Source organism: Rutilus rutilus (genome assembly GCF_951802725.1).
Source record: "Rutilus rutilus genome assembly, chromosome: 3".
NCBI lineage: Eukaryota > Metazoa > Chordata > Actinopteri > Cypriniformes > Leuciscidae > Rutilus > Rutilus rutilus.
The window spans coordinates 26,838,858-26,983,036 of NC_140211.1; the positions used below are offsets into that span (position 1 = coordinate 26,838,858).

Below are 144,179 nucleotides of genomic sequence, written 5' to 3' on the forward strand. Positions count from 1 at the left end.
CTTGATACTATACTTTCCTATCATGATAAAAGGCAAAAAATATATTCTTTAAACTGTTGCAAGTTAAGCTCCATCCACACACAAAATAGAATCAGCATTTTTTAAGCCATTACATCAACACCTCTCATAATGGGAGTGGGGGAACGGATTCCGACAGCTGTTTTTTTGCCGTCGGATTCCGTTCCCCCTATGTTTCTTACACAATAAGGTTCTAATATTTATTAAATTGTAACATTTTGCTAGCCTCAATAGCCTAGTGGCCAGTCCCCTGACAATATTTTTTTTTAGCTTTGGGGCGACCCGAGTTCAAGTCCCGGGTCATCGAACTTTCTTGATACTATACTTTCCTATCATAATAAAAGGCAAAAAATATATTCTTTAAACTGTTGCAAGTTAAGCTCCATCCACACACAAAATAGAATCAGCATTTTTTAAGCCATTACATCAACACCTCTCATAATGGGAGTGGGGGAACGGATTTCGACAGCTGAACTATTTGCAGTCGGATTCCATTCCCCCTATGTTTCTTACACAATAAGGTTCTAATATTTATCAAATTGAAAGAAGTTACTATTCTCAATAGCCTAGTGGTCAGTCCCCTGACAATATTTTTTTTTAGCTCTGGGGCGACCCGAGTTCAAGTCCCGGGTCATCGAACTTTCTTGATACTATACTTTCCTATCATAATAAAAGGCAAAAAATATATTCTTTAAACTGTTGCAAGTTAAGCTCCATCCACACACAAAATAGAATCAGCATTTTTTAAGCCATTACATCAGCACCTCTCATAATGGGAGTGGGGGAACGGATTCCGACAGCTGTTTTTTTGCCGTCGGATTCCGTTCCCCCTATGTTTCTTACACAATAAGGTTCTAATATTTATTAAATTGTAACATGTTGCTAACCTCAATAGCCTAGTGGTCAGTCCCCTGACAATATTTTTTTTAGCTTTGGGGTGACCCGAGTTCAAGTCCCGGGTCATCGATCTTTCTTGATACTATACTTTCCTATCATAATAAAAGGCAAAAAATATATTCTTTAAACTGTTGCAAGTTAAGCTCCATCCACACACAAAATAGAATCAGCATTTTTTAAGCCATTACATCAACACCTCTCATAATGGGAGTGGGGGAACGGATTTCGACAGCTGAACTATTTGCCGTCGGATTCCGTTCCCCCTATGTTTCTTACACAATAAGGTTCTAATATTTATCAAATTGAAGGAAGTTACTATTCTCAATAGCCTAGTGGTCAGTCCCCTGACAATATTTTTTTTTAGCTCTGGGGCGACCCGAGTTCAAGTCCCGGGTCATCGAACTTTCTTGATACTATACTTTCCTATCATAATAAAAGGCAAAAAATATATTCTTTAAACTGTTGCAAGTTAAGCTCCATCCACACACAAAATAGAATCAGCATTTTTTAAGCCATTACATCAACACCTCTCATAATGGGAGTGGGGGAACGGATTCCGACAGCTGTTTTTTTGCCGTCGGATTCCGTTCCCCCTATGTTTCTTACACAATAAGGTTCTAATATTTATTAAGTTGTAACATGTTGCTAACCTCAATAGCCTAGTGGTCAGTCCCCTGACAATATTTTTTTTAGCTTTGGGGTGACCCGAGTTCAAGTCCCGGGTCATCGAACTTTCTTGATACTATACTTTCCTATCATAATAAAAGGCAAAAAATATATTCTTTAAACTGTTGCAAGTTAAGCTCCATCCACACACAAAATAGAATCAGCATATTTTAAGCCATTACATCAACACCTCTCATAATGGGAGTGGGGGAACGGATTTCGACAGCTGAACTATTTGCCGTCGGATTCTGTTCCCCCTATGTTTCTTACACAATAAGGTTCTAATATTTATCAAATTGAAGGAAGTTACTATTCTCAATAGCCTAGTGGTCAGTCCCCTGACAATATTTTTTTTTAGCTCTGGGGCAACCCGAGTTCAAGTCCCGGGTCATCGAACTTTCTTGATACTATACTTTCCTATCATAATAAAAGGCAAAAAAATATATTCTTTAAACTGTTGCAAGTTAAGCTCCATCCACACACAAAATAGAATCAGCATTTTTTAAGCCATTACATCAACACCTCTCATAATGGGAGTGGGGGAACGGATTCCGACAGCTGTTTTTTTGCCGTCGGATTCCGTTCCCCCTATGTTTCTTACACAATAAGGTTCTAATATTTATTAAATTGTAACATTTTACTAGCCTCAATAGCCTAGTGGTCAGTCCCCTGACAATATTTTTTTTTAGCTTTGGGGCGACCCGAGTTCAAGTCCCGGGTCATCGAACTTTCTTGATACTATACTTTCCTATCATAATAACAGGCAAAAAATATATTCTTTAAACTGTTCCAAGTTAAGCTCCATCCACACACAAAATAGAATCAGCATTTTTTAAGCCATTACATCAACACCTCTCATAATGGGAGTGGGGGAACGGATTCCGAGAGCTGTTTTTTTGCCGTCGGATTTCGTTCCCCCTATGTTTCTTACACAATAAGGTTCTAATATTTATTAAATTGTAACATTTTGGTAGCCTCAATAGCCTAGTGGTCAGTCCCCTGACAATATTTTTTTTTAGCTCTGGGGCGACCCGAGTTCAAGTCCAGGGTCATCGAACTTTCTTGATACTATACTTTCCTATCATAATAAAAGGCAAAAAATATATTCTTTAAACTGTTGCAAGTTAAGCTCCATCCACACACAAAATAGAATCAGCATTTTTTAAGCCATTACATCAACACCTCTCATAATGGGAGTGGGGGAACGGATTTCGACAGCTGAACTATTTGCCGTCGGATTCCGTTCCCCCTATGTTTCTTACACAATAAGGTTCTAATATTTATTAAATTGTAACATTTTGCTAGCCTCAATAGCCTAGTGGCCAGTCCCCTGACAATATTTTTTTTTAGCTTTGGGGCGACCCGAGTTCAAGTCCCGGGTCATCGAACTTTCTTGATACTATACTTTCCTATCATAATAAAAGGCAAAAAATATATTCTTTAAACTGTTGCAAGTTAAGCTCCATCCACACACAAAATAGAATCAGCATTTTTTAAGCCATTACATCAACACCTCTCATAATGGGAGTGGGGGAACGGATTTCGACAGCTGAACTATTTGCCGTCGGATTCCGTTCCCCCTATGTTTCTTACACAATAAGGTTCTAATATTTATCAAATTGAAGGAAGTTACTATTCTCAATAGCCTAGTGGTCAGTCCCCTGACAATATTTTTTTATAGCTCTGGGGCGACCCGAGTTCAAGTCCCGGGTCATCGAACTTTCTTGATACTATACTTTCCTATCATAATAAAAGGCAAAAAATATATTCTTTAAACTGTTGCAAGTTAAGCTCCATCCACACACAAAATAGAATCAGCATTTTTTAAGCCATTACATCAACACCTCTCATAATGGGAGTGGGGGAACGGATTCCGACAGCTGTTTTTTTGCCGTCGGATTCCGTTCCCCCTATGTTTCTTACACAATAAGGTTCTAATATTTATTAAATTGTAACATTTCGCTAGCCTCAATAGCCTAGTGGTCAGTCCCCTGACAATATCTTTTTTTAGCTTTGGGGCGACCCGAGTTCAAGTCCCGGGTCATCGAACTTTCTTGATACTATACTTTCCTATCATGATAAAAGGCAAAAAATATATTCTTTAAACTGTTGCAAGTTAAGCTCCATCCACACACAAAATAGAATCAGCATTTTTTAAGCCATTACATCAACACCTCTCATAATGGGAGTGGGGGAACGGATTCCGACAGCTGTTTTTTTGCCGTCGGATTCCGTTCCCCCTATGTTTCTTACACAATAAGGTTCTAATATTTATTAAATTGTAACATTTTGCTAGCCTCAATAGCCTAGTGGCCAGTCCCCTGACAATATTTTTTTTTAGCTTTGGGGCGACCCGAGTTCAAGTCCCGGGTCATCGAACTTTCTTGATACTATACTTTCCTATCATAATAAAAGGCAAAAAATATATTCTTTAAACTGTTGCAAGTTAAGCTCCATCCACACACAAAATAGAATCAGCATTTTTTAAGCCATTACATCAACACCTCTCATAATGGGAGTGGGGGAACGGATTTCGACAGCTGAACTATTTGCCGTCGGATTCTGTTCCCCCTATGTTTCTTACACAATAAGGTTCTAATATTTATCAAATTGAAGGAAGTTACTATTCTCAATAGCCTAGTGGTCAGTCCCCTGACAATATTTTTTTTTAGCTCTGGGGCGACCCGAGTTCAAGTCCCGGGTCATCGAACTTTCTTGATACTATACTTTCCTATCATAATAAAAGGCAAAAAAATATATTCTTTAAACTGTTGCAAGTTAAGCTCCATCCACACACAAAATAGAATCAGCATTTTTTAAGCCATTACATCAACACCTCTCATAATGGGAGTGGGGGAACGGATTCCGACAGCTGTTTTTTTGCCATCGGATTCCGTTCCCCCTATGTTTCTTACACAATAAGGTTCTAATATTTATTAAATTGTAACATTTTTCTAGCCTCAGTAGCCTAGTGGTCAGTCCCCTGACAATATTTTTTTTAGCTTTGGGGCGACCCGAGTTCAAGTCCCGGGTCATCAAACTTTCTTGATACTATACTTTCCTATCATAATAAAAGGCAAAAAATATATTCTTTAAACTGTTGCAAGTTAAGCTCCATCCACACACAAAATAGAATCAGCATTTTTTAAGCCATTACATCAACACCTCTCATAATGGGAGTGGGGGAACGGATTCCGACAGCTGTTTTTTTGCCGTCGGATTCCGTTCCCCCTATGTTTCTTACACAATAAGGTTCTAATATTTATTAAATTGTAACATTTTGCTAGCCTCAATAGCCTAGTGGTCAGTCCCCTGACAATATTTTTTTTTAGCTTTGGGGCGACCCGAGTTCAAGTCCCGGGTCATCGAACTTTCTTGATACTATACTTTCCTATCATAATAAAAGGCAAAAAATATATTCTTTAAACTGTTGCAAGTTAAGCTCCATCCACACACAAAATAGAATCAGCATTTTTTAAGCCATTACATCAACACCTCTCATAATGGGAGTGGGGGAACGGATTTCGACAGCTGAACTATTTGCCGTCGGATTCCGTTCCCCCTATGTTTCTTACACAATAAGGTTCTAATATTTATCAAATTGAAGGAAGGTACTATTCTCAATAGCCTAGTGGTCAGTCCCCTGACAATATTTTTTTTTAGCTCTGGGGCGACCCGAGTTCAAGTCCCAGGTCATCGAACTTTCTTGATACTATACTTTCCTATCATAATAAAAGGCAAAAAATATATTCTTTAAACTGTTGCAAGTTAAGCTCCATCCACACACAAAATAGAATCAGCATTTTTTAAGCCATTACATCAACACCTCTCATAATGGGAGTGGGGGAACGGATTCCGACAGCTGTTTTTTTGCCGTCGGATTCCGTTCCCCCTATGTTTCTTACACAATAAGGTTCTAATATTTATCAAACTGAAGGAAGTTACTTGTCTCAATAGCCTAGTTGTCAGTACCCTGACTATTTTTTTTTAGCTTTGGGCAACCCGAGTTCAAGTCCAGGGTCGTCGAACTTTCTTGATACTATACTTTCCTATCATAATAAAAGGCAAAAAATATGTTCTTTAAACTGATGCAAGTTAAGCTCCATCCACACACAAAATAGAATCAGCATTTTTGAAGCCATTACATCAACACCTCTCATAATGGGAGTGGGGGAACGGATTCTGACAACTGTTTTTCTTTTTGCCGTCGGATTCTGTTCCCCCCATATTTCTGACACTCTGAGGTTCTTATATTTATCAAATTGATGCTGTTTAAGCTCCATACACTCACAAAAATAGAATCAGCATTTTTTAAGCCAATACATCAACACCTCTCATAATGGGAGTGGGGGAACGGATTCTGACAACTGTATTTCTTTTTGCCGTCGGATTCTGTTCCCCCCATATTTCTGACACACTGAGGTTCTTATATTTATCAAATTGATGCTGTTTAAGCTCCATACACTCACAAAAATAGAATCAGCATTTTTTAAGCCATTACATCAACACCTCTCATAATGGGAGTGGGGGAACGGATTTCGACAGCTGAACTATTTGCCGTCGGATTCGGTTCCCCCTATGTTTCTTACACAATAAGGTTCTAATATTTATCAAATTGAAGGAAGTTACTATTCTCAATAGCCTAGTTGTCAGTACCATGACAATTTTTTTTTTAGCTTTGGGCAACTCGAGTTCAAGTCCAGGGTCGTCGAACTTTCTTGATACTATACTTTCCTATCATAATAAAAGGCAAAAAATATGTTCTTTAAACTGATGCAAGTTAAGCTCCATCCACACACAAAATAGAATCAGCATTTTTTAAGTCATTACATCAACACCTCTCATAATGGGAGTGGGGGAACGGATTCCGACAGCTGTTTTTTTGCCGTCGGATTCCGTTCCCCCTATGTTTCTTACACAATAAGGTTCTAATATTTATCAAATTGAAAGAAGTTACTATTCTCAATAGCCTAGTGGTCAGTCCCCTGACAATATTTTTTTTTAGCTCTGGGGCGACCCGAGTTCAAGTCCCGGGTCATCGAACTTTCTTGATACTATACTTTCCTATCATAATAAAAGGCAAAAAATATATTCTTTAAACTGTTGCAAGTTAAGCTCCATCCACACACAAAATAGAATCAGCATTTTTTAAGCCATTACATCAGCACCTCTCATAATGGGAGTGGGGGAACGGATTCCGACAGCTGTTTTTTTGCCGTCGGATTCCGTTCCCCCTATGTTTCTTACACAATAAGGTTCTAATATTTATTAAATTGTAACATGTTGCTAACCTCAATAGCCTAGTGGTCAGTCCCCTGACAATATTTTTTTTAGCTTTGGGGTGACCCGAGTTCAAGTCCCGGGTCATCGAACTTTCTTGATACTATACTTTCCTATCATAATAAAAGGCAAAAAATATATTCTTTAAACTGTTGCAAGTTAAGCTCCATCCACACACAAAATAGAATCAGCATTTTTTAAGCCATTACATCAACACCTCTCATAATGGGAGTGGGGGAACGGATTCCGACAGCTGTTTTTTTGCCGTCGGATTCCGTTCCCCCTATGTTTCTTACACAATAAGGTTCTAATATTTATTAAATTGTAACATTTTGCTAGCCTCAATAGCCTAGTGGTCAGTCCCCTGACAATATCTTTTTTTAGCTTTGGGGCGACCCGAGTTCAAGTCCCGGGTCATCGAACTTTCTTGATACTATACTTTCCTATCATGATAAAAGGCAAAAAATATATTCTTTAAACTGTTGCAAGTTAAGCTCCATCCACACACAAAATAGAATCAGCATTTTTTAAGCCATTACATCAACACCTCTCATAATGGGAGTGGGGGAACGGATTCCGACAGCTGTTTATTTGCCGTCGGATTCCGTTCCCCCTATGTTTCTTACACAATAAGGTTCTAATATTTATTAAATTGTAACATTTTGCTAGCCTCAATAGCCTAGTGGCCAGTCCCCTGACAATATTTTTTTTTAGCTTTGGGGCGACCCGAGTTCAAGTCCCGGGTCATCGAACTTTCTTGATACTATACTTTCCTATCATAATAAAAGGCAAAAAATATATTCTTTAAACTGTTGCAAGTTAAGCTCCATCCACACACAAAATAGAATCAGCATTTTTTAAGCCATTACATCAACACCTCTCATAATGGGAGTGGGGGAACGGATTCCGACAGCTGTTTTTTTGCCGTCGGATTCCGTTCCCCCTATGTTTCTTACACAATAAGGTTCTAATATTTATTAAATTGTAACATTTTGCTAGCCTCAATAGCCTAGTGGTCAGTCCCCTGACAATATCTTTTTTTAGCTTTGGGGCGACCCGAGTTCAAGTCCCGGGTCATCGAACTTTCTTGATACTATACTTTCCTATCATGATAAAAGGCAAAAAATATATTCTTTAAACTGTTGCAAGTTAAGCTCCATCCACACACAAAATAGAATCAGCATTTTTTAAGCCATTACATCAACACCTCTCATAATGGGAGTGGGGGAACGGATTCCGACAGCTGTTTTTTTGCCGTCGGATTCCGTTCCCCCTATGTTTCTTACACAATAAGGTTCTAATATTTATTAAATTGTAACATTTTGCTAGCCTCAATAGCCTAGTGGCCAGTCCCCTGACAATATTTTTTTTTAGCTTTGGGGCGACCCGAGTTCAAGTCCCGGGTCATCGAACTTTCTTGATACTATACTTTCCTATCATGATAAAAGGCAAAAAATATATTCTTTAAACTGTTGCAAGTTAAGCTCCATCCACACACAAAATAGAATCAGCATTTTTTAAGCCATTACATCAACACCTCTCATAATGGGAGTGGGGGAACGGATTCCGACAGCTGTTTTTTTGCCGTCGGATTCCGTTCCCCCTATGTTTCTTACACAATAAGGTTCTAATATTTATTAAATTGTAACATTTTGCTAGCCTCAATAGCCTAGTGGCCAGTCCCCTGACAATATTTTTTTTTAGCTTTGGGGCGACCCGAGTTCAAGTCCCGGGTCATCGAACTTTCTTGATACTATACTTTCCTATCATAATAAAAGGCAAAAAATATATTCTTTAAACTGTTGCAAGTTAAGCTCCATCCACACACAAAATAGAATCAGCATTTTTTAAGCCATTACATCAACACCTCTCATAATGGGAGTGGGGGAACGGATTTCGACAGCTGAACTATTTGCCGTCGGATTCCGTTCCCCCTATGTTTCTTACACAATAAGGTTCTAATATTTATTAAATTGTAACATTTTGCTAGCCTCAATAGCCTAGTGGCCAGTCCCCTGACAATATTTTTTTTTAGCTTTGGGGCGACCCGAGTTCAAGTCCCGGGTCATCGAACTTTCTTGATACTATACTTTCCTATCATGATAAAAGGCAAAAAATATATTCTTTAAACTGTTGCAAGTTAAGCTCCATCCACACACAAAATAGAATCAGCATTTTTTAAGCCATTACATCAACACCTCTCATAATGGGAGTGGGGGAACGGATTCCGACAGCTGTTTTTTTGCCGTCGGATTCCGTTCCCCCTATGTTTCTTACACAATAAGGTTCTAATATTTATTAAATTGTAACATTTTGCTAGCCTCAATAGCCTAGTGGCCAGTCCCCTGACAATATTTTTTTTTAGCTTTGGGGCGACCCGAGTTCAAGTCCCGGGTCATCGAACTTTCTTGATACTATACTTTCCTATCATAATAAAAGGCAAAAAATATATTCTTTAAACTGTTGCAAGTTAAGCTCCATCCACACACAAAATAGAATCAGCATTTTTTAAGCCATTACATCAACACCTCTCATAATGGGAGTGGGGGAACGGATTTCGACAGCTGAACTATTTGCCGTCGGATTCCGTTCCCCCTATGTTTCTTACACAATAAGGTTCTAATATTTATCAAATTGAAGGAAGTTACTATTCTCAATAGCCTAGTGGTCAGTCCCCTGACAATATTTTTTTTTAGCTCTGGGGCGACCCGAGTTCAAGTCCCGGGTCATCGAACTTTCTTGATACTATACTTTCCTATCATAATAAAAGGCAAAAAATATATTCTTTAAACTGTTGCAAGTTAAGCTCCATCCACACACAAAATAGAATCAGCATTTTTTAAGCCATTACATCAACACCTCTCATAATGGGAGTGGGGGAACGGATTCCGACAGCTGTTTTTTTGCCGTCGGATTCCGTTCCCCCTATGTTTCTTACACAATAAGGTTCTAATATTTATTAAATTGTAACATGTTGCTAACCTCAATAGCCTAGTGGTCAGTCCCCTGACAATATTTTTTTTAGCTTTGGGGTGACCCGAGTTCAAGTCCCGGGTCATCGAACTTTCTTGATACTATACTTTCCTATCATAATAAAAGGCAAAAAATATATTCTTTAAACTGTTGCAAGTTAAGCTCCATCCACACACAAAATAGAATCAGCATTTTTTAAGCCATTACATCAACACCTCTCATAATGGGAGTGGGGGAACGGATTCCGACAGCTGTTTTTTTGCCGTCGGATTCCGTTCCCCCTATGTTTCTTACACAATAATGTTCTAATATTTATTAAATTGTAACATTTTGTTCGCCTCAATAGCCTAGTGGTCAGTCCCCTGACAATATTTTTTTTTAGCTTTGGGGCGACCCGAGTTCAAGTCCCGGGTCATCGAACTTTCTTGATACTATACTTTCCTATCATAATAAAAGGCAAAAAATATATTCTTTAAACTGTTGCAAGTTAAGCTCCATACACACACAAAATAGAATCAGCATTTTTTAAGCCATTACATCAACACCTCTCATAATGGGAGTGGGGGAACGGATTCCGACAGCTGTTTTTTTGCCGTCGGATTCCGTTCCCCCTATGTTTCTTACACAATAAGGTTCTAATATTTATCAAACTGAAGGAAGTTACTTGTCTCAATAGCCTAGTTGTCAGTACCCTGACAATTTTTTTTTAGCTTTGGGCAACCCGAGTTCAAGTCCAGGGTCGTCGAACTTTCTTGATACTATACTTTCCTATCATAATAAAAGGCAAAAAATATGTTCTTTAAACTGATGCAAGTTAAGCTCCATCCACACACAAAATAGAATCAGCATTTTTGAAGCCATTACATCAACACCTCTCATAATGGGAGTGGGGGAACGGATTCTGACAACTGTTTTTCTTTTTGCCGTCGGATTCTGTTCCCCCCATATTTCTGACACTCTGAGGTTCTTATATTTATCAAATTGATGCTGTTTAAGCTCCATACACTCACAAAAATAGAATCAGCATTTTTTAAGCCAATACATCAACACCTCTCATAATGGGAGTGGGGGAACGGATTCTGACAACTGTATTTCTTTTTGCCGTCGGATTCTGTTCCCCCCATATTTCTGACACACTGAGGTTCTTATATTTATCAAATTGATGCTGTTTAAGCTCCATACACTCACAAAAATAGAATCAGCATTTTTTAAGCCATTACATCAACACCTCTCATAATGGGAGTGGGGGAACGGATTTCGACAGCTGAACTATTTGCCGTCGGATTCGGTTCCCCCTATGTTTCTTACACAATAAGGTTCTAATATTTATCAAATTGAAGGAAGTTACTATTCTCAATAGCCTAGTTGTCAGTACCATGACAATTTTTTTTTTAGCTTTGGGCAACTCGAGTTCAAGTCCAGGGTCGTCGAACTTTCTTGATACTATACTTTCCTATCATAATAAAAGGCAAAAAATATGTTCTTTAAACTGATGCAAGTTAAGCTCCATCCACACACAAAATAGAATCAGCTTTTTTTAAGTCATTACATCAACACCTCTCATAATGGGAGTGGGGGAACGGATTCCGACAGCTGTTTTTTTGCCGTCGGATTCCGTTCCCCCTATGTTTCTTACACAATAAGGTTCTAATATTTATTAAATTGTAACATTTCGCTAGCCTCAATAGCCTAGTGGTCAGTCCCCTGACAATATCTTTTTTTAGCTTTGGGGCGACCCGAGTTCAAGTCCCGGGTCATCGAACTTTCTTGATACTATACTTTCCTATCATGATAAAAGGCAAAAAATATATTCTTTAAACTGTTGCAAGTTAAGCTCCATCCACACACAAAATAGAATCAGCATTTTTTAAGCCATTACATCAACACCTCTCATAATGGGAGTGGGGGAACGGATTTCGACAGCTGAACTATTTGCAGTCGGATTCCATTCCCCCTATGTTTCTTACACAATAAGGTTCTAATATTTATCAAATTGAAAGAAGTTACTATTCTCAATAGCCTAGTGGTCAGTCCCCTGACAATATTTTTTTTTAGCTCTGGGGCGACCCGAGTTCAAGTCCCGGGTCATCGAACTTTCTTGATACTATACTTTCCTATCATAATAAAAGGCAAAAAATATATTCTTTAAACTGTTGCAAGTTAAGCTCCATCCACACACAAAATAGAATCAGCATTTTTTAAGCCATTACATCAGCACCTCTCATAATGGGAGTGGGGGAACGGATTCCGACAGATGTTTTTTTGCCGTCGGATTCCGGTCCCCCTATGTTTCTTACACAATAAGGTTCTAATATTTATTAAATTGTAACATGTTGCTAACCTCAATAGCCTAGTGGTCAGTCCCCTGACAATATTTTTTTTAGCTTTGGGGTGACCCGAGTTCAAGTCCCGGGTCATCGAACTTTCTTGATACTATACTTTCCTATCATAATAAAAGGCAAAAAATATATTCTTTAAACTGTTGCAAGTTAAGCTCCATCCACACACAAAATAGAATCAGCATTTTTTAAGCCATTACATCAACACCTCTCATAATGGGAGTGGGGGAACGGATTCCGACAGCTGTTTTTTTGCCGTCGGATTCCGTTCCCCCTATGTTTCTTACACAATAAGGTTCTAATATTTATTAAATTGTAACATTTCGCTAGCCTCAATAGCCTAGTGGTCAGTCCCCTGACAATATCTTTTTTTAGCTTTGGGGCGACCCGAGTTCAAGTCCCGGGTCATCGAACTTTCTTGATACTATACTTTCCTATCATGATAAAAGGCAAAAAATATATTCTTTAAACTGTTGCAAGTTAAGCTCCATCCACACACAAAATAGAATCAGCATTTTTTAAGCCATTACATCAACACCTCTCATAATGGGAGTGGGGGAACGGATTCCGACAGCTGTTTTTTTGCCGTCGGATTCCGTTCCCCCTATGTTTCTTACACAATAAGGTTCTAATATTTATCAAATTGAAGGAAGTTACTATTCTCAATAGCCTAGTTGTCAGTACCATGACAAATTTTTTTTTAGCTTTGGGCAACTCGAGTTCAAGTCCAGGGTCGTCGAACTTTCTTGATACTATACTTTCCTATCATAATAAAAGGCAAAAAATATGTTCTTTAAACTGATGCAAGTTAAGCTCCATCCACACACAGCTGTTTTTTTGCCGTCGGATTCCGTTCCCCCTATGTTTCTTACACAATAAGGTTCTAATATTTATTAAATTGTAACATTTCGCTAGCCTCAATAGCCTAGTGGTCAGTCCCCTGACAATATCTTTTTTTAGCTTTGGGGCGACCCGAGTTCAAGTCCCGGGTCATCGAACTTTCTTGATTCTATACTTTCCTATCATGATAAAAGGCAAAAAATATATTCTTTAAACTGTTGCAAGTTAAGCTCCATCCACACACAAAATAGAATCAGCATTTTTTAAGCCATTACATCAACACCTCTCATAATGGGAGTGGGGGAACGGATTCCGACAGCTGTTTATTTGCAGTCGGATTCCGTTCCCCCTATGTTTCTTACACAATAAGGTTCTAATATTTATTAAATTGTAACATTTTGCTAGCCTCAATAGCCTAGTGGCCAGTCCCCTGACAATATTTTTTTTTAGCTTTGGGGCGACCCGAGTTCAAGTCCCGGGTCATCGAACTTTCTTGATACTATACTTTCCTATCATAATAAAAGGCAAAAAATATATTCTTTAAACTGTTGCAAGTTAAGCTCCATCCACACACAAAATAGAATCAGCATTTTTTAAGCCATTACATCAACACCTCTCATAATGGGAGTGGGGGAACGGATTTCGACAGCTGAACTATTTGCAGTCGGATTCCATTCCCCCTATGTTTCTTACACAATAAGGTTCTAATATTTATCAAATTGAAAAAAGTTACTATTCTCAATAGCCTAGTGGTCAGTCCCCTGACAATGTTTTTTTTTAGCTCTGGGGCGACCCGAGTTCAAGTCCCGGGTCATCGAACTTTCTTGATACTATACTTTCCTACCATAATAAAAGGCAAAAAATATATTCTTTAAACTGTTGCAAGTTAAGCTCCATCCACACACAAAATAGAATCAGCATTTTTTAAGCCATTACATCAGCACCTCTCATAATGGGAGTGGGGGAACGGATTCCGACAGCTGTTTTTTTGCCGTCGGATTCCGTTCCCCCTATGTTTCTTACACAATAAGGTTCTAATATTTATTAAATTGTAACTTTTTGTTCGCCTCAATAGCCTAGTGGTCAGTCCCCTGACAATATTTTTTTTTAGCTTTGGGGCGACCCGAGTTCAAGTCCCGGGTCATCGAACTTTCTTGATACTATACTTTCCTATCATAATAAAAGGCAAAAAATATATTCTTTAAACTGTTGCAAGTTAAGCTCCATCCACACACAAAATAGAATCAGCATTTTTTAAGCCATTACATCAACACCTCTCATAATGGGAGTGGGGGAACGGATTCCGACAGCTGTTTTTTTGCCGTCGGATTCCGTTCCCCCTATGTTTCTTACACAATAAGGTTCTAATATTTATCAAACTGAAGGAAGTTACTTGTCTCAATAGCCTAGTTGTCAGTACCCTGACAATTTTTTTTTAGCTTTGGGCAACCCGAGTTCAAGTCCAGGGTCGTCGAACTTTCTTGATACTATACTTTCCTATCATAATAAAAGGCAAAAAATATGTTCTTTAAACTGATGCAAGTTAAGCTCCATCCACACACAAAATAGAATCAGCATTTTTGAAGCCATTACATCAACACCTCTCATAATGGGAGTGGGGGAACGGATTCTGACAACTGTTTTTCTTTTTGCCGTCGGATTCTGTTCCCCCCATATTTCTGACACTCTGAGGTTCTTATATTTATCAAATTGATGCTGTTTAAGCTCCATACACTCACAAAAATAGAATCAGCATTTTTTAAGCCAATACATCAACACCTCTCATAATGGGAGTGGGGGAACGGATTCTGACAACTGTATTTCTTTTTGCCGTCGGATTCTGTTCCCCCCATATTTCTGACACACTGAGGTTCTTATATTTATCAAATTGATGCTGTTTAAGCTCCATACACTCACAAAAATAGAATCAGCATTTTTTAAGCCATTACATCAACACCTCTCATAATGGGAGTGGGGGAACGGATTTCGACAGCTGAACTATTTGCCGTCGGATTCGGTTCCCCCTATGTTTCTTACACAATAAGGTTCTAATATTTATCAAATTGAAGGAAGTTACTATTCTCAATAGCCTAGTTGTCAGTACCATGACAATTTTTTTTTTAGCTTTGGGCAACTCGAGTTCAAGTCCAGGGTCGTCGAACTTTCTTGATACTATACTTTCCTATCATAATAAAAGGCAAAAAATATGTTCTTTAAACTGATGCAAGTTAAGCTCCATCCACACACAAAATAGAATCAGCATTTTTTAAGTCATTACATCAACACCTCTCATAATGGGAGTGGGGGAACGGATTCCGACAGCTGTTTTTTTGCCGTCGGATTCCGTTCCCCCTATGTTTCTTACACAATAAGGTTCTAATATTTATTAAATTGTAACATTTCGCTAGCCTCAATAGCCTAGTGGTCAGTCCCCTGACAATATCTTTTTTTAGCTTTGGGGCGACCCGAGTTCAAGTCCCGGGTCATCGAACTTTCTTGATTCTATACTTTCCTATCATGATAAAAGGCAAAAAATATATTCTTTAAACTGTTGCAAGTTAAGCTCCATCCACACACAAAATAGAATCAGCATTTTTTAAGCCATTACATCAACACCTCTCATAATGGGAGTGGGGGAACGGATTCCGACAGCTGTTTATTTGCCGTCGGATTCCGTTCCCCCTATGTTTCTTACACAATAAGGTTCTAATATTTATTAAATTGTAACATTTTGCTAGCCTCAATAGCCTAGTGGCCAGTCCCCTGACAATATTTTTTTTTAGCTTTGGGGCGACCCGAGTTCAAGTCCCGGGTCATCGAACTTTCTTGATACTATACTTTCCTATCATAATAAAAGGCAAAAAATATATTCTTTAAACTGTTGCAAGTTAAGCTCCATCCACACACAAAATAGAATCAGCATTTTTTAAGCCATTACATCAACACCTCTCATAATGGGAGTGGGGGAACGGATTTCGACAGCTGAACTATTTGCAGTCGGATTCCATTCCCCCTATGTTTCTTACACAATAAGGTTCTAATATTTATCAAATTGAAAAAAGTTACTATTCTCAATAGCCTAGTGGTCAGTCCCCTGACAATTTTTTTTTTTAGCTCTGGGGCGACCCGAGTTCAAGTCCCGGGTAATCGAACTTTCTTGATACTATACTTTCCTATCATAATAAAAGGCAAAAAATATATTCTTTAAACTGTTGCAAGTTAAGCTCCATCCACACACAAAATAGAATCAGCATTTTTTAAGCCATTACATCAGCACCTCTCATAATGGGAGTGGGGGAACGGATTCCGACAGCTGTTTTTTTGCCGTCGGATTCCGTTCCCCCTATGTTTCTTACACAATAAGGTTCTAATATTTATTAAATTGTAACATGTTGCTAACCTCAATAGCCTAGTGGTCAGTCCCCTGACAATATTTTTTTTAGCTTTGGGGTGACCCGAGTTCAAGTCCCGGGTCATCGAACTTTCTTGATACTATACTTTCCTATCATAATAAAAGGCAAAAAATATATTCTTTAAACTGTTGCAAGTTAAGCTCCATCCACACACAAAATAGAATCAGCATTTTTTAAGCCATTACATCAGCACCTCTCATAATGGGAGTGGGGGAACGGATTCCGACAGCTGTTTTTTTGCCGTCGGATTCCGTTCCCCCTATGTTTCTTACACAATAAGGTTCTAATATTTATTAAATTGTAACATGTTGCTAACCTCAATAGCCTAGTGGTCAGTCCCCTGACAATATTTTTTTTAGCTTTGGGGTGACCCGAGTTCAAGTCCCGGGTCATCGAACTTTCTTGATACTATACTTTCCTATCATAATAAAAGGCAAAAAATATATTCTTTAAACTGTTGCAAGTTAAGCTCCATCCACACACAAAATAGAATCAGCATTTTTTAAGCCATTACATCAACACCTCTCATAATGGGAGTGGGGGAACGGATTCCGACAGCTGTTTTTTTGCCGTCGGATTCCGTTCCCCCTATGTTTCTTACACAATAAGGTTCTAATATTTATTAAATTGTAACTTTTTGTTCGCCTCAATAGCCTAGTGGTCAGTCCCCTGACAATATTTTTTTTTAGCTTTGGGGCGACCCGAGTTCAAGTCCCGGGTCATCGAACTTTCTTGATACTATACTTTCCTATCATAATAAAAGGCAAAAAATATATTCTTTAAACTGTTGCAAGTTAAGCTCCATCCACACACAAAATAGAATCAGCATTTTTTAAGCCATTACATCAACACCTCTCATAATGGGAGTGGGGGAACGGATTCCGACAGCTGTTTTTTTGCCGTCGGATTCCGTTCCCCCTATGTTTCTTACACAATAAGGTTCTAATATTTATTAAATTGTAACTTTTTGTTCGCCTCAATAGCCTAGTGGTCAGTCCCCTGACAATATTTTTTTTTAGCTTTGGGGCGACCCGAGTTCAAGTCCCGGGTCATCGAACTTTCTTGATACTATACTTTCCTATCATAATAAAAGGCAAAAAATATATTCTTTAAACTGTTGCAAGTTAAGCTCCATCCACACACAAAATAGAATCAGCATTTTTTAAGCCATTACATCAACACCTCTCATAATGGGAGTGGGGGAACGGATTCCGACAGCTGTTTTTTTGCCGTCGGATTCCGTTCCCCCTATGTTTCTTACACAATAAGGTTCTAATATTTATCAAACTGAAGGAAGTTACTTGTCTCAATAGCCTAGTTGTCAGTACCCTGACAATTTTTTTTTAGCTTTGGGCAACCCGAGTTCAAGTCCAGGGTCGTCGAACTTTCTTGATACTATACTTTCCTATCATAATAAAAGGCAAAAAATATGTTCTTTAAACTGATGCAAGTTAAGCTCCATCCACACACAAAATAGAATCAGCATTTTTGAAGCCATTACATCAACACCTCTCATAATGGGAGTGGGGGAACGGATTCTGACAACTGTTTTTCTTTTTGCCGTCGGATTCTGTTCCCCCCATATTTCTGACACTCTGAGGTTCTTATATTTATCAAATTGATGCTGTGTTCTTTAAACTGATGCAAGTTCAGCTCCATCCACACACAAAATAGAATCAGCATTTTTGAAGCCATTACATCAACACCTCTCATAATGGGAGTGGGGGAACGGATTCTGACAACTGTTTTTCTTTTTGCCGTCGGATTCTGTTCCCCCCATATTTCTGACACTCTGAGGTTCTTATATTTATCAAATTGATGCTGTTTAAGCTCCATACACTCACAAAAATAGAATCAGCATTTTTTAAGCCAATACATCAACACCTCTCATAATGGGAGTGGGGGAACGGATTCTGACAACTGTATTTCTTTTTGCCGTCGGATTCTGTTCCCCCCATATTTCTGACACACTGAGGTTCTTATATTTATCAAATTGATGCTGTTTAAGCTCCATACACTCACAAAAATAGAATCAGCATTTTTTAAGCCATTACATCAACACCTCTCATAATGGGAGTGGGGGAACGGATTTCGACAGCTGAACTATTTGCCGTCGGATTCTGTTCCCCCTATGTTTCTTACACAATAAGGTTCTAATATTTATCAAATTGAAGGAAGTTACTATTCTCAATAGCCTAGTGGTCAGTCCCCTGACAATATTTTTTTTTAGCTCTGGGGCGACCCGAGTTCAAGTCCCGGGTCATCGAACTTTCTTGATACTATACTTTCCTATCATAATAAAAGGCAAAAAAATATATTCTTTCAACTGTTGCAAGTTAAGCTCCATCCACACACAAAATAGAATCAGCATTTTTTAAGCCATTACATCAACACCTCTCATAATGGGAGTGGGGGAACGGATTCCGACAGCTGTTTTTTTGCCGTCGGATTCCGTTCCCCCTATGTTTCTTACACAATAAGGTTCTAATATTTATTAAATTGTAACATTTTGCTAGCCTCAATAGCCTAGTGGTCAGTCCCCTGACAATATCTTTTTTTAGCTTTGGGGCGACCCGAGTTCAAGTCCCGGGTCATCGAACTTTCTTGATACCATACTTTCCTATCATAATAAAAGGCAAAAAATATATTCTTTAAACTGTTGCAAGTTAAGCTCCATCCACACACAAAATAGAATCAGCATTTTTTAAGCCATTACATCAACACCTCTCATAATGGGAGTGGGGGAACGGATTCCGACAGCTGTTTTTTTGCCGTCGGATTCCGTTCCCCCTATGTTTCTTACACAATAAGGTTCTAATATTTATCAAACTGAAGGAAGGTACTTGTCTCAATAGCCTAGTTGTCAGTACCCTGACAATATTTTTTTTAGCTTTGGGCAACCCGAGTTCAAGTCCAGGGTCGTCAAACTTTCTTGATACTATACTTTCCTATCATAATAAAAGGCAAAAAATATATTCTTTAAACTGTTGCAAGTTAAGCTCCATCCACACACAAAATAGAATCAGCATTTTTTAAGCCATTACATCAACACCTCTCATAATGGGAGTGGGGGAACGGATTCCGACAGCTGTTTTTTTGCCGTCGGATTCCGTTCCCCCTATGTTTCTTACACAATATGGTTCTAATATTTATTAAATTGTAACATTTTACTAACCTCAATAGCCTAGTGGTCAGTCCCCTGACAATTTTTTTTTTAGCTTTGGGGCGACCCGAGTTCAAGTCCCGGGTCATCGAACTTTCTTGATACTATACTTTCCTATCATAATAAAAGGCAAAAAATATGTTCTTTAAACTGATGCAAGTTAAGCTCCATCCACACACAAAATAGAATCAGCATTTTTGAAGCCATTACATCAACACCTCTCATAATGGGAGTGGGGGAACGGATTCTGACAACTGTTTTTCTTTTTGCCGTCGGATTCTGTTCCCCCCATATTTCTGACACTCTGAGGTTCTTATATTTATCAAATTGATGCTGTTTAAGCTCCATACACTCACAAAAATAGAATCAGCATTTTTTAAGCCAATACATCAACACCTCTCATAATGGGAGTGGGGGAACGGATTCTGACAACTGTTTTTCTTTTTGCCGTCGGATTCTGTTCCCCCCATATTTCTGACACACTGAGGTTCTTATATTTATCAAATTGATGCTGTTTAAGCTCCATACACTCACAAAAATAGAATCAGCATTTTTTAAGCCATTACATCAACACCTCTCATAATGGGAGTGGGGGAACGGATTTCGACAGCTGAACTATTTGCCGTCGGATTCCGTTCCCCCTATGTTTCTTACACAATAAGGTTCTAATATTTATCAAATTGAAGGAAGTTACTATTCTCAATAGCCTAGTTGTCAGTACCCTGACAATTTTTTTTTTTGCTTTGGGCAACTCGAGTTCAAGTCCAGGGTCGTCGAACTTTCTTGATACTATACTTTCCTATCATAATAAAAGGCAAAAAATATTTTCTTTAAACTGATGCAAGTTAAGCTCCATCCACACACAAAATAGAATCAGCATTTTTTAAGCCATTACATCAACACCTCTCATAATGGGAGTGGGGGAACGGATTCCGACAGCTGTTTTTTTGCCGTCGGATTCCGTTCCCCCTATGTTTCTTACACAATAAGGTTCTAATATTTATTAAATTGTAACATGCTGCTAACCTCAATAGCCTAGTGGTCAGTCCCCTGACAATATTTTTTTCAGCTTTGGGGCGACCCGAGTTCAAGTCCCGGGTCATCGAACTTTCTTGATACTATACTTTCCTATCATAATAAAAGGCAAAAAATATATTCTTTAAACTGTTGCAAGTTAAGCTCCATCCACACACAAAATAGAATCAGCATTTTTTAAGTCATTACATCAACACCTCTCATAATGGGAGTGGGGGAACGGATTCCGACAGCTGTTTTGTTGCCGTCGGATTCCGTTCCCCCTATGTTTCTTACACAATAAGGTTCTAATATTTATTAAATTGTAACATTTTGCTAGCCTCAATAGCCTAGTGGTCAGTCCCCGGACAATATCTTTTTTTAGCTTTGGGGCGACCCGAGTTCAAGTCCCGGGTCATCGAACTTTCTTGATACCATACTTTCCTATCATAATAAAAGGCAAAAAATATATTCTTTAAACTGTTGCAAGTTAAGCTCCATCCACACACAAAATAGAATCAGCATTTTTTAAGCCATTACATCAACACCTCTCATAATGGGAGTGGGGGAACGGATTCCGACAGCTGTTTTTTTGCCGTCGGATTCCGTTCCCCCTATGTTTCTTACACAATAAGGTTCTAATATTTATCAAACTGAAGGAAGGTACTTGTCTCAATAGCCTAGTTGTCAGTACCCTGACAATATTTTTTTTAGCTTTGGGCAACCCGAGTTCAAGTCCAGGGTCGTCAAACTTTCTTGATACTATACTTTCCTATCATAATAAAAGGCAAAAAATATATTCTTTAAACTGTTGCAAGTTAAGCTCCATCCACACACAAAATAGAATCAGCATTTTTGAAGCCATTACATCAACACCTCTCATAATGGGAGTGGGGGAACGGATTCTGACAACTGTTTTTCTTTTTGCCGTCGGATTCTGTTCCCCCCATATTTCTGACACTCTGAGGTTCTTATATTTATCAAATTGATGCTGTTTAAGCTCCATACACTCACAAAAATAGAATCAGCATTTTTTAAGCCAATACATCAACACCTCTCATAATGGGAGTGGGGGAACGGATTCTGACAACTGTTTTTCTTTTTGCCGTCGGATTCTGTTCCCCCCATATTTCTGACACACTGAGGTTCTTATATTTATCAAATTGATGCTGTTTAAGCTCCATACACTCACAAAAATAGAATCAGCATTTTTTAAGCCATTACATCAACACCTCTCATAATGGGAGTGGGGGAACGGATTTCGACAGCTGAACTATTTGCCGTCGGATTCCGTTCCCCCTATGTTTCTTACACAATAAGGTTCTAATATTTATCAAATTGAAGGAAGTTACTATTCTCAATAGCCTAGTTGTCAGTACCCTGACAATTTTTTTTTTTGCTTTGGGCAACTCGAGTTCAAGTCCAGGGTCGTCGAACTTTCTTGATACTATACTTTCCTATCATAATAAAAGGCAAAAAATATGTTCTTTAAACTGATGCAAGTTAAGCTCCATCCACACACAAAATAGAATCAGCATTTTTTAAGTCATTACATCAACACCTCTCATAATGGGAGTGGGGGAACGGATTCCGACAGCTGTTTTTTTGCCGTCGGATTCCGTTCCCCCTATGTTTCTTACACAATAAGGTTCTAATATTTATTAAATTGTAACATTTTGCTAGCCTCAATAGCCTAGTGGTCAATCCCCTCACAATATTTTTTTTATTTGCTTTGGGCAACTCGAGTTCAAGTCCAGGGTCGTCGAACTTTCTTGATACTATACTTTCCTATCATAATAAAAGGCAAAAAATATGTTCTTTAAACTGATGCAAGTTAAGCTCCATCCACACACAAAATAGAATCAGCATTTTTTAAGTCATTACATCAACACCTCTCATAATGGGAGTGGGGGAACGGATTCCGACAGCTGTTTTTTTGCCGTCGGATTCCGTTCCCCATATGTTTCTTACACAATAAGGTTCTAATATTTATTAAATTGTAGAAATTTGCTAGCCTCCATAGCCTAGTGGTCAGTCCCCTGACAATATTTTTTTTTAGCTTTGGGGCGACCCGAGTTCAAGTCCCGGGTCATCGAACTTTCTTGATACTATACTTTCCTATCATAATAAAAGGCAAAAAATATATTCTTTAAACTGTTGCAAGTTAAGCTCCATCCACACACAAAATAGAATCAGCATTTTTTAAGCCATTACATCAACACCTCTCATAATGGGAGTGGGGGAACGGATTCCGACAGCTGTTTTTTTGCCGTCGGATTCCGTTCCCCCTATGTTTCTTACACAATATGGTTCTAATATTTATTAAATTGTAACATTTTACTAACCTCAATAGCCTAGTGGTCAGTCCCCTGACAATTTTTTTTTTAGCTTTGGGGCGACCCGAGTTCAAGTCCCGGGTCATCGAACTTTCTTGATACTATACTTTCCTATCATAATAAAAGGCAAAAAATATGTTCTTTAAACTGATGCAAGTTAAGCTCCATCCACACACAAAATAGAATCAGCATTTTTGAAGCCATTACATCAACACCTCTCATAATGGGAGTGGGGGAACGGATTCTGACAACTGTTTTTCTTTTTGCCGTCGGATTCTGTTCCCCCCATATTTCTGACACTCTGAGGTTCTTATATTTATCAAATTGATGCTGTTTAAGCTCCATACACTCACAAAAATAGAATCAGCATTTTTTAAGCCAATACATCAACACCTCTCATAATGGGAGTGGGGGAACGGATTCTGACAACTGTTTTTCTTTTTGCCGTCGGATTCTGTTCCCCCCATATTTCTGACACACTGAGGTTCTTATATTTATCAAATTGATGCTGTTTAAGCTCCATACACTCACAAAAATAGAATCAGCATTTTTTAAGCCATTACATCAACACCTCTCATAATGGGAGTGGGGGAACGGATTTCGACAGCTGAACTATTTGCCGTCGGATTCCGTTCCCCCTATGTTTCTTACACAATAAGGTTCTAATATTTATCAAATTGAAGGAAGTTACTATTCTCAATAGCCTAGTTGTCAGTACCCTGACAATTTTTTTTTTTTGCTTTGGGCAACTCGAGTTCAAGTCCAGGGTCGTCGAACTTTCTTGATACTATACTTTCCTATCATAATAAAAGGCAAAAAATATGTTCTTTAAACTGATGCAAGTTAAGCTCCATCCACACACAAAATAGAATCAGCATTTTTTAAGTCATTACATGACTTAGATCCAAGATGGCGGCGCGAGTACATCGCGAGGCTCGCGGTCTCTCCAGATTCTGTAATTTAGCAGTATTTTTCTTGCTCATTTCGGGTCTGTTCGTCCAGAACAGTTGTGCCTTAACATCGTACACCCAAGGTGAGCTTTTGGATATTGGTTTGCGAATTTCCGACAGTTTTATGGACAACCTTCGACTCCTTCCTGAGATCGCCAGATCACCCGAGGCTATGCACTCTGCCCGGCCGGGCGGAAGTGCTCGCAGGCGCCGGCGAGATCGTAAACAAAGGCGGGGGAAGCGCGGAGGACTAAGAGCTAAGCTAAAGCTAACACCACACCGGCTCTCTTTACCCAGCATTTTCCTTGCCAATGTACGGTCGCTGTTGAACAAAATGGAGGAGATTCGACTCAACATCACATACAGCAAGAGACTTTTGAACTGTAATGTTCTAATTTTCACGGAAACATGGTTAAACAGCGGAATACCGGACAACGCTATTGAGCTAGCGGGACGCCATACATTCCGGGCGGATAGAACATTAGATGGCTCCGGTAAGACCAGAGGTGGTGGATTGTGCATTTACATTAACAAAGCTTGGTGCACAAACTCTGCTATTGTTGGGAGACATTGTTCAGCTAACCTTGAGTTTCTCATGGTTAAATGTAGACCGTTTTATCTACCGCGGGAGTTCACTTCCACTATTATAACTGCAGCCTATATTCCCCCGGATGCTGATGCCAAGTTTGCTATGAAAGAACTTCACGCAGCCATCAGTAAACAACAGACCGTTCACCCGAAAGCTGCGTTTATTGTTGCGGGTGATTTTAATCATTCAAACTTAAAGTCAGTGCTACCGAAATTTCACCAGCATGTTTCCTGTCACACCAGAGGAAACAAAACCTTAGACCATGTTTACACAAACATGGCTGAAGCTTACGTCGCGACACCCCTCCCCCACTTGGGACAGTCAGATCACCTTTCTTTGTTCCTCACCCCCAAATATGCACCTCTGATCAATCGCGTGAAGCCATCAGTGAAGACCATCAAGGTGTGGCCTGCGGGGGCAGATTTCTCACTCCAGGAAAGGTTTCTACACACAGACTGGAGTATGTTTGCTTCTCAAGCCACCAGTGGCTCTCACACGGACATTGACTGCTACACCTCCTCTGTACTGGATTATATTAATACCACCATTGACAGTGTTACAACCCAGAAGCAGATCACCACATACCCAAATCAGAAGCCATGGATGAACAGGGAAGTGCGACTCCTATTGAAGACACGCAATACTGCCTTCAGATCAGGAGATGCACAAGCCTATAGTACATCCAGAGCAAATCTGAAAAGGGGCATCAAAGAGGCCAAGCACTGCTACAAGCTTAAGATAGAGGGACACTTTTCCAACGCTGACCCTCGGCGCATGTGGCAGGGCATTCAGGCCATCAGTGACTACAAACCCTCTCACTCCACCCCCGCAGCCACTGATGTCAACTTCCTGAACGAGCTAAATGACTTTTATGCTCGCTTTGAAAGAGACAACAGAGAAACTGCCACCAAGCTCAAATCCTCAGCTGACCACCCACCGATCACACTCTCCTCCACAGATGTCTGCAATGCACTGAGCAGGATCAGCGCGCACAAGGCTGCTGGACCAGACAACATCCCTGGACGCGTACTCAGGGCATGTGCGGAGCAGCTCGCTGGGGTTTTTACAGACATTTTCAACCTGTCTCTTGCCCAAGCAGCTGTACCAACATGCTTTAAATGCACTTCCATTGTGCCAGTGCCAAAACACTCCAGCCCGAAGTGCCTTAATGACTACCGCCCTGTAGCACTCACACCCATCGTAATGAAGTGCTTTGAGCGGCTGGTCCTGGCACACCTAAAAGACTCTCTACCATCCACATTGGACTCACACCAGTTTGCCTACCGTAGCAATAGGAGCACAGAGGATGCAGTCTCCATGGCACTGCACTCTGTGCTCACACATCTGGACAATAAGAACACTTATGCACGCATGCTGTTTGTTGACTTCAGCTCAGCATTCAACACTGTCATCCCAACTAAGTTAATAGCCAAACTTGGAGACCTGGGCTTCAACACCTCCATGTGCAACTGGATTTTGGACTTCTTGACCAACAGACCCCAGAATGTTCGATCAGGCTCCAACTGCTCCACATCCATCACACTCAACACTGGTGTACCACAGGGCTGTGTGCTAAGCCCGTTCCTCTACTCCCTCTTCACCTCCGACTGCAAGCCTGTGTACGGATCTAATTCCATCGTCAAGTTTGCGGACGACACTACGGTGATTGGTCTCATCAGCAACAACGATGAGACTGCCTACAGGGAGGAGATCAAGCACCTGGCCACATGGTGCACCGAAAATAACCAGCTCCTCAACACCACCAAAACGAAGGAGCTCATCGTGGACTTCAGGAAAGTGTCAAGAGGCACACACGACACCATCCACATCAATGGAATGGCTGTTGAGCGTGTCTCCAGTTTCAAGTTCCTGGGGACCCACATCTCGGCGGACATGACCTGGACAACCAACACCTCCAGCCTGGTCAAGAAGGCTCACCAGCGCCTTTTCTTCCTGAGGACACTGAGGAAGAATCAGCTTTCCTCCACTATCCTGGTGAACTTCTATCGCTGTGCAATAGAAAGCATCCTGACCAACTGTGCTACAGTGTGGTATGGGAGCTGTTCTGTTGCAGAGCGCAAGGCACTGCAGCGGGTGGTGAAAACCGCCCAGCGCATCACTGGGACTCCACTACCTGCCATCGAGCACATCCAGAGGAAACGCTGTCTGCATCGAGCTCGCAGCATCCTTAAGGACTCCTCTCACCCAGCCCACAGACTGTTTTCTCTCCTGCCCTCCGGCAGGCGTTTCAGGTGCCTCCGGACCAGGACCAGCAGACTAAAGAACAGTTTTTTCCCCAGAGCTGTCTCTTTATTAAACTCTAACCCTCATTGATCCCACTCCCCTCATATACTGATTGACTCGGCTCTCCCTCCTCACACCTGCCTCCATTTTGTTATTTGCAATACTATAATGTTCATTTGCACTGCTGATTGTTATTACAGTAACAACTGTTTACATATGCATCTTGCACTACTACCTTGACTGGAATATGCTCAATTTGCACTGCCGACTGTTTATTTACAGTACCGACTGTTTATATATACATTGCAATATCGTACCTTAACTGTAATATGCAATTACTTTCCACTGCACTTTCACTCGGATAGCTTCTGTCCAAACTTTATTTGCACTACTTTAAATCCATTGTTATACTGCTCATTAGCCTAACTTATACATATATCTATTTGTTAAATTCTGTTTATAGTATTAGCCATCTGTATATTATGCTCACATTCTGTTTATAGTAACAGCCATCTGTATATATATTCATAGTACATATCTATCTGTAAAATTCTGTTTATAGTAACAGCCATCTGTATATTATATTCAGTACATATCTATCTGTAAACATTCTGTTTATAGTAATAGCCATCTGTATATTATTATATTCAGTACATATCTAGCTGTAAACTCTGTTCACAGTAATAGTTATCTGTATATTATATTCATAGGACAATCTATCTGTAAATTTTTGTTTATAATAGTATTCAACTCTATATTTATTCAGTACATATCCATGTTCTGCACTTATGAACCACTGTATATCCTGCACTTGCTGCTATTGCACTTCTGGTTAGACCTAAACTGCATTTCGTTGCCTTGTACCTGTACTTGTGTAATGACAATAAAGTTGAATCTAATCTAATCTAATCTACATCAACACCTCTCATAATGGGAGTGGGGGAACGGATTCCGACAGCTGTTTTTTTGCCGTCGGATTCCGTTCCCCCTATGTTTCTTACACAATAAGGTTCTAATATTTATTAAATTGTAACATTTTGCTAGCCTCAATAGCCTAGTGGTCAATCCCCTCACAATATTTTTTTTAGCTTTGGGGCGACCCGAGTTCAAGTCCTGGGTCATCGAACTTTCTTGATACTATACTTTCCTATCATAATAAAAGGCAAAAAATATATTCTTTAAACTGTTGCAAGTTAAGCTCCATCCACACACAAAATAGAATCAGCATTTTTTAAGCCATTACATCAACACCTCTCATAATGGGAGTGGGGGAACGGATTCCGACAGCTGTTTTTTTGCCGTCGGATTCCGTTCCCCCTATGTTTCTTACACAATAAGGTTCTAATATTTATTAAATTGTAACATTTTGCTAGCCTCAATAGCCTAGTGGTCAGTCCCCTGACAATATTTTTTTTTAGCTTTGGGGCGACCCGAGTTCAAGTCCCGGGTCATCGAACTTTCTTGATACTATACTTTCCTATCATAATAAAAGGCAAAAAATATATTCTTTAAACTGTTGCAAGTTAAGCTCCATCCACACACAAAATAGAATCAGCATTTTTTAAGCCATTACATCAACACCTCTCATAATGGGAGTGGGGGAACGGATTCTGACAACTGTTTTTCTTTTTGCCGTCGGATTCTGTTCCCCCCATATTTCTGACACTCTGAGGTTCTTATATTTATCAAATTGATGCTGTTTAAGCTCCATACACTCACAAAAATAGAATCAGCATTTTTTAAGCCAATACATCAACACCTCTCATAATGGGAGTGTGGGAACGGATTTCGACAGCTGAACTATTTGCCGTCGGATTCCGTTCCCCCTATGTTTCTTACACAATAAGGTTCTAATATTTATCAAATTGAAGGAAGTTACTATTCTCAATAGCCTAGTTGTCAGTACCCTGACAATATTTTTTTTAGCTTTGGGCAACCCGAGTTCAAGTCCAGGGTCGTCGAACTTTCTTGATACTATACTTTCCTATCATCATAAAAGGCAAAAAATATGTTCTTTAAACTGATGCAAGTTAAGCTCCATACACTCACAAAATAGAATCAGCATTTTTGAAGCCATTACATCAACACCTCTCATAATGGGAGTGGGGGAACGGATTCCGACAGCTGTTTTTTTGCCGTCGGATTCCGTTCCCCCTATGTTTCTTACACAATAAGGTTCTAATATTTATTAAATTGCAACATGATGCTAACCTCAATAGCCTAGTGGTCAGTCCCCTGACAATATTTTTTTTAGCTTTGGGGCGACCCGAGTTCAAGTCCCGGGTCATCGAACTTTCTTGATACTATACTTTCCTATCATAATAAAAGGCAAAAAATATATTCTTTAAACTGTTGTAAGTTAAGCTCCATCCACACACAAAATAGAATCAGCATTTTTGAAGCCATTACATCAACACCTCTCATAATGGGAGTGGGGGAACGGATTCTGACAACTGTTTTTCTTTTTGCCGTCGGATTCTGTTCCCCCCATATTTCTGACACACTGAGGTTCTTATATTAATCAAATTGATGCTGTTTAAGCTCCATACACTCACAAAAATAGAATCAGCATTTTTTAAGCCATTACATCAACACCTCTCATAATGGGAGTGGGGGAACGGATTCTGACAACTGTTTTTCTTTTTGCCGTCGGATTCTGTTCCCCCCATATTTCTGACACACTGAGGTTCTTATATTAATCAAATTGATGCTGTTTAAGCTCCATACACTCATAAAAATAGAATCAGCATTTTTTAATTCATTACATCAACACCTCTCATAATGGGAGTGGGGGAACGGATTCCGACAGCTGTTTTTTTGCCGTCGGATTCCATTCCCCCTATGTTTCTTACACAATAAGGTTCTAATATTTATTAAATTGTAACATTTTGCTAGCCTCAATAGCCTAGTGGTCAGTCCCCTGACAATATTTTTTTTTAGCTTTGGGGCGACCCGAGTTCAAGTCCCGGGTCATCGAACTTTCTTTATACTATACTTTCCTATCATAATAAAAGGCAAAAAATATATTCTTTAAACTGTTGCAAGTTAAGCTCCATCCACGCACAAAATAGAATCAGCATTTTTTAAGCCATTACATCAACACCTCTCATAATGGGAGTGGGGGAACGGATTCTGACAACTGTTTTTCTTTTTGCCGTCGGATTCTGTTCCCCCCATATTTCTGACACACTGAGGTTCTTATATTTATCAAACTGATGCTGTTTAAGCTCCATACACTCACAAAAATAGAATCAGCATTTTTTAAGCCATTACATCAACACCTCTCATAATGGGAGTGGGGGAACAGATTTCGACAGCTGAACTATTTGCCGTCGGATTCCGTTCCCCCTATGTTTCTTACACAATAAGGTTCTAATATTAATCAAACTGAAGGAAGTTACTAGTCTCAATAGCCTAGTTGTCAGTACCCTGACAATATTTTTTTAGCTTTGGGCAACCCGAGTTCAAGTCCAGGGTCGTCGAACTTTCTTGATACTATACTTTCCTATCATAATAAAAGGCAAAAAATATATTCTTTAAACTGATGCAAGTTAAGCTCCATCCACACACAAAATAGAATCAGCATTTTTTAAGCCATTACATCAACACCTCTCATAATGGGAGTGGGGGAACGGATTCCGACAGCTGTTTTTTTGCCGTCGGATTCCGTTCCCCCTATGTTTCTTACACAATAAGGTTCTAATATTTATTAAATTGTAGCATTTTGCTAGCCTCAGTAGCCTAGTGGTCAGTCCCCTGACAATATTTTTTTTTAGCTTTGGGGCGACCCGAGTTCAAGTCCCGGGTCATCGAACTTTCTTGATACTATACTTTCCTATCATAATAAAAGGCAAAAAATATATTCTTTAAACTGTTGCAAGTTAAGCTCCATCCACACACAAAATAGAATCAGCATTTTTTAAGCCATTACATCAACACCTCTCATAATGGGAGTGGGGGAACGGATTCCGACAGCTGTTTTTTTGCCGTCGGATTCCGTTCCCCCTATGTTTCTTACACAATAAGGTTCTAATGTTTATTAAATTGTAACATTTTGCTAGCCTCAGTAGCCTAGTAGTGGTCAGTACCCTGACAATATTTTTTTTAGCTTTGGGGCGACCCGAGTTCAAGTCCCGGGTCATCGAACTTTCTTGATACTATACTTTCCTATCATAATAAAAGGCAAAAAATATATTCTTTAAACTGTTGCAAGTTAAGCTCCATCCACACACAAAATAGAATCAGCATTTTTTAAGCCATTACATCAACACCTCTCATAATGGGAGTGGGGGAACGGATTCGGACAACTGTTATTCTTTCTGCCGTCGGATTGTGTTCCCCCCATATTTCGGACACACTGAGGTTCTTATATTTATCAAATTGAAGGAAGTTACTAGTCTCAATAGCCTAGTTGTCAGTACCCTGACAATATTTGTTTTAGCTTTGGGCAACCCGAGTTCAAGTCCAGGGTCGTCGAACTTTCTTGATACTATACTTTCCTACCATAATAAAAGGCATAAAAGATATTCTTTAAACTGATGCAAGTTAAGCTCCATCCACACACAAAATAGAATCAGCATTTTTTAAGTCATTACATCAACACCTCTCATAATGGGAGTGGGGGAACGGATTCCGACAGCTGTTTTTTTGCCGTCGGATTCCGTTCCCCCTATGTTTCTTACACAATAAGGTTCTAATATTTATTAAATTGTAGCATTTTGCTAGTCTCAATAGCCTAGTGGTCAGTCCCCTGACAATATTTTTTTTAGCTTTGGGGCGACCCGAGTTCAAGTCCCGGGTCATCAAACTTTCTTGATACTATACTTTCCTATCATAATAAAAGGCAAAAAATATATTCTTTAAACTGTTGCAAGTTAAGCTCCATACACTCACAAAAATAGAATCAGCATTTTTTAAGCCATTACATCAACACCTCTCATAATGGGAGTGGGGGAACGGATTTCGACAGCTGAACTATTTGCCGTCGGATTCCGTTCCCCCTATGTTTCTTACACAATAAGGTTCTAATATTTATCAAATTGAAGGAAGTTACTAGTCTCAATAGCCTAGTTGTCAGTACCCTGACAATATTTTTTTTAGCTTTGGGGCGACCCGAGTTCAAGTCCCGGGTCATCGAACTTTTTTGATACTATACTTTCCTATCATAATAAAAGGCAAAAAATATATTCTTTAAACTGATGCAAGTTAAGCTCCATCCACACACAAAATAGAATCAGCATTTTTTAAGTCATTACATCAACACCTCTCATAATGGGAGCTAGCGCACCGATTGGCTGTGCTGCAGCAACTGCACATCCTATGGCGAAGCGGGTCTGACGCGTGAACCAATGAGACCCGATCGCGTCGGAGCCCGCCAGAATGGGCGCGCCTTATAGCTATGAAAGCCCATAATTTCGCCATAAAATCTGATTTAATCTCCTTCAGCGACCTTCACGTCTCTGCCTCTTCGAAGCCTCGCCATAAAACCAAGCCCTTCAGCTGGAACGAGCCTTTTCACAGCGGACTAGCGCCTTCTTCTTCATCGGAAGCCGCTTCTCTTCTGTTGCTGTTCTCCTGTGGCCATCCGGCGAACAAGCATATCCTTTTTGATGCTGTGTGCTCGCCGTCGCGACACTCAGCTTTATTCGAAAGTGCAAATTTCTCAGTGATCAGTGAGCGTTGATGCAAATGCCTCACTCTCCCTGCACCTCGTGTGGAGTCCTTCTGCACGACGCGTCTCACTTTCTTCTTCGCAATCCCCCTCACCGGTCCTGTTTACTCAGGCAGACCAGCACCCCTCCCAGCGAGTGACGGGTCTCGTCTCATTCGGCGGATCGGACGAGGGAGAACAAGACGACAGCCGCTCCATTGCTGCGTTGGAAGAAGAGTGGTCGGCCTCGGTGGACCCCGCCCCTCTCTCCTAGTCTGGAGCCACTGTGACTGGGACCAATTCTGACTCTGAAATGCTCCGCATCTTGACTGCGGCTGTGGCATATCCTCTGGCTCGAGTAGGCCTCGCCCGAAGAACCTACCAAGAGCCGGCTGGATGGATGGTTTCTGCCTGGGCGCCTGCAAACCCCCCGTCACAAACCACCACCCTTCTTTCCGGAAGACCATGCCGAGCTCACAAAGTCGTGGCGCGCCCCCTACTCAGCGCACACAAGTTATTCTGCTTAAGCTACGCTCTCTTCTGTCGACAGCGCCACAGAGCCTTCGTTCAGAGACCTGCGTAGCGCGACGGACTTACCACTGCATGCCACAAAGTCCACGGCTCAGGCCATCGGCAGAAGCATGGCTAACCTCATCGTGCTCGAGCGCCATCTTTGGCTGAACCTTACGGACATCAAAGAGGCGGACAGGACGGTGTTTCTCGACTCCCCAGTCTCCTGCACCGATCTCTTCAGCCCGGCTGTGAAGGGATTTTCGGAGCACTTCACAGAGGCACAGAAATCGTCACAGGCTATGCGGCATTTCCTGCCTAAACGCTCCAGCTCAGCGAGTCGACCCAAGAGAACGCCGCCTTCTCAGCCTGCTAAGTGCTACCCACACCAGGAGCCCTGAACCAGGCTTTAGTTGGACCCTGGGCCTCCGAAGACGTCCTAGCGACAGGAGGAAAGAGAGAGGGCAGCCGGACCACCCTCGAAGAGAGCTCGCTTGAATCTCCCAGCTCCCTGTTCAGCTCAGGCAGCTGGAGATTTTTCTGCTGTTGTCAAGGGGCCCATTGCACTGCACACACCCCTGCAAACAAACGCTGTTTTTACAGCGACCCAAATAAAAGCAAAAAAAGAGTATGTTTCAAGCACCCGGGTAACCGGTCCCCCTTCACTAGGTCCCATCCCCAGTTGTCACTCTACCTCTATCCAATCGGGCCGAGGCCTGGCAAGCCAGTCCCGATATAAATATGTGCATAAAACACAACACACAGGTTTCAGGTCCCCCTATGTTAGGCGGCCCGCCACCGTTTGTCATTCAACCCCTAGCCAAACGGGCCCAGGCCAGGCAGGCCATCCCCGAGGTGTCGAGTTGGGTTTTAAACACTATAAAGCGAGGCTACTCACTCCAATTCGCTCGCAGACCCCCACGCTTTCAGGCAGTCATCAAGACTTCTGTAAGAAGCGACGTGGCTCACATGCTTCGCACCGAATTGATAAGCTTACTAGCAGAGGGGGCCATAGAGAAAGTTCCCCCGGCACTAAGCCAGTCGTGGTTTTACAGTCGCTATTTGAGACAGCGGGGAGTGCGCGTGCTGAACTATCTCGACGACTGGCTCATTCTAGCTCAGTTGAAGACAGAGTTATTGACTCACAGGTCCTGGCTTCGGAGCCATTTGGAACGTCTAGGGCTCAGGATCAATATTTCCAAAAGCAAACTGTCACCCAGCCAGAACGTCACCTTTCTGGGTACAGTTATCGATTCAACGCGGATGAGAGCTTGGGTCACGCCCGAGCGCGCGCTCTCTAACCAGCGACTGGTAGCATCTTTCAGGGCGGGTGTTCACTCGCCCCTCAGGAAATTTCAGAGAGCCTTGGGCCTTATGGCTGCAGCATCATCAGTTCTCCAATTAGGCTTGCTACATATGCGCCCATTACAACATTGGCTCAAGCGCCGTGTGCCAGCCCATGCATGGCGCTTAGGGCGCCTGCTCATCAAAGTGAACCACAGCTGCATAAGAGCCCTGGCTCCTTGGAAGGCTCCGAACTGGTACCAGTCCGGCATTACCATGGGCGTGGCCCCCAGGAGGAAGGTGATATTCACATATGCTTCCAACCTAGGTTGGGGAGCACTGTACGAGAGTAAGCCTGTCTCCGGCCTCTGGTCGGGCCCGGAGAAGGAGTTACACATCAACTGCCTCGAAATGAGAGCGGTCTGTTTAGCTCTCAAAGCGTTTCTGCCAGACCTGAGAGGGCACCACACCTTAGTCCGAACAGACAACATGTCAGTGATATCCTACATAAATCGCCAGGGCGGCCTCAGGTCAGGCAACCTGTATGGCATGGCCAGAAACCTCTTCCTTTGGGCACGTGCCAGTGTTCTGGGCATCCAAAATCTGGGGGTGGACATGCTATCCAGAGACAACACTCCCCCCGGGGAATGGTCTCTCAACCCTCAGACGGTCTATCTGATCTGGACTGTGTTCGGCAGGGCAGAGGTCGACCTCTTCACCTCAGAGAACAACACTCACTGCCCAGTGTTCTTCTCGAAGAACAGGGATGCGCTGGCTCATGCTTGGCCCAAGCTCTCGATGTTACCAGAGGTCATCGAGCGGATCAGAATGAATAGATGCTCGGTCCTTCTGGTAGCCCCCCTCTGGAAGAACCAGGTCTGGTTCCCAGAGCTGGCACAGATGCAGGCGAACGGGGCGATTTGGCACCCTCGCTCAGACCTGTGGGCCCTCCATGTGTGGCCCCTCAACGGGTATCCGGGGACCTCCCAGAGAGAGTCCTAGATACTATTACTGAGGCCAGAGCACCCTCCACCAGGCACCTCTACGCCCTGAAATGGTCAGTGTTCTCCAGCTGGTGTACAGCTAAGAACTTTGAACCCCATTCAAGTGAACTAGCAGTCGTACTCACTTTCCTCCAAGAGGAAATATACAGTGCTATGCATAAGTGAATACACCCATGCTAAAGTTGACTAAAAAGAGGAATACAAAATCATATTTTGGAAATTGAACTTAATGCCTTAATTTAAAAAATTAGGAAAAATCCAACCTTTAAGGACACCAATTTTCTTTGTGAATGAATAATGTATCGTAAATAAATAAATGTTCTTCCTTAAAATACATGGTGCATAAGTGAGTACACCCCTATGTTAAATTCCCATAGAGGCAGGCAGATTTTTATTTTTAAGTATTTAAAAAAAAAAAAAAATTAGGATACTATGCATCCTGATAAAGTTCCCTTGGCCTTTGGAATTAAAATAGCCCCACATCATCACATAGCCTTCACCATACCTAGAGATTGGCATGGTTTTATTTCAGTTAGCCTAAAAGCTAGTTTGATTTGCATTGAGAGATGATCTTATGGAAAGTACCCCATGCCAATCTCTAGGTATGGTGAAGGCTATGTGATGATGTGGGGCTATTTTAATTCCAAAGGCCAAGGGAACTTTATCAGGATGCATAGTATCCTAAAAAAAATAAATAAAAAAATACTTAAAAATAAAAATCTGCCTGCCTCTATGGGAATTTAACATAGGGGTGTACTCACTTATGCACCATGTATTTTAAGGAAGAACATTTATTTATTTACGATACATTATTCATTCACAAAGAAAATTGGTGTCCTTAAAGGTTGGATTTTTCCTAATTTTTTTAATTAAGGCATTAAGTTCAATTTCCAAAATATGATTTTTTATTCCTCTTTTTAGTCAACTTTAGCATGGGTGTATTCACTTATGCATTGCACTGTACACTTTTTATACACTTTACTGTCATAAGCACATTTTGTCCAATAAGTAAGTGTTCATTGGTGTGTACGGGAACCGGTCGGCTCCCACTCGCATATTGTATCATAAGGCCCTGATTCATATCTGGTCCCTATTGTGTTTACCCTTTGAAAATGTTTAATTAGTGGCTCATGTTGTACTGTGACTCTCGGGCTTATGCCCTAGGCTCCAGTTCACAGCAGAGTCAGTTGCCATTGTGCGGCGTTTTACATTGCGTTCCCACTGCGTATAGCTGCGCAATACAAAGTGACCGTTCTCGAAAGGGAACGTTCTCGGTTACTAACGTAACCTCGGTTCCCTGATAGTAGGGAACGAGTATTGCGTAGCCTCCCGCACTATTGCAATCTGTCAGGTGTTTGCTTCAGTTGATTTAAAGGAGAACTTGGTAACTTTTTTAACTTAATAAAACTGTCTAGAAATCATTTGGATGGTTAAACAACCTGTTCTGGTGATATTGGTGACTTTCCCCGCTCCCCCCAGCGTTCCCAGGCGGAAAACCAACCTTGCAACTTGGGCACTACCGTCCCGGCAAGATAGAAATTGGAAGTCTTGTGAGAAGCGAGAACTAGAACGAGAACGAGCGCGAAACACAAATTGCTTTACGGCAATTCGACATAAACACACACGCATGTATGATGTATTACCAGATTACCCACCTCGGTAGACATAGCTCCACGCGATACAGTTGGCTTGCTCTGATCAAAACAAACGCACATGAGCAGCGGTAGAGAGGGGGAGGAGGCCGCCGCAAGTGAGTTTTTTACGACTGTGTTGTGAAATATACACCCCCCCCACAGCTGTAGGGGGAGCTCGTGGGGAAAACATGCGACAACAAAAGGGAAAATCAGCGAAGAAGTGACTAGAGTTCGCTACAGTTACCGAGTTCTCCTTTAACCTGATTTTATGGCGCAATGATGGGCAACACCAAAAATGATGGGTGAGCTAGCTGCTCTTATGGTACTTGCTGTGCCCACTTTCCCCACTGCGTATAGCTACGCTATACTCGTTCCCTATTCTCAGGGAACCGAGGTTACGTTAGTAACCGAGTTCGTTTTTACTAGTTGAAATTCAATTGTTGATATCAAGAATTAGCATTTTAACTAGTGAAAATAGTATTACAGATATCTAGAATTTTATTTTTTTTTTAAGAATAGCTATGGTAATGAGTTTATGAATAGCCTATTAATGAGAACTGGATTTCCCATACTCCTCTTTTAGCGCCAGTATAGGCCAAAAATGGAGGAAGAACATCCAGTCAGAGAAACGCCTCCTTGTTTATTTATTTATTAGTTTGTTTGTTTTTGTTTTGTCAGTTTCCACAAATCCCTTCACTCGATTGGGATGTTCCCTTTTATTCTGGACGGCAAGGGCAGTGACAGCAACATTGAGCGTATTTTGCAGTATTAAACACGTATTTATACCGATTTCATCAGGCTCCGAAAATTCTTCAAAAAGAACACAAAGAATGGCCTTCTCAGCTGCCATAGTTGCAACTCTTGCATCATCAGAACAGGGTGTTCAACGCACCACCGTTTCCGTTCAAAATACGTTTTGAAACTTTTTGTCTGGGATGAACGTAGCCCAGGTCAGTTCTCGTTTTTTATCTTCAAAACGAACATTTTTGTTTTCTTCACACTTTGTTCTAATGCATCAAATGAAAACACAATACAACCAAAAAAAGAAAAAAAAAAATTTGTAAACATTAGCTACCATTTGTACAGTTAGGTTCTCAAACTTTTTAGAGTATTGTACCCCGTAAGGCTTTTAACATCCTTCCTACCCCCTTTCTGCAGTCACACCTTTTTCAGGGGCAAATTCCTTTATAATATAAATGCTTTTTAAAAAAAGTTCAATAGAGAAATATGCAATGATGGTAAAAAAACTATGACATTAAAACCACCATTAGGTGGTGGCAAGTCACTGTCTTTATGAGTGAGTCATCGAGTCATTCATTCATTCAGTAACGAAGCAAGTGGCTGTAATTATGAATGAATCATTGAAGCATTGACTCTCACGATTTGCTGTTCTGCTGTGGCTTTCGTGGAGCTATTATTTTGTTGAAAAAAACTGACAATACTGTGTTTAAAATTAACATCACTTAATATTAATACCTTTCGTTTGTTGAACTGTTGTATAAAATCAATGTCACATTTGCAATCGTGTGGATATTCGATTAATGTGATCAGCAGTAAACAGGAACTCACACAGGGTATGTTTTTGTATCAAAGAGAGTTTAAATCTTAAATCGATCTCTATGCACAGTCTGTGTCTATATTTGTTCTTCATGCTAGTAAGTGCTAAATCCCCAATTTTACAAAGGTAGGCTACATGGTCGAGAACAGCAGTAGGCTATAGCGCGATTAGCCAAGGCAGCATTGTTGAGTGAATGCAGTCAGTTTTGACTGCAAAAGATGAGGTAATTTGATAGGATGTCATGTATCTACAGCATTTTACCTGCTAGAAATACATGCTCAGTTTCAATGTTATTTTAAGGTGGGGTAGAATTAATTGAACGCAAAACTCAACATTTTGTTCGCGTACCCCCTTCTGTCACCGACACCAACCTCTCCGGGTGTCTCGCCAACCTCTCAAGGACACCAACGTCTCCGGAATGGACACCACCATCTCCGGAAAGGACACCACCATCTCCGGCACGGACACCAACGTCTCTGGAACAGATACCAACGACTCCGGCACGGACACCACCGTCTCCGGCACAGACGCCAACGTCTCTGGAACAGATACCAACGACTCCGGCACGGACACCACCGTCTCCGGCAAGGACACCAACCTCTCCGGGCGTCTAGTCAACCTCTCAAGGACACCACCGTCTCCGGCACGGACACCAACGTCTCCCTAACAGACACCAACAACTCCGGCACAGACACCGACGTCTCCGGCACAGACACCACCGTCTCCGGCACGGACACCAACATCTCTGGAATGGACAGCATCGTCTCCGGCAGACACCAACATCTCTGGCACGTCTCCAGCACGGACACCACCGTCTCCGGCACGGAAACCAATGTCTTCAGAACAGATACCAACGTCTCCGGCACGGACACCAACGTCTCTGGAATGGACAGCATCGTCTCCGGCAGACACCACCGTCTCCGGCACGGACACTGGCACGGACACCGGCACGGACACCACCGTCTCCGGCACGGAAACCAATGTCTTTAGAACAGATACCAACAACTCCGGCACGGAAACCAATGTCTTTAGAACAGATACCAACAACTCCGGCACGGACACCACCGTCTCCGGCACAGACGCCAACGTCTCTGGAACGGACATCACCGTCTCCGGAAAGGACACCAACCTCTCTGGGCGTCCTGCCAACCTCTCAAGGACACTACCGTCTCCGGCACGGACACCAACGTCTCCCGAACAGACACCAACGACTCCGGCATGGACATCAACGTCTTCAGAACAAATACCAACGACTCCGGCACGGACACCACCATCTCCGGCACAGACGCCAATGTCTCTAGAACGGACATCACCGACTCCGGTAAGGACACCAACCTCTCCGGGCGTCCCGCCAACCTCTCAAGGACACTACCGTCTCCGGCACGGACACCAACGTCTCCCGAACAGACACCAACGACTCCGGCACGGACATCAACGTCTCCGGCACGGACACCAACGTCTCTGGAATGGACAGCATCGTCTCCGGCAGACACCACCGTCTCCGGCACGGACACCAACGTCTCTGGAATGGACAGCATCGTCTCCGGCAGACACCACCGTCTCTCCGGCACGGACACTGGCACGGACACCACCGTCTTCAGCACAGACGCCAATGTCTCTGGAACGGACATCACCGTCTCCGGTAAGGACACCAACCTCTCCGGGCGTCCCGCCAACCTCTCAAGGACACTACCGTCTCCGCCACGGACACCAAGGTCTCCCGAACAGACACCAACGTCTCCGGCACAGACATCACTGTCTCCGGCATGGACACCAACGTCACCAGCAAGATATCAACAATTGTTGATATCAACAATTGAATTTGAATGGCAGCCTATGGTGACATTTTACTAGTGATTAAAAGTACTACTTTTACACCTTTTTTTCTCTGTGTGCACCCAGATAATCTGAAACACACAAATTATGTTGCACAATCAGTAGTCTGCATGTGATTAAATTGCAGTGTCACGCAGGAGTATCTCTCTGTTGGAAACAGAGAAATTTAGATAAATAAAAGCAAAATAAAATTTTGCAAATAAAACCAATTCTGAATCTAAAACATTAGCTTGATTTGTCCACTTGAGGACGCTGTTAAACCATTTAAAAAAGGTTCCTGATTTGAGCTTTATTATAATTGTCCTGTTTACACAACACCGTTTTCAACTAAAAACGTAAATGCGTTTCAAAGTGCAAGTTTTTGAAAACGGTCTCCGTATAAACAACAAAACCGCGAATCTCCATGGCGTCATGCACATGCGTATTATGTGTTCAGTCCATAGGGTTTCATCGCCATCTAACGGCCTGGCAGGAGAATACAGCGTTTTAGTCGTAAACACAGATCTGTGTATAAATGGGTATCGTTTTGGACAATGTAAGCGGAAAACTCGAAGGAAAAACTTCTGTTTTAATGATATCGTTGTCGTGTAAACGTACCCTGGCCTTATACACTTTGTAAGTGTGCGTAAGTGCCTTAATTAAGTTTATAATTTAGGTATCATGAGTTTGCATGTCATTATGTTTCACAATAACACGACAAAATTTGAAGTAACCATATATTCCTCACAGATTGTTATCTGATTAATTTAATGTCTGGAACATTATGGCATATAAACCTGTTAAGAGAGCAGTTGAAACACCCTTGCGATGTATTCTCAGTCAGTTCTAGCAGAGACATAATGGCACAGTGGGGCTCAAACTGTATCTGCCTACTAATTTTAGCAACAGTCACAAGACAAGAAGCATATTGTATTATGGTCAGCAACTGAACAAGCATTTGTTTCAATTTCCATCACGTGCTATTCCGTGAAACACTAGTTTTGTGATCTGTCACATGATAGTTTGAAATGCAGTAGCAATGAATGCTGTGTTTAGTCGTTCAGAAACGTTAGCTTTGTGGATTTTGCCCTGTGCTTATCATTCATAGTTAATTTATTACAACTAATGACACAACTCTACGGTTCAAGGGCTCTTGTGTTATTCAATCACCAGTCCTTCATTTTGCACTCATTCTCTGAGTATTACTTATCCGTCAACTCTCACTGGATTCATCTTAAAGGTAGGATTTTTTTATTTTTATATTTTTTATAATATGAAAAGAATAACTTTTACAGTTCTTTTCCTGATTGTTGTAAATTAGAGGCATTTGTAATCATGTTCTTTTATGTATGTTATGTCTTAACAGAGAACCTGAAACAAAATCTCTCCCCTTACCCATGTGGCAAAAACAAATATTTTCATATTTATTTTTTTATGTATTTAAAAATATACAAAAATGTAAAAACTGACTGTATAATATTGTTTCTTTAAATAGCCTATATTTTCAATACATTGCACAATATTTATGCAGTTATCATTCATGTATTTTAAGATTATAAATATATTCTATTGCTCCTTGAAGTATATTTTGGCACTTGAAAGATATATGCACACAAATCATTTCCTACTTTTTTGCCATATGGGTATCTTCCTCTGTCTGTGCATAGGTTTCATCTTCTCCCACATTCTGATTTTCCTAAATCTTTCTTTTTTGTTCTCCATTGCTGCAATTTTGATATAAACGTATGTGATTCTTTATCAATTGAGTTCCATATAATGATAAAATGGTTAATATGTTTTTTATCACATGAAATTTGAAGTCCTGAAATTGTTCATTCTTATACATTATTGTAAAATGGCTACACAAATTCTGTTAAAATTGTTTGTGCATTGTTTCTCGTAGTGATATAATGGATCTGAGAGAGTATTTAAACAGGATTGGATTTACTGGCCAATATGACAAAGCCAGCCTGGATAATTTGTTCGCCATCCACAAGCTGCATGTCATGAACATTCCATTTGAGAATCTCAGCGTCCACAGTGGGGAGAAGAACACTATGGATCTGCACATCATCTATGATAAAATAGTGAAGAGCAATCGGGGAGGCTGGTGTTGTGAAAACAACCTCTTGTTCTCGTGGGTTCTGAGGGAGATGGGATACAAATTCACCATCCTGGGCGCCAAAGTGTTTAATTCGCTCGATAAGGAGTTCTTCCCCAAGGACTGTCATCTCATCAATCTGGTGGAGATTGATGGGAAGCCGTACATTGCTGATGTGAGTTTTGGAGTGTCGCACCAAATGTGGCATCCCTTAGAGTTGATCTCACGTAAAGACCAGCCACAGCCTCCGGGTGTGTTCCGCCTCATAAATAACGGGGTGAAGTGGGTTCTCGAGAAAACTGGAAGGAAGCAAGTGGTCCAAGATAAGGCCTTTGCTAATTCTAGCCTCATTGACAAAAGGCTCACCAAAACAATGTACTCCTTTACATTAACACCCTGTGATGCAGATCATTTCCTGGAGACATCAGAGTTCCTGCAGACTAATCCAGAATCTCTGTTCATGCTCAAATCCATTTGCTCCCTTCAGACGCACACAGGCTTCAGAGCTCTGATTGGTTGGACGTACAGTGAAGTCACATTCAAAGAGGACGCAGACTCGGTGGACATGAGAGAAATCCCAGATAGTGAGATAGAGGCTTTGCTAAAGGAAGAGTTTAACTTGGTGTTAGTTAATAAATTCACACCTAAAAACAACAAAGCTGATTATTGCATCTAGTACTCAGGTACTACTCATCTAATACTTAAGTACCCAGTGTGTTCTGTTTCAATATTAAGATGAAAACTGTATCTTGTATTCTTTCTCTCTTTCATTACTTTGTCACTGGATGATTTGAAGCAATAATTTTCCATTGCATTTTCTTGGCATAATAATAGTTGATGGATTTTTACTGGTCAGATGAAGTCAGACTAAGTTTTGAGAAGGACACAATTATTCAATAAACTCTCCATATTTTTTACCATTACTTTGCCTCCTGCTTTCTGGTCTTTTCCGCCTGTATTCATCTGCCTTTCTCTTGGGCTGGTAAAAGAGTTTTAATACTTGACAAAATGTTAACTGTCACAGGGGCGGTCTGGGACAAAATTTCAGGCTGGGAAATCTCACACTCATCCAGGCATACTCCAACAACAAATTCTGAAACCACGGAAAACCCAATTTTTTGGCAATCACCATCACATGAAAAAGGTTTAAATGCTTGGGCCGGGGCGTGCAAAATAATTAAAGGTTCTTGACCTTCACTTCCATTTTCCTTCTGTCCATTTTCCCTGATATATCTCTCTCTCTGTCTCTCACTTGTGTGTGTGTTTACTTTTTGCACAAATTTTCTTATACCTGTCAGTTTTTCATCTACGTCTCCATCGTAATTTGTGTGCACATAATATAGGCCTACATTTATTTTAGTTAAATTTAAATTATACATTACGACCATGTGTTATTGTTTTATCTTAAATTACTTTTTTAGAAAACCAAAACTATATTTTGTAAATTGCCTAATTGTCAAAATTAGTACAATAATAACTACATCATGAAAAAAAAAAAAAATATATATATATATAAATATAGAAAAATCCTAATACTTTAACATGTTCTTGCATTATCATGAGTCAGGTTTTTTTCCCTTAGTCCAGGGTTTTTCCTGCATTGAATTTTTGTTGGCGGCCCGTTTTGTCCCGCCAAAGCCTTATTTGTTCAGTTATTGTGATTTATTATGAGTGATGTAGATGACTGCTGCGCTTGTGATAGGCCACATGTTACAGTTTTTCTAAATTGTTTACACACAAATACTGGTACTTTAGACACAATGACCACAACATGTAACTCATTCACCAACCCCCTGAACCAATTCTGCTAAACTGTAAGCACAATTCCTGATTTACACTCAAATTGCAGATCTAAAACACACCTTTTTCAAAACACTACACACAATTCTCTGCTTTTGGCACAATTTTCATGCAGAAAATCTCTTGGTTTCACAAGGAACACACAGGTGAGCGCTTCAATGGAGCAATGGATGCCAACATTGGATTTTTTTTTTTTTTTTTACTGTAACTGTATACAGTCAATTCTTCTGTTGTTTTGTATGTAGACCACTGTATGTACAACTTTGTGTTGGTTGGCATTGTACACTGTGTACAATGTTTTTGTGGGAAAAATAAAATATATTTGTTACCGTGTATTTGTGTGTTCTGAGTATAAAAACAATATTCTCAAATATTTTACAACACACTTATGTATGTACTGTCTGTAGTAAGTGGAACACTGAACAAAAAAAGGCCTAAGTCATTATGATGAATGGAGAAGAAGTGTTTTCCATTCATCATAGTGTTTTACACTGAGCACGTCAGTGTTCAACTGGTTCTTATAAATGTCTATTCATATGATGGTTTGTGTGTGTCATTTGAAAACAAAATACCATTTTGAGAAGAAATAACATTGTTTTGAATGTAAAGTTTAATTTTGCAGGAGAATTGAGGGGTTTTGCCCATTGTGTGTGTGTTTTTTGATTTGTGTGTAGAGTTCTGAGAATATGAGGCATGCTTTCAGAAAATGTGTGTAAACAATCGAGAAAAACTGTAACAGAGAGAACGAGCAGAGAGCCCCTTCCTCGCAATAACGTTGTCTCTTAGCGCGCTACGAAGACTCTAAAGGTATAACTTAACTAAAGGTATACCATTTCTAGGAATGTTCCCCGAACCATAGGCTACCTTAGCAAGTTGCTTAAGATATACCTTCTTACGTGCGACGTTACCAGGTGCTGTCCGTGGCGATGGTGCTGAATTGGCTAATATCGATGGCTCGAGAATCAATTATTCATTCATGCAGGGGCTGCTTCTCTGCGTTATGTGAGAAAGCGGCTTTCTTTATAAAATAATCACTTCAGAAATAGTGGAAATTGCATTTATTAGGATTAATGGGATATTATAAAAAATAATCCAAACTATAGCCTAGCCTACATATGTAAAAAAAAAAAAAAAAAGATCATATATTGCTGCCACAATAACGGCCCATTACAAATGACCACACCTGGTATTTAATGATGGAGAGAGGTCTAGTAAAAAGACTGGATATAACAGTATATATATATAAAAAAAAAAAATTAAATAAAAAAATGGATGAATAAATAAATAAATAAATAGTTTCTTAAAAACATAATTTCAGTTGCTGCCTTAGTTGCTTTTATGTGTAATTAAATTATCTGTCGTTTCAAATCATTGAAATTTTTGATGAGCTAAAAGTATAAAAGTAAGCCTTAAAAGTCTTGACAGCTTTAGAATTTGATGTAGCCTAGTTAAAATTGCTTGAACAACCTGTTTTTGTTTTCAAAAAAGGTCTAGGGTGTTCTTACTAAATTTATTTAGGGGGAAATGAAAATAATAACAAAGAACTAAACATCTAAGCATTTAACAAATAAGCGTTTAAAAGAATCTAACATGGCGGTAATACACTTTGACTGTAAACTGCCATAAAACTTAACAGAAGAAGAAGAAGAATCTAACATATTTCTTTAAGATGACGCACTCCTCTCTTCTAGCCAATGAGAAGAGAGCTTCCGCGATTGGCTGGTGCCCGCTGACGGTGGTTGCGTGTGTCTGCAGGCCTGAACTGAGCGTCCACAGCACTGGTGGGAAAAGCAATGAATTCATTAGAACAAGCCGAAGGTACTTTTCAGTAGAATATTAGTTTAGTGCACTCATCTCCGAGTGTCATATTCATATATTAGCAAAGCGTCCACGTGTTTGTTATGGCATGTTAGATGTATTATGTTAACACTGGGCTGCTAGCATCTAAGCTAAGACTCTTAAGACCTTTCAGCAGTTACCACCGAGATCTCGGAAAAACTGATACCTCAACAAAGAGTGCAGCTCTTCTGTCATAGTAAAGTCCGGGTCTTGGCTTTAAACATTGTGTTGGCCTGTCATAACTCCACTATACCAGACACTGACGTATAATACATGCCAATTAGTGTACATTTTCCACTACATTTCAGTACATTTTGAAGCCATAAAGCTGTCAATGCCTTGATATGCCTGGTACAGCTGATATTGCTGTACCTATAAACAATGTAATTTAGTCCATCCATACCAGTGCATTTGCCTATCTGTATGTTTAGCTCTTGTTTATAATGCATATTTCAGAGTGATGTGTGAAACTGCAGTATAGTGACTTAGGAGTAATTCGCCACTGTCAATATGCGCTTTTAATAAATAAATAAAAGTAGTAGAAAGGTAAAATGTTTTTGAAAGTGGTGTTATATGACTAGAAAGATCTGTGTTGTTGAGTTTGCCAGAAAGGTAGGAAAACTTCAACACCCATAATGCTCTGGGCTCGATCCGACTGTCTGGGCGGGAATGCAAAAATGCGGAAGTAAGATATGTAGGTTTAACAAAGCCTGGCGCTGTCAAAAAAAAAGTATATGCCCTTTATAGTTGACTATTTGTATACACACTACCAACATTGCAACAATACAAAGCTGGTTGAAAGCATGCGAACTTGTCCTTTAAATGGCGGTTGAATTCTTTGGAAATAAAAAACTGTAAACTGTGTTTGGGTTTCTGCCTCAGTATTTTAAAAAGAGAGAGATTGGAAAATAGATGTAAAATAGATTACCTCACTGTTGCTGTGCTGTGCTGTGCTGATACAATTGTTTTCCTCATCCGTAGACCTGAAGGCATTTGAGAGGAGACTGACAGAGTATGTGTCTTGTTTGCAGCCGGCTACAGGTCGTTGGCGCAGTAAGTCAGTCCAGCTTGTCTGGTCTAATCTTTACTGAATCTGTCTCAAGCATTTTAAAACCTGGACTGTGCTCTGAGCTACGAAGTGTACACACTTACTGAGTGTTCATAACTCTTATGTATCCACAAGGATTAAGCTTATTGTGCAATACAGTGTCTCATTTTAATTCATGAATTCTGTCTTCTTTTTGCAGTGATTTTGATCGTGGTGTCTGTGTGCACAGCCACAGGAGCGTGGAACTGGCTTATAGATCCAGACACTCAGAAAGTATGTGAAATTAAGAGATGTTGCAAATGAGGTCAGATTAGCATCTGATGTCACATTCCCCTTGTATGCATTCTTATGTCATCTCTTTCCACAGGTTTCTTTCTTCTCATCTTTATGGAATCATCCGTTTTTCACTATCAGCTGTGTGACTCTCATTGGCCTTTTCTTTGCTGGAATACATAAACGGGTTGTGGCGCCATCTATGTATCCTTCTCAATGCTGGAAATTTGCAGTGGTGTTCGGTGTGCTCAGCCATTCTCTTGAGTATTAAAGCAACACTATGTAACATTTTTTACTTTAAAATAATGTTTCCAAAATCGTTTCAGTGGTTCATCAAGTCGTAACAGGGTGAAAGGCACTTATGCCTCCGCATTGCGGTCCTTTATCTGCTATAACCACACTATGTAAGATTGCCAGATCGGGTCGCGTTTCTGTAGTTCTAATGAGACATAAGAAAAATACAAATTTGACTTGCTTTATGGCAAGTGTTACAATAGTCATTATTTTGTTTTTCTTAGTTTCTGATGTCGCAATACATCATACTTTCATAAAATCATGCATCATACTCTACCTTGTCTGTGGACATCGTTCATTCCAAAGCCGGTGCTGGATAAACAGTGGGCGTGTGTGCGACAGTAGGCTGCGGTAGGCTAAATGATTTACGACAGCGGTAATGGACAATTCCGCTTCCAACCTGTAGGGGGACCGCAGAGGAAAAGTTCCATAGTGTTGCTTTAACAATCCCAAAACTGCAGATTGTCAGAGACTACCAGATCTCTCCTTAACCACTTGTTGCAGTATTGCAGCTCGCTGCCGGACAGTGCTAGCAGAATATAACATGTCCTGTGATGATGTGAGTACTTGTGTCCTTTGTATTATTGCCCTTTGTGATCTATCAATTTTTCACTGATTTAAAAATCCAAGGCAACTTTTCTTGTGCATTCATTTGTATTTTTCCCCCCTCGTATGCTAGACGGGGAAACTTATCCTGAAACCGCGGCCTCATATCCAATAGCACCTTGAAGAGATGGGAGAGGAGAGCATTTCATATCAACATTAATCATCAAGATTGCACATAGGCCTCAGTGCCAGGAGATAATCCAAAGTGTGTGGGGGTCAACCTCCCAAATAGGACTCTAACTTCTCTCTGCAATTTATGAAGAAGCAATGGGAGCTCAAAAGGAAACGGCCATTTTGAAGAAAAACATTGTTTCTGCTATTTTTAAATAACCCTTATTTTTCTGTTGGAAAATTTGAGTTTTATTTGATTGTGGATTTTGATATCCTCGTTTGTAATGCCGTGGTCTTATTTTAGATGCATACGGTGTATGTATTTTTAAAGTAAATTGCTGAACACATAATGAATATTAAAGTGTTGATATTTGTTCACCTTAAGCTGACTTTTACATATATAATAGGAAACATTTATGAAATGTTTATGCCTATGACATGATGCACTGCTTTTTGTTGTTTTTAAAAGTACTTTTATGCGACTAAAGGCTGCACTAGTTTAAGTAAAAGAGTCACAGGCTAATGTGTCATGGTTGGCTGAGATTTTATTTACTTTCACTCCAGAGTTAAAATCTATAAGAATATGTGTTGGCAATAATAAAAGTTGTTTGTAATACAGAGTTTTTTGCTATTTGTTATTATTAATGTCACTGAAACAAACTTAACACGAAAACCAAGGCGTCTGTCAGTTGGCAAAGCTTAATAAGCTTAGTGAATTATTTCACGTATTTGGGTCATCATCACGTCTTCCTAACATCACTTTTTTTTTTAACATCACAGTCTTTGCTATTACATAATTAAAAAAAGCGTTCCGCGAATTCTACATTGTTTTCATTGTAATTTATTTTTTTCCAGTTCGGTTTGTTGTAGCCATTATACACTTGAGTACAGATAAAACGGTTTATTTGGAAACTCTGTATAATTTGTGGTTACATTGAAAAATACAACGTTTTAAAAAAGTGTTATTTCGCACCATCTGTCGATAATTTCATCACTCCAAATGTCCTTACTATGAATTAATGAATCTGACAATCGGAACCATTATGAATCATTTACGTTGAGTTGACTCGAGAACCGCTCGGGCCGAGATGGCACACTTCATACGCACTTTCGGTCTTGTGGACCAGTGGACGATTCCGCTGAAGTGATTCGTTGGAAAGGTCCGAGTCAAAAGAACGATTGGTTTACGAATTGGACGTAGGTCAGTACTGATGAATTCAATAAAACAGGGAGGATTTGATTTTTTTTTATTTTACTACTTTAGACAACACTTTTAAAATTAATTGGCTTAAAAATTCCCTTAATAATCCCTCTTCACTTTGGAATATCATCCCTAATTATATTTTCTCAAAAGTAGGTGGCCTGAATTTTCTCCTACTTTGTAAACTCTCTAATTTTCATAAGCAGATGCTCTTGGCATGGTCCCTAACATAGCAAACACAACTTTTCCCCACACAGATATTACTGAATAACAATAAGGATATTCTCTACAAGAATAAAGCACTTTTTTTGACAACTGGTTCAAAAACAACCTTCTTTTAGTTGGACAGCTTTTTAATTCACAGGGCAGACTTTACAACTATTTAGATTTTTTTACAGAAATATAAAATTCCTATAACTGCTAATGAATATGCTATTGTTTTCAGTGCTATTCCCTCTGGAGTGTCTTTTCTGTTGCAAGGTTCTACATTTCCATGGCCATGTACTTACTCTTTGAACCTAACTGACACAATGATTGGGAATGTATGCTTTTCTGTAGAGCAACAAAAAAGAAATTATAAAATCAGAGCTCTCTTCCAGAAAGAAATAATGACAATTCCTTATGTAATACCATATTGGAATAATATTGAATTTACCATGGGAAAAAGTATTGTCTTTGCCTCATAAGTATATGCTTACCAATAAAGTAAAATAAATAACATTTAAATTAATCCACAAATGTTACCCATCCAAAGCCTTTCTAGGAAATATAAGTCAGACATTGAAGTGAATTGTTGTTTTTGTCACTCTCCTGAGGAAGATGTCATTCACTTGTTTTGGCAATGTACCCACACTGAGAAATTTTGGTCAGATTTGTTCATTTTTATCCAATCTTATTTTGTAAGTGACTTTTCTTTCTGTTTTAAAGATGTTTTCTTTGGTTTGTTTGACAACTCAAAAGAGAAAACAGGACAATATTACATAATTAATTTGTGCTTCCTACTAGCTAAATTTCACATACATAAGCAAAAATGTACTGGCTCTAAACCTCTCTTTTCTCTATTCAAAGATGATCTAGACAAATACATGGAAACTATCCAAAGCTCTGTTAATCCCAAAGCAATGAAAACTGTATCTCTATATTCATCCTTTTTGTCCTCTTAAGGTAAATGCATAGCATTGGTCTTGTTTTTGTTTTGTTGTTTTGTTACCCTGGCAAATTATTTGTGTCTGTGTATCTTTGTCTTTTTTTTTTTCTTTTTTTTTTTATGTTTATCTGTATTGCTTAGTGCTTTGTAATGTTTAATAAGAAAAAATAATAAAAAAATAAAAAAATAAATAAAACGAATTGGACGTAGGCCAGCACATGTGGGTGTGGATGGTAATGAGGAGGTAGACCAGTTGGCAAAGAAAGCATTAAATCATCCACAAATAAAAATTAATGTATCACTAAGTAAATCAAAAATCAAGAGATTAATAGCAATTGAATTTAGTAAAAGATGGCAAAAGATATGGAATAGTGACTCTAAAGGAAGACATCTTTATCAAATTCAGGAACGGGTTGGAAATGAGAGGAAAAGATATGGAAATAGGAAAAAAGATGTCATTATTACAAGGTTAAGAATTGGTCACACTGCATTAAATTATAGTCTTTATAAAATAGGGAAGCACGATACAGGAAACTGTGATAATTGCGGGGATTTAGAAACAGTGCAGCATATTCTTTTAGAATGTGCTGCATATGAAAGGGAGAGACAACAGTTAATTCAAGAGTTACGATGGATGGAAGTTGATACAATTTCAATAAAAGTATTGTTAGGAAATGGGTCAAGACAATCAAGAATTCATGAATTAATATTTAAATATCTAAATAAAACAGGAATAATAAATAGAATAAAAAAAATAAAAAATAAAATCATTTCTTCTCATTTCTTCCAAAGCCAAGTATACTCCACACTCCAGATCAGCAGGTGGAGGGAATGCACCATTTATGTTGGTCTGCCAATCCGCCATTAAACACCAGAAGAAGAAGAAGAAGAAGAAGAAGAAGAAGAAGAATTGGACGTAGCAAGAGCTCACGGGGCCACCGTACTTATTGTAAACATGGCGTCCGACGAAGATAGCGATGAGGATTTCGTGTCTTACGGAACTCCTTTAGAGCCTCTAGAAGAAGGTACTAACGTTACATGTACACTGTAGTTGTCATTTGCTTGAATGTGCAGGTATTTGATGCATAAGAGCTGTGAATATTTAATGAAAACGTGAATTCCACGTTGTTCGTATATGTGTATTTCAGACGAACCCAGCAGAAAACCAGTCCCCGTGCACGAGCAGACGGTTAAAGATGAGAAGGGGCGCTACAAGAGATTTCACGGAGCTTTTACTGGTGGCTTCTCCGCTGGTTACTTTAACACAGTGGGCACCAAAGAAGGTCAATGCCAACCTTGCTCAGTGCAGTAACGTTAATGCTTTTGATTCTGTTAACCGGGTCTTGTAGTTTAACTAATCTGCTATGTCCTTTAGGCTGGGCACCATCAACATTTTTATCAACTCGACAGCAAAAGGCAGAGAGGCAGAGTGCTAGACCAGAGGACTTTATGGATGAGGAGGTTAGTGTGTGAATCCTTGGTTCTCACACGTCAACACTTCTGTGACTTACCTGTAAAGTTGTTGTCGTGTACTTTTTTTTTCTAATACATAATATGTTTTGTAAAAGGATTTTGGTGAGCATGGTATTGCCCCAAGAGAGATTGTCACTACAGATGATTTTGCATCGGAGAGGAAGGATCAGTTAAAAGACAAAGCACGAGCCGTCAGCTCGATTGCTGCTCTGATACCTGGAGACACTGGACTGCTGGAGGAGCTTATTGCCCCTGCACGGTAAGCATCACTCTAAACTAATATGGGCTAGCTCAAATGTAACTGAAAGCTAAACTTATTATGTCATTGTGTGATTGCTAGGTCATCTATTGGTGTGGAGCTGCTGAGAAAAATGGGCTGGAAAGATGGCCAGGGAGTCGGACCAAGACTGAAGAGAAAGCAACCCAAGCAAAACACTGGTGATGAGAGAAGATATAACAGATGTTTTGTTTTAGCTGAAGTGCCATTTTTAGGTTTTAGGTCTGGAAAGTATGATATGATGTGCTGAGCACAATGTTAACATTTCAAGAAGCTTAGCTTTGCTCTTTCTCGTCTTTCAGATGCGGTTAGAGTTTATGGCTGTGTTTTGCCGCCCAATGGATCTGAGGAGTCCGAGGTGGATATTGTTTAATGTTTGGGGTTCTGATCAGATTCATTTGAAATTTATAATGGCTGCATCCAAAATTGCATATTTTCTGAGTAGGTACTCCTTTTGATTTGGTACTTACTTCGCGACCAGTAAAAAAGATGTTATAGTATGATTGTTGTCTGGAAGTGCTACATTCATCATGTTGTCATAGTCACGTGACCTACCAGGGTCAGTTGCTTTGCTTCACTGCTATTCACAAATTTCTCCAGTGGGCTCATTGGATTGTAAAGTGTCCATCAGATGTGCCCCTCAGAATCTAAGTCATCCGGGTACCTTTTGCCTACTGTTTTATGAATACTGTGAATTCAGACATACTACTCGTTTCACATATGAGTATGCATATTCAGATGCAGCCTATGTGATTACTATGTAAAGAATGGACAGATTTTAGTCATACTGAAAAACGTTTTATTTTTGTTCAGGAGGATGATGATGATGAATTTGCTCCAGAGAATGTGACCTTTGCCCCCAAAGATGTGATCCCAGTGGACTTCACCCCTAAAGTGGACTCCCATGGTCTGGGTTACAGAGGGCTGAACCCTCTGCAGGCCTTGGAGGGCGGATCAGGGTCAGGACATATAAACCTCTTCACGATTCACTCTGATAGAGCAACCAGCTTATTTGGAGACAAAAAAAAGTCAGGACAGCAACGCAGGGGCGGGATTGGAGGACAGGTAACGCCAACGTGCTGATCAGTAATGGCCTAGAAAACTAAATTTGCTACTAAAACTAAAACACTCCCATTAGAAGAAACATGCTGACATCAGTGTATATGTGAGTAGGCTTTTGGAGTTGGTGCAATGGAGGAGGAAGATACCGATATTTATCATAAGGACTCCATGTCCAACTATGATGCTGTGCTGGGAGGAGAAGAGCCAGGGGATGGACTCTATGGATGGACTGCTCCCCAGCAGTATACCAGGAAGAAGAACGGTTGGTGACATGAAGTCCTTGGCTGTGTCCTCATAATGTCATGATGCATTTATGTTGCATCAGGATATCAGAACTGGCTGCTCTTTGAGTGTCTTTTGTAATGTGACCATACTGTTTCGTGTCAAATTGTAGGCTTAGCAGGAAAGATGGCTCCTCTATGACAAATGTATTTTTGTTCCAGACTCAAAAAGAGATGTGGCGTATTCGGGCAGGATTCTGGAGGGGTTTACATTGGCCTCCCAAGCCGCAGAAATTAAAACTGTAATGTACAGCACTAGGCAGTTCCTTTATTACTTTATTTGGTGTGAAAAAGTTGTGCTGTTAAATTAGGCTCACTGGTTTTGTTTCTAGGTCTATCCTCCCCCTGATCTGCCCCGTGATTATCGGCCTGTACATTACTTCCGTCCTGTGGTTGATCCATCCTCCGTCAGTCCTATTGTTGCCCAGGCACTGCAGGCTTCACGTGGACACCTATCACAGGATGTACCACAGCAGGGTCGTCACAATTTAGACTCTGCTCAGAGACGTGACATGCTGGGAGAAAGGCCTCTAGAGGGTAAGGATGTCTCTGTGTATGTGTTGTGGCTGTTTTAAGAGTGATTTGAATTATAGATTTGTGATTGCAGGTAGATTCAGATCAGAGCTGTCACATTTTCATTACACGAACAAAAACAATTCACAATAATGATATGATCACGATATCTATAGAAACTCTGAAAAAAAATAATGGTATCAGTCAAATTTATCTTTACATTTATTTTGTGTTTTCTCTTTTTTTGGCCAAAGAATCACTCAAAATCTGAGTGTAGGGAGGTGGAGAGAGAGTACGTCTCAGAGCTCATTACTTCCTTGTTAGTCCAAAAACAGAGTTTATTGAAACCAAGCTCCCAAAACAACTTGTTTTGGACTTTGTCTCAGTATGACATCATAGTGCAAAAAAACCGCCACTGCAGAAGAATATCAACGCCTACTTCTACATCATTGCCCCTTTAGCCCCGCCCAACAATTCACTCATGCTCCAGATCGCGTCAGTAAGACACTGTTCGATTGTTCGCTTTATTTTATTGGAGATTAGTTCTCTTACGAGAGGTTCTCTCGTATTGCGTAAGCTAGCTTACGCTGCGGGAAAGTCTCCTTTCTCGAGATACTGAAGCCAAAAATTATCCTTAATTTTTTAAATCTTGTCAACGCAGTGCGGCAGCCTGCAGACCTAGGGCAGGCGAATCGCGTGCCCATTGGCTGCTCTGCGGCAACTGCAGCAGCCTATGGCTGAGCCTTGCGCGTGACGTCACGTCCAATGAGCGCGCTTGGCGCGCTTGATGCGTCACAGCCCGTCATTAGGGGTGTGGCTTAGCGTATATAGGCAAGGTACAGAGGCTGCTTCGCTGATTTCTGTCTCTTCAGCGAAGCTCTTCGCATCGCTGATCTCCGAGGAAGCCGCCGTCGAATCAAGCGACCAGCACGCCGAGGATTTCAGCCTGAGGACGCCGGCCGCTCGCCGCCTTCAGCCTTCCCTGCCTGCTGCGCCATCCGGCATATATATCCTTTCCTTGCTCTGTGTTGTGTGTTTTGTGTGTCCGCCGCGACACACTTGCATCTAAAAGAGCGCGAGGCGTTGTTGCAAATGCCTCGCTCATCCTGTGGCTCGTGCGAGCCGCGCTCAGCGACGGAGACCGCCACGTGGTGTGCGCTCTCTGCCTGGGCTTCTATGACAGCTGAGCGCTCGCCGGAGCCCCTCCCGCGAGCCTCGCTATTTCCTTCTCCCCACCTCCCGACGCGCAGCGGCCGGTTCGCCCGCACTGCCGTCGCCTCAGGGGATGAAGCAGACAGCGCTGTTTTCTTAGACAGCTGCTTTCTCCCCTCTGTCAAGCCGCGCAAACGGCGCCGCTCACAAGGGATGTCAGAAACGGACGGTCTCGGGCTATAGCTTCCTTTACGTTACAAGAAAGCTACCCCCCGGACGACGCACGCCCCTCCCTGCGCTCTCCCCTTCTGTTCGAGCCGCGCAAACGCGCCGCTCACAAGGGATGTCAGGAGTAGACGGTCACGGGCTGGCTTCCTTTACGTTATAAGAAAGCTACCCCGCGTGTCACTCTCCGGCCACCTCCGTTTCTCACACATTTCTCAGTCCCCTCCTAAGCTCAGGCGACTAGAAATATCAATATTGCAGTAAACGAGCCTGTTTTATTACACGCACGCCTGCAAACATACGATGTCATAGCACATGATGACATCTTCCCGCTCTCTCTCCCTTGTTCGAGCCGCGCAACTGCGCCGTTCTCAAGGGACATCAGAGCGGACGTCACGAGCACCGGCGATAAGAGGAAGAGAGAGTGTTTTCGTCCTCGTATATTCTCAGTCCCCTCCAAGTTCAGGCGGCTGGAAATACTATACTGCAGTAACGAGCCTGTTTTATTACACGCGCGCGTCTGCAAACAAACGCCGAAACGAAACATCGCTCGGTCATATGCTCGCACTAACTAAAAGTTTATGTGTGCTCCTGTGGCTCAGTGGCAGAGCATTGGACTTCCACACGGGAGTCCCGTGTTCGAATCCTGCTCTGGCGGCAGATAAATATTTTTTTTTCTGCTGGCTTCTCCGAGCTCGCGGCCAGCTTTCTCACATACAGAAAGCGAACCCGTATCCCGCAGGATGGTGCTTGAGTATTTATGAGCGTCTAAACTTATGAGCCATCAAAGCTTCTCGCTCTATCAGTTTCCTATTACACCGATGGTGTTATACGTGTAGAAAATGTGCCCACTCCCACGTGCTCACTGCTACACACAAACACGGTCTCCTCGGTAACGTCCACAGAGCGCACTCTCTTAAAGCGGTCACACGCCGCTTGAGTACTAAGTGTAGGAAATGTGCCCACAACTCTGTGCTCACACCTACCCGTTGCTCGCTCTGCCACTCAGTTACCCCGGGTTGCAGATCCTCTAAGCTCACTACATTCCAGCTCTAGCCGAAGATAAGTGTAGAAAATGTGCCCACTCTCATGTGCTCACTGCTTCACACAAACACGGTCCCCATGGTAACGCGCTCAGAGCGCTCTCTCTCTTAAAGCGGACACGCGCCGCTCGAGTATTAAGTGTAGTAAATGTGCCCACAACTCTGTGCTCACACATACCCGCTGCTCGCTCTGCCATTCAGTTACCTCGGGTTACAGACCCTCTAAAGCCCCGAAACGCTCCGGCCGAGGGTGTCATAAGTGTAGAAATGTGCCCACTCCCATGTGCTCACTGCTTCGCACAAACACGGTCCCCATGGTTACGCGCTCAGAGCGCTCTCTCATAGGCGGACACTCACCGCTCGAGTATTAAGTGTAGTAAATGTGCCCACAACTCTGTGATCACACCTACCCGCCGCTCGAGTTGCAACGGCTCAGGCCGAGGGGATATTAAGTATAGAAAATGTGCCCACTCCCATGTGTTCACTGCTTCACACAACATGGTTCCCACGGTAATGCGCTCAGAGCGCTCTCATAAAGCGGAAACACGCCGCTCGAGTATTAAGTGTAGTAAATGTGCCCACAACTCTGTGCTCACACCTACTCGCTGCTCGCTCTGCCATACGGTTACCCCGGGTTACAGACCCTCTAAGCTTCCAAAACACTGGCCGTGTTATAAGTGTAAACCCTGCGCCCGCTCACGAGCACGCGCACTCACTTTCAGACACTATATCCCCCACGCCGCTCTCGCGCCAGGGGTGTTTGACAGCAAAACGCGCTCCATCCTTCAGGACCGAGCTACTGAACGCTGTACAGCCGGCCAATACTGTTTATCAGCCCCGTGTTCGAGCACCGGCGGCGCGCGCGCCGCCCCATCCTCTCTGATACAGGTTCTCCATCCCGCGCAGCGCGGCGATCTGAACCCAGAGACCATTCGACCCCTAGCTATGCGTGCAAAAGCATGGGAAGCTATTCAGGGCGCGTCAGAATGGGTGTTGAACACTACAAAACACGGCTATTCGCCTCAATTCGCTCGTCGCCCCCCGCGCTTCTAGCGCAGACGGAGACGAAAGTCGGTTTAGAAGCAGCGCATCTGCTTCGAGCAGAAATAGCGAAGCTGCTGCGCAAAGGGGCCATAGAACAGGTTCATCCTTCCTTGAGCGAGTCAGGCTTTTACAGCCGTTACTTCCTCGTTCCCAAGAAGGACGGAGCTTTAAGACCTATTTTAGATCTGAGACATCTGAACACGGCTCTCATGAGACGGCCGTTCAGGATGATTACAACCAGACAGATCCTTGCGCAGATCCGCCCAGGAGACTGGTTTATCTCTCTCGATCTGAAAGACGCGTATTTCCAGATCCAGATAACCCCCCGTCACAGGCCATTCTTGAGATTCGCCTTCGACGGTCGAGCTTATCAATACACAGTCCTGCCGTTCGGCCTGTCTTTAGCACACCGTACATTTACGAAATGCATGGACACGGCTCTCGCGCCCCTGAAAAGTCAGGGAATGCAAATTCTGAACTATCTGGACGACTGGCTTGTTATAGCTCAGTCAGAGACAGAACTTGTGTCTCACAGAACAGCGCTTCTCAGCCATCTGGAAGGTCTGGGTCTAGCGGTCAATTGGACCAAGAGCTCGCTCTCGCCCCGTCAGTCAATTTCCTTTCTCAGAATAGAACTGGACTCGGTGGCGATGACGGCCAGATTGTCGGAGCAGCGCGCGCGCCGCATCCGGCGCCTCGCCGCATCCTTCAAAGAAGGCAATCGGGTTCCTCTGAAAGCATTTCAGCGCATCCTGGGGCATATGGCCTCAGCTGCAGCAGTGCTTCAGTTGGGTTTACTGCGCATGCGCCCGCTTCAACGCTGGCTAAGAGCGCGCGTATCCCATCGAGCCTGGGCGACCGGTGGCTCGCTAATCAGAGTGACTCAGGGCTGTGTCTCAGCCCTGCAGCCCTGGCTAGCAGCTGAATGGTATCACACTGGAGTGATTATGGGAGTGATTTCACACCGGAAAGTTGTCTCAACAGACGCGTCCAACCTAGGTTGGGGAGCGCTCTTCGAAGGCAGACCGGTCTATGGCCGCTGGTCAGACCAGGAGAATCTCCTACACATAAACTGTCTAGAGATGCTCGCGGTCGAGAAAGCGCTCATGCACTTCCTCCTATTCCTCCATGGTCACCATGTTCTAGTCCGCACGGACAACACATCAGTAGTGGCCTATGTGAACCACCAGGGCGGTGTCAGATCAAAAAAAAAAAAAAAAAAGCTCTGCGCCCTGACGGAACGCCTCCTCGTATGGGCTCAGCACTCTCGGCGCTCTCTGAGAGCATCGCATGTGCCTGGCCATCTGAACGAGGGCCCCGACAGACTGTCCAGGGACAACGTTCCCCTGGGGAGTGGTCTCTACACCTCCAAACAGTCCAGTCGCTGTGGCGCCGCTTTGGCAGAGCGAAAGTCGACCTCTTTGCGTCAAAAGACAACGCACACTGCCCAGTATTCTTTTCAAGAGCGAGGACGCGCTGGCCCAGACGTGGCCCAGCGGCCCGCTATATGCTTCTCCCCCGGTCTCTCTGCTGCCTCAGGTCATCGAGAGAGCCAGGAAAGCGCGCCACACAGTGCTCTTCATTGTGATTTACCAGAAGGGGTGATGAACACGATCATACAATCTAGAGCTCCCTCCACGAGGCGGCTCTACACGTCTAAATGGTCGGTGTTTAACAAATGGTGCACTGCCAGAGGGCTCGATCCACAGACATGTGGGGTCTCGCAAGTATTGTGCTTCCTTCAAGAGCTACTGGACGCGGGCAGGTCCCCCTCCACGCTCAAAGTCTATGTCGCGGCCATTCAGCGCTCTCTGTCTCAGAGCCGGGCCGCGCATTAGGAAGGAACGAGTTTGTCATCCGCTTCCTTAGAGGAGCGAGAAGGATGAACCCCCCGCGACCCCCTTCGGTTCCTATGTGGGATTTTTCACTGGTCTTAGACGCCCTGAAAGCACATCCCTTTGAACCCCTGGAAACTGTGGATATGAAATACCTCACGCTCAAAACCGTTTTTCTGATAGCACTGTCTTCAGGAAAACGTGTGGGAGACCTTCACGCGTTATCCACTAACGCTGCGTGCCTCGAGTTCGGACCCAATGACTCTAAGTTATTCTCAGACCGAGGCATGGGTATGTCCCCAAAATTTTGGGCACTCCCTTCAGAGCGCAGGTCATTTCCCTTTCAGCCCTGCCGAATGCTGGCTGCGAGGCAGATAGTAATCTCCTCTGCCCAGTCAGGGCGCTGAGAAGCTATATTTCACGCTCCGCCGCCTTCAGGCGTTCAGAGCAGCTCTTTGTTTCGTTTGGTGGGCGCACCAAGGGTCTCGCCGCCTCGAAACACACCCTATCCAGATGTATAGTTGACGCTATCGCAGCTGCTTACGCATCTAAAAACCTGCAGTGCCCTTTGGGCATTCGGGCGCACTCCACCAGAGGCATGGCCTCATCGTGGGTGTGGTCCAGTGGGATTCCCATTCATGACATTTGTGCAGCGGCAGGCTGGGCCTCCCCTTCCACATTTGTTAGGTTTTACAACCTGGAAGTTCCCGCTTTGCAGGCCAAAGTGTTATCAGCCTAGTCTCGCGTAGCCAGCCCACTGTCTGTGCGCGGGCTATGTTGCTGATTTAGCTCTACTGGTTGAGCTGCACTATGTGGAAAGTGTCAGTTGGACCGGCTGTGCCGCTCCCTGCCCCATATTATGTGCTTGTGTACTGTGGTATCTTGGCCGCCCAGCTCCACTTCGCGTTCCCTGGGCTCCCCATGGGATTCATTCAGGATGCTGGGCGCGCGCACGGCGTTGACAAGGGTGTTCCCGCAGCGTAAGCTAGCTTACGCAATACGAGAGAACCTCTCGTAAGAGAACGTACTCGGTTACTAACGTAACCTCTGTTCTCTCTAGAGAGGGAACGAGTATTGCGTAACCCGCCGTGCTCTCGCCACGAGCTCATTTCGCTTCATGCGACAGAAACCAGCGAAGCAGCCTCTGTACCTTGCCTATATACGCTAAGCCACACCCCTAATGACGGGCTGTGACGCATCAAGCGCGCTCATTGGACATGACGTCACGCGCAAGGCTCAGCCATAGGCTGCTGCAGTTGCCGCAGAGCAGCCAATGGGCACGCGATTCGCCTGCCCTAGGTCTGCAGGCTGCCGCACTGCGTTGACAAGATTTAAAAAATTAAGGATAATTTTTGGCTTCAGTATCTCGAGAAAGGAGACTTTCCCGCAGCGTAAGCTAGCTTACGCAATACTCGTTCCCTCTCTAGAGAGAACAGAGGTTACGTTAGTAACCGAGTACGTTTTTTAACATGACAGTTTGACAGGCTTTTCAAAGAGACTAAAAATAAAAGATGATGCAGTGCTGACTATATTTTGGATAATATTGTGAGTAACAGTGTTTTTACCATTCCTTTGTCTGTTACAGATTATTTGATATGTACTCCCTTTACTGAAAATGATTAACAATGAATATAAGAATGACAGTGCGACAAACGATGGTACATTCATTCATAATTCGTTTATACAAAACACCATGGGCCCTATCTTGCACCCAGCACAATTGACTTTGTATACCGACGCATGTATCATTCCTATTTTGCACCCGACGCACAGTGGACTTTTCCCTCGACAGACGCACGTCGGTAAATTAGGGAATGAACTTGCGCTACCGGTGGCGGTTCAGCGAAAAGAGGAGGCGTGTTCCGGCGCAAACGTTCCCTGGTGCTATTTTGCAGTTACAGAAAACAATTCCGCCACAGACCAGGAAAAACCTAGTCTAAAGTCAGTGGCGCGTTCAGATGCTATTTTAAGGGCGCATGCTTGGCTATAATGTAGCGTACATACACTTTGCTTCTCTCATCTACACAGATGCAGCAGTTGCCATTTTTGCAAACCATACATAATTACAAGGAAAAATATTCCACATGAGGGAAATCATTGTGGTGTCCATGACGATGTGAAAAAATAGAAATCTAGTTTAAACATTTACCAAAATTATCATACGTCTGTTTAACTGAAGCTAATTTGGTTGGGTGTCTCCCATCCCCATACAATGTCACTTCTGTCTTTTACGGCCCTGACGAGAACGTCGGTCTCCTCGGCTGTGAACCGCTCCTGGCGTGCGCCTGGCAAATCCGCCGTTATAATAGCAATCCGCCATGGAACAAGCACGCCTGCTCTTAAAGGGAATGTGAGATGATGCTCTGATTGGTTTATTTCACGTTATGCCCAAACCACTCCTATGAGTAATGTAGCTAGCTACTTCTGACCAACCCATTTTAGATTATCGCCAGAGTCATTTATCCCGCCAGTATGATAGCAACACCGCCCAAGATCTGCCCACAAAGTTACTTGCATTTCAGATCGTTAAAATAGGGTCCCATAAGTCATCCTTTGTCAACTATAACTGTTAAAATTCCAAGTAGTTAAACTTTATTTGCCATAACCAAGACTTACAAAGAATATGTAATACGCATAAAGGTTTCACAGTTGGCAAATGTTTCAACTATGTAACAACAATGTAACTATCTAAACTCCTTTCTCTAGCGTCTTTGTTTCAACACAAATTTAATTTAATGAAATACAAAACAATACCTCACAAATACATAAGGAATAAATATAGATGATTAAAGGTGCTCTAAGCGATGTCACACATTTTTTAGGCCGAAACTTTTTTTTGTCACATACAGCAAACATCTCCTCACTATCTGCTAGCTGCCTGTCCCCTGAACACACTGTAAAAAAACGCAGTCTCTGTAGACAGCCCAGGCTCCACAAACGGCAAGAAAAACAAACTGGCCCAGCCTGGACCACGAAACATAACAAACAGTGTTCCAGCCAATAACCAACAAGAATGATTTGGGGGGTGAGTGCGCGTGCACATGAAGGGGTGTGTGGGGAGTGGAGGAGAGAGAAGCATGAAGTGGGAAGTTAGCAAGAGGAGAGATGTCCTAGACGATGACAACTACTAACATTAGAATTATATTCTCTTGAATTTTGAAATGGCCGATACACGACCAAAGAGACGACGTTCCGATGAACAAATAGCAAAGGAGAGGGGAAAGGAGAAGGAACACGCAAAGTCCCGATTTTACATCAGAAAATCCTGTTTCAGGAAGCACGGAAGGGAAAGGGAGGGGGAGGGGACGGGATGAGGATGAGGGAGGGTCGAGCTTGCCTCTGTTTTGTTTGACGATACTTCGAACATCAACAAGAAGTGACGTCACCCAACATCGCTTAGAGCACCTTTAATTACCATGCTGGAGTATCCTTTGTATTTGAGGTGTAGGTTTTTCAAACATGTATGGCGAACATTGTACGTTTTCACAGAAAAAAAATCCTCATGGTAATGGTGGGGATGTCGAAAATTATTTTAAAATGCAAGCCTGTTAGCCAATCATAGCAGTGTACAAAAACATGATAGAAAATAGCCTATTACTTTTAAATTAGGGAGTTTTTTTATGTATTGATGATTTAAAAAAAAAAAGCAGTTTATTACTCCTTTTAATACAATTTATAACCCAAACTTTTGTTTATGTTCTATAGGCCCTAGTTCTGTGTTTGAGTTGCTTGACAGTAAGGACAGAGAGCGTCTGAATGAGTTCCGCAGAGCGGCTGAGGGGCGGAATAAGCCAGCGGGAAACCTTTCCTCAGCTGCGGATCGAGCTGTCGTGGTGGCTTCGGCTAAAGCCGCCGCTCTGCAGGCCCTGTCCAGCCGTTTCAAGTCAAATGCCCCACAGCCTGATTCCCACACTCAGAGCATGACCTCTCCAATCCAACCTCAGGCATCCTCTGAGACCCAGATGGCTTTGAATGCCTGGTCTGCTCCCACTGCAGATGCTAGCAAAACCTTTAAACCATTTTCAAACAATCCTCAGAAGCAGGCCCGCTACGATCTGTACATCAACAAACTCAAACAGGGCAATAAAGGTGAATTTGAACATTTTATGTTTGGTCTGATTTATCCTGGATTTTCCTAATCTGTGCTTGGCTAAATACCTGATTTCCGCACTATTTGTAGATGCCCTGGACTCAAGTCTGGACTGCTCCATGACGGAGTGGGAGAGAGGGAGAGAAAGGGACGAATTTGTACGCGCTGCATTACTCTATAAGCCCAGCAACTCTTCTCTCTCCTCACGCTTCACACGTAGCAAACAAGAGGATGACACAGACAATGTGGAGGTCACACGGGATCAAGAGGTTAGGAGCTCTTTGACATAAGTTCAGGAAATTCGTTTGGTGATATTTCCAGTATTGTCCACTGTTAAGCAACTTGTTTTTATTATAATGGTACTTTAATATTCACTCTCTTTAGAATGATGTGGATGACAAGCAGGCCGCTGTGAAGATGAAGATGTTTGGGAAACTGACCAGAGAAACATTTGAGTGGCACCCTGATAAACTATTGTGTAAAAGATTCAATGTTCCAAACCCTTATCCAGGGTAAGACGCAGACTTGTGGATCAAATCATATGCTGTATCTGAAGACATTCCTTTTACTAAATTAAGGACAAAGGTCTTTATTAAAAAAAAAAAAAAAAAAAACCTGTTGAATTGCCCTAATTGAGGAAAAAAAATTAATAATTTACAATCATATTAAATTGCAGTCTAAAAAAATGTTATTTCTGTTAATGCAATGTCTGTTTTTTTATTTATTAGTGCAATTCAACATTTTTATTTTATTTTATGGAAGGTATTTTCCACCAACCTTTAAATGAATGGAAAGATACAAATGTATTGCAAATAATTGCTTCAGCATTAGGAAAGGTTTGTAACAAATTTCTCTTTCATTTATCTTTTTTCTGTTTTGCAGGTCTAGTGTAGTGGGAATGCCTAAAATAAAGAGAGATAAGTACTCAGTCTTTAACTTCCTGACCATAACGGACAGCAGGGAGGCCCCGAGTGCTCCCAAAATTCCCAGCTCCAGCACAGCCCTTCCCTGTTTGACTCCAGAAGTCTCAAATAAGAGATCCAGGTGGGATGTACCAGGGCAGGCATCTGAAACTAAAGACCCACTCAGTGCATTCCTCAGTGAAACTCGCAGTGAGGTTTCAGCGGCCCAGCAAAATGAAGCTGGGGTCAAGACCCAGACTGAATCTCCACATGCTTCTGTCACTCCAGAGGTATTCTTCACCCCTGAAGAATAAATTCAGAAAGTTTTCACCTAACTTGAAGCTAAAGTATTTTTTAAAATTAGTACTATATACAGCAAAACCTCAATTTAATGATCACATTTCTGTGCAGGTAAAAGTGGCACTGTCTGATGGGCAGCAGACTGAACAAAAAACTGAAGAGGAGGAGAAGGAAGAGGATGAAGAAGAGGTAAGGCCTCCAATGGATCTTTTTAAAGCCATCTTTGCCAGCTCGTCGGATGAGAAGAGCTCATCGTCATCTGAAGATTGTAGCGAGGAAGAGGACGAGGTGGCTCTTCCAACATCTGAACCAATCCAAAGCGGTGCAGGGACAGTGAACCCTCTTATCTCAGCTCCGATCACTCCTGTTCCTGACATCAGCAGTGTGACAGGTATGCTTTATATGAGAAGTTCCATTAAAAACCTCTTTCAATGATTCAGATGTCATTGTCATAATCATTTATTGACTTTATTTTCTCTCCCCCTCAGATTTGAAGCACCTTAATGCCCAGAGCATGCCATCTGCTGGAACTGCAGCACAAAATACTCAGTCCTCCGATAATGCTCCTGCTAAACCACAAGGCCTGGATGAAGAGGAGTTTGGCCCCAGACTGCCACCCCCTGGTCAGTCACTGTAACCACTACCGTTACCACCACCATCAATTTATCATGTAAACACTGTGACTACGTGTTGAAGCAATAGCACTAACTTATTTCATTAAATAATAATAATAATGATGATTTCAGCTCAATCTCACAAGACGTAGTTTCTTTACAAGAATATATCTGATACTTGGTAATATATGGTAATATACAGGTGCAGTCATTTTAGCTTTATTACTTTTTCTCTTTCATCCAGAAATTTTTTTCTTTTCTACTAACATCAAGTTTTACATTGTTCCTCTCTTCATCAGGGCTTGTGCCACCTGCACGCTCACCGCAGCTGAAGAAACAGAAGAAAAAAGAGAAAGAGAAACACAGAGCCAAGAAACACAAGAAAGAGAAAAAGGTACAGTTTTTCTGGAACAGATTTATTCGGTCTGAATGCCAGACTTCTTTGCAAAACTAGAAATGACATTGTTTCTTTTCTCAGAAGAAAAAGAACAAGAAACATAAGCATAAAGGGAAACAGAAGAAGAAGGTGGAGGAGTCCAATAGCAGCTCAGACGACACTGACTCTAACAGTGAAGATGAAAATAGAGTTGTGTCTACTAGTGAACTGCTTCAGAGGTCAGAGCTCATATTTCCAATCATATAGGATTTTATAATGCATCTTTTAAATGGTACTGTATCTTTGTATACATTATTTTTAATTTAACGGCTTGAAAGATGATTTCTCTCTCTCTCTCTCTCTCTGGCTTAGGTTAAAAAACATCAAGAACAAGAGATAGAAGAATTGAGAGTGAGGAAGTTGTCTTACGGAAACGTCAAGATAATACAGTGAATAGTGTGTGTGTGTGTGCGTGTACATTTATTTACATAAGTGTACCTAATGTTATGATTGCAGATATTTTTAATAAAAAATATTTAAAAAAATAAAAAATGTATTGTAATGAAATGTCAACAAACACAATGTGATCAAACTACATTAACCTTGTTGTAATAAAACAGTAATTTGACCATATTCTGTTAATATTCATGTTACTATAAAAGCAATTACGATGAATGAATGAACCAAAAGAGGAAAGCTCAGATGGGAAGACTCAGGTGAAACTTAAAACCTGCAATCAACTGTGGAGCAGAACTGTACCTACTTATGAGCTTTTTGAGACATGAGGTTACATGTTGTTTTGTGCCTTTAACTTTAAGAATTGTTCTTGTCTTTTTTTCTCCCACTGTTATACTTCCATTTATGAGTGCATGTGAAGGCAGGTTTATTTCTGTCACATGCTTGTTTACACATAAGGGTCTCTTTTACCTTGTAAATAAAATTGCTAGTCTGCTGTACATTTAATTAGTTTAATATTTTGTGTAGGCTAATTTGTTCATTTAGCATTTAACATTTTAACTAGGGATTTTGACTAATGTGGAAAATGTTGGTTTGTCTGATGTTTCACCCAACTGAAATCATAGTTTCAATGTTCGATAAATCAGTTTGATTCTTTATACCATGGTACATGTCCAAAAATGTTTAATATTGTGATACTTTTTGGTGTTGTATGTGTGTAAGTGAGTCTATCTTTGGAAACAGTTAAAATAATAATAATGGTGGTTACATTATAGGGGGCCTCCAGCTAATTAATGGTGGATTTCAGCGGTGACGTGTAACGCAGTCACTCTTACTAGCCACTTTGGCAGGTTTGAATTTTATATAGGCCAGAATAGATATACACAATACCAGCTGCGCTTTCTCGCTCTCTCATAATGATCTCTCTGACACACAAACCTATTTTTTACAGTCTATGACACAAACCTACGGAAGCGTATTGCATTCACTCTGTTTTTCTGAATTAATGAGTTAATTATCTCAGAATTACGAGATAATTTTTCATGAAAAAAAAGGTTTTGCTCTGTTTTTCTGAATTAATGACTTAATTATCTCAAAATTATGAGATAATGTTTTCTTGAAATAAAAATATTTGCTCTGTTTTTCTGAATTAATGACTTAATTATCTCAGAATTCTGAGATAATTAAGTCATTAATTCAGAAAAACAGCAAAAAAAAATTTAATGAAAAATTATCTCATAATTCTGAGATAATTAAGTCATTAATTCAGAAAAACAGAACAAAATATTTTTTTATGAAAAATTATCTCATAATTCTGAGATAATTAAGTCATTAATTCAGAAAAACAGAGCAAATTTTTTTAATGAAAAATTATCTCATAATTCTGAGATAATTAAGTCGTTAATTCAGAAAAACAGAACAAAATATTTTTTTATGAAGAATTATCTCATAATTCTGAGATAATTAAGTCATTAATTCAGAAAAACAGAGCAAATATTTTTATTTCAAGAAAAAATTATCTCAGAATTCTGAGATAATTAAGTCATTAATTCAGAAAAACAGAGCAAAACATTTTTATTCATGAAAAATTATCTCGTAATTCTGAGATAATTAACTCGTTAATTCAGAAAAACATAGCAAAAAAAAAAAATTCATGAAAAATTATCCTGTAATTCTGAGATAATTAACTCGTTAATTCAGAAAAACAGAGTAGATTTTTTTTCCTCAAGTGAATGCAATACGCTTCCGTACAAACCCACCTCCCCTCGCGCACTTGTTTAATTTGCTCCGGATGAATATTGTTGGTGTAACGGCTTAAATTTCAATTTGGGATTGTGCGTATTGCGCGTAATTTTACTAATTCTCATAGATTTTATGCTCACACCTAAATTGTGTTGTTTTTCGCTGCTTATAGTGCTAGCCTTTAAAGGGATACTCCACTTTTTTCGGAAATAAGCTCATTTTACATCTCCCCCAGAGTTAAACAGTTGAGTTTTACCGTTTTAGAATCCATTCAGCCGAACTCCGGGTCTGACGGTACCACTTTTAGCATAGCTTAGCACAGATCATTGATTCTGATGAGTCCAGTAGCATTTCTTTCAAAATGACCAAAGAGTTTCAATATTTTTCCTATTTAAAACTTGACTCTTCTGTAGTTAAACCGTGTACTAAGATCGACGGAAAATGAAAAGTTGCGATTTTCTAAGCCTATATGGCTAGGAACTACTCTCATTCCAGCGTAATAATCAAGGAACTGTGCGGCTGTACCATGGGTGCAGCAGGCGTAATGATATGACGCAGCGCCTGAGATTAGTCCGCAGCTCGGTAACTTCTTCCAACGTGACCGGGACTAAGTTTGTCTAACCTATTAGACCTATTTTCAGGCGCTGCGTCATATCATTACGCCTGCTGCACTCATGGTACAGCCGCACAGTTCCTTGATTATTACGCCGGAATGAGAGTAGTTCCTAGTCATATAGGCTTAGAAAATCGCAACTTTACATTTTCCGTCGATCTTAGTACACGGTTTAACTACAGAAGAGTCAAGTTTTAAATAGGAAAAATATTGAAACTCTTTGGTCATTTTGAAAGAAATGCTACTGGACTCATCAGAATCAGTGATCTGTGCTAAGCTATGCTAAAAGTGGTACCGTCAGACCCGGAGTTCGGCTGAATGGATTCTAAAACGGTAAAACTCAACTGTTTAACTCTGGGGGAGATGTAAAATGAGCATATTTCCGAAAAAAGTGGAGTATCCCTTTAACAGTCCAATACATACACAATAATATCAAATTGCCGGCCTTGTTGAGTATTTATGTAAACACAGTCATTATGTTTTAAGTGTAATGGATCCATGCATCAGGTCTTAAAGTGACAGCAGCCTAAGACCGGCTGCCAAATTATGAGATAATATAAAAAATATCCAAGTGGCACTTTTACCCCCATGGTATCGATGTCATAATTGTGGCCAGTAAAAATGCTGAGTGGATAGTAACTTTCGAAACCCCCTAGTCACAGTGGTCGGTGAGCAAAAAAGTTAATGTCAAGCACTATATGGCACTAAATGGCATGAGACTTGTCTTTCCTACACTTGCTATTCTTCATACTTAATTACAATATATTAAGTATAATTATATATAAAATAAATATTTTATATATATATATATATATATATTTTTTATAATAGGAATTTTATAATAAATCCAAAAGCAAAACACCTGAAAAGAAAAGGGTGTGGAAATGGCTACTGAAGGGACATCAGCAGCTGACTTTGACATATTTATTAGCCTTGGAGTAAAGGTATTTGTAGTTTTTGGTTTCACTTTGAAAATTGATAGATTGATGTGTCGTTGTTTTTTAATAAATAGAAAACCCCCCAAAAAAGAAAAGAAATGATTAATAGATTAAACATTGCCAACCTAGACAAGATGAATACTAGCTCGATAGTTAATGATTTGAAATTACATCAGTATTCAGGGATCGACTTGTAGGATGGCGTAGACTAAATTGTTCATGCTTACCCTAGTATACCAAAATATTAAATATCAATCCCTCACTGGGGCCTCTAATATGGAAATCCTAGAATCGCCTCTGCATGCATGCTCGCACGTTGAACATCCTCTCGTAATTTATAGACACGCAGTGTGTCTATACCGCAGTACAGATACCTAAAGTAACGACCAATCACATAGCGGCGCCGTGGCTTAGTTGGTTAAAGCGCCTGTCTAGTAAACAGGAGATCCTGGGTTCGAATCCCAGCGGTGCCTTTTGTACCATGCAGGCATTACGCTACATTCAGTTACAAAACGCTGTATAAAACAAGAACATATGCTATAAAACAAAACATTTAAAATGAACTAAAGAAACTGTAAATATATGGCAAAATATTCAAGTCGTGTGTACGTTGCGGAAGCAGAGCAACATATTTTGTATTTTGAAACCAATCTGTGCGCAGAAATATTTGAAATGGCTCTCATATGATATGGTATTGTTCAGCAAGCATGTAAATAAGAAAATGGTGCGCACGCCATGCTTTGCAACGATGCATCCCTCCGTCCACGAGAGTGCAGGCTTTCACTGCCACATACCTCACAGCTGGCGAGTGAGTCTCTCCCAGACAAACCATGAAAACAAACCAAGGCAAATTTCAGGAAAAAATGTCAGTGTACATTATTAGCACACAGCAGAATGTCTTACAAGAGTACCCCTCGGTCGATTCTTAAGACGTTACATTTCAGTTGAAAATGTTGGCGTGTAACGCTTGATCAGCAGCATTTTATCTTGGTGTTGCAGTGTTGTTTCGCATGTGATGCGCTCAGTAGTCTGTGATGGACAGGAGTCCACTGAGCTGCATTGCCGCGATTACTTCACCATGCATCAGGGCTTATTACATAATTGACAATTTGGCACCAAGTACCACTATAGAGGTAGTGGAACGATATTATTACTCGTTCGTATATGATGCAAAGATACGATAGAGATTAGTAAATGTCAAAGGTGTAGCGTTCGCCTCAAGAATCAGTGTGTGTCCTATCCTATGTTGTTCCCCCTGAACCTCCAATCCCGTCTCTCCCCTGAAGGTCTCTCTGCCGTTCCCTCCATACAGCGCAATGAGGAGCCGCTCGAAAACAGGGAGAGACGTCGCTTTTGATGCTCGCGCAAGAAGTTAAATCGACCGTAAGCGTGAAACCGCAATGAGATACGTGGTAAAAAAAATATATCTGGATTTGGATTATGAGGAAATGACTTGAGCTGTGAACAACAAGAAGATGACGGTGACGATGGAGAGAATCGGTTCGATTCGGCTTTACCTTATGAAATGGATTTGTCTGCGTTGGGCTTGGGTTTGTGTGGGTAAGTAGACTTTTTAGGGATTGTGATATAATCACACACACACACACACACACACATATATATATATATAATTGTTATATATTGTATAGAACAAAAGAGTGAGGTGTGCTGTATATTTACATCAGAAGCAGGTCTAATCACTTTTTATTACATTTGACCTTTTTCACCCACGTGTCAGAATGATATTAATATTATTTCACTCCTAAGACCTGATGCAGGTGATTAAAGGTTGGAGTATGGGAATGGCACCGATGACAAAGAAAGGTTAAGCGGCGCGCGCAGGTGTTGCAGCTTTCATACAGGGAAAATCCAGGAGGACAGATCAGCGTTTGGCTTGTTGCCATGACAGTTATAAACAGGGCCTTATCAGTCTGATCTCCTCGAAGACCGACTGGCAGATTGTGAATTGTTTTGACAAATTTGTGTTATTGTGCATGGATAAAAAGCAAATTAAGTTGTTTACGTGCAGTTCTACACACCTTGTTATAACTGACACCACATATCGGTTACCACTTAATTAAAAAAAACAGTTTCAACTCTTTTAAAATGGTTTGCTGCTCTCCCAGTCTGGTCTGTTTGTTAGTTTTAAAGGGGTTTGTGACACTTTTCGGCAGGTCAAACTGAGAGACCATTTAAACCTCCTAAGCACCAGCATCTCCCAGCACCTAAGTCCAACAAACCATCACTGGCTGGCTTGATGTAGAGGAAAAAAAAATATTTTCGAATACTATTATGATCAGATAATCTGATAACATAGTGATGTGACTAGTGCACAGTGATCTTTTCTACTTCCTCAGCATTCTGAGCATCAGTTTTGAGGATACATTATTATGTCCACAACTAGACTAAAGCTAAAGCAACGGTTTCACAGTCTGCCAAGTATTGGGGATCTGATCTCACCCTCAATCTATTCCTAGACAGCACTCTAGGCTTGCTTAAGAAACACATGATTTGTTGATGTCAGCTAAACGCTCAACAAACTATCACAGCTAGAAGAAGAGAGAGAATATGTGAGAAAGAGACATCTGCTTTTACCTAGCAGATCCTCTCATATCAGAGACCGAAGCACAGAAAGAGGACGAATGTGTGTGTTTTGTTGGAGGTGGTGATATCCAGTGAAGGGGTGGTGACAAAAGAGGGTTTGGTTGGGGGTGGGGGTGTGTTGATAGGACCAGTGACACCTAGAGCTCTTCGTCTCACACACACAGACAGACAAAGGGACCTTCTTCTCTCTTTCTTTATCATTCTCATCCACGCACATACAAGCCGTTCTCTTTGACTACAGATATCCTGTAACCAGGCATCTTATTCCTACTAAATGTGTGTATCACTGATATTGACACATTTTCCTTTTAGAGAATGTTCTGTCTGGTAAATGAAGACAGTAAAGATGTTCATCTACTGTAATAGTTTGCAGTAGTTCTTAAAAAAAAAAAAAAAAAAAAACTGTGCCAGTCATCACAATAACAACAAAATGTTCTCATTTATGTGTAGAGGTGATTTGCTAGAATGTCATTTTGGAGGAGTGAAACAAAGCAGAACATTTTCAGCAGCCAAAAGATACAGAAAGAATATAGGTAAGACTGAACTGAGTTCAGGTTATGTGTGCTCTTTGTATCTGGGGATGTAAAAGTATGTCAGTGAGGTGATCATGAGCCTTGAGACTCAACATCTAAAAGTACTCAGAAATGATTTGTGCTGATATTGCAGGGATTCCCCAGATCTCTTTCCTGTTCTCTCACACAAAGAACAGAGCGTTAGCTTCTGCTCTTCTAGCTTTGCCTAAGGCATTCAACCGCCCCTAGACATCATCATATGCAGAGTAAAAACGGTCGTTAGGTGTATGAGAGATGTCCGTTTACCCTGCAGGGTAACGAACAAGTGTTAGGGATGTGCTGCCGTTTATGTTCAGGGATCTTACTGCACACCAAACAAGGGAATTCTATTACTGATAAAAAGTCATGTTCTTGTTTTTATGTTCAGCCCTAAATAAATTAGTATTATTAATAATAATTTATATTTATATATATATATTATATACAATATTTAAAAACCCAGACTGAAAATTCAAGTATTATTATTCTTTTTGACTACTACTGCTACTACTGCTAATAAATTAAATGCAAACATTAAAATGGTTATATAGTAAAAATCTAGTAATCACAAATATTTATCAAGGTTTGTTGAAGACACACAGCTTTCTTGAACCTGCCTTTGATAAACATTTACTTCCTAAATCTTCTTTCTTTACAGATGTTAAACTTATACACGCATAAATAGACACAGTTCTGTACTATCCTTTTTTATTTAAATAGACTTTACAGTGATTCAGCATAGATAAAAGGAGAAAAAGATGATGTATGAGAAAGAAAGAAAAACGGTGTATGGTTATACACTCATTTGCACTTTCTGTTTCTTGCTGTATTCCTTCCTTGTCTTATTGTGTTTCTGTCCAAATGCGTAATCATTAGCACACACTTTCACACACTTCCACACTAAATTGAGTATTGTGTGTCTCTCTCTGATCCTTCTTGAGTGAGTGGATCAAATTCTATACATAAATCATATATACAGGTCAGGTACCTACCATGCACTCAGGAATCCATAAAGGCTGATGTGATGTGCTGATGCCATCTCAATCACAGTGTGACAGCGGTGGTCACACACAAACAATGCCCATGTCTCCTGTGTGTGTTCCTCAGCTGCCTGTGGCGGTAAGGTGGAGTTACACACTGAGAGGAGAGGAGTGATCTACAGCCCATCATGGCCCCTCAACTACCCGGCCGGAGTGAATTGCAGCTGGAATATACAGGGAAGCCGTGGAGATGTGATCACAATAAGGTAGATGCACACAAGCAGACTCTCGCTGTGGTGATTATATGAGCAGTGTCTTGTTTATTCCTATTAACATGATACATTACAAGATTATAGTGCCTGTTCAGCAGCTGTCCTGTTCATGGTATCTTGATATTGGAAATGTTTTGCGAATTAGCATTTCTCCTCTCTGCAAGAAATGCTGTTGTTCATTAACAACAATTTGTCATGACAACTTTCACACTGTTAGGGCCCTTACAGTTTTTTTACAATCACTTTGTTACTATTTTCAGATTTCACAACTCTAGACACAAAACTCACAACCAATGATCAAAATCAAAACCCTTTTCTCAATTGCTTGGATACAATACACATAAAACTTAGATCATTTGTTCATTCAACAAAAATCACCTGTTCAATATGACGCAACTTAACATCAAAGTACTACTATTTCAAAAGGCAATTCACACATTACATTTCAAATGAGTGTCTATTCATTTCCTTACAAATGAAGAACCTGTGGCCAAATCCCCAACACAGAGTTGATGACAATGTAGAAGTACAGTAATCACTCCTGTTTTGTTTCTTACAGTACAAGCAAGCAAGTTGAGCAACACTGCATTTGATGTTTTACAGTACTGTCTTTTCTATTTCATAGCTAATTATTTCTGCTTTGATTCAAATAAACCTATGTTGTGATTGTACTGTAGTGTTTTGCGTCAATATATTACAAACTTTGTTCAATTATTCCACTGTGTCTGTAGTATTCTCTCTACTACTGCGGTACTTTTACAGAGATGTATTTACTGTACATGTAGTACCATAATGAAACCTGTATCACCTATTTTGTTCTACAATATTTAATGATTGTACGAACAATGACACAGTGAAACTATCGGTTGCTTGTGTGTGGGTGATCTATAATTATGTTTCAATGGTATTTCACAGTAAATTTGTTTTTTGAACCAATGATCGTGCAAGTGCAAGATTTCTTTAAAGATGTGAATGCACAATGCAGTGTTTTGAACATTAGCCAGCCTGTGTTACAAGTGATAAAGTTTTGTGTCTAGAGTTTTGAAAAATGACATCAAGGTTCTGAAAATAGTAGCAAAGTGATTGTAAAAAAAACTGTAACCGCTTTTACTAGTCAGTTGAATGTATGATATTTCCAGACCAAAAACAATGCAAGGTTTCTTTCAAACTAATTAACTGTTTTGTGCAATTCAGTGTTTATGAGCCTGTTTGCAAGTGCGCAGCATGTATATTGGTCTGTGTAGTCTTCCGTTTGAAAGCGCCTAGACTGCTGTATTGCTTGAGCTGACTGCAGGGATTTTATAATGTACTTTTTCTCGCCTCTCATACCACTGCTGTGAGTGTGTGTGTGTTTGGGCTTTGACTCTGCTTTAATGTAATGATTTTATCTAAAAGCATGACATCATCCCCCAATTCTCCTCAGAGATCTGTTCTTGGAGGAAACCCTAAGGTGGAAAAGGATAGTAGTTCTGATCATTTCTTTTAATCCATTCTGGCTAATTACTCATTGTCTAAAAGCTGAGTAGAGGTACTTATGCTATCAAACAGATTTCTCACATTGCCTCAGACAGACTGGCATATAGAAAATCTGAACCCATCTAAAACTAAGATGAGATGGAGAATTGGAATTAAAGGGATAGTTCACTTTGAAATTAATTTTTGATATGTTTTAGCTTACCTCAAGGGCATCCAAGATGTAGGTGTCTTTGTTTCCGCAGTAGTTTCAATTTTGATATTTTTAGGTCAAACCGTTCTTGTCTGTCAGTCATATAATGCAGGTCGATGGTCACTGGCTCAAAACACAAGCACAGAGTCCAAATTAAAACAATTCCCCACGTCCAAATGAAACAATTCCCCATCATAAGTACACATTGATGGCCTAAGACACGAAACGAGAGCAGTTTGTGTGAGAAAACGAACAGTATTTATCGTTGTTATCTCTTGAAAACAGCACACGTCCAAATGATCTGACGGTGCGGGCGGGTATAGATATATACATAGATGTCACCTTGGCTAAGGTTTCGTTCCAATGAACTGCAGTAGCGAAGGCGACATTGCGACAAAGGCCGCCAGCGGGCGGGTATAGAGCTGGTAAGTCCCGCCCCTTCCGTAAAACCCCGCTGGACCTCAAAGTTGAAAAACCGTCAATGCAAGTGAATGGGAGAAAATAATTTTTTTCTGGTCCCGTTTGAATTGTGCCATGAATGTGAACATATGTTGTCTGTGAATTTTTTATATAATCTTTCATGTTACAAGTTTGACAGTATATGGTATGATTCGTCGGCTAGCAGTTGTGGAAAAGACATAAAGAGAAAGACTACATGTCGCCTATGTGACGTCACCCCATAAAGTTGACTTACTCGTGGTTTTCGCCAACCTCAACGATTTTGTCCTCTCCCTGAAAGAAGGCGGTGAAGTGCACCAAAGACACAGTCATGTTTAGCGGGATCCGTGAGCTAGAGCCGTGTGCTAGTGGTGGTGACGTTTCAAACGCGTCGGAAGCAGCGAAGAGTTGTAGTCCACAAAGTGCTCTCACACAAAGTCTAACCGTATCAAACTTCTACCCGCTAAATTGTAGCATTCTTTACACGAAAAGTTCTATAAAAAATTCACAGACAACATATGTTCGCATTCATGGCAAAATTCAAACGGGACCAGAAAATAATTATTTTCTCCCATTCACTTGCATTGACGGTTTTTCAACTTTGAGGTCCAGGGGGATTAGCGGAAGGGGCGGGACTTACCAGCTCTATAGATATATACACTAGATGTCTCTTGGCTACGGTTTCGTTCCAATGAACTGCAGTAGCCAAGGCGACATCTATGTATATATCTATACCCGCCCGCGCCGTCAGATCATTTGGACGTGTGCTGTTTTCAAGAGATAACAACGATATACTGTTCGTTTTCTCACACAAACCGCTCGTTTCGTGTCTTAGGCCATCAATGTGTACTTATGATGGGGAATTGTTTCATTTGGACGATGGGGAATTGTTTTAATTTGGACTCTGTGCTTGTGTTTTGAGCCAGTGACCATAGACCTGCATTATATGACTGACAGACAAGAACGGTTTGACCTAAAAATATCAAAATTGAAACTACTGCGGAAACAAAGACACCTACATCTTGGATGCCCTTGAGGTAAGCTAAAACATATCAAAAATTAATTTCAAAGTGAACTATCCCTTTAATGATTTCTTTCACTGATCTAGTTGACTTTTGACAGTTGATTGCTGACATTTTCTGTAGTACCAGGCAGCGTAAAGAAGTAGTGTTGTTATATATTAATTTTTTTTTTTTTTTTTTTTTAAGTATCTAATAATTTATTTGTATTTTAATGTACATTTAATTATTGCTGGAAAGGAAACTGATGGTATTCAGAGATTTTTTTTTTTATTATAATTTTCAACTATTTCAACTTTCAACTAAGTCATTGTTGCAATTTCGACAAAGCCTCTTCTGCGTCAGCCAGACAAACATCAGCAGTTTTCACAAACTGAACATTCAGAAAACTAAACATTTAAGTTTGTGGGGGATAAAAACACTTGTTTATGATCACCAAATATAAGACACTGCAGCACTAGTGAAGTGATGGTTCTGCCAACTGTCAAAACTCTCAGGCACTGGCCCCAGGTCATAAGGTCATCCTTATTGTTGAGTCCTGTCTGAAATATTCAGAGGCTTTGCATAATGTGTATGTGTGTGTGCATTTGATTGACAGCCAGAGGAGGTTTGAACTACTGCTGGGACAACAGAACATTAGATCAGGCTGAGATTTGATTGCAATGATAGTGCAGTTCAGTAATGTATATCATATAAATTAAAAAAGATGAAACTGATTTACTCTTCTGCAGACTGCAGGTTTGCATTTGATCTGTTATGCTAAAATCTCTTCAGTGACATGTTTTGTCACTCAAATGGTCATGAAACATCTTCAGATTATTGTAAAACAGTAGAGGAGACTTGGAGAGTCTTGGAGGATTTGGAGAGAGTGTGCAGGAGAAAGAGAACAGGGCCATAGATGTGTAACATTGTCAAGTTAGTGGCTGCAAAAGGCCCATTCTTCTGTAATGGTACTGGATGATGATTTTATCTCTCACTCCCACACACCTCATAATAAAATCATATGATTTTTCATAAATAATTTGATCTTTAAAAATAGTTTAATATATTATACAATATATAAAACAAATGTGATGGGGACATGCTGCAAAGTAAGATTGACCCATTTATTGTGAAAAAGGTTAAAAAATATTATTCAAAGAGAAGAAAACAAATCACTGCTATGCATTGATACTGTAAAAGCTGTTTTGTATTTTTAGAACATTAATTTGACATTTTCTGTAAATATTTTTAGCAACTCATTTATTGTGGCTCTCATACTTCTTTTGATGATATTGTTCTGGAAGTGTTCTTGTACATTATTGTACAGTGGAAGTATGCAATTCCATCGCATACATTAAGCACCATGTGTTTACCGTGTCCAGTTTTCACAGCTTTGATGTGGAGGACACGGGGGACTGCAGGGGGGACTGGCTGCTGCTCGGCCCCACGTGGAAAGCTGAGTATCGGTTCTGTGGCTCAGTTCTTCCTCCTCCCTTCATCTCCTCCAGAGGACGAGTCTGGGTCTATTTCCACTCTCAGGCCAACAGCTCCGGACAGGCACAGGGCTTCAGACTGTCTTATATACGAGGTGAGTGAGCTTAGAGTGTGCATATGTTCCATTAGAGCCTATTCAAAGAATAATTCACTCAAACATCTCAACATTTACTTAATCATTATGGTCCAAACCCATATAACTGTTTTTCTTCTATGAAACATAAACAGAGCATGAAAGAAAAATTTGTATATATATAAAGGTGTGTTATACAATAAAAGTAGTTAATGCAACTCGTGCCCTATATTCAAATCTGGTGTCATGTTATTAGTTATTGTGTGTCTTGTGACCAATTGACATTTGGCAAGTTTTGATGCATGTGTTTGCATGTCTGCATTCAAAACTTCCCAAAAGTCAACAGTTTGGGGGCGCTACGATTTTTTTCATGCAACTGATCAAAAATACAGTAAAAATATTATTACAGTATAAATAACTGCTTTATATTGTAATATATTTTAAAATGTAATTTATTCCTTTGATGGCAAAGCTCATTTTCAGCATCATTACTCCAGTCTCCAGTGTCACATGATCCTTCAGAAATCATTCTAATATGCTGATTTGTTGCTCAAGAAATGCTTAATATGTTTGTGAAAACCATGACATTTTTTCTTAATTCTTTTTCTTCGATGAATTGAATACAAGTTGTATTTGAAACAGAAATGTAACGTATTGCAAATGTATGTAAATGTAATGTAAAAGGTAAGAGAATTTGTAATGTAACATTTATATATGTCTTTACTGTTTTAATGCATCCTTGCTTAAAAAAAACAAAAAACCTTACTGAACACTAATCCTTAGAGAAGTTGTGTGCATTATTCAAATGCAAACAAAATGTTTCGTTTTTTTGTGTGTGAACTAATACTTTAAATCTTCAAACCGTGTTCAGAAGAAGTGGTGATGCCATATTGTCCTCTTGTGTTCTAGGGTTTAATACAAAATGATTTGCCATAGTTTTATTATACTTTATTCATTTTCTTTTGAGTTTGAAATATTTCATCAAATTTAGTTCCCTTCCTGCGTTAGAAAGCAGCTAAATCACGAAGCCTCTTTCCGCCGCATATAGATTTACCGTAAGCACAGATTGACCAGGCAAATGCAGGCTTAGCAGATCAATAGTGTATGGCCATAGAGCTGTGATAAACGCTAATGTTACATAATGTACTATGAGAATTGATGTGCATATTTGGATAGCACTACTTTCAGTGCGTTTTAGATAGATCTCCACTGTTGATTAGATCTAATATGTAGCTAATGAAGATGAAGGAGATAATGGGCTGTCATTACTCAACTCCACAGGGCATGTGTGCATGTCATTGAGTGAGTGAGTGTGTGGGGGGGTGAAATGCTGTGTTTGTGCATTTTCCTTAGAGGTGCAGTTCAATCAATAATACTGAACGGCTGTGTTTGTTAAGCTGTCACCAGGCAAACACCATCTGCAGAGTGGGTAGATTTGATTGGCTTTTTTGAACAGTGTCAGTGTTTACGTGTGCAAAATACTCAAATCTCTTCTTCTCTCTTGTCTGTTTTTTTCTCGTTAGGTCGACTGGGTCAGAGTAGTTGTGAGAACGATGAATATTTATGCGGAAACGGTAAGTGCGTTCCACGTTCCTGGCGCTGTAATGGATTGGATGAGTGCGGAGACAATACAGATGAAAGGATCTGTACCGCCCCACCCACATCCGCCAGGGTGAGTCTGTGTCCGCCAGGCACCTTGCAGTGCTCTGATATCCAATCTACCCGCTGTCTGCCGGTGTCTCTGCGCTGTAACGGAGCCCGGGACTGCCCTGACGGATCTGACGAGTCCCACTGCCCCGACACGTCCTGTGGAAAACGCTTAGTCAACTTCTACGGGACGTTTGCCTCACCTGATTTTTTCCGTCCAAACAGGAGCAGCGGCACAGATCTTCACTGCACGTGGTTCCTGGACACACAAGTATGATTCTTATTTTGAGTTGCCTTTCTGCAAAATTTGTCTTTATGACATTGAATGATTGCAATTATGAAGTTTTTTTTATTTTAGGGTTTATTTTTTTCTTTGTGTACATGGGTAACTTATGTATTTCTGCTTTTCCATAAGCACCACCTACTGTGAGAGAGTGATTTTGCATTTTCATTCAAGCCGTTTTTGTTCAGACCAGGAGCATACATAATCATGTGGTTCATCATTTTATAAAACTTTGTCAAAACATTTATTATTTAAACTGTAAAAATGTCATTTTACATTTAAGGAAATTATCATAGGCATTGGTGTTGTTTCAAAACAATGTTGCTACCCAAACAACATGTAGTTCTAATTCTAATATCATACTTTTCTGCTGATTTCAAGAAATATATGTAAGAAAAATTCCCCCAGTCACTTTGTTTGCCAGTCTGGAATTTGCAAGTATTATCAAATCACTTACGGTGTTCCTCGTGACTGTGTTTGCTTCAGGACCCAAAGCCGCTGGTGCTGCAGGTGGACCTACAGCTGGGTGTGGGAGACTCTGTGCGTGTTTACGATGGTTTGGGAGAGCGTGCAGAACGCCTTCTGCAGAGTCTCTCTCACCATAATAACCACAGACGAGCTCTGCTGGAGTCTTCCCAGGGACAGATGAGCGTCTTCTACCACGCTAAACCACACAGCCCTGGACATGGATTCAATGCCACCTACCAGGTCTCTTATTCCCTGTGATGCTAATGACCATTTGTATGCTTCCTGCTGATAAATTATGCTCTCCATTTTTCATTGGCATTGTCTGTGTTGTTGGAATACTTTGCATCAGTACAGTGTAGAATTGTCTGGTCTTTCTGTGCTTGCTTGCATCTGTATGGTCTTAGCCTCACACCACAGTCCGACAGGGGGAGGGTGTTGTGAGGTTTTGAGCCAGCTTCTTCTTCAGCTCCGACTTCGCGTGCAGCCGTGCACGAGCACAAAACCTCACAACACCCTCCCCCTGTCGGTGATTGGTTGGAACACTATTTGTTTTGGTTTTGAGTGGTTGGTGAAACCAATTGTTTTTGTGTGCAGATCTCAGAGCCTAGGCTGCCTACAGAGACGCTGTTTCTGACGGCATGCTTATGGGGCGGGCAGCTAGCGGATCGTTAGGAAAGATTAGATGAATGTGATTAAAAAAAAATGTGGGCCTGAAATCACTGATACAACCTTTAATGTTTTGATCTAATGAATGCAGCCTTGTGGTGAGCATAAGAGACTTCTTTCAAAAACATTTCACTATCAACCCCAAATATAATCAGTTGGGTGAAATTTAAGTGGTTGGGTGAAATTTGGCAGGAAATTTGAGGTTTACATGATTAGTTCTTGTATTGCAGAAACACAACTGACAAAAAAAACAACTCCACAAGTAACCTGCTTTTAAATGTTTTAACCACAAATGGCGATAGAGAGGCCAACGTTCCACAATGCAGCTTTAACTAGATATCCATAAGCAAACCTGTGAAATAATTTGTGCTTACTACAGTTCATGACACTGTGACACTAATGGTGTTTAACCTCCACCCCTCTCTCTGCAGGTTAAGGGATACTGCTTTCCAGGTGAGCATCCATGTGGCACAGACGAGGGCTGTTACTCTGAGCTGCAGCGCTGTGATGGCTACTGGCATTGTCCTGGGGGGCGAGATGAGGAGGACTGCCCCTTGTGCCAGCCAGGAGAGTATCCCTGCGAGGGTGGCAGTGGGGCGTGTTACTCGGCTTCTGAGAGGTGTAACAACCAGAAGAAATGCCCCGACGGCTCGGATGAGAAAAACTGTTTTGACTGCCAGCCTGGAAACTTCCACTGCGGAACCAACCTGTGCATCTTTGAGACGTGGCGGTGCGACGGGCAAGAGGACTGTCTCGACGGCAGTGATGAAAGAGACTGTCTGGCGTCTGTGCCCAGGAAGGTGATCACAGCGGCTCTGATTGGCAGCTTGGTCTGCGGGCTGCTGCTGGTCATTGCACTGGGTTGTGCCTTTAAACTCTATTCGCTCAGGACAAGAGAGTACAGGTGAGGTCATTTCCATCTGTTTCCTGTCTGCATTTAAACTCACAGCAAAATAAGTCAGGAACTGTATAGTGATTCCTGGATTTTTTTTTTTTTTTTATCTGTATTTTTCTCTTAATAAAACAAGATCTATCTATTTGATAATAAAAATTATGTAAGATAATACTTTCTATTTTTATTTATTTTTCTTAACCCATTTCTTTTTCTGACAAAATTTTGCTTAAATATATTTAAATATATATGTTTTTGAAAGAACTCACCTAGGCTGCATTTATTTGACCAAAATACAGTAAAAACAGTCATATTGTGAAATATTATTACAATTCAAAATATTTTTATTTAATTTATTTCTGTAATGGCAAAGCTGAATTTTCAGCATCATTACTCCAGTCTTCAGTGTCACATGATCCTTCAGAAATCATTCTAACTTTTCTGCTCAAGAAACATTTCTTCTTATTATCAATGTTGAAAACAGTAGGTGCTACTTAATATTTATGTGGAAATGATCATATATATTTTCAGAATTCTTTGATGAATAGAAAGAACAGCATTTATTTGAAACAAAATACTTGTAAAAATCTTTTCTGTCACTTTTCCTTTAACTTTTCCTGTCTCCTTGCTGAATAAAAGTATTCTTATTTATAAATATGACTTTATTTAAAAAAACCTTACTAACCTCAAACTATTGAATGTTTGTGTATATTTAAAAAAACGAGCTAACATCTTAATATCTCTTGTCTTTTTCTAATGATGTTTAGAAATGAAAAAGAAAAAAAACATTGGAAAATGTCAAGAACGTCAATCTTTATTCTTTCTTTTCTTTTAATTGGTAATGTTCCTTATTTTGTGCTAAATGGAATCACACTGTAGTTCAGTTCATTTTGTTAATTCTCCTAGTTAGACACACACATAATCTGTGAGAAACAGAAAGTCCTTTAATCGTAAAACCTTTTGCTGAAAGTTAGAAAAGCTGATCCCAATGAGAGAAAGAAAGAAAACATGAAATGAAGGATGACTCTCTTGTTTCACTTTAAACAAAACAAAGTGACGCTGCATCTCCAGCAACAGCCCATTTGTTGCTTTGGGGGGTGATGCTCTGTTTTCCTCTAGTTAGCCTTGTAAAGACACAGCAGCACCCAAAATACCTGCACTTCATCAAACTGTCAAAGTACCGCTGGTTAACAGCGCCTGGAGATTCTAGAGAGATACCCTGCCTGCATGTGTTCAGTAGATTCCCTTTTTAAAAGCCTTTGTATGTTCCTCTTTCTCAATAGAGCTTTTGAAACCCAGATGACCCGACTAGAGGCGGAGTTTGTTCAGAGGGAGGCTCCGCCCTCCTATGGTCAACTGATAGCTCAAGGTCTCATACCTCCCGTGGATGACTTTCCAGTCTACAATCCCACACAGGTGTGTGAATTTGAATTGAAGTAGTATACATGATTGCAATTCAAATTTGAGTTAACTGAACTTAACTGAAATTAGTGTAATTTTTAACTAGAAAAGGATGACAAAGTTTGAATAATGGCTTGACAATGTCTTGTCTGAAAGTTTAAAAAGATTTGCAGATTGGTTTATTTGAAAAACAAATTTGTATTTAATTTATTTCCTTATTTCCTCTTTATATTGAATACAATTTTAGACCTAAAATGAAAAAATGCTTAATTTCTCAGAATGACTTTACCTGTTTGTCTGAATTGTAATTCAGTGAATTCTACTTCCTTTGTGCCAGTTCAGTTAAGATTCCACAAAGACACTAAGCAAACAAATATGGCAAACAATATGATAAAAATGACAAACAATTTCCATGTTTTCCTCATTAAATTACTTTTTATTTATTGTCTGATTCTTTCTCCATGATAAAATTGTTCTCAACTGAAAAGCTATATGACATTTTTATATTTTTAGCTCTACAAATTAACAACAAAGGCTTAAGATAAGATGCGTAAGAAATTAGTTCTACTCACACTAGAGTATTTAAGAACAAATGTCTTGAAATAAAACGTCTTGAGCTGTGGTTAGCGCTATTTTTCAATTATTCAGCGGTCTGTCGGCAAGTACGGGAGTTTGCATCATGTGATTAAACAGGCGAACGCTGTCTCCATAGTAACTGTAGAGAGTCCAACTGAATGACTGACAGTTGTTTGATAGAGTCTGTTTCTCTATTCTCTCAGGCGTCTGTCTTGCAGAATCTCCGTTCGGCTATGCGGAGACAGATTCGCCGTCACTCCTCTCGTCGTTCCTCGTCACGGCGGCGTCTTGGTCGTCTGTGGAATCGCCTGTTCCATCGTGGCTCTCGGTTACGGGGTCAGATCCCTCTCCTAACGCCTCCGGGTCACGCGCACACAAACGCACACCCCGATCTGAGCCTCCACAGCTACAACACAGTGGACGATGGCGGCGAGGAGTCGCGAGAGAGTGCGGGACAGACTCCGCCGTCCTGTTCGACGGTGGCGCTGGGATTGGCGCTGCAGGCTCACACTGAGGCCCTCTGCCTACCTGACAGAGAGTCTCCGGCCTCTCCTCTCTCTCTGCCCTCGCCCAGCTCGCCCCGCTCCACCTCTGACACCCTGGAGGACGAAGATGATGAAGATGACAGATGTTCAGAGGGGATGAGAGCGAGATCCAAACAGGGCATTTCGCCAAAACAAAAAGATGCCGATAGTCCCCCTAGACCCCCAGATAGTCCCAAACGCAGAACGAGCCGGTCGAGATCCTCCAGACGGCTGGTGCAGGAACTGGCTGCAGAGCTCAGAGGAGTCTCTCTCCTACGCTACACCTCTGTGGGCATCTCGCCGCTTTCTTCCCCCGAGTCACCCACGTCCTCCAGCGGTCAGTCTGAGGAGCAGAGGAGCTTTCCTGCATTCAGAAAACCACACACAGACTCGCTCACAGGTGCTCATGGACACTCCAGGAAATCATCAGGAACGGAAGATGTTCCTGGTGACTGTGTCAGGCTTTGCAGACTCACAACTAGTGAGGAAGAAGAGGATGAGATTCTGTTAGTGCACTGAGAAGCCTTTATCAGCCTCCCTATTCTGATTTTGTGCCAACACAGTGAGCCTTACCAGGTTCAACCAACAGCCTTCCATCCAGAGTCATAAAGTACGTTTACATGCCCAGTAATAATGAAGCTTTTTGCATAGTCGAGCTACAGACTTCATCTGACTGTATATATAACACAATTTGAATGCAAATATTTGAAGGATTAAAGACATGTTGAGCGTCACTTCTGTTTTTTGGAAAATGTCACAAGGTCAATTGCAGTCTGAATAGCGTGTATACATGCTGGACAAAGCCGAAATACAGTCACGCCTGGGTCTGTTAGTCTGACTTTGCACAAAAACAGACTGGTATTATTTCAGTCAGGCTAAAGCGTTTACATGACATTTGAAAAAGACAAAGTATTGCTTTAGTTGGACTGAAATTGAAGTGCATGTAAACATACAGTATCGTTCAAAAGTTTGGGGTCGGTTAGAATTTGTTTGTTTTTTAAAGAAATGTATATTTTATTCAGCAAGGATGCATTACATTGATCAAAAGTGACAATAAAGACTTTTACATTGTTACAAAAATTTCAAATAAATGCTGTTCTAGAATTTAATGAAATATTAAGCAGCACAACTGTTTTCAACATTGATAATACGGTAATAATAAGTGTTTCTTGAGCAGCAAATCAGCATATGAATGATTTCTGAATGATCAGAAAATACAGTTTTGCCATCACAGGAATAAAAAAAAAAAATGTAATATATTACAATAGAAAACAGTTATTAAAAATTGTGATGATATTTCACTATTCTATTTCACAATATTACTGATTTACTGTATTTTTGTTCAAATACATGCAGCCTTGGTGAGCAGAAGACACTTCTTTTCAAACATTTTTTAAAAATCGCAGCAACCCCAAACTTTTGAATGGTAGTGTACTTGCAGATTTGGAGCCTTGTAGTTGCAGAATGTTGAACCGGTGAGTCGACCTTAGCTCAGACACCGCAGTTTTTTTCTTTGGTCATACTTGATTAGATGATCTCACAGTTCAGCTCCAGCATTCAGTATGATTGTTCACATGCTAGAAATCACCAAAAAACATCATAAATGTGGCTACAACACTAAAGCACACATATGTGCATAAATACTATCCCTCATGGAATATCATATCAATAACACAGAACTTCATATGCCTGAATCTCTACTTCTCATCAATAACATTCTACTTTGACCTTCAGAAAGTCTGAAAAGACTTCAGAGATCTCCTCTTACCTCCCCAACGCCTTATAAGAGATTCACCGTGTCGCCTACAGATGGTCACAATCCAGCACTATTTTTTCCCCCCATTTTTAGTTTAATTTTTATCTGAAGTAAAAAGTTGTCTCACAATTATGCTTTACACAATCAGATCTGAATGTTTGTTGGTTGTGCTCTACGTTTTATATATACATATATATATATACACACTACCATTCAAAAGTTTGTGGTCAGTGAGGTTTTTTTAATGATTTTGAAAGACATATTTTATGCTCACCAAGGCTGCTGTAAAAACTGTAATTAGTAATGTTTTTTATGCATCCTTGCTAAATAAAAGTAATACTGCCCCCAAACGTTTGAACGGTAGTGTAAGATCTTATACCCTCAAGACTACTGGAGCATTGTGCTGATTTAGCGATAATATATATCATCTTTTAAGGTTTGTTTTGTAATATAATGGCAGGTCCAGCAATGACACGAGTTAATGTTAAGAAGCAGGGGAAGCAGAACTCAGGGATTGTATAATGGTTAATGAGAGAGAGAAGCAGTTAACATGGATTACTTTGTTAAGCTGTAGTCTGAAGTTCTGAAGCCATCAGGACATCACAGAGTCATTGGAAAATGACTCAATATCACATTTGTGTTTGAGCTCACACCAGTTATTTGTCTTTGTTTTTCAATTTCATTTGCATTCATGCATTTAGCACTTGAGGGACTTTTTTGCCAGTGAGATTACGTCGCTGCCTTTTCCATGAATGTATGTCCTTGTTTTTAAATGTAGTGCCACATACACTGGTGTAAGTCATACTTGCTGCTTTAGCACACTTGGTCCTGGTCCAAGCTTGGAAATAAGAACTAATCGAACTAAAAAGCTGGTCCCATCTTTGAAGGGTCAGAATGTTCTCTCTGCTGGCCGACTGCCTGTTATTTTACACATCTCCTCCATCCTCCAATGCTCAGACTGGAGGATCTCTGATCACAGAGGTTCAAGAATGTGCCATTTCAGAGATTGACAGATTTTATACAGTTTGTTTTATTACAATGTGAAACATTTAGATTCAGTGCCATTAGAGAAGTCGTGCATTTTCTGGGTTCAATTAAATGGCTTAAAAAAAGTACTTCTAAAATACTTTACTTGCTTGTAGTTTCTGTGACTATTTCTTTGACATTTTTTTAAATAGTGTCCTTTATGTCCTAATTCACATAAAATTCAATGGAAGAGATCAATCAGCAGATACAGCCACAGTAAAGTCTTTGGGGTTATTCGGCCAGCAGCTTGAAACCTATAGACCAGTGGTCAGAGACCATCCATTGTCTAACACAACATTTAAAGACCCCTCCATTTTAATAACAGAAACTAGCGGTCTTGAAATATTTATTTAATCAAGATTAAGTTTGTGTTTCCACAAGTTTCAAGAACTGTTTGAACTTTAATATCAACAATATGTATAAAGGGAAAATAATTATTATTTTGATTTTGTGTGTGTGATATGAATTAAGTTATATTCATATAATTAACTTAAACATTTTTAAGTCAGCCCCGTTGGAAGTTAACTGGGGGCCTGTGTTTGAGAACCACTGCCCTGGACTGACTTCTCTCTTCTTTTTTTCATTGCAGTCTATTTTTGCCTTTTGTAAATATTTTTTTACATTTAAAAAAATGTTCCCCCTTCCAAACTGGTTGTGTATGTGTGGTAATGGTCAAGGTGGCTACATGTTTGGTTTTGATGAATTTCATTTCCTGGATGGATGAAAAGTACTTTGTGTTTACTTGTACCTTGCATTAAACTCACATTTCTCCATTGGATATCGACTAATTTATGTGTTATCTGAATTGAGTCATTCATAAACATAATCTTCCCTGAAGAACACAATTAGCCCTTTAGCATATATAGACCAGGGGCCATATTACAGAAACTTCCTGTCAGAAGTTAAGATCCTAACCTTCACTATAGTTACTAAACAGATTCTAGAGTTTGTATGTTTCTGTAATATACTGTAAGTTGTGTCTTAATGCTGCGCCCTCGGGAGGTCGCATTTTCTGGCCGCATATGTCACGGATTTCAGAAAAGTAATCATAAAATTGACTTATTTCTTGTGCAGCATAAGTTATTGTAATTTCTTTCTTTGCATTATAATGGAGGCAGCTGAAATTCTTCAATTCTGAAACGAGGCAGCCTCAATGACGTAACCGACAAATGCGACCTTCGAAATGAGACCACGTGTCTTTACTCATACACACACACACAGAGTAACACAATTACTACTTGCAACCTTTTTTAGAATTAAATTTAATGTGCTAATATTGTTATTGATAAACACCTTTTAACATTTTTACAAAACAAGTATATCAGCATACATCTCTATAGTGCATACAATATGAAACATATGTATGCTTAATACATACGTTTCACACTTTATTTATGTCAGGAATGTGATCTCACAATGAATCCCTGATGTATTTGAAATTGTAATATTTACATTAAGATTTCACTGTGCTGTACTGTGCTTTTCATTGTGCCTTCGCTACTGTGGGCAGTGAGAGCATGAACACTGCTAGTCTTGGCAGACATCACTGAGCTGGACATGTGGAAAGAGACGAGCACTCATTCAGGGTATGATCGTGGGTCTAGAAAGATCTGACCTGAAGAGGGCACTCAAGTGCAAAAACCTCTAAACAACTCCTTCAGATCCAAAAATGGATGGTCAGTTTCAAGGTGGTCAGTTTCAAATGAAGACAGATATCATCACTGTTGCATATAGCTCAATAGAATGTCCATATTTAGTGCCCAAAAGAGACAAATGTCTAAAATATCTAAAGGCATTAATTGGTGGAGGACTACATCTCCTTTTGGATAACAGTTGAAAGTGTCTGCCTAGCAGGTTTTTTTTTTTTAAATGTAAAGCACCTTTTATGTAAATAACGTTATTCAAGATGAATGACCTTGGAACATCTCATGGTTCCTATCATCAGCATAAGGCTAAAAGACTGGCAGTGCTAATGAGTGCTGGGGTAGAGCCTCTGTTAAACAGTGGCAGGAGATTGTTGCTTATTCAGGAAGCATGGCAATACATTTAGCGTGCAAATATGCTAAAAAAGGCAACTACATTAAAGTGCCTAGACTATTCTTGCATAGACAGTTGAGCGAAGCTAGACATTATTACGTTGTTTTGTTTTTTTGTGCTTGAGGGAGTAAGTAATTATTAAGAGGACTAGAGGTCAAGGCCTAATCCTCTACAAAGTTCGGACTTACAGATGGAGTTTAGATTTCAGAAGACTGGGTTAAGAGGTAAACAGGCTTCGACAAGTCCCCTTCACTCACTTACAGGGGATTACTAATAAAAAGTCTACTTAAAGTAAAGATAAAACCTCAAATACAGAGAGAGATCCTGTAAGGCACATGAGAATACACCAACAGTTCTCAAAAAATGAAGAACTCCCAGAGAAAACATGATGACGACATAGGAATTCACCTCCGACAGGACAGGAGGAGGGTGCGTTCAATTACAAGGTGATGTCCGGACAAATGTGCGAGGGGGAGAACTGTTTCAACTAAGAAATGTGATGTCTGAGCGAGAAAACATAAAACTTCTGTTTCTTCTGCTGTGATGGCTGAGTCTCAGAGGAGCTTCTGGGGAGCTTCTCCTCACATACAGCATCAGACAAATAAAACACTCAATAACGGATGGAAAACAGGTCTTTGCTATTCCAAACAGGAGTGCAAGAAGTCCTGTGCTGACTCTCACAGCTCAGATTTTTCTGTAAGAGGCTGTATTTCAAAAGGATCTTCCTGCGGGAAGACCACATAACACAACTTCTGTCCCAGATAAGTGACTTTCTCTGAAACACATGCACATTTACAGATGTCAGACGGTTTTTCATTGCAGAGTGTTAACAAAACAATGCAAAGAAGTTTTGGCTGGTCTTACTCACCCACGGCACTGTAAACCCAGTATGGTTTGTTCTTCCACTGCACTCCAATGAAGTAGATGGGGACTCCAGTGAGCATGATGACCAGCCCCATACCACACACCACAGGCTCCGAGTACAGACTGAAGCCCAGCAACACCGCCCAGAACACTAGATAGCTGCAGGGGACCAACAAGTTTACCTGCACAAAGGGAGAGAAGAAGAGGGAGGTGATTAAACTAAAACACTGACATGTCAATCCATCTTCCTGATGAGGTCTGTAGGTGGCAACTTAAGTACCTTGATGGGTCTGAATAGTTTGGGTTTCTTCCATCTGTAGTACAGCAGCCCAGCTATAGTGACTCCATATGAGAGGTAGTTTATAAAAGACACGTAGTTTATCAAGTTATGAGTGTCCCCGATACACAGGATCACTATGGTCGCCGTACACTATGGAGAACAAGAGAGAAAGACACTTAAGCCCTGTTTGCACCTGGTATAAGATCCATCTAATACAGCGTTTCTCAACCTTTTTGACTTGAAGGCTCCGTGTATTGGCTAAGACATTTCTTCTGGCATTTTATGTTGTAATAATGACAGCACTGCTTGTTGTCTCAAACTTTTTAATTAACATGAATTGGGAATGTTTATTTATTAAATTAATTAACAATGATTCAGAGAATGTGCTTCTAGAATGTTCAAGATTCTAATTATCTAGCTCTTCAATAAAGTTATTGAGGGGAAAAATATCAATTTAAGTTTGGATTTCGATTTTTTGCATTTTAATTAAGTTTGATTCAGTTTTAATACAATACATAAATTGAAGTCATCCAGTAACCCCCTTGGAAGTTTACTAGGCCTCCCCTGGTTGAGAACCACTTGTCTAATTTTAATCACAAAAGTTAAGAAAACCAAGTCAGCTTCCAAAAGTACTGTTAAATTGTTATCTCACCATAAATTAGATGTTTTGTGAAATTTTTTAGTCCAACTGCAATTTTAACTGACCTTCACTTGATCTGTGTCATTTAACGTCGATGTCAAGCAAATCCGTGAAGTTCAGTCTTTTCCAATGTTTCGATTAATTTAATTTAAGGGATTTTAATTTTAAGTGACGTGAGAGTTATTGTAAAAGGGCCACATAAACAGCCAAGTTTGCACCCTTTTTTAGTGCAGTGGTTGATTGACAGGCCCTTCACTTCTGTCCAGAATGCATCAGGACAGATTAGCGAGTGTTTATAAAAAATCCAATGTGATCACATGAGTTTTCGATTACCTCTCAATGCGGTTTGAGTGATCTGTTCACAAAACATTCTGGACCCCATTTAGACCTGAATTCAGGGTTCCCACACCTTGGTTTCAAATTCAAGGACCTTTCAAGAACTTTCCAGGTCCAATATCCTCAAATTCAAGGACTTAATGTGGGGACACATTTCAAGTGAGAGCAAGGTTACATCATGTTACCTTGTAAGATACATTGTTACAGTTTTTTATGTGTCAAACACAACTATGCAAAAAAGCTTCTTTTTTTTTGGATTGATTTTTGGCCATATGACAGAGATCAGATATTCTATTTGTCGTATTTCTGATTTGCATAAAACTGAAGAAAATTCGGTACATCCTATACTGTATTCTAAAATGATCTGATATTAACTTTTGCATGAAACGTTGAGGTACCATCGTTTTAGTTTGGTGCGAAAACACTTAACGGGAAACACTTAAAGGGTTAGTTCACCCAAAAATGAAAATTCTGTCAGTAATTACTCACCCTCATGTTGTTCCAACCCCGTAAGACCTTCGTTCATCTTCGGAACACAAATTAAGATATTTTTTATCAAATCTGAGTGCTGGATCACTCCTCAATAGGCTTCTAAGACACTATAACTTGCTGGCCCAGAAAATGTATTAAAGACATCGTTAATATAGTCCAAGTGACTCCAGTGGCTCAATCTTAAGTTTATAAAGCGACGAGAATACTTTTTGTGCGCAAAAACAAACAAAAATAACGACTTTATTCCACTTTTCATTTCCTTCTCTCTGGGCCTCGAGTCTTTTCACGTAGTGTTTAAGCGTAGCGTGTCTGTGTGGCTCACTATTGGGCGACGCTGGTCATGTGTGTGATACGTGGTGACGTGCAACCCAGACGCGCTACGCTATCACACTACGTGAAAAGACTCGAGGCCCAGAGAGAAGGAAATGAAAAGTGGAATAAAGTTGTTATTTTTGTTTGTTTTTGCGCACAAAAAGTATTCTCGTCGCTTTATAAACTTAAGATTGAGCCACTGGGGTCACTTGGACTATATTAACGATGTCTTTAATACATTTTCTGGGCCAGCAAGTTATAGTGTCTTAGAAGCCTATGGAGGAGTGAGACAGCTCTCAGATTTAATCAAAAATATCTTAATTTGTGTTCCGAAGATGAACGAAGGTCTTACGGGGTTGGAACAACATGTGTGTGAGTAATTGTTGACAGAATTTTCATTTTTGGGTGAACTATTCCTTTAACGTAAAGCGTAAATGCGCGTAAGTAACGTAAATCAAGCAAGCTAGAATGCATAGGCCACGAAGTGTTGGCGAAATAACACATTAGGGAACTTGAGGGAATAATATGTATGTTTATTTTCAAAAACTTTCCAGGGCCTTGAATTTTTTTTTTCAGATTCACAAACTTTCAAGGATTTCAAGGACCCGTGGGAACCCTGTGAATTGGATAAACCAAATCATGCAGACTGAAAGCAGTGTTATGTTGCATGTGCTGTGTGTGAATAGCTCTTTCTCTCTCACACAAACAAGCAGGGCAGGGATTGGTGTGCAGCTCTTAAGGTGGATCATAGCCAACAGGTAGGGCAGGTGACCCTCTCTGGCGCCCGAGAAACACAACCTGTGGAGGATGTGCAATGAAGCGGTAAATACTCTGGTTTCAGGGTTGCTGTATTAAGCCAGTGTGACAGTGCTTTTGTTTCTTTACCTAGAAGAGGTAAACAAGTATCCGTTAATCCCCCCAAAGGTGGAAAGAGCTACAGAGATGGGCATCACCCAGGAGAAGATTCCCAGCAGCTTCTCACCAAATGTCTGCAACACAATACACAAAAACAGATACCGATTTATCAAAGCACCTGATAGATAGTATGTTGTTTTCACAGAATAAGGCAGAAGAGGTCAGAGAAACTCACCACAGCAACAGCGTTCGAATCTAGTAGCTCTTGAGGGGACATGGAGGTGAAGTACGCAATGTTGGTGAGAGTATAGACGAGCGTCACCAGAGGGATGGAGATGTAGATCGCACGTGGAAGATTCCTAGACAGATACACCAGAAACCATAAAACACCATATAATATACGCTGTATGAGAGCTGGACTCATTTTCTGTAAGATTTATAAAAAGTGTGTACACAAAAAGTGAGGCAGAACTACTGTATGTGCAAAAGTGAATTTATGTAAAAAATCTGTGAAAATAAAGAATAAAAAATAAATAAATAAAATCATTAATTTTAATAGGTTTATTATCAATGGATTCATAATTTTTTGGCTAATTAATTTGGTTATTTAATTATTTTAGCTGTTTTTGCTTCTTTTTGTTGACACTTGACAATCTTTTAATTTGTAGCCCAGATTATTCTTGAGAAAATGTGACAAGCCTTTGGCAACAGAAGTGCTGTTTCTGCCATCCAAACGTGCTTGAAACACAGACAGCATCTCAAATAGCCGCAAAGTAATCCTTTCTGTGACCTGGTTTGTGCATTTCCAACAACTTGAGCACTTTTGACGAGGGTTTGGAATACGGTACTCGATGCTACGCGACATGAATAAATTATGCAGATTATGGATGCTTGCTTGTTTCACCGTTTGCTGCTTCTATTTATACTGTTGCTGTATTTATTGTCACTTGTTGATTGAAATTGTTTATCAGTTATTTGTTACTTGGTTATTGAAAGCTTTTTTTTTTTTTTTTTACATAGAATCACGTGGTTTGTGTGTTAAAGGAGGTCTACGTACATGTGCCTGTTTGTGTGTTATGCTGTGCAGCCATTGTTCTGATTGCATTTTGTTAATGGAGAACAAAGAATATTTACTCGGTAGTAACTGCACTTAAACCATGTACATCTCCCCGTGAGGCCCCCGAAAGCACATTGGGGGCCCCAGGCGATCGCCTGTAGGATGGCCCGACCCTGATTTTGACACGGTAAAGACTAATAAAGACTCACTTGCGAGGCTCAACCACCTCTTCAGTGACGTAGTTCAGGAAGTTCCATCCACTGTATGCAAATGAGGCCTGCAGGAAAGCCAGAGCAATCTGCCCCACTGACGGATCCTTTATGAACTTAAAAGCTGCCTGAGGCTCCAATGCTTCATAGTGTCCTAGAGAGAGAGACATATATATAGAAAATATCTGTTTAATTCATACAGGATTTGTATGCAAAGGGACTTGCACTGCATTTCAAAGGCACTGACCTCAGTCAGTGTCTCTATAGCTATGCTATATACCAAATGTCAGATCTTGAGCTCTTTGTTTTGTTTAACTCATAAAACACTGGATCAATCTTCACATTCATCCTGACACTCTAATGTCATCAGTTTGATTTCATTATTCCACTACATAGGCAGAGCCTCCAAAAAGCCTTTTTTTCTCTACTGTCAATCAAGAGTGAAACTGCACTACTCAGTTCTCTCATTTACTCAATTCTCTCTCTTGTCAGTTCAGGGAATGCCTCCAGACAAGCACACTAAATAAAAATATAAATAAAAAAGTCTGCCCATAACGATTCACAGCCATAACCTGCTGCTTTATTGTACTATTACTCAGTTGTGTAAAAGACAGTTCACATTGTTAAAACATTTCTGCAGTGGAGGCTTAAATTTTGCATTAGTGTCACAATTATATGCTAGTCTTATTATGAACTGCCTAAACTAAAAGAGTCAGCTCTATACTGTACTGCTTTACTTTAAAGAAATATCCTAACATTCTCTGATTCAACTAACTTATTAAATTATTGTAAAATAGAGGTTGTGATAGTGAGTTATTTATAAATTGCATTTTGTCCAGATTTCTTTCCCTGATTTGCAGTCTGGAGTTGACGCTGTCTGTTCACAAAAAACCCAGTCTGTAGATTTTTCTGGCCAGTCAGAGCTGACAGATTTCGCAGGAAATCGCATAGTGTATGATGCGCACAGACTGCGCCACCGGATGTGCCAATAAGTATAGCGACATGTGCCACTGGTTTCTGTGCGTCAGATGCCACGTCACGTAATGTTAAAACTGCTTCTGGAGAGTTGTCTGGTAGTGTGTGATCCTCAGTCGTTTAGTGTATAATGTTTTATTCTGTAACCATTTACGAAGTCTGAACGTGTATGATGCCTAGTGTTGTTGTTTTAAAATCTATTCAGATTTTAAAAGTCGTGTAGTGTATTCCAGCCTTAAATTTCACTGGTTCAAGTTTTAGTTGGGGTGATTTATGAACCAACCCATCATTGTGCAATTGAGCAAGACACAAAACCGCAGGTTTCTTTGAGGGAGCTATACCTGTAATAAATGTATTGTAAATCACTTTGAATAAGAAAGTATCTTATAAGTAACTCACAATACAAGACCTACCACTAGATGTCACTATTGAAAAAAATTGGAATTAAATAAGTAGTTCCTCCCAAAATCCGCAGAAGAAAAAAACAACATGAGAGTGAGTAAATAATAAAGTTTTAGATGATTTCCTCTTCTTTTTTAAACAGCCCATTTTTTACCTGTTTTTTATTTGTTTGTCTTTTTTTCTTATTTCAGTGGACTGGACCCACGCAAAGTTATTCTTTTGCTTTTTATTCATTAGACAACAGGTTAGGGCTGACAGTAGCTGGCATTCATGTGATGGGAGTGCTTGATGATTCATGGCATTTAATTGTGGGAATTAGTACCAGATATGCGAGTTATCATACTCTTTTCCTTTCTCTCCTTTGCCTACTCGTTATTTCTTTCATTTAATCTCTTAACTTCATTCTCTGCTTTAGTGGTTTGCACACTATAGCAAAATCCTGTTACTGTTCAGGAAAATGTTACATTGCTTATCTGTACAACAGTTTGTCCTAACAACTGAGACTAAGGGAAAAAATCAATACGGTATAGAAATTTTGATACCCCTAACGTTTAATAATTAACATTACCGTACATTTATAGACCTGCTTTAGTACTTCATACTGCATTGATTTTTTTACAGCACAAAAACCCTCTTTTTTGAGAGACGATAGCATGTTTCATGAAAGACGACAGCTGGCAAGAACATACGTGTAAATTGTCCTGACAGTCATACACACACACCTTTGGCAATCTGGACCATTCCCACTACAATGATGAGAACAAGGGCCAGCAGCTTCCCCACAGTGAAAACATCCTGGATCCGTGTCCCCCAGCGCACACTGGAGCAGTTCACCCAAGTCAGGAACACTGTAAACACACGCAGTGAACACACAGTTATTCATTCCCATATTCCAAACTCACGAGAATAGTTTCCTTTAAATATTATGAAAAACATTAGCAATATCCATAAAAGGAATTTATAAATAAAGACCATTACATATTAAGAACAACTGTCACACTTTTTGGATGTCTTATCAAAGAGCTGTTTCATGAGAAAAACTCCATCATAAGTGTCATAAGGACAAATCAGATTGTGATTCAGTAATGGAAGCAGTGTGGGTTTGTTGGCAGAGCAGCACTATCTGGTCACATGGTCCATTTTTATTAGCTTAATGAGGGGAAATAAAGATCAGATGTAACTTATTTTACTGCTGCAGGCAAAACACTGACCCATTCATGGCTAAGTGGTTCTCAACCAAGGGGCCAGGGCCCACTCAGCAAATTTCCAAGGGAGCCTCAAGATAACTTAATGACTTTTAAAAGAAAAAAATAAGCATTGAAATCTGCTAAAACAACTAAAAAACTAAAGATTTCTTATTTTATAAGAACCAGGGTTCCCACAGACTTGGAATACCTGCATATATGATGTCGGTAGAAATTGTGAGTAAAAATTTTTTTCAAATCTTTATTCCTTTTCCAGAACATCACGCACGACTATACAAGTCAAGTAAATTCATTAATACTTATGGAATCCTTATGGAAATTAAATTTAGAGAACCTTGGAATGTCAGGCCTTCAAATGCTGTTGTGGGCAATGGGGGGTAAGACGGTTACCTTGTAGATGTATTTGGTATCTATCTTTATGCATCACAATTGGGAGTTCTTTAGAAACAAAAAAAAAGTAGTTTATCAAGGGGCATCAATGCAACACAGCCTAAAGCTGACAGGTTAAAAAACTATACATTCACAAACAGAAGTACAGGCATTATGGGCCACTGCTTGTCTGTACATCTGTGTTGAGGTTAGTGGCTTCTGTGTTCAGCTGCATTGTGTAACAGGTCCGGTGTAGATCCGGTACACAGAGGTCCGTCTCCAGGGCTTGACGGCACGGTATACCCAGGCATGCCGAGGGAGACACTGGGCAAAGGGGAGACGGGTTACCCCCACTCATCCATCAATGGCCGGAATTACCCGCCCACGCACGAAAACACATGCAGGGCATCTGTCAGACCCCCCTAGACAAACAGCTTCCGATGCCCCACAACAAAACGGCCCAGACGCCAGCTGAATTTTTGGCCAGAGTAAGCGGTCGACAAGAGCAGCTCACAGCCTGCAAACTAACAGCTAACCTGCTCAACTTCATCCACGCATGTAATCCTGAGCTCAATCCACACCACCTGTGAACCTCCATGCCCTGACACCACCTTGAGAGTCACTGCAATATTTTCATAGGTATTATGTGCTCTTAGGCACCTTAAAATTACAACAATGACAATATGACAAAAACATGCTCAAATAAAAAAACGTAGTTATTATTTCGTCATCATTTACTTACTAATGACATTCTTTCTTCATGTTTTATCTTTCACAGAATAAAGTCATACAGGCTTAGAACGACAGAATGGCAATGGTGAGTACATGATAGAATATTCATTTTTGAGTGAACTATTCCTTTAACATAAATTATTAATATTAATGAATGTGAACGTGTTGTGGACACGTGTGCAATTAAGCATTTTATAATATAGGTTCACAACAGTTATAGTGTTTGCCATGGTTTTGTTTGCTCTTGTTTGGCTTTAACGGATCTGACTCCAGCTCCTTCTGTTTTGTATCACAGTGCAGGAGTGACTAAGAGTGGCCAAATTAAGTTAAATGAACACAAAGCTAATGAGAGGAGAATTCTAATTAAGTGCCAACAGCCTTTAAATCTGCCAAAATACAACCACTCACTCCAAACTCCTGAGAGGGACATCCCTCTGCAGCTAATTGACCAATAAAGCCAACAAAAGATGCACTAAATACACAAAAATGCTACAACTCTCTGTGGCCAAGGCCTAAAATGAGTACTATATTTTTCACGTTTACTCAGTATTATAGATTGCAGGCTTTTAAAAAGTTTTATTTAAAGAAAGACATTAATAAATACATTTGATAAATAAAACCTCTTCAAGATTGTTTGAAAATGCAACCCATGTGGATACCAGGTTGAGACACTGTGCAGAATTGTAATTGGGCAAAAGGTTGGCTACTTTAAACACAATTTAATATTTTTGTCACTGCGTAATTTATAAACCGTACGTCCTTTTGTTTTGCTTAATATTGATGTTATTTTGACTGGTATTGTATCTTTACTTTTATTTGACAGGATTTATGCATTTATAATTTAATATTTTTCAAATGATATGGCTGTTCAGAGACATGCTGTCAGCCCTTTCATCAGAAGACATAAATCTGAGAAACAAGAGTTAGTTGAGTCACATGAACAGATCTCTTTCAATCTCTAGAGTGTGTGGCCTTTACTTTTACACAAGAGAGAAGCTTCCAACACACTCATAAACCTATAAAAAAGTACAAAGCATTAGAACAGTAAATAACCCGTCACACACAGTTGTAAAAAAGCAAGGTGAATCTTTTCTTTGACGTCAAATTTGATATTGAAGTTATATTTTGAAGTTATTTTATGCTGTATTGTATCATGCAGATTAAGACTCTCAGCAAAGGTTTGTGTGTCCAGTCCAGCAGAGAGTGTGTGTGTGTGTGTGTGTGTGTGTGTGTGTGTGTGTGTGTGTGTGTGTGTGTGTGTGTGTGTGTGTGTGTGTGTGTGTGTGTGTGTGTGTGTGTGTGTGTGTGTGTGTGTGTGTGTGTGTGTGTGTGTGTCTCTCTTTGTAATCTGACTTCAGCAGACAGAGCTTGTGACATTCATTCAGAACATTCAGAAGGGGAGGGCAAATGTAACACATGCCGCAATATAGACAAATTCTCACACAGTGCAACTAAGAACATTCACTCACACATAAACAGGGGTTCATGCATCAGTTTACCACTAAAAATATACACTGCAGTGCATCAACACAGGTACAGACAGTTTGAAGCCAAACGCTTTTTTGAATGAAATTGGAATTGCGGCAGTAGACAGAATGTAGAACTGTAATCATACACACAACATATGGGGCAATTACAGATACAGTAGACATTCGTAATCAATGTTTGAAATACCACAGAAAGTGTATTTGATATACAGTATATATAGCATTATTTTCAATTAAAATATCATTAATTTTATGGACCATGGTGAAAGAACAATTTATTTCTCACCAATTCACAAATATGTCAATATTTATTTTGATATCATTTATTTATATATTTTCATATATTTGTATACATTTATATTAATTTATTTATATTTTTATATTTTTAAGTTATCTTATTACAGATGGTGTAATATTTTGTGGTGCTGTCTATTAAAAATTGTATCTGTTTTAATGGCTGTGTTAATTGCTTATTTCTCAAAACTTAGTTTTGAGAAGTAAGCCTAATCTTTTAAAGATTATGTTACAAATAACATAAAAGTTAACGTTATTGTTTTGTCACATAACCTTTGTCTTACAGTTAAATTTCTTTAAGTTTATTTAAGTAAATTCCTCTTCCTGTCATTTTACTCACAACAAACTTCCTATGGGCGTGGCCAATTCAATTCAAATTCCATCTCATGGACTGAAAGGGAGCCAGTTCTTTAACTCTGAATTTCGTCCAACCTTACTTCAATCCACACCACTGAAAGACCCAACAGAGGTTCATGAACACGCGACAATCAGGTCAAATTTGTGCATCCAAATGCATTCCAATGCATTTTTTACAGTGCAAGGGACATGTTTTGTTGGCATTTGTGTGGGAACTGTATGTATAATATGTGTGAAAAATAAAGACCAGCGTAAAGACCTCAGATGTTTCCCTGAGGTCTTTGGATGTCGCAGTTTAGGTTATTTGCTCGGTCTAAAGGTTAATGACAGATGATGGGAGGGAACGCTTTACAACTGTGCCCACCCTGAGCATGACTCACACACTCCAAACAGCTTATTAAAAAATCATAATTCACTCTTAATTTGTCAGATTTAAGCGGAGTTTTAGCGCCATTCACAAAATCCCGCCTCCATGCTCTTCTCCATCAAAGAGCATTGGGGTAGCCAGGACAACCGCAAGGTCCCCAAACAATACACAATACAGAAGACACGCCCACATGTTCCGCCGGCTCAAAGCCTGGCACCATTACGGAGTCTGACGCCACACAGAGTGAGGGTCAGGTGCCCTTATACCACGACATCAATACCAACCCCACCCTGTGATCTGGACCCAAACAAATACGTTCCTTGAATATTGGCCTAATCGGAGGAGAGCACAGTGATTTGGGATGCAGTTCTAGCATCCTTTGATAGGGCACATACATGAGGTGTCTTCCTTAAATAGAGCATTTGGCCCTTGTCACCCTGTTCTCTAGAGTATGACTGACTCAAAGCTTTTGTTGGCTGTTCTTCAGGACAGATTCTGGATTCTGCTGCCAAAAATAGGGATGGATGGCTCAACTCAGCCAGCACTGTCATTAGGACCACTGCCCTCACATTGACACACCCCCAGTACTTCTCCCTGAGAGCCCCTATCCAGATCTGACAGGTCCAAACCAGCTGAGTCACGGGGCTCTTTGGAATCAAACACATACACACACACGCATGCATAGACATACTGTACATTTGATTGGTTCATCTCCACCAGCTCCAAAAATATCCTGCCATGCACCCACCAGGGTTAAGAACTAAGAACCAGGATTAAAGCCCTGTAAAGTGGTATAGACACAAGGGAGAGAAGGCGATTGAGAAAGAGAAAAATACTGAATGATAGACAAAACAGCGGTTCTAGATTCATCATGACGGAATCTATTAGTAGTCCGAATTAACTCTCTGTGGCCTAGAGATCAGGGGGAATTCCTCTGAGGAGGGCAAGGGAGGCAGTGCCTCCTCAAAAAATGAATGAGAAAATAATCTATATTACAAAAAGAAAACAACGCAAATATTACAAAATGTGACATTACATAGTATATAAATCACTAATTTTCCTAAAGTAACACTGTCCAACAGCGACACCAGAAGGTAAAGGTACAGGGAGTCCGTGTTTCTCTTGCCTCCCCTGAGCCCATTGAGTCCCCCTAAAGCGTGCAGTGGGTTTGATGGGGAGTAATTGAGAATGAATGAAGGGAAGTCACGTGAGAGGAGGCAATGCCTCCATCGGGCCATGATTGGATATTGGTTATGATTGGATATGATTGGTTTGTGCCATAAATCCTGCCTCTTGTTTTTGTGTGCATTCACAAATTGGTTTGAGTGAACAAAATGATGGGGTTTTAATGGGAATACTAATTAAAAAGTAAGTAAATAACTCAGTCACTTAGATATCACCGCTTTGTCACATCAAAATCACACTTGAAATGGCCTGATAACATGATGACTGTGGGGTTTTTTTTGTGAGCAATCAGCTTGGTGAAATTAAAGGTAGGCACTCACATGACAGCAGCACTAAATCAGAGCTGACCTGAGAATGTCATATAAAACCTCATTACTAATGGTGTGTGCTGTACTCACAGACGCAGGCGGTTGAGAGGACGCGGGTGGCGATGTATGGAGGCAGGCAGTTTGGGAAGGCAGGCTGTAGCACATAGTTGGAGAAGGTGAGCGCAATCACAGCCAGAGTTGTTGGGTACATGATCAACACTGCGCTCCACAGCAACAAGAACCTGTAAAAACACGTAAACAAATGGCCATCTTTATCATCACCAATTTACAACAAACACAGAATTCTGAGCAGTGTTAGTGTTGTAACTGAGCAAGTAAGTAAACACATGTGAATTTCCCTGAGGAGAAGTTCCCCTGTGTGCTTCACACACACAAACTGAGACGTCCATATTGATATTTATGCATTTGGAAGCCACTTTCATCCAAAGCAACATATTGGATCTGTTCATGCATTTCCTGGCAATCAAACCTATCACCTTGGCATTGTTAGTGCGTTCTCTGTTTGAACTATATGAATGCTGAGACTAACATTCAAAAATAGACTTACCCCACCAGGCCCCCGAAGATCTCTGTCACGTATGAGTAGTCTCCACCTGATTTGGGGATGGTGACGCCCAGCTCGGCATAACAAAGAGATCCTAGGGCACAGATTCCTCCTCCGAGAACCCACACGATGAGTGAAAACCCCACACTGCCAGCATGATCTAGAACACCCTTTGGAGAGATGAAGATCCCTGAGCCAATGATGTTGCCTGAGAAAACAAATGAAACCGCAATGGGTTGTTTAGTCTTCATATATTGTTCATATAATCTAAAATAAACTATTTGGACTGAATCATGAGGTCTTCACCAAATAATGCTTGCTTGATATTCTGTATTAGAAATAAATACAGACATCCAAAAGCTGATTTTTGCAAAGTTGTACAGATTAGAGCATTTGAAACAGTTTAATTGTACTGAATGCATGGGTGCATTGTAAATAAGCAAAATGATTTGATGATGTGAGAATTGAATTATGCTGTCTATATCATGCTTTCATATCATTTGCTTGAAATACACCGCAGTCTTGGTGTATATGATGGTTTAAATGAAAATCTTAGTTTTTTTCCCCCGGTGCAAAGACAATGTGTCCTTGCAGCTGTCAAAACGCTGCTGCACATTCCAAGCAAATGGACACGATAAATAAGATCAACAATGTTAGAGCCAACATCAGTTGCGAAATCGAGATGAGAGTCCAGTATTCAGTAAAAGGTAAATGTTCTGCTTCATTGCATATATATCTTAGTAAAACCACTCATGTGCAGTGCCTGAATGATTATGCCTCAGGAAACTTAAACAAAAGACTTTCAATTATACATGGCTCAGCTACAGTTATGGGCCGAAGCATTATGCAATCCTTTGGGTTCTCTCTTTGTCTGCGAGTGCTCACAATAATAGAATTTGGTGGTATTGAGTGGATGTGAATGTTTGCTCGCAGCGCCTCAGACCTGTACAGAAGATAAGGCATTAAAGTTGACGAGACCCAGCACATCTCAAAAACACTCAATCAAATGAGATTCAAAGTTCCTGAATGAAGTTCACAGGGTCACTTGACTTTGACTGGTCGTACAACTCACAACATAACAAAACAATGTCCGCTTGCCTGATTAACAGAAGTATGAACTCCCCCTTGTATTAGTTCCAGAATTTACCAACAACGTTATCAATGGATATTAAAGCATTTCTGTTTTAAAACTTGTGTAAATAAAGTGTTTCATGTAGTTTATATCATCAAGAAATCGGCCACTGGTTACATCAGCTATTGACAAACGGTCAACCGCAAGCCCAGACTTTAATTAAGTTATGATGGCGATGAATGAGGTTACATTGTGTCCATATTATTTGAAGTATTAAAAAGAAATAAACTTGAGTACTGCATGGGCAAAGAGTTGTGAAGTAACTGATAAAACAGACGAAAAGTGTAAAGTAACTGATAAAATTTGTCATTGACCTTGAGTAATATCAGGAGCACATTCTAGCAAAGGAAAACTTTCCCATGTTCAAGAGGTAAATAAGCCACCAGTTAAAATACAGCAGTTATTTTGACTATGAAATCCTTTGAGAAATCTGCAATACTCCTATACTCTTCTTAAAGGTGCTTGTCAGAATTATGTCAAACATTTAGAATGGTGAAGGGCTGTGAACAAAATTGGCTTACTACCCATAAAGCCACTAAACCATAAACATAACTGAAATCTACAGCTGATGTTCCACTGGGACACCAAGTTCAAAACACTGAACCACTTTCACTTAATCTTATACAGCCATACAGTTTGGGGTAAAGGTCACGGCCATGATGAGCAGTTAACATTAATTGTATCTTAAACTTAACTTCCCATCATTGATTCTTGTTAAAAAAAATCTCTATAAAGAAGAGAGAGACTAGTCATATGTTTCAGCAGTTATATATAAACCTGAGAAAATCTCCACATAGTTACATCTAAACTCTTGCACATGTGAGACTAAAATAAGGCCACATCATGTTTCAGTATTTCACGTCTAACAAAATAATCTGTCAGATTTACTGCAGGCAGACAGATACACACATATATGTATATATATATATATATATATATATATATATATATATATATATATATATATATATATATATAACATACACATATACATATGAAGAGTTCGAAGTGCCATCTGAAATTTTCTTTTAGAATGATCATTTTTATTAAGCTCGTTTATTTAAGTTCCGTAATTTCACTTAAACGGCAATGAAAATTACCTATTAATTGTCATTTAAGTGAAATTAATGGGTTGCAGCAGCCACGTAAGCGCGGAGTTGAGTTTCAGCCTGATTCTCTTCCTCAATGATGCAATCTGCGCTCTGATGAACGTAGTGTGATGGAGACTACTGTAAGTAGCGGCATGGCACGAGACGTCTTCTCCGCGGAAATCATGCAATGCTACTTGTCTTCACGCAGACTGTTGTCCTAACAAATTAAGACAGCCGTACTCCGTGACGATATAAGTTTGGACATGATTGAGATGTAGCTTTTTAATACTTTACTCGACATTTAGTAGAGAAGATATCATTAAAGCGAAAGGATATGAAAGAGTGAGGACTGAAGATTAAGATGAATAGATTACAGAGAAGCAGGCAGTGATAAAATGACAGACGAAGAAACATGCGAAGTGATAAAAGTTCAAGCTGGTTGAAGCGCACGCGTTGGCGCGTTAAAATGAGGAAACATCTCACCTATAATTATGGCGCACGCGCTCAAGAGACCAATTTCTTTTTTTAGAGTCACTCTATCCTTAGATCCACTTTGGTTTCCACCGGAGTCTAACATCTTCTGTTGCTCCGTTTTCGCGCAGTTTCTCCGGTTCGTTTCGGTTCCATCCATTTGTGCGGCTGTTCAAGAAAACGGCATCTGTATCCGCGCTTGGTCTCATATAGCGTTGATGCAGGACTCAGGGCGCTCACGCATGCGCAAAACTCTGCCTGCCTCCATATAGATCAACAGGTTAACAATTGTCTTGTGCCTTGGCACGCGCTTACCTTGGCAAATTGCAACAACTTGCTCTGACTCTTTCTGCTCGGTCTGTGGAGGTTTGATGTGGTAAGAGAGGTTTTATGGGTGTTACGAGTGATCGAGTTGTTGTGTTATGACGAAATGAAATTTCAGTCTTGGACTTTTTTGTTGCTGTATTATTATTAAGAAAAATTGTCATTTTAAAAAATGAGTTGGTGTCTAAACTTTTGACTGGTAGTGTATAATCATATTATTATTTCAGGTGTGGGATGTGTCGAACTATGTGCATGGCAATGAAAATCAGCTTAAGAGTTTCTTGCACACTATTCTGTGTGGGCCTTTTACTGACTCACTCCATCCCTTCCCTCCTCCTCTCATTCTCTTCACTAAACAGTGTGATCTTTTTATAATAGTATAAATATTAGTCACTTATAGCCTTGATTTGCTATCACACCATTTCTTTGTGAGCGAGTGAAAAACAGAAGAAATCCCAACAGAAATCCCCACCCTCTTGTGACTGCTTGTGTAAGGTGATACAGACTGCTATGGGGGTACATTGTACATTGACACACGAACTTTGAATATTCCACAAATTGAGTGAATAGTACTAATAGTTTTTTTAATGACATTTTTAGGTCCATAAAGCAAACTAATGCTTGGTTGAACATTAGCAAAAAGAAAACACAGGACACTGAGTAGATGGAGAGGAGTAGTCAGCCTGTAAACAAATACATCACAGCATGTGAAGACACTCTCATTCTGAATTACCAACTCATCATGGGAGTCTGTGAGGACAGAAGCTCCGCCCCAGTCTGGTGTGGACAGTGATCTTCGCTCTCTCTCCTTTATTAAACCTATAGAGCCTATAGTGATATATAGCCTACATCTTACAAAAATGTTATATAATAGTACAAATATATATTACATCATATACTATATTTTACTCTATAACTCTATAAAAACTGTAAAAAACCTCATAGTATCACCAGTAGAGGAACAACTATTTGGACATACAGAGTGGAAACCTTTATTCCACCGTCATGGAAAATTTTATCAGGCGTCTAAACCGAATAGCTCTATCTCCAGATATGGTTATATGGGGGGGGGGGGGGGGGGGGGGGCTTTTCCATCCGCACTACAGTCTTCTTGGCAGTTTGGAGTGAATATACACAGGCTGTTTAATGGTTGAGACACTTCCTGAACTCTAATAGTCTAGATTGCCAGTACAGAATGCATCTGTGTTTGGGAGACTGGTGGACCCAACAATTCTGTCATCAATCACTTTGTCTAATGTTCAATGTAGCTGGTGTGGTCTTTCACACACAAAAACTCTCACCCATGCATGCTCACTTCCATACACACAGACACGCATGCACACACACATTAATTATACAATCACAACTTTCTATGCCAACCCCCTTTATCCCCCATTCTCACAAACACAAACAAATTTTTAACAGACAAAAATAAATTCTTGAAATTTTACTCAGATCGTGTCACTGCCTCGAATGGTCTACCATTATGGATCACAAAACATAATTTGTCCAGTGAGCAACTAAAGTTCTTGGGGTGAGGTCTATGGCTGCATAGCAACTAAACTCTGCACCAGCCATGAGCGCTTCTCTGTTTCCACTGATCTAAGGTCAGTTTAACATGACATTTCTCACTCTCAGCCCATTCAGAGCAGGAAAAGCACTGCCTCGCACTCAGCTTTGTGCCTAGCCGAAAAGAGGAGAGAAATGAGCGGAAACCTGTTGTTGTAAAAGTCATTCAGGCTCAGAGGAGGAACTCCTCTCTCTAAAAGTAGTCCGGCCTCCTTTACAATAAGTTGACAGATAGTCACTCTCACTCACAAACACTTTTTGGCTGCTTATTTTTTAGTCATATTTGCTTCGTTATGCTTTGCATTATCATAGGTTAACATTTTACTGCAAATGAACATTTTTGTCATTTTTACTGGAGAGTGCCGTTTCCTCCATGATTCTTGAGTCTTTTGTACACCTTTTGCTCCATCTAGTGGAATGGGATGGAAAGAAAAGCACATCTGACTCTCAGCAGGCCTGAAGCTAGACTTTGTTTGTGGAATGTTCCACGTGATACACACATGACAGCAACAACAATAAATCTTCCAGGGTGAAACTACCAGCAGCATTAAATAAAGATGTTCATCTTATTCATCTTACAGGCATGTAATGAATCTTATTCCCTGAGAAATGGAGAATGTAGGCAGTTAAAGTTCATGGGCATGGTGAACATCTGTGGTGAGGCCATTTTCAGTCGTGAGCCATGCCTGGCTGTCCCAATTATCACTATTTTGATTACCCAGAGTGGTTTTAAGAACAGCATGAACAACGATATTTCAAAGCTGCAAAATCTTATGCCTACTCAGTGTTTTATCAAGCATTCTTCTATTCTTTTTCTATTGTTTTTATGGTTAAACTTGAACTCATAAAAGTTAAAAAGCATATACAAAAGTGTTTGACAGAAATTGTGTTGTATTGATGTGGTACCTGGGGTCTCATTTATAAAACTTTGCGTAGGATCCTTACTAAAAGTGTACGTGCGCCCGAAAGCCAAAAATGGCGTAGGGGAGCGCGGGGCATAACCTAACACATTTTGGTTTTGGCTCAATTATTAAAAAAGTAATTAAGTTAGATTAATCTTTTTTTTTTACACAAGCAAGAAGCAACATACACATCTCTGCTACAAATGAACACTTAAAGTTTTTTTCTAGGACCTACCATTTTCGTACAGTTACAGAAGTGCAAATCTTACAACTTACCCCATATGCGGGGTTAATTGTAACAGACATATGGGTTAGTTGTAACACACATAATTCAGTACTATTTTATCTGTGTCGTTTGATATTGTTTGTAAATCTGTATAGATATCCATACCTCCATCCCTCATCCAAACATCCTTGAAAAGACTCTGGCCATTCCATTCCCTTTTTACTCCATTTCGCTCTTTCCAAGATACTTTCCCACTTGCCACCTGACCACGCCCGCCTCACCTGTTGTCTATAAATTGCTTCTGCACCTCTTGGCTCACTCTTTGCACTTTCTCCTGGCACTCTGATGTATACTGTGTGTGTCTTCATCAGTTAACGTGAGTTAATTTGTTTCCATTTGATTTGTCTTTTTTATGATTTACTGTCAACTGTTAACATGTGCACTATTGGTTGATTTCTTTGTTTGCCAGACATGTGCCATGAACCATGTGGGACGATTGTTTGTTTGATTCATGTTTTAACAGCCTGTTTAGTCGTTGTGATTAGTAAATTCATATCCCTTTTGTTTATTTGTATTGTTTAATTTATGTGGATTGACAACTGTCAATTAATTGTTATTGATTGTTATATCTTTTTATTTAATTCTGCAGCACACAAACCATGCATCTCAACCAAAGACAACCGTAACAATAAATAAACCACTACTGGTGTTGCAATAAACCTTGCCTTCTCCTTGCTTCCATCATCACTCCATATCATCTGACGTCTTCTGACCGAGACTCTGTTTGCTCACCAAACCCGTCACTTCACCTGAACCATTCCCATTATACTACAGTTCCTTCAATCCTTCTATTACGGATCAATATCATGGATAGAGATATATGAAAGGGCTGCACAGTTTTGCAATAAATAAATACATAAAATCAGGAAATAATTGTAATTGCTATTGAATTTGTTGATTATATATTGATTATATTTGTGTGTGGCAGCTGTATGCAAAATTATTATTATTAATAATAACCGTAGTAATAATAAAAATGAGCTCAAAATCACATTTTAAAGGGTTTATTGCATGAAAAACAGGCTTTTTAATAAAAAACAAGTGATCAATGCATAGTTAACAAATGTGAAAAAAATCATACTTTGACATTTAAATTCCAACATTGTTCGTGAAAGTCCAACAAAGTTAAATGTGGCAAAATAAATATATAAATAAATACTCAAACCTGAAAAGTTGTGTGGCTCCCTGTTTTCATTTCATTATCGTTGTACACTTGTGGCTTAGTTGTAACACTGTGCTACAACTAACCCCCCTGTGTAAAAAAATATTTTAAGCCTAGCTTTCAGTTGCTAGGAGTTGCTGATGTTTCAAAATGGGTGCTATGTTTTAGCCAACAAGACAGCGATTAAGGAAATATAAAGTTAGATTTGGTGACTTACACACACAACTCAGAAACCGAAAAAAAAAACATTTTACTTGCATGGTGTCAAAACACTTTGTCCACTATCTTTCTTCATGAAATCTTATCAAAACTTTCCACAAATCCGCGGGAGACCGTCTTCTGGCAGCTAGAGAAAACGAGCGGAAACACAATCTACTTGACCCTGACTAACTATGTTAAAGGTCTGTGTTACATTTAACCCCACGTTAGGTTGTGCCCTATGCTCCGCTACGCCAAAAAAGATTCAGACTTATAAAACCGTGTGTACGCCAGAGCTGCGCAAAATTCCCTAATAAATCCCAGTCAGCGGAAGATTGTGCGCACATGTGTCTCCTCCCTGAAATAACCATATATGATTACGACGCCTAGTTTTACTATGGATATCCTCATCTGCATAACATTTTTTCATATGCTTATTCATCCATGTGATACCACGTTTTACTGTACAAGACATTAGGAAAACATGCGATACGGATGTGCCGTCACATTACATTGATAAAAAAAAAAAAAAACATTTAGTAGCCTATCCTTGCCTTGTTTTTGAATAAAAAAATCAAATAGTATAAAATACATTTCAGAGAAAGTTTTTCTCAATCTTTTCTACTGCCCAAATTGTATTTTTAATTGATTTATATTTCTAATGGAAACAGATAGGCCTTGTTGTGCATTATTTGCACAAAAATGTTTTCTCAGACAATCTTCTATTATCATGATAAGCAATTCTCTCTGTAGTTAAAACATTAAAACACAGCATGCCACAGGAAAAGTGTTCAAAAGCATCCCATCCACAACAAATATTTCTATTTATTGAATATAATTTTTTTTGTAACTTCACAGTAATGATTTCATGTATAGCCCAATTTAAGTGTTTAACTCCATTAATAAGAATACCATATTTAATCTTAGGGCTGAACGATTAATCGCACTTTCCATGTGCACTTAAATTGAGATGGCTTATCGCGATTTTAAAATCGCAAAGGCTGCGATTATTTTTTATGCGCAGTTTGTCATTGATGTACGTTACGGCTCTGTAAACGCTGCTCTATCTGAAAGCACTGTGAGTTTGAGTCACTTACAACGTGCATTTGAAAAAACAACACGCGTCAAACATCTTTCCAAAACATGAGAAGCATTTATGAACCTCGTCCAACATTTGAGGAGAATGTGCGGCTGTTAGTCGCCGCGCGGTAACAGCCGCACATTCTCCTCAAATCATTGGATTCATCCGCGCTGTGCCGTGCCGAGGCACAACCCACGTAAAGTTGATAATTCCGCGAATAACTGCAATTGCAGATTTCGAACAGAGATGGCGACAAAGAGGAAAAATACGTAATCAGAGTAATAATTGACAAGTAGTATCTGTACTTTCACTCAAGTAAGGAAGTTGTGTACTTTGTCCACCTCTGGTAGCAGGGTGGGCAGAGCCGTTAAATGCGGCTCTGAGGGTGGGTTAAATCCAATACACCCATTCTTTGAACTCTGCGCCCTTAGGGCTGTTATTCCCTGGTATTCCGGGGTGGCGTAGTCGATCGTTTTGCCATTATTGTCATTTCCATTTGAGTTTGGTCCCTCCCCTATGGAATGCCAGATCTGACTTAATAATAAATAAATAAATAAATACATAAATATGCGAAGAAATGTAAAAAAACTAATATACATAAATAAATATCTGAAGAAATATAAAAAATAAAAAAAGGTATTTATACTTTTATTTCCTTATATATGTATAATTGTATTTTTTCCCCATTTATTTATGCATTTATTTATTTTCCACTTTTATTTATATATATATATATATATATATATATATATATATATATATATATATATATATACATTTATTTATTTCCACATTTATTTATTTATGCATTTATTTATTTATACATTTCTTCCTCTGTATGTTAATGACCCCCTCATTAATGACCCATGCACTGAATGCTAATACCCCCCTCACTCTGAGCTCGATTGCTATGTCTGAGGTAAAACACGAGCTCAGAGTGGCAATGCTGAAGCTTTCAGGATACAGCGACACGCTGTGGTGTGAACATACAAAACGCAAGAGGTGTATCGTGCTTTTGTAAGAAGTCCCACAGGGAATTAATGACTTAGAGATATATCCAAAATCTTATATCACGGTTTAAGTCATTTAATATCACCTTAACTGTATCTAGGCCTATATATGGTTACCATCTTTATTCTGGACATGGAAAACAAACTGTTCCAAATACGGTCGGGATTTCTAAAATGTCTTGGCAGCACACATGAAGAGAAACAGCATCTTCAACAGATCTGATTGTTTTAGATAGTTCTAAATTACAATGATTTTTGTTTAAAACATTGATTTGTATGTCATCCTAATGAGTTTTATACAGTTGTAAATGTCATACCAAAAACATACATTACTGTAAAAGGGATTCTTTCACACTACTCCGTGACGTTCTCACTCCCATCTCCCGTCTGGGTTAATTATCTATTAGAGACCATAAATGCAACAACAAAGAAGTGTCTTCATTGAAAGACTTCATCCATATAGAATTAAACGTTACTATATTTTCAAAGACTTTAACCCAAAAAAGGTGAAGGAAATGAGAATGAGTTATCTTACCTTTCCAAGTCTCCCTAAAGTGAAAACAAATTTAAATAATGAATTACATATACCCATCTAAAGAATTCCTTAAATCAAAATGTGACAATGGAGAAACCTTTTGTCAATTTTGTGCAATTGATATTGAAACCACTGAGCATATTTTCTTTTATTGTAATTAAAGTTGTTTTGGTCTCAATTGTGCAGTAAAAGGTCCTGTTATAATGTGAATCCCCTTGAATACAAACAAATTAAGTTTGGTGTAGCCTGAAGAAAGATTGTTCACAACACTATTTGGTCAATGACCTTTTTAAACTTGCTAAACACTTCATTCATAAATGAAAAACCCAGTCCTTTCCTCATAATGAACTTAAAGCTTTTGCAACTTCTCTTTCAAATTAAAAAGCTACTACAGTAGCTAGTTTCTTCAATGAGCTATGTACCCCTTGCAATAACTTACTGTTCTTTCAATTATTTCAATTATAATTTATTTAATTTTATTTTCCTTGCCTTTCATGGTTGTAAATATGATTTGAGACTTCATTGCTGTTATTTATTATAATTTGCAACTACGTCTGCATTTTGAGAATTGTAAATTGTTAATAGCCTATTGTTTGTTCAATGCCTATTTTGTATGTAAATTGGTTTATTTCTCAAAAAAAAATAATAAAAAAATAATAATAATTTCTTCGGCCACATTGCAAACAACAAAATTAATAAATAAATGCCCCAATTAAAAATGGTGTAAAAAAGCCTATTTATGTGTTAATTTTATTATCTAACATAATATGATATAGGCCTACTATTAGACGGGAAGAGTGTTGAAAAATACTTTTTCTTTCTTTTTTGCTGTTTCTTCAGAAAAAGAAAAAAAAAGTTCCAAACTCCACAGAACGGCTGCGTGAAAACACATGGCCTGCGTCCCAATGTGCATACTATCCATTCTAAATATTATGTGACATTAGTAATTGTCAATACTATTTAGGGCAGATAGGGCGGATAGTATGCACATTGGGACACATGGTGTTTTCTTACTGAACGAATCAGAAGCCTATTTGAACGAATCGTCTGAATTAATGATTGAACTCACTAGTTAAGACGGTGGCTTGGCACCACCTACTGGCTGTTTTAGTTTCATATTTAAACGTATATAATTTCATCGATTCTATCATTTCATATTTCAATATTCAAAAAAATTAATCTCATAACATTATTTATGCAACTGTAATTGCAGTGTAAATGCATCCATGGCTCCTCTGCATTAACAGTCTGTGAAAATAATATCTAATGCCATTCAGAGTCCCACATCTGCAGTGCGAAGAGATGGCGATTTTGTTGAAAACGATTTTATTTTACTGGTAACAGCCCTATAGTAGCGCCTTAACTGAATTGATCAGTTAAAAGTAAAAACTTATAGGCTACATGATGATGCATAGCCTACTATTTAATAAGGTTTTAAAAAATGCCCCAGGAAATCAATTTATAGCGGAAATATCACCTCTTCATGGAAAAGTTTATTTCTGTTGCTGTCAACATTGTTTTTGGAAGATACATTAAAAATGCAGTTAGCTTCTGTGTACGGATCTACAATGCATGGCATAAAATGTGGTTAATAGAGGATAATTTGACGCGCTTCCGTGTCAAAGTGTCTGTTATCAGCGGATTCTGTTCATGTGTGCCCAGACATTAATCCCGACCAGCTGATGTTTTACGGCCATGTCTGGAATAAAGAGTAGGCCTCCTATGTATGGTAAACCTATATAGCCTACATACAGACAGTTAGGGTGATATTAAAGGACATAAACCGTGATGTAAGATTTTGGCCGTATTGCCCATCTCTAAGTCATTTATTCCCTGCGTGACTTGTAAAGTCATGTCCACAAACCTCTTGGGTATTGTTTGGTCACACCACAAGGTGTCACTGTGGCCTTAAAGCTTCAGCACTGCCACTCTGAGCTCGATTGCTATGTCTGAGGTAAAACACGCCCCCTCATTAGCATACAGAGCAATAAATATATAAATAAATGTATACATAATTAAATGTGGAAATAAATAAATGTAGACATAAATACATATAAATAAATGTGAAAACAAATAAAAGTGGAAATAAATAAATGCATAAATAAATAAATGAAAAAATAAATAAATGTGGAAAAATATAATTATATATAAATAAGGAAATAAAAGTATAACTAGTCATTTATTTTTGTTTGTTTTTTATATTTCTTCGCATATTTATTTATTTATTTATTTATTATTAAGTCAGATCAGGCCAGGGGCCTCATTTTACCGTTGCGTACGCACAAAACAGGCCCTCGACGCACAAGTTGTGATTTATAAAAACAAACTTGACGGGAAAATTTGCGCACCTGCACGCAAACTCTGACCCATGCGTACGAACGTTTTGGAGATGGAGCAGTTTGGCGACACCGATGGTGAGCTGGAGTTAAATGTCTTTTTGGTCACTTTTAGACAGAAAATCTAAAGACATATACAGAAAGATAATACAAAATATAATTTCACTCACCAAGCTTATCACTTGAAGCAAATCCCTGCTTAAATGTCCGCGCCAGCGAGCGCGTTGGGCCGTTTAGTGAAACTGAGCAAATAACAGTTTAAATAAATATTTTTTTTTTTACTTCTGATATAAACATTTAGATTAAATATGCCATTCAAATTAATGGAGTTAAAAACTTAAACATGAAATCATTACTGAGAAGTTACAAAAAAAATGTATAGCCTATTCAGTCAATAGAAATATTTGTTGTGGATGCGATGTTTTTGAACACTTTTCCTGTGGCGTGTTTTAATGTTTTAACCACAGAGATAATTGCTTATCATGATAATACCAGATTGTCTGAGAAAATAGTTTCGTGCAAATAATGCCCAAGGCCTATCTGTTTCCATTAAAAATATAAATCAATTAAAAATACAATTCAGCAAGTGGAAAAGATTGAGAAAAACATCTTCTGAAATGTATTTTACACTATTTTATTTATGTATTCAAAAACAAGGCAAGGATAGGCAACTACATGATTTTTATTAATGTAATGTGTCTTGTAGGCTACCGTTAAACGTTATCACGTGGATGAATAATCATATGCAAATGATATGCAGATGAGGATCTGCATAGTAAAACTAGGCGTTGTAAACTCCATATATGGTTATTTCGGGGTGGAGACGCATGTGCGCACAATCTTCCGCTGACTGGGATTTATAAAGTGAATTCTGCGCAGGTTCTGGCGTACGAACGGTTTTATAAGTATGAATATTTTTTTGCGTACGCCATTTTTGGCTTTCGGGCTCACGTACACTTTTAGTAAGGTTCCTACGCACAGTTTTATAAATGAGACCCCTGCCATTCCATAGGCTACTCCCCACTTTGCCACACGTGCAGGTGCGCAATTTTTCCCGTCAAGTTTGTTTGTATAAATCACAACTTATGCGTCGGAAGCGGCTTACGCCTCTTTCAGGGCCTGTTTTGTGCGTACGCAACGGTTACAATTGAGGCCCCTGAGCAGCAGAGTGCTCTAAAGGAAACCTGAGGTCCATGATGAGATGAGACGTTAGCTTTTTTATTTATTATTATATAAAGCACTAAAGAGATAAAGGTGACTTTTAAAAAAGAGGGATAATTATAATTACAAAGCTTAAACCCAAACCAAAATCCTGAGTCATTCCACCCTTGGCAACACCCCAAGGCAGCAGTCATGTAAATACTTAATTACCCCAAACTGTTTGTCAGTGTTATATTTAAGCAAATCTGACAACAATAATATCATAAATTGTGCTTCTTTAGCATAATATACATATTTCTCCCATTATTTTTCGTACAAGTGAACTGTCTCCAAGTTGAGGACATTGCTGAGGGAGGGAGGTTTTGGGAACTTTTGGGGCACACTTTATTCCAATGGATTTTTTTTTTTTTATGAGTAAACAAGTTTCATATGGGGGCTACAGTGTTGCATGAGACCAGTTACGACAGCTTTGACCTCTAATCACTGGCCCCAGTGTCAACACGCTGTCTTAAAGCATCGATCCAGTTGGCAAAGAGGGAAACATGGCTAACATGAGCACTCTCTCTCTCTCTCTCTCTCTCTCTCTGTGTGTGTGTGTGTGTGTATCAGTATGTTATAAAATAATTTATTTATTCTCCAGGCTGAAAGGGCAAGAACAAAAATAAACCCCAAGAAATTAAGTGGCTGTGGGATCAGAAGCGTTTTGTAACAGATCTGTAACAGCTAAGCACACCCCATAAAAAGTACTAATCCTAGGCTAAAGAGAAGCTAATTTACAAGCTCTAAAGCATGTACAAAAATGTCCCCAATGCATAAGACAGTTTCTTTGTTTGTGTTACAGAGTGTCTGGCACACTGAAAACATTCCATAAACCTGCTCCATATGATTTAGGCCAAACGTGACCACATTTCCATGATTTTAACATAGAATCTAGGCACAAGAGGGCGCTTTTACTCTACAGCATTGGCAATTTTATCCTACAGAATCAGAATGAAAATTATTATGATTATATATATATATATATGTGTGTGTTTATATATATATATATATATATATATAGCCTATATATATATAAATCAGAATGAAAATTGTTGCCAAGTATACTTTCACACACAGTAAAAAAAAAAAAAGTGATCATACATATTTTATATATTATATATATATACACACACATACATGTACAACTGGAAAAAGGCACGTCTGGGTCTGTGGTTGCTGACAGCTGACTGAGTTGTCCTATACTGAGTAGAAAAAATAGAGCAAAATCCAAACTCTTTAAAGCACTGTTGTAATTTGAAAACTATGATATGCATTAGTTGTCGGCTGGTACGTTTGGACTATCCGTCAAGTTAAACAGTCACCCATGTTTGAGCTAAATATAACGTCGTTGATGCAGGCCCTTTATAAACAAGTCGAATCGGGGGCGTGGCAATTGCGCAGGTGAGATCAGACAGACTCCGCCCACTGAGGGGCAGCTCCCCCGACTCGTGACGCATCCGGAGCGGGGCGGGACGGGGAAGTGCAGCAAATAGCGAATGCTGAATGTGATTAGGAGAGTTTGGACAACAGTGGAGCATCAATAGATATCTGAGATCTCACTGGAGACACACACCTGTTGAGCTGCAGGAACTTCTTACGACTTCTGCTTTCTGAATTTCATCGAGGCCATCGGTTGAGAATTCAGAAATGACGGACACTCTTTTTCCCAATGGGTGCAAGACCAACGGACCGGTGGAGAATGGCTACTTCAAAAAGGTAAGAGAGACTCGAAGTTTCATTTCTGTTTTTCTCGAAGGGTCCATGACGTTAAATTCCTCAAGACCTTTTATTTGTCACGGTCTTAGTTGTATGTAGCATCACTGCAGTTTTGCTAGTGTCGTTTTGAAAAGATTCGTGACTTATTTTTATGTTCTTTCATGAGTTGTAAGACGTGAAGTGTAGATAACAAGTGAAGGACGAGGCATTTAGCCTCCTTTCTTCATAAGGTGTTTGTAACAGGATCTGTTGGAGATGAACACACATCTGCTCTTGCTGCCCAAACAAAACAATGCCAAGCGAAGACAGTTTAGACTCAGAAACAATTAACCATGTATATAATTTATTATTTGAAGGATTACTAACGTTACTAATTTCTGTATTTTATTCACCATATTCGTTTGGTTTCTTAATAAATATATTTTTTTATATCAATGTCCCTTACAAAAAAAAAACAAAAAAAAAACATGCTAACCATACTCCAGGTAGTGTTACTACAATAAATTGTTATTAGGAGGGCCTGCAACTATGATTGTTTTGATAATTAATTAGTTACTAGTTAGCATTATTTTTTTATCTAAGTAATTTTTATTAATTATTTGCAAAAATTGTTATTCTATATCCTGCCCAGTTTTGTGCTTCAAACAATGTGCCATTTGAAGGCAATGAAACATAGAGAATGTAGACTAGGCTATATATATGCTATTAAGAAAAACTGAAACTGATATGAGGGAGGAACACATCTCACTCATCTGAATGCATTACATATTTACTCCCTAACAATAATACATTAAGAGTTACTGCTCTTATAAAAAATATATAGATTTTTTTTTAATACTTGCAGTTAACGCCTAACAAGAAATATTTAGAAAAATGTAGCCTATGTTTTTTGAACTAATTGCATTGCTATTCAGTTGCACTCGTTCAATGAAGTCTGTGAAGTTTAATTTATAATAAAATATATTGTTGATTATTTTCGTTATCAATTATTATAGAGTCAATACAAATCTCTAATTAGGAACCACTGTCATAAATGTAAACATGACCGCAGACAATCCCATATTATATGTCATGATTTTGCAGAACTATCATAATTTGGGGGAAACTGTGGTTATTTATTGTGAATTGTTTGTAAGCAAGTTGTGTAAAGAGTTGTTTTTGGCATTTTCTTGTCTTTTTATTTGGACAACTTTGATTTCTTTAAATTCAGGTTCTGCAGTGATCATGGTGAAATCGTCTCAGTGTGTTTGTAAATCAACCACTGAGTGACTACAGTATTCGGTATTACTCTTCACACCAATACTTATGATTATCTTGTGTCTTCTTGTGTGTAGGCTACATCTATATGTGTTTGTTGACTTTTGGAAGAATAGCTGTTTGACAGGTTTCTGACATTTATTATAGACTCTGGATGGAATTTAGTTTTGTTAATGTGAATGGCAGCTGAAGAGGTCTATTGTTAAATTGTGTAACTCTGTTGAGCTCACCTCTCTTTGTGTTGAGAGTGTATAAATTGGGCTTTGTTGTTCAGGGCTTCTTATTGATATTAAAGTGGGTAATGTAAAACTGGCCTGCATAGTGATTGGTTTCTACAGTTTCTCTCTGAATGTTTGTCTGAAGGCGCTTTCACTCGAATGGGAAGTAAAAAAAAAAAAGCAAAATGGATCACCGACTGGGTTTTCTGAATCATTGTGGGCAGATATGGTTATGGTACTGCAAAGCTTATTGGATTTTAGAGGAAATGCAGTTTTTTGTTTGTTTGTTAGTACATTTCCTATGTCTCATTTTCATTTATTACATGAATTTTTTGAAAATGAGTGTGGTAGCCGTCTGCAGCGAGAAGGTTTCAGGCCTGTTACCAGGTGGGAGCTGGTTCAGACCGGTGATGTGGTTTTGGTCCATTTCCTCCTGAGCTGATCCTGCTTGGGCTGCACTGCTTAGAAAAACTGAATCGCAGATTCAGCATTTTTTTCCCCAGTTTTCCTCCTATTAGTGTTGCATCTGCCCAGTGACAGAGTATAGCCAAACCACAAACATTAATGAAACACAGATGCTCCCATCTCATGTCCTGGCATAGGCAAGAGAAGCTGTTCTGTGATTTAGGATTAGTAAAACATGGCTTCTGAACATCTCATAGTATTACGTAAAGTGACCGATCAGCTATGAGTAAGAAGGAAAGAGTGTATCTTAAACTAAAATGAAAAAATTCCTCATAATGGCATAGGCTACTCCCTGTTGCCTGTGTAGTCCAACTTTGAGACAGAACTCAAGGCTGAGAATAGAAATTAACATTTGTTACCGTAGTCTCATATTTGTGCGGATACCCCACCATATATAACAGTTGCAAAATATTGAACACTTATACAACTCAGTTGAGGCCCTGTTTTCTGTCTCATTTGCGCCCTGGTTTGATTAGGACCTTGTTTCTGCTCTGTCTGCACTGTTAGTCCAGGGTAATTGCTGTGTGATTGTGGAACGCAGTTGTGCTGGCAGCTCTTTGGATCTGCTTCGCTAAACATTGCCCTGGTCGGTATTCTAGAATGTGCAGAGGTCACGTCTGGTCCCTTTGACAACCACTGTTGCATTTATTGAGAGGCAGCCCATGTTTACACTGCAGCAGACTATGGTTTTCTTGTTTGAGGTTGCTACATTCACATTTAGTCAGATTATTAACAACCAAATTATATAATTAAATCGACTATCTTAAATTTCCTGTGCATTTCGGCCAACCTATATTGTGCGAACAAATCCTCACGGGGCAGCTAGTCTGTCATGTCATGCAATACGAGAGGCACTCCGCACTGCACATGTTCGTATCTCACGTGTGTTGCGCTTCTTTTTTTGGGGGGGGGGGTTTGGTAACTCATAAAGAGACGGAGATATGAGCTGTGTGTTATCTGACACTTTTAGATGCATTTAATGTCTCTCTTCCACCAGAGCTGTACTCATCTGCACTTATAAATAAAGCATTGTAACGCCAAAGTCTGCTAATTAAGATTTGATAGATAAACCTCAATAGTAATAATTATTTAAAAAAGTGGTCAAATAAGACTTTCAGGTAGTATGAAAGTCACCATCTTTAACATTTACTTCTGTATCAGTGCTTCCAGATGTTATTCATGGCTGTTGCAAGAATAGAAAATGGTATTGACTTTGGTTACAGATGGTATTCAACCTGTTTTTGTAACAATTCAAGAGTCACATTAGTGAGATTTGGGTGAAATTTTGTGAGCAAACAGTCCATTGTCCATTTCTAATAGTATAGCAATGCATGAAGCACCAATCAACAGAGGTCACCTTCAAACCAAACAGCATTCCATGGCTACTTCATATGACCCACTTGAACCCAATGTTAAATCTATGCTGGGAAATTTTTCGCCCTCACTCGAAATTCCTGATCACATGGATTTCTATTGAAGGTACTGGATTATGAACGTGACATTTTGCTAACAATGGAAAATGTGACCACACTTTTAGTATAGTTGTCGATCCTAAACAGTGACTGTGTGAATGTCAGTAGCCGCTTTTAACCATAAATTACCATAAGATTGAAATAAACTAGGCTATATCTGCTGTTCACAAACATGCTATGTATCGAGCGGTCAATTTTGTATAACTTAATACATTAGGACTGGGCTATAATGAAATAAAAAGTTAGATCACTTCACCATTGAAAGCTGGTGCTCTTTCCTGTGTGCTCAGTCATAGCTAGTTTATGTATTTTCAGAAATAGACATTACGTTTTCACAGTAGGATCTCATAGAATGTTTGTCACGATAAGAGCAGTAACCAGTTTGCGTTTTTATCCATCTAGATTGATACCAGCCTCCTATAAATCAGACCTCCTCCCTCAGCTATCAGATTTATGACAGATAGATACTCTCTATAGGCGTGTCTGGGTAGGAAATTACAGCATGTACTGTGTATTCCAATCCACACCTTACTGACAAGGTGTATGAGTCGGCTGGCATGTGCTTGTGTGTTTATCTTTTATAGGAATTATGGAATGCATTGCAGTTGTGGTTTATAAGATTGTGAAATGTTCACAGTGTATAAAAACAGCCAATAAATTCATTTTATATTAGCTGTCAATAGGGAGTCCTCGCCCCAAGAGCCATGTAAGGTGTTGTTAATCTCTTTCTCTCCATCTCTTTCTCTGACAGGGATGCAATCCATTTGCTCAGACTGGCCGTAGTAAACTGCAGAATAAAAGAGCGCTTCTCAACCAGCAAATCATCAAACAGATGAGGATGAGAGCTGGAGCAGAGAACCTTCTCAAGTAAGTCAAGCACACTTATGTGTGGACACAAACACAAGGGCAAGCGCTCATCTATCACCTATGATGTTTGTCTACGGGCATGTGGGTGGATATTCAAACAAATGCAGGACATCGTTCCCAAAATAACCCAATAATGTTTCAATCATTGACAAAACAAGTTTTTCTTTTAAATAAAGTTCTGTAGTCTTTCATTCACTGTTTTGCTTTGGTTACATAACATCTGTCTTGAAGTATCTGGCACTAGACCGTAGAGCCCTGGCTCTGTCAAGTAAATCATTTCCCTGTTTTGGAGGAATCCTTTGCTCTTTTTGAGGTGAGGTTTCAGTCAGAAGCCTTGCTGCTAACCTGTCGTCAAAGAATTTGTCTGTTTGTATGTGTGCAAATGCCAGTGTTTGGAGCTCATCTGCACTCTCATCTCACCTGTCAGGTGTGCCTTTATCATTTTTACCTTTAGATTTGGAGTTGATGATAGACACAGTAACATTGTGCCTTTGTTAAAGCTGATGACTAAAGAGGCTGGGAATATGCAATATGTGAGATTTTTCAGACCTGATAGATATCAATGGAGCCTAGAACTAGGACATTGAAAACTACAGATTATACTTACGCATTTTTGTATCCTATCCTTCGGACAGTCGGATTGACAGAGAGTTATTAACAAAACAGTTGTAAGGGTAGGTTTATCACTGGAAATTGTATCATTGTATAGTTGTATATCTATTCTATATATATTGTATATTCTATCTCTTTAAACAGCATTAAGGCCCTTGCACACTGAGTCCGAAATTCACGTCCGAAACTTTCGTCCGTCAAAAAAAAATTCGGATCGGGTTCGATTTTCTGCGTTTTTCGCATCCGTAACAAGCATTTGAATGGTGTTTTGACAATTTAGAGCCACAGAGTGACGGATACGAAAAAACACACGCCAACATTTCGGATTCAATGTACAAGGACCTTTATGGTAAAAACGGAACACTGTGGCCACAGCTTTCTTTCCTGTACGCGACAACGTCTTGCTTTTGGGCGGAACTGACAGAATGACAGTTTCTTTAATCCCCCCTTCAACACCATCATCATCACTAAAAGTTTGCAAAGAAATATTCCCTAAAAAAGCAAGGTGGTTTTTGACCCTGGTCAATCATATCCATAGCAGACTGGTGGGAGTGGCCTTGGATGGCAACATGCGAGTGCATTATGGGTGTTTCAGGTTTCCTACCTATTTTGCGAAAGGGAAGGTTTTCTGGTTTCTCTAGTCAGGTAGCACCAATTTCAAAAATCTTTTCGACTTTCTACTGTATAGGCAACCACGTTTTATTGAAAGCCCATTTTGCCAGAGATTAAGTAATATTTTCCCCTTTAATCTCTTTAAAAAACTTGCTTTGCTTAGATCCGTTTATTTTGAAAAGTATGTTAACTGCTGGTCAGCCATGCGTACTACTATAGCTGAACCAGACGAGAGAGGAAAAAACTGTCTAGCTAAAAATGCAAAGTATCATGCAAAACATTTTTTAGTGTCACCTTTCTGGTGTTCTGTAGCACGCTAATATGGCATCAAGGAAGAATATTTTCATACAAAAGAACACATCTGTTCACAGAATGTTAATGGCATTGGTGTTTCTAAAACGAATCATTGTGAATTAGAATTTGGAAACTGAAAATAATGGGCCTACTGGGCTGAAACCCTAAACCAAAAATGGTCATTTTAAATTAGCCTTTGTTAAAATGAGTAATATAACATATATTTTTCTAACTGAGTACATTCACTTTCTTCAATTGGTATGGCTTATTGACAAAATTGATTATGCATGTGTCACTGTTGAGCAGTCATAAATTTGTTGGCACACACTTTTATGATGTGCAGTAAACAGAATGCCATTACCTAAAAATAACTCTTTGTTTACTTATTTTTATTTTTTTATAAAGAGATTTGAAAGTCTCCTATGCTCACAAAGGCTGCATTTTTTTGTTCAAAAAGTAAAAGTACATGTTAATATAATTCAAGTGTTTCTATTTTATTATATGTTCAAATGTAATTTATTCCTGTGATGTCAATTTTCAGCATCATTACTCCAGTCTTCAGTGTCACATGATCCTTCAGAAATCATTCTAATATGCTGATTTGCTGCTCAAGAAACATTTATTATTGCTATTATTATTATTATTATAATCAATGTTGAAAACAGTGCTACTAATATATATTTTTGAGAAAAGAACAGCATTTTATTTGAACCAGATTTCTTTGGTAACAATTTAAAAGTCTTTACAGCCACTTTTAAATTTAATGTGTTCTTGCTGAATGAAATGAGTAATTTCTTTAAAAAAAACGGATCAAAAGTTTGAACAGTAATACGTATATTTTTGCCTATTTTCTTTCAGCTGCTGAAAAGTTTATCTATGGTTTTGAATATTGTAACTGTTGATGCAAATTGTGTCAGGACACGAAAGCTCTGATTGTACTTTGGTTTGATTGTAGGACATAATTTGCCTGATTGTAACTGGCCAGTGCTAGACTGTCTGTCAGATTTCTATCAGGTCTGTTCAAGGAAGCATTTATTTAAATGAAATGTGAGCCGATGAGAAGCACTGCCATCTTTTCAGTGAACACCCATGCTCGTTCAGAAAGGACAGATATTTGTGAAGTTTACAGAACTGCTGTTGCATCTTGTTGTGAAAACCACAGCTGATACATTACATTACCTCTCTCAAAGATCCCAATGTTTTTCCCTGTACGATAAGCACACACTGTAACATTGCACAAACCGGTCGCCATGGGGACGTTAAGTGTGTCTGTTGTCTCCATGGTTTTGAAGGACACACCTGCTGCTGGGTTGGTCCTTGGAGCAGAGCATTGGATTGGCATTGACATCAAAGTGGCTTTAAATCTTAATAGAACAATACAGTTTGGACAAGCTCTTTTGACTAAGAAATTATAAGTGAGTCTCCCTTCTTTTACTCTCTGTGGGTTGATGATATGTTGGGGCTAAAATCAATGTTGGTTCAATTATTGTCATCTGAGATTGGCTGGTGTTTGGATGGATATTGTGAGCTGGCTGACTGAAACAAGGCTGGATCCAAGCAGATACAAGGCATAAAGCAGTTTCTAGATCTAGTCAAATTCCCACTAGTCAACAGGTGACGGTTGTGACAGGTACACTAGTGAGGTCATTGCAATGCTTTGATGGGTGTGCAAATGGCTCTGAGGTCTTCTGTCAGCCTGTTTTACACGTCCACGCAGGCACGTACTGACGTACACAGTCATGTCAGCAGAAGCCTGAGGATCTCTCTGTCGATAACTCAGTGAAACACTCTACCGTAATTACTTCTGTGTTTAATTTGTGAGTCAGATCTAAAGATTGTATGTATTTTAATGATATTCATGAGTCAGTTTTGTAGCCCTTCAATAGAGCAGGATGTCTGAGTGTTTTTCTTTGTTTGAGCTCATTATTATTGGGATGGGGTGTGGATTCTTGCTCAATCTCTTTTCCTTCCATTCATAGCTGCTCTATGTTCAGAGGTGATCTGGAATGTTCTTTCATTCATGGGTCTCAGAGGTTAGTGGTTCATGGGAGAAGGGACCACATAATAGATTGATTGTAAGGATGTCATCTACTTTTATTAAACTCCCTTCCCCCACATGCCTCTCTCTCTCTCTCTCTCTCTCTCTCTCTCTCTCTCTCTCTCTCTCTCTCTCTCTCTCTCTCTACGTGTCGTGGCGTTGAGAAACCTATCTATAGGTACGTGTCGTCGCATACCTATCTTTCTGATCTAAGTGGCTGTAATCCACATTCTTGTGTGTTTGTTTGAGTGAGCCTACATGTCCAACCGGTTTCATTGAGTGCTAATTTTGTAATGTTCCGCCCTGCCAATGTGCTTTTGCGTTTGTGTACAGAATAATACTGTATATATGCTACCTCATGAGGACTTTAAGACGTGTATTATTTATTTTTTTAGGGCCCTTCTGCTGTTGAAAGTGAACCACTGCATTATATATAATAGAAGATGTGAAAAGCAGAGAGAGGTGAATTTCTCACTCAGGTTGATGCGATCCCATCAGTGAGGGAGGTGTTGGGTATTAAACAATGGAAAACATGACTCATAAGAGCTATATTTACTTAAAAATTAAAGAACATCCTGTTAGTAGTAGTATATACATGTGATAAATGTGTCTTGGTAGTCTTTTTTTCCTCTGTTGAGTGTGTTTGTTAGAACCACAAGGTATGCGATTAAAAAGGAACAAAGTTATTTCTTCTGTTTTACAACTGTGTGTGATGTTGCCTGTGTGAATAATAAGAGCTCAAGTCTCCAGTCCAACCTGGCCTCACCTCACCTCCTCCCATTGACAAGATTTTAGAATAGAAGTCACAGATGAAACAGGGCCGCTATGCAAATGTTCGTCTGTCTCTCTATAATGTGGTGTTTTATTGGTTTTAGTCAGGCATATCTCTTTTTCCTATTTAGTGAGTGTTTGATCAGGACTGTGTGGTTTAATTCTAAAGCCTTTCTTTGACAAGCATGGCTGTACTGCACACTTGCCACTTATTTCTATCATGTGCCAGTAAGCACACAAAATAACAAAAGCTACATTCTTATCAGCCTCTCCCTTCTGTACTGCAGATGTTGATCTAGCAGGACATTTCAAACCAGAGACATTGTGAAATTGTGCGAATGGTGCAGTGTTGTGAGTTACTGTAGATATGACCTCTGCTTATCCTCTCTCTCCCTCTCTTTCTCTTTCTCAAGGGCGACGTCCAATAATAAGGTTCGGGAGCAGGTGGTGCTGGAGTTGAGTTATGTCAACTCAGATCTACAGCTTCTTATGGAAGAGCTGGAAGGACTCAACAGCTCTGTGGAAGTTTATCAGAACGTACAGTAAGTACACGCACACATAGCACTGATTAGGATGAAGAAAGATACAGTGAGAATTTACTCAAGGCAGATTAAGATCCATTCTAGAGAAAAGGATGCACAAGGTTTACTCACGCACATGTCCAGTTTATCTGGACACACAGAGCCCTGATGAATTACAGTAATGTAAGGGCTGTGTGCAGAATGATATAAGAGCAGACTCCCTGCTCACTGCCCTGTATTATCACATTTTCTCTACTGATCTAGGAGGTCATAGAGGATAGATGTTTGAATATTGCGGAAATCAGCAAAGCTTTTTTGGAAATTCTGTGGCTACAGATTCCATGTAAGCATGCACATAAATTTCCTGCGATTATGACTTGTATCTCAGAAGGAATTTTGTGAGCTCCTGCTACACAGTCATAAGGCCTTCCAGTACTAGGAACTGTAGGAAGTGTAAGAAAATCCAGTCATTCAAATGAGATCGCAGCAATTAGCAAACAACAACAATCCAGCAATCCCATCAAAACCTGATGGACAAAATCAAGTCCTGCCCAACTTTTTTATAAATTTTTTATTTGAGAAGCCTTTTCACTTGGATAAACGTCACAATAGTGAAGAAAATACAATTGCAATTTCTGTTTAAGTATTAAGTCACTGCCACATGACTGCCACAACAACAGCAATAAACTGAAGAAATTCCTGCAAAATATGTGTTTTGAGCACCAGAAAATAAAAATAAAAGAATATATGCCTTGCACTTTATGTCAAAGCATTTTATGTCTCATTTTATTAAAGCATAAAATTGTATGCATTTTATGTCTCGCAGCACTTAAAGGGATAGTTGGACCCCATTGACTTCCATAGTATATTTCTTTTTCATACTATGGAAGTCAATGGGGTCCATTAACTGTTTGGTTACCCATATTCTTCAAAATATCTTCTTTTGTGTTCAGAAGTAGCTAATTTGCCTAGAAACACTGAAGACCAGAAATGTAAAGGAGGCTTCTGTGTTCAGGGAAAAGGTTGATTGGAGGGTCTCTTCTACTTATGCTACCCAAGGCTCCTTCCATTGCTATCTACCCTTATAGTTGAGAAATAATCTAAACTTGGCTGAAGTTTAAAGAGAAGACAAGACATGGACTGCAGGTTCATTGGTCAGTCGGGTACATCTTTTTGAGTTTCTTTACATGAATCAAATTTCCAATAGATAGAGACTCCACTCCACACAACTGGTCAGACAGGTTTATGCAGAGGTGGGTTGACAGGTTGATGATTCTGGTGATTCCTCCTTTCTCACACACATACCACATGTCTCCTCTCACGTGTCAGAAGAGGATGTGTAGGAGTGTGTTCAAGTTTTCTTTTTAATTTTGTGTTTCTGCTTCCTTTTCCATGGTATCACAGTTATAGCATGTTTGACATTCTCTTACTGGCATCAAATTCTGTCAAAATCATCATATGTGAAAAAATGTTTTGGCTTAGAATGGTCATACCGTCAGATAGATGGCAATAGAGAGAGGAAAACACGTTCTCTGTATTCAAGGATGTTTTAGTGATTTCTTTCATTAGGCATGAAAAGTAAACCCTGCAGCCAAAATGAAAGGATTCATTAGTGGCACTGCAGTCATGCTTTTTTGACCATGATGCTGTGTATGTTTTGTTTATTTTGTAGGTTGGAGTGTGTTTCCTTGGTTACAGTTGGATTCTAGTCCTCTTTAAATCCTCTCTAAGCCCTCTTTTGCCTCTCAGACCACTGTGAGTGAGAGTGTGTACACGTACACGCACCCCTGAGTGTCTTTGGCCTGCTTCACCCTCTGCACGTGAACAGCCGTCTTCCTCTGCTCTAAGAAAGCTCAGACATATTTTCAGCTCAAACCCTGCTAGTTCTTCATCAGCATTAGCTTCATAACATGTTGAGGCTTATAGGCCAAGCACTAATGAAAGAGTGTTTATCGCCTGTGCCTGAAGGGTTCATAGTAAACCAGAAAAACCTCCTGCAGACATCTGCACCGGATTCTGAACCCTTGACCTACATCCGTAATTATAACTCACTTTAAAGCTGTAAACATGAGAGACAATCCCTCCTTTTTTCTTTTTGAAGTAAAAGTGTGGTATGTGTTAAAAGGATAGTTCACTCAAAAATGAAAATCCACCCACCCTTTATTTTTTATTTTAAATGTACTCACCCTTATGTAGTTCCACACTTGTATGACTTTCTTTCTTCTGCTGAACACACACAAAAAAATATATATGAAGAATGTTTTAATCCCTATAATGAAATTCAGTAGGGTCCAAAACAACACCATTTGTGTAAAAATAAAATAAAATAAAATTACTACATTTTTATCAAAATATCATCTCTTGTCTTAATTTTCGGTGAACTGTCCGTTTAACAAAGGCACAGGTTTGACTCAATTTATGTTTCTCATAATCTTAGATCTTTTGAATTAAACTTAAAATTTGTTTTGTCAATGAATATAATCTTTTAAATCTCCTATGCTATGATCTGTCCTGTAACAGATGGGTTTGGCTCAAATTATGCTTAAATCCAAATTCAAGTTACCAACAAGCGTTTACATTTTTATTCCATCTAAAAAGCATCCCAGGTGTCTGACGTTGGTTTAAAGAACCCTAACATAGGTAGAAGGCAAAAGGTGGCGACTCTGAAGAAACTACAAGTTTCAGTTCGTTTGATTTTGGTCCCTTCATGATTCCAATACTTCCATTTGTGTCATTGCATACTTTTAATACTGTACTGCTGCTTTAAAATGGTACTGATAGCAGTAATAAAGCAGTACGTGTGTCCGTTTTGGACAGGCATTGTATTTGTTGAGTATATTTGTTGTTGTGCTTTTTGACTTTGAAGGGCTTGTGCATACCAGCCTGCGTTCTCTCTCCAGAATCTCCGGTTACTCTCTTCCTCCTCACTGCAAATGTGTTTCTTCAAATTTCTACAAACCCGCTTTATTTGTCCTGTAAAACAAACAAAGCCTATCACCTCCTGAATATGATGAGTCTGAGAAAAGGAATATTCCCATTGGTGCAGTGTTATCACCGGTGTTTCATGCACAGAAGACCGAACAGAACAAGGTCTTCCTGTAGCTGCACACAATGTGCCATTCTCTTTTGCACCTGGCTTCCAGCTTAGTGTGTGTGTGTGTGTGTGTGTGTGTGTGTGTGTGTGTGTGTGTGTGTGTGTGTGTGTGTGTGTGTGTGTGTGTGTGTGTGTGTGTGTGTGTGTGTGTGTGTGTGTGTGTGTGTGTGTGTGTGTGTGTGTGTGTGTGTGTGTGTGTGTGTGTGTGTGTGTGTGTATCAGTATAAGTACAGAACTGCATTCTTTCATTTCTTTCATGCCCTGCACCCCCCTTCTATCCCTCTGTCTGTTTTTGAAACAAACTTTTTTTCTCATGGCTTGAAGAGTGTACAGACAAACCTGTCTTCTGTTCTCTGTGTATCACTGCAGTTAATGTTCTCTGCACCGTGATTGGTTTGCGTTCTTTGAAGTTCTTATTACAACTTGGAAAGAACATGGCAGATGTCAACATGATGTGTGATTCAGTGCTACACTTGCAACATGGAAATTGTTATTCTCTAGGAGTTTGAAATTAACTTTGTTTCCAGTTTGAGAGCAAGTTCTTATATCTAGGCCTGCAAGTAATCTGTTCCAGAATTTGAACGACCGAATTACACAAACTTCCTTCTACACATCTTCTCCCGCCTTTTGTGTTTAATTACTTGGTTACACTTTACAACAAGGTTCATTTTGGTAACCTTAGTTAATGGATTAGATAACAATGAACAAAAATTATACAGCATTTATTAATCTAGATTATTTATAAATATATAATTGTTCATTGTTTTTACATAATACATTAATATCAATTTATAACTCCAATGTTAAAACTTTTTTAGCATACACTACCGTTTAAATTTGGAAAGATTTTGTTTGTTTTAAAAGGCTGCATTTAATTTATTGAAAATACAACAAAAACAGTAATGTTGTGAAATATTATAATTTAAAAACTGTTTTCTATTGTAATATATTTTTCTGAATAGAAAGTTCAAAAGAACAGCATTTATTTGAAAGAAATATTTAATAATATCATAATAAATGTCCTTACAGTCTAACAAAAAAATCTGAAAAAAAAAAAAAAAAAATTAGGCATAGAGAATTTAGTTACTGTCATTTCCTTTGGTCCGGCAATATTTCTCACAAACATTTCCCAGAACCACACTGGTGCTGCACTGTTATCTGTTATCTGTCATCTAGATGCAATCAGGACAGACCAGGACTGCCTCTCATCAGCTCACACTCATGTATTCTCTAGTCTGTCTTCACCCAGCCTGCTTTGAGCTAATGCCCCACCAGTGCAAGCACTGTAGTTAATGCAATGACAACATGCATATAATTATATTGTGCTGAAGTTTACAAAGTTTGATCAGACAAAATGTACCAGACATACCCACTCACACACAGACACCTCTTTCTTAGGTCAAATTTTTTTAATAGTCAATATTTTTCTATGACGCAAGTAGGTTAATAGGCTTGTGATGGTAAACCATCCTTTACTCGGGTATCAGCTGTTTCAGTCTTAGAGCTGATTGAAACTCGCAGAGAATCGTCATAGTATTTGTAATGTGTGAAAGGGGTCACATACACAAGCATGTCTCAGTTCTGAGTCACACACAGATTAGTGGGTCTGGCCTTTCTGAGTCAGCCTTAAAGTCTTATTCTTTCCTACTGAAATACTGAAAGTGTTCTCCTTTGGTTTTTCTAAATTTAATTTCTACTCTCTCTTTGTATTCATTTTACAGAGAGACAGCCAGCATCCCTCTCATCCCTCTGGGACTGAAGGAGACAAAGGATGTCGATTTCTCTGTTCCTCTCAAGGTCAGTTTCTTTCACGACGACCCCTCAATGTTTACCTGGTGTTGAGTTAGGTGGCTTTCATGATTCTCAAAGCTTTTCTTAGTAAAAACAGAAAGTAGGTCACAGAGTAATAAACAAGGAAGCCAAAGACTCGATAAAACGTTAATTGCTGTTTTGAAAGTCTACAGTGATGTTTGATGCATGGCATTTACTGTCTTATAAATAAGTGGGTGTTGAGATGTTTGTTGAGAGACAAGGATCAATCAGATGCTTTCAACCTGTAATTTAGCTCTGTAATGACATAGCAATGCAGGTGAATCTATGACACAGTGTTATTGTTACATCAGTTTTCAGACAAGTTTAACAAGGAGAACAGACCTGTGAAAACGTGACTGTGGCCTTTTTGTGTTTGCGTTGACATTATCAATGAATTGATATGAAAATGCTTTATTTGAACAGGACTTCATCCTGGAACACTACAGTGAAGACGGCTCAAACTTTCAGGATCAGATTGATGACCTGATGGACCTGAGACAGGTATGATACAGCTTCTGTAAAAGGTGCCAGGTTCGATTCTTGGTTGAAATTGAAATTTAGGATAACATAAATCTGATCAGTAAAAACAAGACTAACCAATGAGACCGGTATTATCAAAGATCCTGAAGTAAATGTGTGTGTTTCAGGCCTGTCGGACCCCCAGTCGTAATCCTTCTGGTGTGGATTTGCTTGCCAACTACTTCAGTCAACTTTCCTTCTTGGAGACTCGATTTTTCTCCCCTACACGTCAGCTGGGCATTTTCTTCACATGGTAGGTTGCATCTCGCCCACACCAGTATGTATCAGCTGTAAACAAAACAACTCATTCAGAGGAAACACACAACTGGTCTGACTGGACTGTCAGGCTGCCTTTGTTGTTTCTATGTTTATACATCAGCTTTTTGTTTCATTTTATTACCCTAGAGACAAAGGGAGATGACAGGATAAATAAAGAAAAGGTGTCATCATTAAAAAGCTGGAGAGAATTAACGGAACTGTTAATAAACATATAGTATGCAATTCCTATTAACACAGCACTACATGCAACCGAACAACCGAACTGTGTTTTTTAACACACATTGTTTTGTGCCTACGCAGGTATGACTCCTTTACCGGCATGCCTGTGTGCCAGCAGAACATCTCTCTGGAGAAAGCCAGCATGCTTTTCAACATGGCAGCTCTCTACTCCCAGATTGGCACCCGTGCCGACAGACAGACACAAGCTGGACTCGAGGACGCCATCGCTGCCTTCCAGAAATCTGCAGGTGAGAGGTTTTGAGTAGATGCACTTCTTATATGCAGATAAGTTTGTGAGAAGGTAAGGTATCCAAAACTATCCATGATGAACCATGGTTGAACTCCTGCCTCATGAGAACAGACGTGTATTCAGGTTCTGATTGTGTTTTAAGGTGGAGTGAACATGACGTAATTCTTCCCCCTCAACAGCAGATCTGTCACAGGCTCATGGGAACTCAGTGGCTTGTGTTGGTTTTTAACCTCCTTAAAATAACAGCAGCATAAAGAGAGATTTGGCTTGCTTTCTTAAGCTATCAAAACAGCCAACCCCGCTGTCTTTCATCACATAGAACGTTTTGTACATCTCCACCGGAAAGAAAGCCCAAATATGATCGTTCTCCCCTTTTGTTGCTTTGATTTATTACAGAAATTGATTGACACACTGTCCTACAAGTCTTTTTTTTATCTCTAAGATCTCTGTGTTTGCAAAATCATTAAATGTAAGAGATGACAATGCTATTTTATATAAGCTATAATGTTGGGAAGCTTAATAAGAAATGATCTAGAATTTTCTGTTTAATTTACGCTGTGCTGCAGTGGACTGGCAAATATAAGGGGCCTGGTTTGTGTAGATATAATGTTGAATGTAATGTTGAATTCTGTCCGGTTTTGTTTCTGTATGTTCTGCTGTAGGTGTGCTGCACTTCCTTAAGGAGACATTTACACACACTCCCAGTTATGATATGAGTCCTGCAATGCTGAGCATGCTGATCCGGCTGATGCTAGCACAGGCGCAGGAGTGTATGTTTGAGCTGATCACTCTGCCAGGAATCCGAAATGAGTTCTTCAGCCTGCTCAAAATGGCACAAGAGGCTGCCAAGGTACTTGTTAAATGTTTTCAGACTAAAGAATTCAGTGATATTACAGTGGGGATCTATCTGTAATACATTGCAGTGTTTTTTTTATTTATTTAATATTTACTTAGTTGATATTTAATTGTGCATGCTCATTTTCCTTATTTTTACATTTCAATTAGCTTTGTTGTCATCTAATGGTCCCTTTATTTGTTTTAAAAAAAAAACACACACACACATAACATTGTTAAATGTAATCTTTAGCAAATCTCAGAATGAATTTTGTACATTATAATGTAGTGATGCCTAAATTCACTAGCTTTAAAAATGATTTAAATTAGTTCAAACTTTTATTTAGTAAGGATGCATTAAATTCTTGAATTGTATAAAAAGGTGTATAAAGATACCAAGGATTTCTATTTCAAATAAATGCTGTTGTTTTGAAATTTGAAATATTGAAATCCTTAATATTTAGTTTCAACCAAAATAGCAGCACATATATTTTTTTTTTTTTTTTTTTTACGTTGATAAGACGAAATATTTCTTATGCGCCAAATCATCATATTAGAATGTTTTCTGAAGGATCATGTGACACTGAAGACTGGAGCAATGACGCTGAAAATTCAGCTTTGCCATCATAGGAATAAATTACATTTGAATAAATATTGCAATGGAAAATAGTTATATTATACTGTAATAATATTTGACAATATTGCTTTTTCTACTGTATTTTTTTTAAATCAAATAAATGGAGCATAAGACGCTTTTTTCCAAAAACATGAAAAAAATCGTACTGACCCCAAACTTTTGAAAAGTAGTGTATGTATAAAAAATGTTTTGCTGTGATATTCTTTCTGTTTTAATTCAACCTTGGGGCATCGTTACGAAGGGACATTTTTACATATGTATAAATACTTGACCTATTGATCCTGTCAGTATGCAGGCCTTTTCCCAAAGCCTACAGTTACTCCTCTGTCTGGAGTGGTTGTGACATTTACCCCTCTCTCCTTTCTTTTCTCAGGTGGGGGAGACCTACAGTCAAGTTCACCAGTCCATGATCCAGACCCCCATTAAGAACAACGTGCCCTTTTTCTGGACTACCATGTCCCATCTGAAGACCAATCACTACAACTCACTGGCCCATTACTTTGTCTCCACCGCTCTGCTTGACCACCAGTGTAAGTTAAGCAGCCAATCACAGCTCTTGGCCATCTCCCTTTGGCTGACAGCCCACTGGAACCTTTAAAGGTTACCTTTGTGTCTCATTCATAGAAACTGTTTCCTTTTCCTTGTGAGAGTAAAGAAGGATTCAGGTATCAGTGCTTTAATGGACTTTATTCTGGGGAGCTTTTTTGAGGACGTAAAGAGGGAGGCAGATGAAAGCCAGAGAAGTTTCAGTATCTCGGCTACTTTTGACAGTGTGCTGATGGACTGTGCCAGAACTAATGGGATTATGTAACATTCTCTTTGTTATTCAAACAGTCACTCCTCCATCCTCTCTTCCTCTCTTGTGTTTTTACTTCTCCATAAAAGACAGTTTTGGCTATTAATGAGCTTATTTGGGCTTAACAGACCGAGTAAATGCATAATGGAATGTGTAAATGCCACAACAATTAACATAGCCTTAGTGGAATAAAATGAAATTTACAGGATTGTATCCTGTTGTATTGAACAAACCAATGCAGTTTTTAAATGTTGATGATGTATGTGTCTGTATATGTAGTGATGCCTAGTGATGATGAGGACAAACAAGAGAAGGCTCTGTCACAACTATACGATGCCATGCCAGAGGGACGTTCTCCCCTTGACATCCTGAAGAATAAGGACGACAGACGGAGAATAGGTGTGAAGCTCATACATGCCTACCTGTCAGGTGTAAATGATTGGGATATTCCACTTTAGCACACTGAACTAATATTTTCTGTCTGTTTGCTCAGGTAAAGCTCATCTGCAGCGCTCCATCATGGGACACGAAGAGGCCATCCGCACACATTCTTGCTGTCGACACCTGCAAAAACTGGACATCCTGAGTGACATTCTGCAAGCTAGCCTCAAACGCTCTCTTACCAAGTTCGACCAAAATAATAAAGAAGATGAGTTCACGGACTACATGCTTGCACCAGATATTATCTGTAAGTCAGAGATAGACACAGTAGTCAGTTTTAGAATGTTTTAATCAATGTGATCACTCAGACCACAAAAAAATTTTTGCAAAAACTGCAACGGTCGTAATATGACGTTACATTCTGCAGCATCTTTTTAAAAAGCATAATTCAATGTATAATGCATCCAAAATGGATGCATTGTGTTATTTTAATTTAGCTCAGCAGTCATGCCATGACGAATTAATTTTCTATTGGGCACAAATCTTCACAAATATACAGGTCAGAGTGCTGAACTTACGTTTTCTGTCTCTCGCATTTCTATGCGTATGAAATGGAAATCAATGGAACTAAAAGTGCAGTGTGACCACCCTTTTAGTTGCAATCGCATGTAACCATATCACACTTGTATTATAAACACTAATGCATCTGGATGTGTCCTGGTACATTTGAGATGCATTTTACTTCCAGATTTAAACAAATGTTCTGTCTTGCCTGATCACATGATTGGATTACTGGAGATTGATGTTATTTGCTCTTGTAAACTTTGACAGTTCTGCTGTAGTTTTTAAATCTAAAAAGTAACCTATATGCAACAGTGAGTTTTGTTTTCACTGAAGCATCACATTTTGAACTGTGTTCTCAGAACACGACCGGCATGTTACAGTAGAGAACAAAAGTGCTAAGTTCAGTTGACATTGTAAACATGCAGTAACATTGTTTTACTCCTTCTCTGTTAGCTAAAACGGAAAAGAAAGCTGAGATGGAGATTCCAGCTGCCATCAAGGTGAAAGTCACAGACCTATTCCATCGGCTGGTATGTGGGCTACTAATTCTACTCAAAAACTGTTCGAGCTCTTTTCACAGCACAGGAATGCTTGTACAAATTTGCAGCTTTTTTGGTACACAGAATAGTTTTCCATAATAATTAAGTCTTATGTGAGCATGTGTGCTGTTGAACAGACCCATGTTAATTGACCTGTACACACTGGCCAAACAGACCATAACCTCAACAATCTGAGGTTTTAATATATTTTGTAAAACCAAAATACTGTAACCAGTTGGGGATGATGCTGAGGCATATTTTAGAATTTTTGGGGAATCTGTTTGGTCAGTCTGTAGAGTATGATACTCCTTTCACAGTACTAATATGAATAACCCTGGTTTGAATCTGAATTTCTGAGTGTTATAACATCCTGAAACTATGACTCTATAAAACTCAAATCATCCTTGTTTATACTATTACTATTACTCGTATTTGGTGTCAGAGGTTTGAACAAACTTCTAACCAGGCACAGACATTAATGATACCTACCACGACTTGTTGAGGGTTTTTTTAAACTTGATTCCTTCTAAAACCTTTGTTTTTATTAGTAATTAAGTTTATATAATTGTCAAATGTATATCTCTGCGTAAATAATTTTGTTATAGAGTGTTGCAGTGATTTTAGGTCAATCCAGAAGTTAGCATCAGTCTGATTTCCTCAAAAAAAAAAAATTTCCCATTGTATTTTGGATTATTGCAGAAAATAAGCTCTGTGACCAACAAATGTTTTTGATTCTTACACATTTTGTTCAAGATAATCTTCACAACCTAACCTTTGTCTTTATTTTGAGTTTGATTTCTGTAACAAACAGTCTTCGTCTGCAGTAGATTCTGTGAAACTGGAAGAATTGTTTTGACTGTGCTAGAATATTAGAATTGTAAATCTGGTGTACAGAACTGGAACATTCAAGAACCACAGTGACGTATATTCCGTTCCCTCTGGCTGTGGGGAGCAGGCTAATTCAGGTGAAGGAGGCAGAGTTTATGATGTGGTTAGTTTTATGGAAGCGTATATTTGAGTTTTACCACCTTCAGATGTCTGAGTGACCTTCAGAGAGTTCAAAGAACCACTGCTGTGATCCTGTAACAGTTACCATGGGCACTTTAAATTACCCCTTACTTGAAATTTCATTTCCGTAGAACATGGGGAGGTCAGTTTAACATATAAGCTTTGCAAGTCCTTAATCAAGTCAGATGACCTTTCTGAGACAGGGGTCAACCATATACCACTTTAACCAGTGGTTCTGAAACTTTTTGACTCAAGTACCCCCCTTTTCTCAGAGAGGCCCTCCTATCTAAGCTGATACACTATGTAACTCTGGTAGTTCTATTGTAATAAAATCAAATAAGGTAAAACATATTAATATAACACATCTTTATTTTAGTGTTTTATCATTGCAGTTAAAGGGTTAGTTCACCCAAAAATGAAATTTCTGCCATTCCTCACCCTCGTGTCATTCCAAACCCGTAAGAACTTCGTTCATCTTCGGAACACAAGTTAAGATATTTTTGATGAAATCTGAAAGGTTTTTGAACCAGCCATTGGCAGCAATGTCATTGCAACTTTCAAGGCCCAGAAATGTAGTAAAGACATTGTTAAAATACTCCATGTGACTACGGTGGTTCAACCTTTATGTTATGAAGCGACGAGAATACTTTTTTTTTTTTCGCAAAAAACAAACAAAAATAACAATTTCTTCTCGTTTGTGTCAGTCTGACGCTCTTTACGCTGCAAACACAGTGCAGTGCTTCCAGGTTCTATGGCAGAACGCCGGCTCACCATTGGCCAGCTCCTGCGTCAGCATCACACGCATGTGTCGTGGTGTTGGCCAATACTGAGCCGCCTTTCTGCTGTAGAACCCGGAAGTGCTGCACTGTGTTTACTACATCAACAGCATAGGAAACTAACAGTAAAGTTGAACCACTGTAGTAACATGGAGTATTTTACTGATGTCTTTACTACCTTTCTGGGCCTTGAAAGTGGTAATAACGTTGCTGCCTTTGTGGGGTCAGAAACGGATTTGTGTTCCGAAGATGAACGAAGGTCTTACGGGTTTTGAACGACATGAGGGTGAGTAATGAATGACAGAAATGTTATTTTTGGGTGAACTAACCCTGTACGATTTTTAAGGCTTTTTTGGCCCCCCTGGAAGTAAAACTTTTTGTGCCCTCTGGTTGAGAACCACTGCCTTAAACGCTTCAACCTGAACATCACCTCAGATGGCGGTGCTTTTCATGATGATATTAAATAAACCTTCTACACCATATGAGCAAAGCCATTCGCATATACTGCGTGAAGTCAGTCTGCCAGTAAGCCAAATGTTTGGATGGTGAGCAGTTTGGATTTACAGCCAAGGACAACCAGGGTGGCAGGCTAAAGTTATAAACGCCCTGAGTGTGTTTGAATTAGGTGAGTTGCTATAGTGAATTGCTGTTGTATTTGTGTTGTGCAGGGGCCTTTGTCAGTGTTCTCCGCTAAGCAGAGATGGTCAGCTCCGCGCACCATCCGGCTGAGACTGCAGGACAGAGACCTCGGATTCACTCTGAAGGGAGATGTGCCCGTTCAGATACAGTCACTCGATCCCCTTTGTCCCGCAGCAGTGAGTGTTCACGCACAGACACAAACACAAACACAAACACAATAATGCTTGTTGAACACAAAAGAAGATATTTTAAAGAACTTTTTTGTCCATATAATGAACAATGGTGTTCAAAACAACAGTGGACACCACTGTGCACAACTGTATGGACAAAAAGAAACTGAGACATTTGTGTGTTCCTTGTTGTAAACTTCTCCCCCCTCCATTGTATTGCAAATAAATAATGACAATTATAAGAAGAGGTACTTACTTCCTGTTTCAATTAATCTTCTTTTTATACATGTGAATGTCCTTGAAGCTGACGTAGATTTAATCTTTGACCACAGCAATTAAATGAAAACAAAACACACATATATCCACGCCCACTGCACCTGTTTTTGACCATATGAGTCTCAAGCTGTCTCAAGCAGCTGTGTGTCTCCCACAAATAACTCCCTTTATTTTTGTTGGAGCACAAGAACGAGTCCTCTCAGAGCTCATCTCTATGGTAACAGCAGTGTGGTCGTGCCGATAAACTCATACCATAAATATCTGAACTGTCAAAGTGCAGGACGTGATTTACTTCTCTGACCTTCTCCTGTTTTTCCTTTGTTTCTTTTTCTCTCCACTGTCTCTTCATCACCAGGCTGAGGGACTGAGAGAAGGAGATTACATTGTTGCTGTGGGCGACACAGAGTGCAAATGGCTGGGAGTGAGTGACGTTATGAAGCTTTTAAAGGATGTGGATGAACAGGGCGTCAACATCAGAGTGGTCAGCATGATGGATAGCAGCAGCCAGCCAATGGTAACTGCTTTTTTCTCAAGGTTTTCTTTGCCTACCATTGGTGGAGGAATTATATTTAATAATATTTATTTAGATGTGCTAATATCAACAATATAGTTATGAATATAAATACACTACCGTTCAAAAGGGGTCAGTACGGTTTAAAAAAAGAAGAGATTTATATTTCTTCATCAAGGATGAATTAAATGGATCACATGTGGCAGTAAAGACATTTATAGTGTCACAAAATATTTATATTTCAAATAAATGCTGTTTTATTCAGAATAAGTGTTGTTGGTGGTTACATTTTTTCTCTCTCTCTCTATTTGTTTCTGAAGCCCACCAAGAGTGCTACATACTGCGGCGGTCTGTCGAAGACCTACTCCATGATCTGCCTGGCACATGATGAGGATGATAAAAACCCGAAGTCTCGCAAGGTAGCAAAAAAACCATCATTCCTCAGCTGGGGTCTCAAGAACAAGAAGAGCAGCAGCACACTGAGTCTCCCTACTGCAGATTACAATGCACCCTGGAACAGACCTACCTATCCCAACTCATATAATGAAAGCGCCCTCTACTAAACACAAAACTGGATATATACGTATGCTGATAGTGTAAAAGCACACTATATTGCAAGAAGAGGAGGAGAGATTTTTAGTGAGATTCAGATAAATTACAGATGGAAAATAAAAATGTACATTTTACCAATAATAACCACCAATATAAACACAGGTGTAAGCTATATTTTTGTTCCTTCATTTGTCTGGTTGTCTAGAAAATCTCGCCAATAAATTAAAGGTGAATGATTACGTGTTTTAACAAATCAGTAGATAAAAACATGACGTGTATGCTGCTCGAAGTATTTTTCTTTGATTTTTTTATTGGTTTGTTTTATTATTGTTTTATTGAATGGCTAAATGGTGTTATGAAGGATTTTTCTTTACTTTTTGGGGAAAATTCCACAAATTAGTGGCATTAACAGGCATCCTCTTCAAATTAAAATGAGGGCTGGTAGATTGTCAGTTAACATGCAGCCTTTTTTTGAGCCTGTAGCTTACAGACAGACCACCACAGCAGGTTTCTGTGATGATCTTGCATCATCGAAACAGAATTCTAATCCTGTGTCAATCACTGTAGAAGAACAGAATGTAGGAGAGGATGGTGAATAGCTTTTGGCCTTGGAATGTCTATACAAACAGTAATATGATTTGGTGTAACTCAAGTATTTACGTACTGAAGTGAAATACTGATAGGACTCTATTGCTAAATTCAAGCAAGAAGGATGGAGCATAGCAGTGAATACAAATGCTGTTGTTTTTTAACCTTTGCTTCATGTGTTTTACCTGACACTTCTTCAGTGTTGGAATATTTCACTGTCTACAAAGTAGATTTTTATACACATTTGATAATCAAATAATTTTTATGCAAAATAAAGAGAAAAAATATCTATATAAACATGTATTCATTTTAAGTATTTAGGTTTTGTATCGTGAAACTGTGGCCTGATTGTTTTTTTGGTTACATATCTTTCTGTTACTTGGTGTACGCTCTTCTGTTTATATGGTATAGCTCAAAGGCTACAGATGTGTTTTTTTTTTTTTTTTGTCTTACTGATAATATTTAACTTTTCATTTATTTGTGGAAAACACTGCCTCTCAGAATCCTAGAAAGTCAGAAGCCTTTAAAATGCCTTACAACAGTCTACACTGACAAAATTGTATTTAACTGGACTTCCGCTCCTGCTTGTAAAAACTTTATTATTGTTAATGAATGTATCCTTACCATTTATGTTTCTGCTAGTGCCACATTTGGAATTATAATGACAAACACTGTTCTGAGAGGGTGTTTATGTTATAAGGTTACATATTAATGATTCTTTGAAAGTTAAAGTTCACAGACCTTTTCTTTAGGGTCAAGCCAGAATCTGCATCAATGCCCGGAATTGTAACTTGGCTACAAATGTTAGTAATAATAGAGCAGATTTATTGACTAGTTGCTCTTGTGTCTACAATTTATGTAGATTACCAATGGATATGTCTATGGAAATGTCTGGATTATGACGCAAACTATATTGTTGTCTACTTTTTATGTTGTATATGTCAATTTTGATCTAAATAAAATACGGGGTCAAAGCTGTGGCTGTTCTTATTGTGTAAGAGGTTACTGTGGTCATTCACTGTGTAATCATCCCAACCATGCCAAATCTGGTTAAAAGTAACAATTGTGTAAGCAAGTGGTTATATCTTAATACAGGTCATGCATGAATACATTTTGACAGTTTTGCCATAATTTATTTTTCCGATTTGTATTTTTTTAAGACAGATAACCGACTGTGAACGCAGCAGAATATGTAGATTATGACATGACTATGATGTAGTCATATATTACCCACTTCTCCTTTTTGAATTCTAAAATATATATTTCAAAGCCTTGTTGTCCTTTGTGACTTGAATGTGAAACTCAATATAAAGGCAGGGCAGAATGGAGTAATCTCACCATTAGAGAGTAAATGCTGTAATACCATAATAATATAATGATCAATTGACCTCTATAATTCTGAGGAACCTCAGTTAAACAGAGCGAAAGAGATTCACACTCTGTTCCTCTCTTTGTATTAAAGGAAAAGCATAGTTCATGTTGTGCTCTGTGCGCATGTGAATCATCTGGGCAGTGAAAATGGTGTGGTGGACTAATGGATTTTAAATCACTCACAGACTGGGGAATTTTATGGTGTGGCTTTGGTTAGGTTATTAGAGAGATTTCTTACCAACGCCAGCAGTGATGTCACAGTGGTTGTGTGTGTGTGTGTGTGTGTGTGTGTGTGTGTGTGTGTGTGTGTGTGTGTGTGTGTGTGTGTAAGAGAAAGATAGAGAAGATGTCTCTGCATCTCCTACAGCTGGAGAGCATTAATATCAGAAACACACTGACTCAGGACTTATTCAACAATAGCTTTTATTCAAAAACTGGAGTTTTACTGGAATCATTTACATATCCCACATGAGTCTGCTTTTAATGGGAACACTTTCCACCAGAATGATTTCTAACAGTATGACTCACCCACTTTCTCCTCTTCAGCAGTCTTGTAAAAGCACAGGAAGCCACTTACAAATGGAGTCAAGTTAGAAGATGACACATACTTATTGAAATTAATACTAGTCTAGTACACTAAAAATATTTGCAATGACAACTTACATTGTTTTCTTTAAATGAAAACTTGATATGGAACAGTTTTATGCCATTACAGACTTTAGTGAATGTATTTGTGTCAAATACTGTGTCATGAAGATTAGATACTAAGTATAGAACGTTTCACTCCAGCGGGGCTGACTCCACAGATAGTACACAATAGGATTAAAAACTGTTAAATCTCTAGATGACAGTGATACTGACCTCTTTCCTACTTTCAGTGCATGTTCTGAGGATTTAGATAAATAATAATAGCAATAGTTGTAGTAGTTGAATATGGAGTAATAAAGTAAAAAGCATGGAAAAATTGTGGAACACACTTGTAGCATTTCATAATGTTAGCTACATTATAACATATTCTACAATTTTAGGTTATGCGTATTTCAC

At 39.6% G+C, this 144,179-nt stretch overlaps 6 protein-coding genes across 8 annotated transcripts; 5 read left to right on the top strand and 1 right to left on the bottom strand.

Annotated features, from left to right (window-relative positions):
* Nucleotides 1-40,668: 40,668 nt before the first annotated feature.
* Nucleotides 40,669-43,201, top strand: LOC311287360 (arylamine N-acetyltransferase, pineal gland isozyme NAT-10-like). Its single transcript, XM_084404145.1, has 2 exons — nucleotides 40,669-41,417; nucleotides 42,081-43,201. The coding sequence occupies exon 2, from the start codon at nucleotides 42,088-42,090 to the stop codon at nucleotides 42,952-42,954; it is 867 nt and encodes a 288-aa protein (XP_084260271.1). The 5' UTR covers nucleotides 40,669-41,417; nucleotides 42,081-42,087; the 3' UTR covers nucleotides 42,955-43,201.
* Nucleotides 43,202-45,752: 2,551 nt separating this feature from the next.
* On the top strand, nucleotides 45,753-48,869 carry cnep1r1 (CTD nuclear envelope phosphatase 1 regulatory subunit 1). The gene is made up of 6 exons (XM_084404433.1): nucleotides 45,753-45,896; nucleotides 46,899-46,970; nucleotides 47,165-47,238; nucleotides 47,333-47,442; nucleotides 48,037-48,091; nucleotides 48,212-48,869. The coding sequence occupies exons 1-6, from the start codon at nucleotides 45,872-45,874 to the stop codon at nucleotides 48,251-48,253; spliced, it is 378 nt and encodes a 125-aa protein (XP_084260559.1). The 5' UTR covers nucleotides 45,753-45,871; the 3' UTR covers nucleotides 48,254-48,869.
* Nucleotides 48,870-51,422: 2,553 nt separating this feature from the next.
* gpatch1 (G patch domain containing 1) lies at nucleotides 51,423-66,336 on the top strand. 2 transcript variants are annotated; one of them, XM_084403999.1, is made up of 19 exons: nucleotides 51,423-51,622; nucleotides 51,746-51,880; nucleotides 51,973-52,058; nucleotides 52,166-52,329; nucleotides 52,411-52,508; nucleotides 52,650-52,705; nucleotides 53,161-53,412; nucleotides 53,521-53,671; nucleotides 53,853-53,932; nucleotides 54,023-54,227; nucleotides 63,208-63,591; nucleotides 63,683-63,861; nucleotides 63,977-64,104; nucleotides 64,475-64,784; nucleotides 64,906-65,185; nucleotides 65,283-65,417; nucleotides 65,708-65,802; nucleotides 65,890-66,023; nucleotides 66,157-66,336. In XM_084403999.1, exons 1-19 carry the CDS (start codon nucleotides 51,553-51,555, stop codon nucleotides 66,182-66,184), a joined length of 2,970 nt encoding a protein of 989 aa, XP_084260125.1. In that variant the 5' UTR covers nucleotides 51,423-51,552; the 3' UTR covers nucleotides 66,185-66,336. The 2 variants fall into 2 exon arrangements, with proteins under 2 accessions (XP_084260125.1, XP_084260124.1); XM_084403998.1 differs by having other exon boundaries at nucleotides 51,477-51,622; nucleotides 65,887-66,023.
* Nucleotides 66,337-70,331: 3,995 nt separating this feature from the next.
* lrp3 (low density lipoprotein receptor-related protein 3) lies at nucleotides 70,332-86,305 on the top strand. Its single transcript, XM_084405154.1, has 8 exons — nucleotides 70,332-71,094; nucleotides 73,797-73,935; nucleotides 78,429-78,634; nucleotides 80,137-80,531; nucleotides 81,030-81,251; nucleotides 82,109-82,581; nucleotides 83,853-83,985; nucleotides 84,750-86,305. Exons 1-8 carry the CDS (start codon nucleotides 71,010-71,012, stop codon nucleotides 85,587-85,589), a joined length of 2,493 nt encoding a protein of 830 aa, XP_084261280.1. The 5' UTR covers nucleotides 70,332-71,009; the 3' UTR covers nucleotides 85,590-86,305.
* A 3,027-nt stretch (nucleotides 86,306-89,332) lies between these two features.
* slc7a10a (solute carrier family 7 member 10a) lies at nucleotides 89,333-106,249 on the bottom strand. Its single transcript, XM_084405155.1, has 11 exons — nucleotides 105,887-106,249; nucleotides 103,184-103,388; nucleotides 102,706-102,857; nucleotides 97,034-97,159; nucleotides 94,935-95,088; nucleotides 93,904-94,027; nucleotides 93,699-93,802; nucleotides 93,515-93,611; nucleotides 91,034-91,183; nucleotides 90,758-90,935; nucleotides 89,333-90,664 (listed from the first exon to the last, which is right to left on the bottom strand). Exons 1-11 carry the CDS (start codon nucleotides 106,032-106,034, stop codon nucleotides 90,567-90,569), a joined length of 1,536 nt encoding a protein of 511 aa, XP_084261281.1. The 5' UTR covers nucleotides 106,035-106,249; the 3' UTR covers nucleotides 89,333-90,566.
* An 11,688-nt stretch (nucleotides 106,250-117,937) lies between these two features.
* On the top strand, nucleotides 117,938-142,741 carry rhpn2 (rhophilin, Rho GTPase binding protein 2). Of its 2 annotated transcripts, none has more exons than XM_084405572.1 (15): nucleotides 117,938-118,193; nucleotides 122,357-122,472; nucleotides 127,213-127,341; nucleotides 132,136-132,211; nucleotides 132,650-132,727; nucleotides 132,874-132,998; nucleotides 133,325-133,491; nucleotides 134,156-134,343; nucleotides 135,338-135,494; nucleotides 136,040-136,159; nucleotides 136,254-136,448; nucleotides 137,159-137,235; nucleotides 139,697-139,843; nucleotides 140,469-140,627; nucleotides 140,945-142,741. In XM_084405572.1, the coding sequence occupies exons 1-15, from the start codon at nucleotides 118,125-118,127 to the stop codon at nucleotides 141,185-141,187; spliced, it is 2,046 nt and encodes a 681-aa protein (XP_084261698.1). In that variant the 5' UTR covers nucleotides 117,938-118,124; the 3' UTR covers nucleotides 141,188-142,741. The 2 variants fall into 2 exon arrangements, with proteins under 2 accessions (XP_084261698.1, XP_084261699.1); XM_084405573.1 differs by having other exon boundaries at nucleotides 137,159-137,205; nucleotides 140,945-142,734.
* Nucleotides 142,742-144,179: the final 1,438 nt, after the last annotated feature.

What these genes read in the sequence shown, in the direction of transcription:
- LOC311287360 (XM_084404145.1), top strand. Translation starts at nt 42,088, where the DNA reads ATGGATCTGAGAGAGTATTTAAACAGGATTGGATTTACTGGCCAATAT.
- cnep1r1 (XM_084404433.1), top strand. Translation starts at nt 45,872, where the DNA reads ATGAATTCATTAGAACAAGCCGAAG. An exon ending in TTCATTAGAACAAGCCGAAG is followed by an intron (nt 45,897 to 46,898) that starts GTACTTTTCAGT and finishes CCTCATCCGTAG; the next exon opens with ACCTGAAGGCATTTGAGAGG. An exon ending in ATAACATGTCCTGTGATGAT is followed by an intron (nt 48,092 to 48,211) that starts GTGAGTACTTGT and finishes CTCGTATGCTAG; the next exon opens with ACGGGGAAACTTATCCTGAA.
- gpatch1 (XM_084403998.1), top strand. Translation starts at nt 51,553, where the DNA reads ATGGCGTCCGACGAAGATAGCGATGAGGATTTCGTGTCTTACGGAACT. An exon ending in AGGACTTTATGGATGAGGAG is followed by an intron (nt 52,059 to 52,165) that starts GTTAGTGTGTGA and finishes GTTTTGTAAAAG; the next exon opens with GATTTTGGTGAGCATGGTAT. An exon ending in ACTAGTGAACTGCTTCAGAG is followed by an intron (nt 66,024 to 66,156) that starts GTCAGAGCTCAT and finishes TCTCTGGCTTAG; the next exon opens with GTTAAAAAACATCAAGAACA.
- lrp3 (XM_084405154.1), top strand. Translation starts at nt 71,010, where the DNA reads ATGACGGTGACGATGGAGAGAATCGGTTCGATTCGGCTTTACCTTATG. An exon ending in TTGGGCTTGGGTTTGTGTGG is followed by an intron (nt 71,095 to 73,796) that starts GTAAGTAGACTT and finishes TGTGTTCCTCAG; the next exon opens with CTGCCTGTGGCGGTAAGGTG. An exon ending in CGTGGTTCCTGGACACACAA is followed by an intron (nt 80,532 to 81,029) that starts GTATGATTCTTA and finishes TGTTTGCTTCAG; the next exon opens with GACCCAAAGCCGCTGGTGCT.
- slc7a10a (XM_084405155.1), bottom strand. Translation starts at nt 106,034, where the DNA reads ATGGATGGAACCGAAACGAACCGGAGAAACTGCGCGAAAACGGAGCAA. An exon ending in AATGGTCCAGATTGCCAAAG is followed by an intron (nt 95,089 to 97,033) that starts GTGTGTGTGTAT and finishes CTCTCTCTCTAG; the next exon opens with GACACTATGAAGCATTGGAG. An exon ending in CTGGGTTTACAGTGCCGTGG is followed by an intron (nt 90,665 to 90,757) that starts GTGAGTAAGACC and finishes CATGTGTTTCAG; the next exon opens with AGAAAGTCACTTATCTGGGA.
- rhpn2 (XM_084405572.1), top strand. Translation starts at nt 118,125, where the DNA reads ATGACGGACACTCTTTTTCCCAATGGGTGCAAGACCAACGGACCGGTG. An exon ending in CTGGGCATTTTCTTCACATG is followed by an intron (nt 132,999 to 133,324) that starts GTAGGTTGCATC and finishes GTGCCTACGCAG; the next exon opens with GTATGACTCCTTTACCGGCA. An exon ending in TGCCTTCCAGAAATCTGCAG is followed by an intron (nt 133,492 to 134,155) that starts GTGAGAGGTTTT and finishes GTTCTGCTGTAG; the next exon opens with GTGTGCTGCACTTCCTTAAG.